Source organism: Vipera berus (assembly GCF_964194415.1).
Source record: "Vipera berus genome assembly, chromosome: 2".
Classification (NCBI taxonomy): domain Eukaryota; kingdom Metazoa; phylum Chordata; class Lepidosauria; order Squamata; family Viperidae; genus Vipera; species Vipera berus.
In genome coordinates this window covers 119,274,257-119,396,152 of record NC_138203.1, presented here as the reverse complement: position 1 = coordinate 119,396,152, position 121,896 = coordinate 119,274,257, and the positions used below count along the sequence as shown (strand labels likewise).

The following is a 121,896-nucleotide window of genomic DNA, read 5'->3' as shown; positions in this document are numbered from 1 at the left end:
TTGTAGAGAGTCAGTAGAAACACAAATTGATTATACTTCTATTTTGACACAATGGCTACTTGCAATTCACCTGAGACTTATTTGCATAATTATGATTGTATGAATGGCTATTAAATGTCCCCAACTTCTGTATTTTAAGAAATTTTGATGCAGCAGTAATTTTCTGACATCTAAGCAAATTAACGTAACATGTACATCTAATAAACCGTGAAGGCACATATTAGTGAAATAAAAATATAAATAATGAATGGAACATTATGTTACAAACAACAGAACAACAAATAATGGCACTAAAAGAGAGATAGAAATAAACAGAAGCAAAGAAATTATGGTTAGAATTAGGGGAGGAGACAAACAAGAATTCTTAAAAGGGGAAAAGTAGATTCATTTATGTGAACACTATAGGGTTTATTAGATGTACATGTTACGTTAATTTGCTTAGATGTCAGAAAATTACTGCTGCATCAAAATTTCTTAAAATACAGAAGTTGGGGGCATTTAATAGCCATTCATACAATCATAATTATGCAAATAAAAATGAATGGTTAGAATTTCAAATTTAAAATATGCAGAGGGATACTAACCATTAATGTTCCCATCATTTTTGTTATTGCTCTGCCAGTCAAACCTCTATCAAATGTAATTAGAAAAAATTGATTAATTAAAAGTATAACAATATTGTTCACTATAATAAGATTCATTCATGTTATAAAACACCTTTTCAGTATATAACTCTTAAAAGTGTAGTTATAACTGAAAATTACATTGTAGGCCCCCCTCTGCTCCCAATGGGAAACAATAACACCTAACTTAATATTCAATGACACAGATAAGAATTTCCTTATAAGAGACGCAGGCAAATAATAATAATCTGAATGCTAATTGCCTGAGAAGAGTTGTCTGAAGGCCATTTAACTAATTTTAAGAACTTAATATTCTTTTCTAAAACAGAAACAAAAGGAATATGATTAAGTACATGTAAATGATTAACCAGATACCTGAAGGGAAGCTTAGAAAACTTGGATAAAAGAAGTAGCAGAAAGTATAAATAATTATAAACACAAAGAAATTATCTGTTATATATGTACAGAGTGAATGGGCATAAGAGAAAATCCCCTGAAAATTATTGATGAATGGTTTCTTCAGTGCTAAAAAGCTGCATTTATAGCAATATTTTGTCAACTGAGAATGTATAAAATCTGAACAATAATGGTATTGTTCATTACCACAATGTGGTATTTATTTATTTATTTTATTATATTATATTTGTATACCGCCCTTCTCCCGAAGGACTCAGGGCGGTGAAAAGGGCAATACATGTTAAAAAACAAGAATACAAAAGTTAAAAAAGATTAAACAAGATGCCCAAAAACTATAACAGTAAGTTAAGTTAAAATACATAAAAACCAATAAAACCCAAACCCATCACCCATCAGGCCAGGCCGGCTTGTTCGAACAGGTAAGTCTTTAGATCGCACCAGAAGGAGCGAAGGTCGGGCGCCATCCGGAGCTCAACCGGAAGATGGTTCCATAAATCCGGCGCGCCCACAGAGAACGCCCTCCCCCTGGGGGCCACCAGTCGACATTCTTTGACCGGTGGCACCCTGAGGAGGCCCTCTCTGTGGGAGCGCACTGGGCGGAGGGAAGTTGATGCCGGCCGCAGGTGCTCCCTGAGGTATTCCGGACCCATGCCATGAAGGGCTTTGTAGGTCATTACCAGCACCTTGAATCTCACCCGGAAGACAACTGGGAGCCATTGCAGCTTGCGGAGCAGGGGTGTAACATGGGAGTATCGGGAGACTCCCAACACAACTCTCGCGGCTGCATTCTGTACCAGTTGGAGCCTCCGAGTGGTCCTCAAGGGCAGCCCCATGTAGAGAGCGTTGCAGTAGTCCAAACGAGAGGTCACGAGCATGTGAGTGACCGTACGCAAGGCATCCCGGTCTAGATAGGGCCGCAACTGGCGCACCAGGCGAACCTGAGCGAAGGCCCCCCTAGTCACATTTACTATACGGTCTTCTAAAGAAAGCTGTGAATCTAGGAGGACTCCCAAGTTGCGAGCCCTATCTACGGGGGGTAATAACTCACCCCCCATAGAAAGAGATGGAATATTCTGAATATCCCGAGATACCGGTACGCACAGCCACTCAGTCTTGTCAGGGTTGAGTCGAAGCCTGTTCCTCCCCATCCAGATCCGAACCGCCTCCAGGCAACGGGACATCACGTCGAGGGCATCACTGGGGTGGTTTGGGGTCGAAATGAAAAGCTGGGTATCATCCGCATACTGATGATACCCAACTCCAAAACCACGAACGATCTCACCCAGCGGCTTCATATAGATGTTGAACAGGAGAGGCGAGAGGACCGACCCCTGAGGAACTCCACAAGCGAGAGGCCTCGAGGTCGACCTCTGTCCCCCTGCCAACACCGACTGCGAACGTCCCAGGAGATAGGAGGAGAACCACTGAAGAACCGTGCCTCCCACTCCCAATCCCCTGAGACGCCGCAGCAGGATACCATGGTCGATGGTATCGAAAGCCGCTGAGAGGTCTAATAGGACTAGGACAGAGGAATATCCCCTGTCCCGAGCCCTCCAGAGATCATTCACCAGAGCGACCAATGCCGTCTCCGTGCTGTACCCGGGCCTGAAGCCCGATTGGTACGGGTCTAGATAATCTGCTTCATCCAGAACCAGAGGGAGCTGATGCGCCACCACGCTCTCAACAACCTTCGCAAGAAAGCGAAGGTTGGAGACCGGACGAAAGTTATTTAACACAGCTGGGTCCAAGGCAGGCTTCTTGAGGAGAGGTCTCACCACCGCCTCCTTCAAGACGGCGGGGAAACTACCCTCACTCAAAGATGCAGATATAACCGCCTGGAACCAGCCTCGTGTCCCCTCCCGGGCCGCATAAACCAGCCAGGAAGGGCACGGGTCCAATAAACACGTGGTGGTGCTCAGCCTCCCCATAATCCTGTCCACTTCCTCCGGAGTCACAGGATCGAACTCCTGCCAGATAACATTGACAAGACCACCCGTGTCCTGATCGTCAGACTCTGCCCAGTCGGAGTCCAAACCGGTCCGAATCCGAGCGATTTTGTCCGACAGATGTTCATAGTGTTCATAGTTACAAAGCTGAAATAATAGAAGATGCAATATTAGTTACTCTCTGAAGGGCCATATAAGTATATAATGCAAATATAGGTTCCTACCCTCTTATTTTTTTTACTGGGGAGCCAAACAATTTATAGACAAGACCCAAAAATCAAGTATGAAATCATATTTTCAGAAAAATAAACTAAACAATTAAATCAGAGGAAAAGGATGGGAAAATTTTGGTTCTGTTTTACTAAACATGGAAATAAATTAAATTAAGAAAATAATACTTTGAAACTGCCTAGAGTTCTCTGCCCCAAAATTGTTTTGACTGGAATCATTCTACTAAGGTCCACCCATGACAGCCCTGTCATCTAAGACATACTTTCTGATTTCCTACTGGCTCCCCAGACAACATCACTTGGGGACCCTGTGGTGTCTGGTAAGAATCAAATGTTTCCAAATCAGATAAACTATTGATAATCCCTTAATAGATTTTTTACATATTTATGCTTTTCATGAACCCTTTGCCTTATTCAAATGTTAGGTATATACAATAAGAATTGAATGTTTGGGAAATTTCTTTGGGAAGCCCATTAGCAATAAAGTTGATTCTTCTATTGGTGTGACTTGAAATGAATAAGCTGCATCCAGGAAGTATGATGGCATACTTTTCAAAAATACATATTTGGATTTTAAACATTACCTTTACTCTTACTTTCTCTTGAGATATCTTCAAGTAGATATTTTTCTTCTCTTTCAAACAATCTTATTATACATACATACACACACACACATAGACACACTCACACACATAGAGTATATTAAATCTTTATTATGGTCATAGAGCAGCATAAATATACACCTTTCATAAAATGGTGATACTTTGCTTATCACCTTCTCCAAATATGAACTTTTTCAGCACTCCATCCCTTTCAGTCTCTTGAATGCCCCCCTTCAGAAAAACCAGAAAAACAATCACTGGTAAAATTATGCTTTCCTTGGCAGGAATATAAATGTGGGAAAGCTTACATTTTCCAATACAAATCCATAACGTACCACTATTACATCCACATTATGTGCAGTAAATGAATATCCTCATATGGCAGATTAAAATGTGTAGAATCTTCATTTTGTTTTGAACAAAATTAAATGCATTTTGCTGTGCCTTTGGTGTAAACCAAGCAAATTTTCTGTTTAGAAGATAAATTATCTCTACATATATTTATACAATTCTTTCATATCATGCAAGACTGTAAAATGACACCCAAGGTTACAATATGATGCCCAGGTTACAAGGAATACTAATAGATCTGGGATTAGTGCTCAGGGTCCCTTCCAGCTCTATGATTCTAGGTCAGCTTTATTTAATGGTGTTTTTGATCAGATTAGACTAGAACTATATCAATTCCTAACATGGTTGTATCTCATCATGCTTTACAGATCTGCAAAGGTTGTAAATACGAAGACTGCTTTTTAATCACTGTTGAAATAGCAAATGGTGACTAAACAAGATAATTACTAAACAAGGACTATCTGTAGCTTCGTGGCAGAACCTGTTTCACATGCTGTCAGTCCTAATTTCTGCTTCAATCTCTAATGAATCTCTGTCACACAGTTTAAAAAAAACTGGACTAATCAAAACAACATATAAAGCTGCTTTGTGCAGATCAGGAGGAATGATGAACTACTCTGTGATGTTACATGACACAGTCAAATAATATTTTTACCCTTGCCCCAAACACTTGCATGTCGTCCTTACCACCAAAATTGAGGCCTCGGAGCTTTTAGGAGCTATGGTCACTTTTGCATCAGCATGACCACTGGCTATGGGGAACCAGTCCTCTGATTCCTGTCAAGTAGTAGGAAGATGACTGAATATAGAGTGCCAGCCAGAGCTTGGGTCATGTCTTCACAAGGACTTGTTGCATCTTTCTTCCTCCCAAGGCCCAGCTCACGATTTTTGAAAGCAGTGAGGAGACTGTTGAGCAACAACCCTAGGAGATGGCAAACTAGGCTGTCTTCCTGCTCCTTCCAGCCATCCTGCTCTGAGCCACTGAAAGAGCAGGTGTGCCTGTGGAACAGATATGTAGAGAGAAAGTGATGTGTATGAGAAGCATTCAACAAAAGAAAAGCGTATTTTCATGTAATTGTGTGTTTTGTCCATCAAGGGAGGAGGATGAGGCCCCTCACCTGGGGTGGTCCATATAATCAATCCAAACAAGTGTTCCCCCTGCAGTAGGAACAGCTGAACCTTTAGAGTAGGAGTGCTTCTGATGATGGAACAAGGTCTGGTTATTAGGCAGGAATCACTCAGGTATTTTGGGTAGCTTTGTGAACAAGCTGTCCTTGGGAGAAATGGCCTAGCAATCAGAAAGTAACCTCAGGATTACAGCAAGTCCACATATTCCTTGGTATTTCTCACTTTTTGACTCAAGTTTGACATTGCAACCTTATATATGAAATGCACTGTCTTTCCAGGTTAGATGAATTTCTAAGCCATTTGCTTGACACCAGGATGTCTGCAGGCTGTAGTCAAAAAAGTCAAAATGTCAACCACTATAGTGCAATCTAAAAAGAGACCCTTTTCTGCTGTGGTGCCCACCTTCTGGAATATTATCCTCCTGAGATTACACTTGCTCCAAATCTACTAGCCTTTCACAAGGCATTAAAAACCTGGCTTTGCCATTTTGCCAGGGCTCTGGCTGTATGGTGAACCCGTTTCATGGCTGATCTGAACGTGAGTCATCTTGAATGTTCTTGGCAGCTATTTTACGTTATTGATTTTTTTATGGTTTCCTGTGGAGTGACCAAAGGGGTCTGAGATGCAATCCAAGGAAGCAATTTTCCTGTCAAATCAGATGTTATAGCTGCTGTTTTGTGGCAGAGATTTGCAGAATAACAAAACAAATCAGACCACCTTATTTGACCAGGAAAAAGGGTCTGGGCGCAGGTATGTTTGCCAGGAGTACAACAGGGAGCTACAACTAAGGCTGTTCCCCCTGAATCAGTGTCCCAAAAACCTAACAGGATCCCAACGTTCCCAAAAACAGGGCTGACTCGATTGGGTCTCGTGCATCTGATGGAAGCAGACTGCTGCTTACAAGTCTTCTCTGCAGCAATCAGATTGTATCCAATTATTTCTATGGAAATAAAGTCCACTCTGAATTAATGTTCTGTCATTTGAAGGATAGACAAAGGCTCGGCTATAATGTCTTCCCTCCCGTCACCAAAGGAAAGAAAGTTTCTGGTTCTCATTGAGGATCTTTAGTCCAAATAATTGGGAAGAGGGAACGCGCCCGATTCCATTTCTGGAGAGCTGCCCTCCGCGAAGACACGCTACATTGCGTCGAAAGGGCACCAGGAGCGGAACTTGAGCGGGGTAAGGGGTGCCGCATCTTTGGCCACCAAGGTCGGGTTGGCGGTAGCCGGCGCCAACCCCGCCCGCGGCGCAAAGAGCCGGGAGCCGAGGAGGGGCGAGGGCCGCCCTCTCCTCTCTTTCTCCACCTCCTCGTGGGCCGCTTTGCAGCTCCAGCAGCCTCCACGCCGCGCTCGTTGGCGGAGAGCCAGAGGGGCGCAGCGTCGCCCCAACTCGGGCCCCGGGCCCGTTCGCAAAGTCCGAGAAAGGCGGGCGTGCCTAAGGCGAAACCGGCGAGGCGCCCCGGAGGGCGTCCGGTTGTTCCCGCCACCGCAGTTGGGGAGGCAAGGCGACCGATCCGCGCAGCCCACCTGGGCAGCCCCGCCCTGCGCTCCAGCCTCTGCGGCCGGCCCATTCCTTGCCGGGGCCTTGCAGAGCGACGGCGGCGCGGGAGCTACACTTGGCGGACGGAGGCACGGCGAATCGATGGGGCGAGCCCTTGGCGCCGCCGGGAAACGATGGACGATTCCGGGATCATTCGCCGGCGGAGGCTCCAGGTAAAGAGCGCTCGGCGGATCTGTTCCCCCCCCCCGCTAGCCTCTCAGCTTTCCTGCTATCAGGGCCCCCTCCCCAAGAAATCATCTCCCCCCCCTCCCCGGCCGAGGTCGAATTAATGCCGGCGCCGCCGCTGCGACCTGGCCGGAGAGGATTAGAGAGGGCAGAGCGGCGGCGACATCGTCTCTCCTTGGCCTCAGCCTTCCTCCGCCATCCCCGAGCGAACCTCCGGCCGGGGAGGCGACCATGACTTCATCTTTCTGCAGGGCACAGGTGTGTGCGGGGCCAACCGGTCGGCGATCGGCTTTCCTGCCGGGACGGGAGGGGAGGGGGGGTCGTCTGCTGCGCGCCAGACCCAAACAAACGGAAATCTTGTGCTGGCGCAGGGAGGGAGAGAAAATCGGGGAGTAGAAGGCGCGCGGCGGGGGGGGGCTACCTGCAGCAGTGGCGGTAAGAGAGCCAAGTAAGAACAGCCAAGTTAGCGGGGAAGAGAATCAGCTCAGCTTCTCCCGGTCTTAAGCGCCGCCAAATAAATCGGGCTGTGACGCCCTAGAGGGCTACCGTTCCGAGGATGATGGGAATTGTGGTTCTCGGGCTGTGAGATGGTGGCTCCCCATTTTGCAATAGGTTGTTGATATGGTTGCCTGGGAAGAGGTTAATTCTGCCTTCTTTCTCCCTCCCATCGGCTGGAGCAGAAGAGAAAGGTTGAAGCCCGCTCTTTCACCTGGCTTTCTGCAAGGTTTCAGGGAAGCAGGGGAATAAGAGACCCTCCTGATTGAGATGCCAGACAAATGAGGGACAATCATTCCCCAAGTACAGAGAATGTTTTATAGCATTAAAATGGCAGGTCCCTGCCCCAAGGAACTTAATGGTCTAAGTACAGAGTGGTGAGAATGGTTGTGGGAAAGGAGGAATGGGCGAAGGGATGTGTAGTGAAGGATTATTTCATTTATATTTTATCTGGATGCACTGCCCTTGCAAGGCATTTAAATGTAAGTTACAATAAAATATTTAAAACACAAGAAAATAATATTTCCAATCAACTTTTTTTTAAAAAGCAATTTGATAAAAGATTAACAAACAAAAAAAGATCAAACGACCACGAGAAATTAAAGGAATCGGTGCCTGATGCCATGAGATGCCTTTGGAGTAGATCAAGGGTCTGGTCTGTGGCATGCCAGAAACCAGTGCATGCAAACAAACGAAGGCGGGATGCAGGCAGCACACAAAATCACACCTCCTCCAGTCCATGAAAAAACCTCTCTCCACGGAACCAGTCCCTGGTGCCCAAAAGGTTGGGGACTTCTGGAGTAGATGGTTCCAAAGCCAATGTGCCACCACCAAAAGGGCTTTCTCTCCAGTAGCCACCAATTCACTATGGATTGGAGGGCCTTTGATGAGGATCTTGTAAGGTAGAAAGCTAGTATGGAGATGGATGAGCTAGATTTGACTAAGAGAGAGTAACCCTGAGCCAAAGACACCAAGGCAGCCAAAAACATCCATGGCTGAGGAGGGACCTTAACTCCAACACCATACTTCCTGCCCCACTGAGATTCACATTCTGAGATTCCATTCTGAGATTCACATTGTTATATTTTAGTTTTCCTGTTGGGCACTTCCCAGTGTTTGGTAGCATGTTCTTGTTTCTCTCTCTTAATTTTAAAATACTTTCCCTGTTTTATCCTGTTCCTACTATTTCTTTCCTATTGCTTTTCTGAGCTGCAAAATGTTTCTTTCTTCTCAGTGTCTACTGGTGAGATATAAAATTATTGAATCGGAAGATTTTTAGAAAGGGGATTATGAGATCTTTCTCCCCTGCACGTCCTTCTGATTCCTTGTCTTGCTTTGGAAAGCAGCCTTTCCTAAATAGGTACTTTCCAGATGTGGGGGAATAAGATTGGTAGCTCAATACAAATAGGTTGCCGTATCAGGGAAGGCTGATTCCTAATGTTGCATGATACCCTCCTCCCTGCTTCATTGTTAGGAAATGTAGAGCAGCAGAAACCTGCAGTGGAAACCTCCTGTGCCAAAGCTCTTAGAAGAAGCCCTTGGAGGCCAATCTGACAACACTGTAAACATGTTTTCTTTCTTTCTTTCTTCCTCTCTTTCCTTCTTTCTTCCTTAGGTTGATTTGGATAGTAGCTTGAAAAATTCATAATATGACTAAAGTGTACTTGCTTGTGGGTTCTTGCTCTTTAGATTTTGCAAAAACAGAAATATAAATTGTTTCACTTGGATTCAGAATTCCTCTTACTGCTTGTCCTATACTTGTTATGCAATAGCTACATCTCTCAAGTGAAAAGTATAGATATTTACCTTTATGTATTTCTTGCTTTTTTTCATGAACCTCAAATGGTAATTTCAGAGATTGGTTTTTTGGGTGAGGTGTTGCTTATTTTTTTAATCCCTTTCTTTTATTGATCTCACAGACTTGTTGAGAGAAGGAGAGCTGCCTCAAATGTACTTAAATGGCTGGTGATTTGAAACCCCCTCCCCAGCTACATTAGCTGTCTCCCTTCATTCAGTGCTTTGAAAAGAGCTATTTTTTAAAGCAAAAACACACAAAAAAAAATGAATTCACTTATGATTAGTATATGAGTCTCAATTATGCAAACAGCAGTATGTTAAAATTTAAAGGCAGCTATAAAATCATGAGCAGTTTGGCCATTGTATCCCACTATGAAGTAGAATTACTCCTGGAAGAGGAAGTACAAAAAGTATTAGAAGACCAATTAATTTCCCATCCAAGTGAATGGGAAGTAGCTCTTAAGGGAAATAAAAAAAACATTCCAGTATTCTATTAGGATGTAACCCTGGAATTTTTCTGTCAGTTTTCATGTAGTCCTCGACTTACATTTGTTTAATGACTGTTACAACAGCACTGAAAAAAATATGATTGATGACCATTTTTTCACACTTATGAAAATTGCAGCACCCCCTTGGGCACATGATCAAAATTCGGATGCTTGGCAACTGGCTCACATTTATGATGATGGCATTGTCCTGGGGTCATGTGATCACCTTTTGCGATCTTCTGACAAGCAACTCAATCATTGTGGCAAGAAAAATGGGGCAAAACTCACTTAACAACTGTCTCAATTAGCAACAACAATGTTGGGCTCAATTGCGGTTATAACTTGAGGACTATGTACCTGTAATTGGGCAAAATGGAAGACAAGTGTCCCATCATTTCCTGGAGGAAATGGTTTCCTGGTTTAGGCAAGAAATAAACGTGCGTACATTTTATCCTCACAATATGACGGCTTGCTGCTCATACTGGTGGTGGCCTGTCTAGATGAGGTTTGTTTGGGTAGAAGGCAGGGAGAAGGCTGCCTGAAGCCTTGAACTAGAGCTGCCAAGGAATCAGTCTGGAGCTGCCTTATGGAAGTGCAGCCTCCACTTCTATTGTTTATGGCAGGCTAGACTGAGCAATAATTAGTATCTACTCCAAAATGTCACAGTAGACTTTCAAAACGGAGCGGAAATTTGAACCCAGAACTTATTCACTGGAGGAAGTCCTTGTTTAGCAACTGCCATTGGGGAGGGCAACTTGGTTGTTAAGAGAAGTGGTTGCTAAGTACGAATCACATGGCCGTGGCTGTGTTTGCAGTTATGTTTCAGTTTTCCTTTGCTTCCTGCTTTCCTTCCATGCTATTTCTCTTTCTCTTTGAGAACATCTTGGGATGCTGTAAATCAGTGAGTGAAAATAAAAGTAAGAGAGATGTTGTGAAGGTTGTAAATGTGAGCACTGCTTGCTAAGTTGTTTTAGCATTATTGAACAGTTAGTAAATGAGGAAATCGCTAAGCGAGGACTACCTGCATAGCACACTGTTCTTTCCAGTCTTTCTAACTATCAAACTATCAGACCCCTTGGTTACAGTAAGGGCCTGATGACCACTGAGATGGATCTATCTCTGCTTAGTGTGTTGAGCTGCTGAATCTGTGTCCTGAGATGCTCCGCAGGTTTCTTAAAAAACACTTTATGATGTCAACTGATAACCCGGAATATTGTAGCTAAAATGGGTTTTGAGAAAGCAGGCAGCCGTTATACTGGGTTTCTTCTTCTTCCATTGCTCACCACTGAGCTTTTCCTATGTCCTGTACTTTAACATTTTTAATTAATGAGTTGGAGAAGGCAGGGTGGGAACAGTGCTTATCAAATCTGCAGAAAGCACAGAGGTGTGTGGAATACTTAGCACCTTAAACTATGGCAGCAAAATTCTGAATGTTCTTGATAGGTTAATAGAGCAAAAACAACTGCATTAATAGAGACATCACAAAGTTTTTCCCATAGGAAAAAGAAATCAGAGGCACAGATAGGAGATACCTAGCAGTCCTACCTTGAAAAAGAAACTTGGAATAATTGATCCTAAATTGAAACTAAGCTTGAATATAAGCAGCTGCAAAAAAAAACCACTTGTAATTTTAGATTGCATTAATAAAAACATTGTCTCCAAATCACTGGAAATACTGATTCTACTTTTGTTCTTATCCAGGGATGGGCAATTAATTTTCCCAAGTGGCCACATGAGAAACTGGAATGGTTGTATAGGGCCGCTACCGCCCCTCACCACCGCCACCACCCCTGCCACAGCCACAGGCTGAACTGAGGCAGTTAAAGGGCCAGATGTGGCCCACAGGCCCTAAAATGTCCAGGTCTGTTCTTATCAATCTGACCTGCCTTGGCTATTGTGCCTAGCTCTAATCACCACACCACAAAGGTTCAGATGAACTGGAACAGATTCAAGAAAGGTCAGCAGAATTGATTTGGAATTGGGAATTAAGTCTGCTAAAGAGAGAGTGACAGAGCACGCGTAGATGTGAGAAAAGGAAGCTATAGGGAACATGACAGTTTTCTGAAGGAGTATCCATCAGTAGTAAAAGAACAAAGCATGCCCTCTGCTCTCTCAGAGTTTAGGACATAATATAATGGCTTTAAGTTGCAAGAAGGCAGATTTCTGTTAAACATCAGGAAAAGCTTGCTCATTATAAGAACACAATATGTTATGAAGGTGGTGAGTCCTCAGACATCAAATGTAGTCTAACAGAAGCTGGATGCAGCAATAAGGGAAAGATACTTTCAAGTTGGCCTCAATACATTATGACTACGTTTGTGTGTCCATGCAGCTTTGATAACATATGGTGAAATATGTTAATGCAGCTAATGGCTACAATATGGAAGTGGTTTGCCATTGCCTTTTCCAGAATGTATTTTCAACTTCCAAGTTGAGCCTATAGTCCTTGATTTCCTAGGGTTTGGGGTGTGGGTCTACCATCCAAGCATCTGTTTAGTATCCAAACTCAGGTAAGACCAGTTAGGTGTAATCACTTAATAAAAGCGGGCATGCTCCTAAATCTATGATTTGACTTATTATAATCTACTACCCATCTGTACTATTCTTTGCATTAAGATTTGCTATAGGAGGAATGCTGTAATGGCAAGCAAATGTATCAAAATGATATCCCATTGTGTAGCTTTCTTGCCCTGTCAGGGTATATGGGTTTATTTCTTTTTGTCAGTGCCTCATTGCTTCTGTAAAACAGGGTTATCACTGCATCCAATACTGAAAATTTCAGCTTCTTGCAGGATGTATGAGTTGACAACCTGCTGGGAATTCTGGTACTTTTACTCCCAATCCATCTGGAAGGCACTAAGTTCAGACTGTGTCAAGGAGCGAATGGAACAGAACAGAACAGAATAGAAATAGAATAGAGATCACTGAGAGTCAATGCTTGCTCTGAATTCTTGGAGAATTTCTATGCAGTTTCAGTCTGAAAAACATACTGTATGTGTGGGGACTGCAGAGGATAGGTAGTCCTCGACGTATGACCACAGTTGAACCTAAAATTTCTGTTGCTAAGTAAGACAGTTAAGTGAGTTTTGCCCTATTTTATGACCTTTCTTGCCACAGTTGAGTGAATTACTGCAGTTATTAAATTACTAACACAGTCGTTAAGTAAATCTGGCTTTCCCATTGACTTTGTTTGTGAGAAGGTTGCAAAAAAAGATCACATGATCCCAGGACATTGCAATATGAGCTAGTTGCCATGCATCTGAATTTCGATCATGTGACCATGGGGATCATGGTCATAAGTGTGAAGAATGGTCATAAGTCACTTTCTTCAATGCTAATGTAACTTCAAATGGCCACCAAATGAATGATTGAAAGTTGAGGACTGCCTTTATGGTATATGCCCAGGTTTATTTCAGTACTAGGGTTCATTGTGACTTCACAATGTTGCCTTCATCTAGCTCAAGATATTGTCATGTAGGAAGTCCATAGCAATTATGAAAAGTATTTATGAATATTATTAATAAATAAGCATACCAACCTTAAGTCTCAAGATGGCGCTGGCTTCCGCCAACTGTTGGACAACTTGAGGTGTCTTTTGGTACTAAAAAGTACCCTAGAAATTGAGAGATTTTGTTGCCACCAGATACTGTATATTTTATGTGTGTATATGTGTATCTAAAAGAGACACTGGCATCATCCCTGGGCTAAAACCATTTTTTCTTCCCTATTTCCTGAATATGTTCCAACACCAAATGAGCAGTGTCAATATATGCAAGAATGAAATCTCTCTATAGTCATCCTCCTCTGCCTCCTGACAAAAATAAACACATTTCCAGTAGGTAGAAGGTTCATTTACAATGCACAGATTGCAAGATTCAAGGTTTTCTTTTCTATATGCAGCACAAGTGATATCACTGCATATTTTTGAATAAAAAAGGGGGAGGGGAAAAAAGGATTATACTTGCATATGAAAAGGAAAAGAAAGAAAATAAGAATTTTGCCAGTTCAGCAAAGTGTTTAGAAAAGGAATTTTAAGTGGATCTAAAAATTGTTGAATGTTGATAACCAAGCACTCCTTTTAATCAAACCATACCTTAAAAGCCAGATTTACTATTTCTAGATTTCAGGGAATCTTTCGGAGATGTTGAAATGCTTCTAATGTTGAATGAGGGAAACCAAGATCAAAATATTTGCTTAATGGGTGACTGCAGTAAATCCTGTTGCTGCTTAATCTAATTTTTAGGATAGCTTTGGGGATAAAATGCCAGAAACTTGTATACCTCCTGAATTCCTGAGAGAAATGCTGAGATATAAAGTTCTGCTATAAAGGCTAAGCCAAGGAAAGCATGCATTTAATAAAATCTACACCTTTCACAAGTTCATTAACAATAATTTTGGTTAGTTTTTTCTCAGTTCTAATATTATACTAAACTAGAGTTGGCAGACAAACTATTGTTCAAAGGTTGCAAAACAACTTTTGAGTCTTGTTTGGTGACCAACTACAAACCATGATGTGTCTCCTTAGTTTATCTAGATGGCTGACCGAGACTTTGTTTGATGACAAAAATAATATCCTGGACTGGGCTGGTTACATTTTATAAAAAAAAATAGTTTGTGTTTTTTTTTGAAAAGCAAGACAAATTACTCACATGATAGTGATATGTAATGCATTCATGCCTAAAAAGGCACAGGGTTGCAGTGCTGATATTGACAGCAAATCAATATGTAATACATAGATTTCATTAAACCATATCTGAAAGGAAACTCCTGGATGCAGCCAGCTTCCCAGCTGTCTATTTAGATACTATGCTCAGTGCTCACAATTGGGGATCGGTCTGCATCAGGGTCATGGGGCTCTATAGTACATACTTGTGTTTTATACATTGTTGTCCTGGGCAGAGTATACCATTTCAGGAAGTCTTTCTCCGACCTAAGGAAGAGTCTTGCTTGCTGTCTGATCATTTGCTTTGATTTCAGCAAAATTATTATTGTCCCTTATTATTATTGTCCTTTGTTCATCCTCTATCTGGCTCCAACAGCCAAGAAAGGCACGTTGTGATTCTTCTAAGCAGATTTCTATATTGTTCCTCACTTACAGACAGAATCTTGCCAAACTAAAGCAGGCTACTAGCTCCATAAAACATATAGTCTGGGAACTATTAAGGATGAGCCATCTTCACCTTCTCTCACACACACAAACTATCTAAACTGCATTGTCTCTTGTTCCTCTGGAATGCACTCCCTCCCTCCTGGGAATTCGGACTACATTTTGTCACACCTTCTTTCTCCTGGAAGCAGCATCTATGGTGCGGGTGTCAAAATTATCAAATTGGCAGATGGAGTATCATGACGCAAGCCCTGTGCCTCTTGAATGTATGTGTGACTCTCATAGAAAAGCACCTTTGTTTCCATTGTGACATTCCACACACTGTCCTGCCAATTATAATCCCCCCTGTTGTGAAGAACCACAGAGCTGATCTTGGAGAAGGAATGCAAAGGCTGTTAGCAAAACATGGATTAAACTGTGCAAAGAAGAAAAAGGCATTTAAAGCTGCCCCTTAAAGTTGGGAAAATGCTGTTAGGCATTCTGTTACTAATGCCTTATATTAAGAAAATAAAGTCCAGTATTTCTTATGGAGTCTGGTCTATCTCAAAGGGCTGACAGAATGTTCTGTTTGCTACCTCTTACTCAAAAGAGAGTCAACCCATGGCAACTTTAAGTTGTCTTCCTGGGCTAAATTCAAGATTCTGCTAATGGCCTTTGCATTTTCCAAGGTCTGCTTTGTGGTTCTCTACTTACCCATGAATCCTACTGAATATTAGGACTGTTGCCCCTTGAGGACTACAAGCCATATTTTTTTTCCTTAACTTTGTATGCGTATACTCTCCCAATTCTAGAAGAGGAACTGATCCAGCAATTTACTCTTCAGAATGTTACTTATTGTGCTCAAATATTGGTTTTGTTCCATTTTATTAAGTAATCAATGTACTTGAAACTAAGAGGCAGGGGGAAATGAGGCTGACTATGTAGGAGTAGATCTTTAAATAAACATTGGTAGAATTGTGTGTTAACTTGTTGAAAAGCTCCTTATGCTGGGTTTTTCCCCCCTCTGTTCTTTTGATTTCATGTCTTTATGGTAATGTATTGTGATAATTTAAAAAATGTTTTAAATTGACCAAGGAAAGGACTAATCTCTAATTAGAATTTCTTTCTATGATCATTAAAATGGCCACCATTCTCAGGATAAGACATATTTAATGGTGCATGGACATATTTTTAGTCTGAGGAAGTTCTGATAATCAGTGACTGATTTGGATGTGTTTGAATACTGAAGGAAATTGGCACATGATACGGTTGCATTAAGGGACGCGGTGTCTCAGTGGGTTAGGACACTGAGCTTGTCGATCAGATGGTCGGCAGTTTGGCGGGTCGAATCCTGAGTGCCGTGTAACAGAATGAGCGCCTGTTACTCGTCCCAGCTTCTGCCAACCTAGCAGTTCGAAAGCACGTAAAAGTGCAAGTAGAAAAATAGGGACCACTACGGTGGGAAGGTAAACGCGCTCCGTGCGCCTTTGGCGTCTAGTCATGCCGGCCACATGACCACGGAGACGTCCTCGGACAAGCACTGGCTCTTTGGCTTTGAAACGGAGATGAGCACCGGCCCCTAGAGTTGGAAACAACTAGCACGCATGTGCAGGGGAACCTTTACCTTTACCTTTACTTTACCATTTCCAAAAGGACAGCTGCTGTGAAAATATAATGTGGGCTGCTTATTTTGGCTTAGAGAGATTAGTGGGGGAGGAAAACGCAATTTGTTTGAAGGAGTAGATCACCATTTCAGAGCTTGACTTATTGTTAACCTACTGGTTGACTATTTTTATTTCGCCTTTCATAGGTAACTCAAGGCAGTGAGTACCTAATACTCCTTCCTCTTAATTTTCCCCATAACAATAACCCTGTGAGGTGGACTGGGCTAAGAAAGAGTGACTGATCCAAAGTCACCCAGCTGGTATTCATGCCTAAAGCGGGACCTCCTGGCATCTAGACTGGTACCTTAATCACTAGACCAAAATACTTACGGTAAGCAGTCTGTAATAATGGAAAAGTGGTTAAATGTGCTGCATACACTGCGCCCTACATTTTACTGTTCTGAAAAAAATCCCAAAACTGGATTGCAGCTGAGATCTAGCATGATGTCTAGATAGTAATTGTTTGTGGCTTATTCCTGATTTGCTATTGTTACCCAAGTAACAGTGAATCAAGTCACCACAAACAGAACTCTGTGCTCCACTGGTCTACTTCTGGTCCAGATAATTAAAATTGGGCAAGCACAGAGGCTTCTGCTCAGAAGACAGCTGTGAGAACTGAACTACCTTTCTCTGAGATTATGTCTTGATAGTCTGGCTCTTGAACGTGACATAGATAGGAGTCTTTTTAATGTAATGGGAGGGAAACACAATCAATGCAGGATTATGAGGAACTTCAGTTTTCCTGCGCAAATGTATCAGTGCAAAAAAACAACAACAACCCAGCACAGAGTCCATTTAATTCACAGATGAAGCTTTACCAGTTTTGCATAGATCTTTGACAATTTCCATATCAAGGAAAGGTTTAAAAAACTTGCTGAAAAGTCAGTTTTACAAAGAGAGATGCTTTCTTACATGAGGTGTCAAAAAGTGCTTTGATAATCCTCCCCCTCATAGCAAGTTGTCAGTGATGATCATCTTGCCATGTAGTTCCTAGTTCCAACTCTGCTGGATTTACAAGAAGTGATGATGTATTTATCCTATGAAATGAGTAGTCATCAAGCTATTTCTCCAGAGAGACTGTGGCATATATTAAGTAGAATTGGATGCTGGAACAGGGAGAAAAATTCAGGTCACTGACTCAATTAACAATCATAGTGGTTAGATTCACACATTACATTAAGTCATAATATGATTTGTTTTTGTTATAGCACACTTAACAAACACATTTGTATGGATTAGCATTATGTGCAATCCAGATCATTAAAACTTGTTCAAGAAATCAGGGTTTTAAAATCTTGCCCTAGCATTATGTGCTTATATCTTAACTAATTCATTGTTCCCTTACTTTACATAAGATAATTTTCAAACAAAAAACTGTCCAATCCAAATGCAGGTGCAAAGATTATAAGAAAGGAGAGCAAGGAAAGTCTTTGGAATTGCATACTAACAAAGTACGTCTGGATAATAAACTAAGCAAAGATAGAGATTGTCAAAGTTTGGTATGGTAAGATTCATTGTAATTTTATGCGAACCATATCATAACGGCAATTTCATTTAATTGCATTTCTTTCTTCCATGCCCTTATTTCCAAGTGTAGCTACTTTAATATTTTTCAGATATTTTGTATATATTTTTAAATTAGAAATAAACATCTATAGGCAGACCATCTAAATAATTAATCTTGTTGTTTGGGAATATTATTTATTTATCTTTCATTAACATTTATATGAAATTTACTCAAGGAACTCTAGGCATTAGTATTTTTTGGAGTGCCTGTGAAATATCCAGTGCAAAAAGCATCTCCTGTAAATGCCATTACAGGATATGTTGAGACAGAGGTCAAATAACCTTTGTTTTCTCGACATCGTTTACATTACCAATCCTTGAGAGTTGCACTATGCAACTCATCATTTTTTTTCTGGTTTACTGTATGTAATAATGATAACAAGACTGAACTAAGGCTTTGTCACTGAAATAAAGCAGAATCAGCAGGTTTTCATCGAAAGAAGCAGACTTTGCTGCCTATTCATCTCATGTTTATAATCCATGAAAATGAGATAAATAGGAAAAAGGAGGACCATCATATCTGGGCTGCAAACTTCCCAACATCCATTAGATGGCAATATATAGTAGGCTTATCAACCACCCATAAGTACAGTAGGAGGAGCCTGGGGAAGTCTTAGCTTGACAAGAAAATAGCAGCCTGAAATAACCTTTCTGATATTGTGTTCTCCAGATGCTTGGGATTACAACATATCCCCAAGCAACAGAGGGCATTATTAGAGTTGTAGTCCAATAGATCCAGAGGGCAATGGGTTGGGGAAGAAATAAGAAGTTCCTACTCTCATTTGAAAATGAAATTACCGTATAAACAACACTGTGATGTGTTTGCATTCAAGAAGGTGGAGCCGGAGGCTTCTGCATGCAGCTAAAAGCTGAATGTGGGCTGGAAGAGGATATGAAAGAAGAAAATTCATACCCAATTTCTTCCTAAGAGCCCTAAAGACACCGTAGCAAGACAGTCCACTAGCCATTCCTTTAAACTTCCAAACACCACCTAGCAGAATGATGAGAAGATAATTTGCAGAGGCACGGAGAGGCATTTTTTAAAATGACCTTTTTATTGAGGATTTTAATTTCAATAATAAATGCAAATACAAACTAAACTCAGAAGAAGGAGAAATAGAAAGAATAAAATGCAAAGGAAAAAAGCAAAAAAGGAAGTAAATTTTAAAAAAGAAATAAAGAAGTGACTTACAATCTTCATCTCAACAAGTATATTCTTGTTTATTCTTCCTCTATAATGTTACAAACAAATATTTCTTCTTCCCATAACACATTCCTTATCTATATGCAAATCCATATATCACCAGCCTTAACTCTTTTCAGTCCTAATGTCAGCAAAAAATCTGTGGAGTTAACAGAGCTTTATAGAAACGTCTTATTTTAACCTTGGTCAATTTTATATTTTTTCCTTTTACTTCTGACAATATTAATCTTTAATTCAATCAGATATTGTTGTAGGAGTTTTTATGTTGGTTCAATTTTTCTTTTTCCCATTGCAAAGTTTCTTCAATGCTTTAGCAACCTCCTTTGTAAAGACAGTAAAAAGTCATTGTTCAGGCCATTCTCTAGATTCGTCATTTATCTTTCCACTTCAATTTTCAAAGCTTTTAAAGAAGAACCAACTTCTTTTGTATATCCAGTGGAAAGTTTTTACCCAGGTCATGCTCTTCACTTGTCATTTGTGTTTCAACTCTAGGTGCCTTCTCTGTCATGTAATTCACACTGTTTTTATTACCCAGTATTTCTGCTTCTAATATGTTTGCATCAGGCAAAATTGTTTCATATCTGTCATTCCCTCATTAGCATCTTTTGGAAATAGTCTGTCCATAGAAATAGACATCATTGTTGATATTGTAGCTACTGGTATTTCAAATATTATTGTTTATTATTTATTGATTTTAGAAAAGTAACAGTAACAGAAAAGGAACAAACATTAAAATAATTGTAGTGCAAATACATTCTCAAAAAATCAACCCACACAAAAAGAGCTTTTGAAAAAAGTTTTTGAAAATTGCAACAGAAAAAGGAAATATGAATACTTGTATATTGTTATAACTATTGTTAGTAGTTACAAATGTATATACAGTACTTATCTAATATAAACATTATTCAATTACATATATATTTCTAATAAACTTTCATAACTATCATTTTTAACTTATTGTATTTTTTATGAGTTCCATCTTTCATTTTGCTTGTCCAATCAAAGTCTGCTTCTGTAGGCAGTTCACTCATAGGTGGCAAGCGTAAGCAGCTCTCCAAGCCATTGAGTGAAGAGGGCTATACATTTATATTTTCAATGCTGCAGTATCAGCATTTGGCCACAGTGAGGACATAGAGCAGGGGTGTCAAACTCAATTTCATTGAGGGCCGCATCAGCATTGCGGTTGCCCTCAGGGCCGGGTGGGTATGGCCAGGGTGGGCATGGCCTACTGGGTGGGCATGGCTAGAGTGCATATGGCCTACTGGGTGGGCGTGGCCAGCTCTACATCGTTCGCATCAAGGGTGCCTATGGGGGCCTGGGCAGGAGTGGGACAGATCTGAGGGTCTCTGGCAGGAGGAGGGTCTCTGGGCCAAGGCAGTGGGGGCTGTTCCCTCACTGTTTCCAGGATGGCTTCGCGGGCCACATGAAACCACTTCGCGGGCCGGATCCAGCCCCCGGGCCTTGTGTTTGACATGTCTGACATAGAGAATCTAATAATCCAGTTGTCAAATTCCATATAATAAGCATGTGATTCAAGGAAATATTAAGACCTTTTCTATTAAATTTACTGGAATCCAATAAATTCTAAACATTATTTTTTGCTGTACAGTATAATTCATAGTTTAAAGTCCACTATCACTTTTGCTTTAGAGTTTAAGACAATTTCCCATTATCTAGGCCATATGGGAACTTTTAGTTTTTAATTTACTTTTTAGTATCTGCATATCAAGTGGTTTTGTTGATAACAAATATCCACAAAAACTCATATCATAGTAGGTAAAAAAATAAAAGAATTTAAGAAGTTGTTTTAGTATCTCAGATGTCTCAGAAGCTGAAAATCCTGCTGGTCCAAAGAAACTTGCTAATAAATATTATCATTTATCTCTTCATAGCATATGTTTAAAATCACCTCTATTGTCTGTCAGTTGGTCCAAAGTTTGATGTAGTGGTTAAGGTACCAAGCTAGAAATCAGGAGACTCTGAATTCTAGTTCTGCCTTAGGCATGAAAGCCCAAGGCTTTGGGTCAATCACCCTCTCTCAGGCCAACCCACCTCACAGGGTTATTATTGTAGGAAAAATAGGAAGAGGAAGATGTGTTGGATATGTTCACTGCCTTGAATTATTTATAAAAATAATAAAGGCAGGATAAAAAAAATCTAAATAATCTGACATTGTTTCCAGGGATACTAGAGTTCTGGTTTATTTTGATTCTAATACTGTCCATAAAACCAAAGGTACTATATATATTCCAAAGTTTCCCAAATCAGAAAATTAACACCAATTGTTGGCTCCCAGTATTTAATACTTGATGATAGGTAAGCATAATGATATAGTTTTTGATTCGGAAAATTTAATTCTCCCTCATTATCTGGTGGTTGCATTTTCTGTAAAGTATTGTCATAATCAAAGAACTGCATAATAAATTTCTAAATGTATTTCCTGAAAATATTTTCCAGATATATGAACTAAGATTCCTGTCAGTATACATATAAATCTGGGAATAATATTCATTTTGAGACTTTTGACTTTTCCCAAAGGATGAGATTGAATGACTCTCATTATCGATATCTGAACCAATGTCTCTCTATATTTTATTGATGTTAAATGTTTGTTTATTTATTTAGTTATTAAAATTCTACATGCCCTTCTCATTCAAGTGACTCTGGGTAGTTTACGGTAACATAATAAAAATATGAACACATAAGTAAAATCACAGTGAAAGAAAAATGTTACTAAATATTACAAATCAAATCTTTTGGTATGCACATACAATTGCAGCACTAATATTCTTTAAATGAATTTTCACTTATTGGCATCAATTTCAGTTTGGACCAGTTAATGCAGCATCCTGCTATTTTACTAAAAACATCTGTCATTTATATTAACACTGGAATAATAGGAGGGTTAGAAATAAACAAAATAACATCATCTGCAAATAAAACCAATTTATATTCCACAGAGTACAAGGACTCCCCGTCTCAGACCTGTCTTGGCTGTAGTAAATTCTGATTCCTGAAAATTGCTTATATAGGGCAGAGTTACATAATATTTTCTGGGATGAAAATCTTTAGAAAGTTGGTGGGGGTAGGGTTCCAGACAAAATTTTGATTGTATTTCATTTGGCGTTCAGCTGAATTAAAATGATAGTTAATAGGATTGAACTTACACCGTGTATTTATAGTTTTTCTTTGCAATCTTATGAAAAAAAAAATTACATTCTAATGCTTTTGACAGTTTTCAGCCAGGGCCATACCAGACAGAAGAAATTCAGTAGAGTCCATTCTCATTCTTACTCTGTCTGTCTGTCTCTCTCTCCCTCCCTCTCCCTCCCTCCCTCCCTCCCTCCCTCCCTCTCTCTCTTTCTCTATCTCTCCACATGCACATCCATAGAAATTTTTATTACTAGATTGTGTGTTTATAAAAATAGACTTTTAAATCCTGCTCTCCTTGTAATTATTGATATCATATTTTTTCATCCTCTCAGAAAAATAAACAAGGGAGATTTCAGAAATGTTTTTCCTTTGAAAGCCTGAGGTTAACACAACAATAAATGCTAGTTTCTTTCATGTGATATCTCATTACAGATAATCAAACATGCAATATGAGCATTTTAGCAACTTCCCAGGAATTCAGTGCATATATTTGAAGACAGAGAGGTGTCAGGTGCAAGTAACCTTGCAAGTAACTTAGCAGGAATTAAGTTTTAAAGCACTAAAATTTTATTACATGCAACTTATATACAATAATGTGATCTGCAATTTGGCCAAGCCAAATTGGTGCTAGATAAGGGTCAAAAGAATTCATGGAGGGGAACTTGCGTCCTTTGTGGGAACACAGTGACTCCAAATTTATGACATGTTTGACCCCGCCCTCTGGCTCTTGCCTGCTCATCTCCTAAATCAGGCTGCCTATATAAGGACATACAATACCTCTATCCAAAATATCCAAAATAAGTGACTGCCATTGGAATCCAAACTTCAAAACAGTAATAATAAATAAGTTTTTGGCAATTGCATTGCATTTTATAAGTATATGTTCTGGCATGTGATCAACATGGAAAATCCAATATCCCTGTCAAAATAAATTTGTGTATGTGTCCCAATCTCTCTCTCCCTACCTCCCCCCCCTCTCTCTCTCTCACACACACACCCCTACTCTATGGAAACCTGCAGACTCTGTTCCTTTTCTCCTGCCCATCATCCTATAAAGAGAATTTGTCTATTCTATGATAATATTTTAATTAAAATTCAGGGGGGGGGCGATGATCTCAACACCCAAGGAAAAAGGTTTTCAATTTGTTCACACAGCATAAAGTCAGTTCATTTGCTTAATTTCTATTGTTTGTCTAATTTACTCTGCCTTTTTTTAGTTACATCATTTATTCAAGGCAAGGAGGTAAATGTATGGAGTACTTGAATGCCTCACCCTTGGAGCACAGGAACTGTATTTAGTCACTACATGTCTGCTGAAATCTCAGAAGCTAAAGTAATTGCTAATAATCACTTCAGCTTCTGAGATTTCAGCAGACTTGCAGTGACTAAATACTTACAGTTTCCCAACCATGAGCGGTAGAATTGTGTCTACTCTACAAGGGTCATAATTGAGGAACCTGAATTATGTGCAAATCATCACCATTGTCTTTTCCTTTTGTTTTCCTCTGCTCTCCTGCAATCATAACAAATATGTATCCTTGCCTCAATCTCCTGAAAACCGTTCTTGCATCATCACAGATTGAGCTGCTTTGCGTTAGCTGCTGCTCTAACCATACTGGATTTCCTCACCCTCCTTTTGTCTAGTGCAGGGGTAGGCAACCTCGGCTCTTTTATGACTCATGGACTTCAACTCCCAGAATTCCTGAGTTGAAGTCCATGAGTCATTAAAGAGCCTAGGTTGCCTACCCTTGGTCTAGTGCAGGGGTCAGCAACCTGAAACAGTGAAAGAGCCACTCGGAACCGGTTCCCTCACAAAAGCAAAAACTGGGAGCCGCAAAAAATGTGTGTGCATGCGCGTACATGTGCACATGCACAGAACAGGGTTTGACTGAAGAGTGGAGCCAAGGCGAGATATGCACCTACCTTGCATATTGATTGGTTGAACTTTTTTAGTCCCACTTTTTTTTTTGGACTGCACATGGCAGAGGACTGGGAGCCACAGGAGACGGCTGAAGGAGCCACATGCGGCTCTGGAGCCGCGGGTTGCAGACCTGTGGTCTAGTGGAATCTCTTCTGTCTCAACATTTCTGACTGGCTTTTATTGGTATAACTTTCTCAGTTGAAGCTGTTGAAGAAAATAATTGTTGACTGGCTGCAGTGACCCTCTGCTGCAGAACAGCTGGTTTCCATATAAACAATCCCTTTACCTTTTATTAGTATTAATCGGAATATCTTCTCGATGATAAGCCTATTCAAGAAATGGGAAAGACTGATATTGTTTACTGTTTATTTTCCACAAAGAATAGGACGCGATAATGAGCAGTCAGTTTTCCCTGGCTCTCAGTTTGGAGCTGTAACTAATGGAAAGTTATTTGTTTTTTTCCTTTCCAGAAGGACCTCCCTTTGCCCAGAAAAAGCAGCAGGTAAGTAAAAGATCTTTCCACTGATACAAACATTCCAGAGTGAGAATTATTATAGCCTTGTTGTTTCTCCTATCCTGGTAATGATCCATGCTGTCTCCCTACCTGAAGAGTTTAGATAAATGAATGAAACCTGTGGTGACTAAACCTTCCCATAATAATGTTTTTATGTACACACAATGTTTAAATGTGTCTTGCTGGGTGTAGGAGCCTATTTTCTGGCTTCATATCCTCCACAGAAGGTGTACCTCAGCTTTCCTTAATCTGATATCCTCTTGGCTGGGGGTTGTGAGAGTGGCAGCCCCAATACATCTGAAAAGCACCATTTGAGCACAATTGTCTATGGTTGGCTTGGTAAAGAACACAATGTGGAACTTTTAAGCACTGAGAATAACAAAAGGAGGAGAATGTTAGCAGATGCAACAGAGGAGCTATTCTAATGTTATCCTTAAAAGCCCCTACAACTAACATTCAATATTTCTGCTATTATTGGTTAGTCTTTTATTTTCCTCCCAGCCTGTCCTTGTCCTGCTTTAATAGAGGGACTCCATTATTAAACTCAGGTTGAATATTTACTCCACACAGTGGGGACAAGGGGTCTTTTCTCTTTACTGAATTGCTTACATACTTTTAAATGTACAGAGGATTACGTTGAAATGGTACCCTGCCTCTTTGGTGCCTGTTCTGATTCATTGCTGAATAAGATTACTCCATGGATGTATGTGCAACATATTATAGCCAAAGACATTGTTGAGTCTTCTGGCTTTGCTGCCCTCTCTTTTACAAGCTATTATTTGCTGGCAGGAACAGCATCCATCAGTAAGGACACAGTGGCAGGAAGGGGTAAGTTTGAAAGAAGGATTCTGTCTGCCGTTGCTCTTAAGGCTGATTGACACAGTCAGGTATGGCCACTAATTGCTTCCTGGGAGCAAAAAGTCATGATGTTGCCCTCTGTGTGTCCTCAAGTTTTTTGTGTCTTTTCCTTCTGTGCAATAAAAATAATGTTTTCTGACTTGTGCCAGTATAAGTAGTGCTGAGAGGTTTTCTTCCTATGCTTTAATAAAATCATGTGTATGAGATGGGGAGCTGTACACATCCAATAAATAAATAAATAGGCTGAGTGCATTGTGGCAGGAATGCCTCTGCCTCTCCGGTTACCCATCACAGTCATTTTGTCCTGGGTTGCTGGGTTGCCTGCCCCCTTCTGATGAATCTCTGATTTGGCTTGGTTTTGTTAATTTGTTAATTTCACCTGTGGACTAGTGAAATATTTGTAACTCAGGGTTGGCTTGTGGTCCTTGGTGCTCTCTGAGCTTTGTGTGTGTGGGGGGGTGTTTGTAGATGTTTCATTATTCAGCTAGGTAACATAGTCAGTGCTAGCTAATTTTAGGCTCTTCTGCACTGCAGCATTAAGTTGCTTGACTTCCATGCATTGGTGGATGGAAAGAAAGCTGGCTTAAAACATTTCTTTTCAGATTTCCTTGGCCATAGCAATGGTCTGGTCTTCTGTTCAGATGTGCTGACCATGGCCTCTGGTTGGAGAATTCTTTATCCTCCAAAAGCCACAGGAGCTGCTTACCTTTCTGTGAGTGGGTCTTTATGGACACGTGGTCTCCACTGTTAGACCTTTTGTGTGAGCCTTCCAATAAACTTGTAAAAAATAAAGAACCAGTGTTCTCTTCTATTGTAGCCTTAGACTCCACACTAGCATGCACAAGCATCGTGAACATAATAGTTTCTGATACAGTTCTTGGAGGATAGTACTTTTATTTAGGATTTCTCTCTTTTTCTTTATAGTCATCAGGTATTGACATGCAGATTTCTAAAATGTTGTATTGTAGAGACAAAGGGGAGTATGTATTGATCCTGGCATTTCACTATTAACTATTTCACTCTGTTACACTATTTTTTACAGACCAATTAACATTCTTAAAGGTTCGCATTGTAGACCAAATACGTTTCTTAAAATTTTCACATGCTGCTAAGTCTAGGAACCAAATAGCAAAACAGTAGCAGAAGAGTCTAACATTGGTAGAGAACACCCCACCCCCCAAAAAAGGCTACTTTAACCCCAGTATGGCTGAGTTAAATCTGTGTCATTCACGGACTGGAATGAGGTGAAGGTAATGTAGTGGAGACATTTATAATTGTCAAGAAATGATAGTACCTTGGTTAATTGCAACTGAGGACATAGCCAGAGTCTTTTTAGTGTATTTTTTTCCTGCATAGCAGTTAGGTTTCTGGAAATCTATCCATGGTAGCCTGTGGGCAATACCTGTTTTTTATCATTTTATCAGCAACTGTGTTTGTATTTCTTAAGAGCAAGATTTTCTCAGTAGTTGCTGAGTCTGTGTTTGAATGGTAAGCAATATGTAGCAGTCTCTGAATGAATAAACTAATAGCTGATGATTATACCACTGTTTTAAAAAATCGTTTGTCTTCTTTGCTGAATATTGTAGTTTGGGAATTGTGGAATATATATTCTTTTTACTTCTGTGGTCAAATATTCTGAAGTACAATTATCTTTCTGAATAAACTGTTTAAATTAAAACGGATATGTCATATCTAATGTTGGTATTAATGCATTATAAATTTTCAAAACAATTTGTATGATCCCTTAATATTGTTTACACTTTAGCTTTTAGATTAGTTCAGTTGTATTTCCTCCATGTGTGGAGAAATAAATAGGGATGCATATGTAAAATGATGCTACTCTGAAATTCCTGGTCCATATAGATGAGAGGTTCCCAACTAGGGCTGCTCACACCCCCTGGGGGTGCGAGACGATATTCCAAGTGGTGCGAAAACTTGGGCTTTCAAAATTATAGTGTATATGCATAATTCGTTGCCATTATTTCAAACTTTTGTAAGGGGTGCAAGAATATATCACAAGCATTCTAGGGGCCCGGGGTATAGAAAAGGTTGGGAACCACTGATATAGATTATTTAGCAAAGATTTATCAAAATCTGAAAGCTCACAGATGTGTTTGAACTGCAACTTTCAAATCTGAAGAAAGCCATGCTAGCTGGGAATTCTGGAGGTGATAATTCTAAATATATATATAGAATGTTAGATGAGAAAACTCTTCACAAAAGGAAACTTAATTCTGTAAATTATTTGCTTGTTTTTTCATGTTTCTAGACAGATGTGTTTGAAGTACTCTCTCTCAAAGAGTATTAATAATCAACTTATAAAATGGATAAAGTGAGCAATGTGTATTTAAGGTTCTTGCTTATTTTTGCATATTCTCATCAGCAAATGCATCCAGATCTGTTAAGGACGGGTTTTTGTGTGTTGTTTAGCTTGCTATGCATGCAAGTAAATCTGAAATGATTTACACTTATGTACACTGATTGTACAATTGATAGGAATTTGGCTATTGATATCACAAGGACAATTATGGTTTCCCCAAAAGATGAGGGAGGAATTTGAGTAGCTGTCTCATAAAATGAAAGCCTAAGCTAGGGTTTGCTTCATAATAATCTGTCACCATTTTCTCTGTTCCAGTTTTTTGTAGCATTATTTTTTTTACACAGAATGGCAAAGCAGTTCAAGAGAAAGTGGGCAGATCAACTGATCTTATATGTAGGAGATTACTGTATAAAATTCCAGAGTGCAGCTTTTCACTTTCATTCATACACATGTATGGAAACACCAACTTGTCAGTAGAGACAAAACATTCAGATGGAGCCACATCTTTTAACAGTGTGCCCTAGTATTGCCCTTGGATTTATTCAAGTAGAGACACCATATGCCACACTGAGGTCATTCATCATGGCTGATTATTATTAGGCAGTACTTTTGTTATGCTGAGCAATTTACTCTTATTAGAAAAATTTCTCCAACATACCTTAGGATGCAATGGCATCTTATGCAGTCCATATGTTTGAAATGGCAAAAATAGGCTAAGTCAACCTTAAAAGGCATCGTATCTTTAAGAAAGCCTTTTTCATTCATGTAGAAATAATAGTGTGTTATTGTTATATGTGTTAATATATATATATATATATATATATATATATATATATATATATATATATATATATATATATATATATATATATATATATATATATATATATATATATATATATATATATTTGTAAAAGGGGAGAATTTACTGCTTTTTCTTTTCTTTCAGCACCCAGCCAGGGTGGATCCTAAATAATAATAATAATTAATAATAATAATGATGATGATGATGATGATGATGATGATGATGATGTTGGAAGGAACCTTGGAGATCATCTAGTCCAACCCCCTGCTATACCATTTCAGACAAATGACTGTCCAGTCCCTTCTTTAAACTTCCAGTGTTAGAGCATTCACAGCTTCTGAAGGCAGGTTGTTCCACTGATTTAATTGTTCTGTCAGAAAATTTTTCCTTAGTTCTAGGTTGCTTCTCTCTCTGGTTAGTTTCCATCTGTTACTTCTTATCCTGCCTTCAGATGCTTTGGAGAATAGCTTGACTCCCTCTTCTTTGTGGCAGCCCCTGAGATATTGGAACACTGCTATCATGTCACCCCTCGTCCTTCTCTTCATTAAACTAGAGTAGACATACCCAATTCCAGCAACTGTTCCTTATATTTTTTTAGCCTCTAGTCCCCTAATCATCTTTGTTGCTCTTCTCTGTACTCTTTCTAGAGCAGGCATGTCAAACTCGCGACATCATGTGACGTTGCGCAACGTATCGGAACTTTTTCCCATTGCCGAAAATGGGATGGGCGCGGTTTCTCCGTGATGCTCCGGCCCACAGGCCGGCAGTTTGACACCCCTGTTCTAGAGTCTTAACATCTTTTTTTACATTGTGGTGACCAAAGCTGGATGCAGTATTCCAATTGTGGCCTTACCAAGGCATTGTAAAGTGGTATTAACACTTCATGTGATCTTGATTCTATCCCTCTGTTAATGCAACCTAGCACTGTGTTGGCTTTTTTGGCAGCTGTAGCACACTGCTGGCTCATATTTAAGTGATTGTTCATTAGGACTCCGAGATCCCTCTCACAGTTACTACTATTGAGCAAGGTACCACCTATACTATACCTGTGCATTTGGTTTTTCTTGCCTAAATGTAGAACCTTACTTTTTTCACCATTGAATTTCATTTTGTTAAATAGTGCCCAGTGTTCAAGTCAAGTCAAGATCTGTCAAGATCCTTCGGTATCTTAAGCCTATCTTCTGGAGTGTTGGCTATTCCTGCCAGCTTGGTGTCATCTGCAAATTTGATGAGTTCCCCATCTATCCCCTCATCCAAATCATTGATGAAGATGTTGAAGAGCACTGTGCCCAGAACAGAGCCCCGGGGCACCCCTTTACACACTTACCTCCATGTAGATGCAGTTCCATTGAGGACCACATGCTGAATACAGCTGGTCAGCCAGCTACGAATCCATCTGGTGATGATGCTGTCTAACGCACATTTTTCTATCTTATCAAGTAGTAGGTTGTGATCTACTTTATCAAATGCCTTACTGAAGTCCAAGTAAATTATATCTACAGCATTCCTCTGGTCCACTAATTTTGTCACCTGGTCAAATAATGCAATAAGATTTGTCTGGCATGATCTGTTTTTGACAAACCCATGTTGGCTTTTGGTAATGACTTTGTTTGCCTCTAGGTGTTCGCTGATTCATTGTTTGATTATCTTTTCCAGAATCTTCCCAGGTATTGAGGTCAAGCTGATAGGTCTGTAGTTTCCTGGATCCGTTTTTTTTCCTTTTTTGAAGATGGGAACTACATCAGCTCTTTTCCAGCCCTCTGGTAGTTTCCCAGTGCTCCAGGATCTTTGAAAGATATAGTTCAGTGGTTCTGAGATCACATGTGCCAGTTCCTTGAGAACCTTGGGGTGTAATCCATCTGGTCCTAGTGATCTGAACTCGTCTAGGGTGGACAAGTGCTCACTTACCATTTTCTTGCCTATCTTAACTTGTGTTTCTAATCTGTTTTTTACAGTACTGTTTTTTCCCTTTGTGTAAAGATGGATGCCAAAAATGAGTTAAATACACTGTGGGATTCAGCCAGTTCGCACCAGTTTGGCAGAACCGGTAGCTAATTTTTTGTTGCCCAGGCCCAGAATGGACTTTCAGAAGCAGCATCCACACAGAAAACTGGCTGTTCACATATTTGAATCCCACCACTGGTTAAATAGTTCTGCTTTCTCCTTGTTGCTTGTTACCTTCTTGCCACTTTCTCCCACTAATGGACCAATCATTTCCTTAACTCAGAGAGCAAAATGGACATGGCAACAAATTCGGAGTCCTTGGGTATGGTTAGGAGGGCACTGACTTTTCTAGCCTGCCCTAGGGTTAGGGTTAGGGATCACAGGTGTTCATAGATTTTGTTTTTAGATTTGAAGATTTCATGCAGACTTTGTACAACAGTAAGAATGGATTCAAAACCTGCATTTGTTATGGTAGTGGGCTTATAGTTATGGGGATGGACCAGCAGGAATTATTGGCTTAATGCACTCTGCTCCCCAACCTCATTATGATAAGGAAGTACAAAATAGAAGGTGTTGATTCTGATTGTTTTCATTACATGTAAACTTTCCATCTATGTGGAAATTTTGTTTAGGGCTCCTTCGTGCAAGTCCCTCTAGGTGTTTATCGAAGAGTCCTGTTGTTGTTTGGAGGGCTATGCCACAAGTTCCCAGCCCATCTGAATATCCAAATCATATGGTTGATTTATTATTGGAGTTATTGTTAGATAAATTTCCATCTTTCTCCAAGAGCTCAATGTGACATCCATCACATCCTATGAACATGATCTTTATGAAGTAGGTTGGAATATGTGACAGGGATTATCCCAAGGAATCCAGTGAGCTTGCAGGAATGAGGTGAAGCTGACCCTAAATCTTCCCAATCCTAATTCAACATTTTAATCATTAGATTATATTCTAGTACTCTCTTAGTTAAAAGACAATGTTTGCTTTTTCTCTCAAACTATCAGTGGGTATAAGGCAAAGAAATCTGTCTTTTTTCATAGTTTGCATTATTAGGAATATGCCGTGAAAGAGACGGGAAGGGCAAAGAACTGGAAAGAAGCAAAGAAGAATTTGCTCTGTCCAGGTACTGCAGTCATCATAATTGAAACATAATTGTGATCATTCTTTGCTCGGGCAGACTGGCCCTTGGATTAATTTGCCACATGCAGGAATCCATTTTTGCATTTCTGTTCCCAGCCTATAAATTATTTGCAGTGGGATAGAAAATCACTGCTTCTGCAATACAGGACAAAAATACTAATCTAAGTTACCGGGAAAATGTATTTTTGAAGTGTTAGTCAACACTCTACTCCCACCTAGCCTTCCTCCAATCTGATGCCCTTCTGAAGTGATGGAGCTTCAACTTGCAAAACATCCAGCCTGTATGACTCTGAAGAGTCGTCTCAGTGCACTAAAGACCAAAAGCCAGCAAAAGAAATCTGTTTTACTTTATTAAGTGCAAAATGCAAAACATCTAAGTAAGTAACATCTCCATGTAAGGTAGAATCCGAATCTGGGACTTCTTTCACAGCTCATTTTTTTAGCCACTGTATGGTATGACTTCACACATTATTGGAAAGGTATGTGGGGAAAAGTAGCTGTGAACAGTGCCTCCTAGGGGTGACACTGGGAGTCAGGAAGCATACTGTATAAATTTTTATAAATTATTATTATTTGTGGCTTGATCCAAAGCACCAGAATGACATCCATTTCTAAGTGATTTTGCTGAGTCCCACTGACTCAACAAATAATGGATCCTTGTTGAAACTCCTGTAAAGCAGCTTGCATTGACCCAAAGAATCCCCAGCTACTGACAAGCGTCTCATTTCACAGATTTAGCATTAAATTCCAGATCAGCTGCTGTTGGTTAGATGAATCAGCTTCAACCCAGATTGGGCAGTTTAAAATTAATCAGGCAATTGTGTTCCAACTTTGGGTAGTGTTCCTTTGTGTGTGTGTGTGTGTGTGTGTGTGTGTGTGTGTGTGTGTGTGTGAACACCTACAGCATCACATATAGTCAGGCATCTTGTGCATGTCTAGAGATGTCCACAAGCAATCTTTGGATTTTTATAGCTCAGGACCATTTTGCATTCCAGGTAGTGATATATACAGATGCAGCTAAGACGTAGTGTGTTATTTGTAGAGAAGTGGCAGGCTATTTGTATGCAGGGGGTCCATATTTGGGTCCAGTCCTTGACTGGAAGGAATACTGCATGAACCAAACCTTAGTCTTTGTACAGGGCAAGTGTGTGTGTGTGTGTGTGTGTGTGTGTGTGTGTGTGTGTGTGTGTGTGTGCACAATCCACACCCATATGCAGAGCACAGCCACTTTCAGTGTGTGTTCTAGCACACATTACCACTCATACAGCACCGCCCCCTCACGCCTCCCCCTCCTCGCCCTCTCTCTGTGCCCCTCCCTTCACTCCCTCTATTTCTCTGCTGCTCTCTTCCCCCCTCCGCTGCAGTTCTCCTTTCTTCTTCCAGAGGAAAGGTTCCCCCGCACCCCCATCCCTCCACTCCTGCTCCAGTGGGGGCAGGGGGGGGCTGAGAAGTAGCTTCAGCAGCAGGCAGACCTCCCAGACTCACCACTATGGCCCCCCTGGGGGATGATGTCTGAGTCCTTGTGGACAGCGCTCTCCAATTTCTCTATGCCCGATTTCCTTGACAGCAGCATGTTTCGCCGCACTAAAAGGTAAAAAAGGTACCAAGGGGGAAAGGGAGTGCTCGCCTCTGTCCCTCTCCTTCTCCATCCATTGCTAGCCCCTCCCCATTCTTCCCTCTGTTTCTGCTCCTCCATCCTTGCTGCTCCTGTCACTTTCTTCCCTACCCTTCCTCGTGCGCTCTATTTCTTTCTTTTGCTTTCTTTTCTTCCTGCGGCATCCTCCTGTCTTGAAACTCACAGACTCTAAGGCTATTTCTGTCCGTGGGGGTGGTGGGGTGTGACTTCCTCCTCCCTGCAAATCCTGGCCAGGCAGCTCAGGATCCCTGGGGAAGAGGCTGCGGGGGGGGGGGCTGCAGTGGCTGGTGGGGATGTGGCGCAGTTCATGGAGTAGGGATTGGGGGAAGGGCTTGGGAAGAATAGGATGCCATGGCAACAGCCAGGCAATGTATATGAATGGCAACCCAGCCTATGGAGAAGTGGCATGTTCTTCCTTTAGGTCTGTCCTTCTCTGCACCTTTCTCCCAGATTCCAGCCCGGCAGTGCCCCATCGTCTGAACCCTTTGCTCTGCGATCTATGAGGATGGTGGGGAGACCAGTGAAGGGGCTGGAGGGAGGGTGAGAGTACCTGGGATGTTACAAGGTGAGGGAGTAGATGGAGAGAGGCAGAGCCGAAGGCATTTTACTGTTGATTCAGAAAGATGAGTGCCTAGAGGCTGAAAAGAAGGGAGTCAGGTGGGACAGACATCTGGGCTTCTGCTCTTCATTGTGTTTATGCTACCACAGCTGGCACTTAAGAATCTGAGCTAGGTTCTGTAGCATTTGGAGATGACTGTATGGAAAACAATTTAGAAGAGCATAAACTCTTCCCTCTCCCATTCACTGCAGCAACTGATAACTGCCACACAACAATAATGCGGTTCCTATTGGGTTGGGAGGGCAGTGGTGGGTAAAGCCTGGGAATGGATGCAGATGCCATGCTTCTGATATGCACTGTGCACCTAATGCAACACAGCTGCAGGATTGCTAGGCTGCAGAACCGCACTCTTATCTCTGCAGGTCTCTAAGGATTGTGGCACTGCTAATGTTTGCATTCAGGTCTCGCTGCTTTGCTAACATACTAGAAATTTACGTACGGTATTTCCACCAGAGAGGTTCAGTTAGCTATGTCTCAGCTATCTTTCTATACAGAGAATAGATCCTTTGTTTAAACATTGATAATTAAAAGGACTGATTTTGGATTGATAGCTCAATAAAAAGATAAGATGGGAAAGTGGACATACGCAGGAGATACACATGTCTTGGGGAATGCAAGGGTATAATCAACATAGATGTAAATGGTATAGCTCAACCTAGTGACCAGGTGGTTTATAGTAACTCTTTGCATGGAACTACAATAGTAAAAGTGACTTAACACAGCAAGTTTAGGCTTTTTTTAAGCACAGAATGTCTGGGAGAGTTAAACAGCACAATATTTGTAGCAAAAGAAGGGAGCTGAACCACAGAGGAGACAGAGAAATATGTTCTGTCCCATTGCTCCATCTATAGGAAAGCTGTGTTCTAAGTTATTCAAGAATTACTTTATTTGAAAAATATTCCTAATTTGTTAATTGGCTGAATGTGTTATTTGAGGAATTCTGAGCAGCATTTGTAAGGATTATTCCTCAATAGGTTGACCAAGTAGGTTAGGCTGAGAACTGAAAGACATAATAACTAAGCAGGAATCCAACTGTATTTTGGGCACTGGAGTTAGAAAAATGAAAAAAAAAACAGAAAAGAGTTCCTGTTACCTCCTAATCTTTTTTATTATTTTTTTAATCCCATTCATATCCCGCCCTTCTCCGAAGACTCAGGGCGGCTTACAATCTAAGAAGCACAAATCAATGTGCTTAGCAATAGCCTTCATTCTATGTATATGCCTGCTTATTAGGGCTTTCGGGGGGGCCCCAAGCGGCATTTTTACAAAGTCAGCTTATTGCCCCCAACAATCTGGGTCCTCATTTTACCTACCTCGGAAGGATGGAAGGCTGAGTCAACCTTGAGCCTGGTGGGACTTGAACCTGCACTAATTGCAGGCAGCTGGTGTTACTTAAGGAGGCATTAGCCCACTGCTCCACCAAGGCTCTTGGCCTATGATTTCTTTAAATGTTTAAAGAAATAGCTGCAAATTAAAAGCTAGCCCTAATTTGATAGTAGCAGCCATATTCCTTGTTCATTTTTGTAGTCTTCTTTAACTTGGGGTCTTCCGGATATTTTGAATGTAGTGGTATACATCCAGAACAGATGCTTTCTGCCTTGTACAACACAGCATCTCTGTGGTATTTACTAAAGCAGCCTGAGTTTTTCAGCTTTACATGCAAGCCTGAAAAGAACCATCCTTATCATGTCTTTTTTTTTCTTCAAAAGGAATTGTGCTTGTTCTTGCAAGAATCGGATCTACTTCTTTCTAATCATTTTCAAAATTATCACAGTCCTGGTTGAAACAAAATCCCCACCCTCCCTAGCCAAAATCTCTATTGGGCACCAGGACTAGAAAAATTGAATAGCTTGTATGCAGTCAGGTTTACTCCCATGTGAAAAGGTCGTCGATAATTGAGCTGTAAAGGTCCAAAGTATAGATGGAAACAGACAGACAGACAGACAGACATAGAAAGCCACCTCCATATTGCTGTCTAGAGGTCATCTGGAATTTTACAGTGCAGATAGGGAATGCCTAGAAAGTATTTCCCAATACTTCATTACCTATATATACTAGTCCTATAAATGAGCATGAAACATAAATTGGGAGTTAAAATCAATTTCAAAATAAAAATTCTGGAAGCAGTGTGAAGAAAGAGAAGGGACCTCCAATTCACATGTCCTGTTTGTTAAAAAAAAAAGCAATCCCACTGCTCTTTTGCATATGCATGGCCTGACACCAGAGCAAGCCAGCTGCACCCTTTTTAAAGCACTATGGAAATGCTGAATATGAATTGTAAACATGTAATCCTATTTATTTCCAGATATGCAAATGAAAGAGCCCTCTCTTCAAAGAAGAGTTCACTGTTTTGTCTCAAGTGCTCACTTTAATCTTTTATACATAAATATGCCACATTTTTATGATACTTTCTTTCAGGGCACCTTAGGAAGTTCAACAAAAATAAAATAAATAAAAGCCAACAATTACATTGGTATGTAATCAGTAAAAGTAAGTTATGGCATTTTCTTGCAGTAAGATTCTAGCCTGGAACGTCTGGGCCCGAGGCTTTTTTTCTTCCATTGCCCTGAAGATGAACTTTCCAAATTATTCCAATTCATCTTTCTCATTGGAGACAATTATGAATCAGGGAGTGATGTGCAATCACATGATGATTCACTATATGGTATATTAATAATGTCTTAAGAAATTATGTAAGAAACCACTTTAGTTCATCCAGCCTGTGTAATGATTCTTCTATGAAGTGTCTGGTTGCACCTTTTCAGACTAAGAAATGTATCAAAATGCATACACTCACTTCATAAAATGCTGGGCTTGGCTCCTCCTACATTGTCTTTATGAAGCATGTAAATTTGTATGAGAGTTTCTATAAGTTGGATATCTTAGATAATCAAAGGTTGCGTGCGAATCTCCTATTTCTGAAAGCTCAATTGAAAACTGAAATTTGAGGGACTGCCTCTCCTCAATTACATCTGCTCTTCCCATCAGATAGGGCAAGAGAGGCACGCTTCAGGTCCTGTCTTTCAGGGAATCACACTTGGTAGGCCTGAGGAGGCGGGACTCCTCTGCTGTTGCACCCACCTTATGGAACATTCTCCCCTCCTCCCCCCGCCCCCGAAATGAGGCCAGCTCCATCCATCCTTAGTTTCCTGAAGTCCCTGAAGATCTGATTTGTCATCGGTCCTGTGGGTCTCAGCAGACCAGTGAAATCTTGAGGTGGTTCGATTGCTGATCAAATCTGTAGTTTGCTTTTTTATTAAATGATTGCACTTGACATGTTTTTATTCTCTTTTTTGCTGTAGGCTGCTCAGAGTCTCTTCTTACGAGATGGGCAGTCATATAAATTTGATAGATAGACAGACAGACAGACAGATTCTTCAAAAGGTTTATGGAAATGGCTTTCACTTTCTTCCAAATTTTTTAAAACTTCCCAATCTGGCCCAAGTCCTGCGATTTCTTTACCAGAGCTACAGAGTATAATATCAGCACTTGAACTTGGCTCCCAAAGACACATAATTCAAAATATTATAATAGTCATGAGGTTTGGTTAGAATAGTATATCAAGACTTTGCTCTTAAAAAGAACCCCACTCCAGCAGACCTAGTTCTCTTTTCTGAGAGGATAGATAATTTCTGAGATCCATAATCCCAGCCCTTATTTGAAAAATACATTTAAATGCATAAATATGTTTAAATGCATAAAATAAAAAAGTAACAATAAAGTTGTATTTTCCCCATCCAAGTTCTTAACTCCACTGAAATCTACCCATGCACCCTCAGATGATATGTGGATCCCAGACTTGTACTGGCTGTCAGTAAGCAACTAAGACAAATTCACGTTGTTGTTATTAACATATAAGTTCCTGAAGAATTTGACCCCAATTAGTATCAAAGTGTCTGTGTATCGATACTTACCATGGATCTCCTGGTTTCAATTCAGTGTTGAAATGGCCACAGTATGGTTGTGCAGAATAGGGCCTTTTCTGTGGTCATGTCTTATTTATGGTTGTAGAATTTCCCCCTAGGAGAAGTCTTTCTGTCTCACCATCTTATTAAGTTTTAGAAATACCCATTAAAAAAAACCCCTTCAACTGATCTATGGATACAAATATTTGTCATCTAATTGAAGAGAAAGTGTCAGATGTAGAGCTGCATAATCACAGATGATCAAGGGTGTTTTGCTGCTTGTGGTGGAATGAAGTTCAGTACAGAGGAAAAATCTCCTTTACAGTACCTTGACTGAGATGAATATGGGTTGAAAAAGCAAGAGCAGTCCTGGGTGTGCTCTGGCATTAAGCATCTTTGTTTCTACAAGGCTTGTTCAAGGGACTTTTCTATTGTTTTCTCTGTTTGGTTACCACAAGCCACTACTTCTCATGGTAGGGAAAATTCAGCATAGGACAAAAATCTATGAAAAATGGTGTGTGTGTGTGTGTGTGTGTACATGCTTTATCCTTAACAATTTTCCTTGGGTTTTTTTTCGCCATCCTCCTGCTCTCCAGATGTTTGGTTAATCAGAATAATTAGAATTAAGTCTATTCGGAAATCATAAGGATTGACTTCTAATACCATTACGTATTTTAGAATGAAGTGTTTGCATAGATCAGACACCAAGTAATAATAATTGCTGTTGAATAGGATTCCATAAATCTCCCCTTGATCATGACCATTCTTTCAAATATTCATACCTGGTCACCTTCATTTTATCATTGCAGAAAAGTTGCTGGAAATTCTGTCTGGCTAACAAGTGGTGGCTTGATTTTCTTTGATATAAAGCAACAATTTGGATGCTTATTGGTTATTCTTTTCAGAGTCCATTCCTCTATTTCAGGGGTTCCCAACCAGGGGTGCTCGCACCCCCTGGGGGTGTGAAATGATATTCCAGGGGGTGCAAAAACTTGGGTTTTCAAAATTATAGTGTATATGCACAATTCATTGCCGTTATTTCGAACTTTTGTAAGGGGTGTGAGAATGTATCAGAAGGTGTGGGATATAGAAAAGGTTGGGAACCACTGCTCTATTTCAAAGTCTGTGCAAGCCAAATCTGACAGAGAGATTCATTACTGAGAATTTTTCTTATGCATATTGTTGTGTTTCTTTTAATTTTAGCTATGCTATAAATCCTATTTTTTATAATATACTTAGTTTTTGACTTACAACCATTTGTTCAGTGACCATTTGAAGTTCCAACAACACTGAAAAAGATGGCAGTTTTTCACACTTGCGGCTATTGCAGCAGCATCTGGCAACTGGCGTGTATTTCTTATATAGTTGCAGTGTTCCGGGGTTATGTGATCGTTGTTTGCGGCCCTCTAACAAGCAAAGTCAGTGAGGAAGCCAGATTCACTTAACAGCTGTGTCCCTAATTTAACAACTGCAGTGATTCACTTGACAACTGTGCAAGAAAGATCGTAAAATGGGGCAAACCCCAACAACCGTCTTGCTTAACAATGGAAATTTTGGGCTCAGTTGTGGTCTAGGACTTCCTGTATACAATGAAAAATGTTTTTTATGAAAGCTGTACCTCACAATTCAATGTGAGAGCTTATTTTTGCAAAGGATTCTGGGTTTGTTTACAAAGATCTCAGGCAAAAGAAAGCACCATGTTTGAGGCCTTGAAAGTTCTGCCAGTTAGACATTGAGAGGACTTTAAATGCTAAATGATTCCTCCTAATGCTTTAGGACATCGTTCCCAACCTTTCCAACTCTGTGGATCAGCAGCAGGGGTGGGGAGGGGATGGATTCGCGTGCATGCCTGCCACTTGCACTAGTGGAGCTTCATGTGCACACACGTCGCTTGCACAGGGGTGTGGGGAACTGTGTTTTAGGACATATTGGAGCAGCTACAGTATCATGATCCCACCTATGCTTGCTGAGAAGTCATGGGTACTGGTCCAACATATCTAAAGGCCATCAAGTTGAGAAACTGCGCTACATCCATCTGGAAAATATTTCTTAGCAGACTCCTTGATTAGCCACTTATGATATCCAAAATCCAGAAGTACTGCAAATCATTACCTTGTTTGTGATGCCACAGGTTTTCTTGGACCAGTGGTATGTAACATATGCTGATAGATGTGATACATCTTAAATGTATGGAAAATATATTTAAATTACAGTCATTCACAAAGCATTATTGGCTGGAATACCACATAGAAGAAGCACATAGAAGACAGATGGCAAGAACATGAACAATTAAATGTGTTCATTTTTATTTTCTTGTGTCTGATCAGAATATAGAATATAATTTTATGACATGTATTTTCCCTCCCTTCACAGGACCGGTTTTCAGTAGAGTAGTATAGAAGAGCAAATTGTATTGACTTTTTTATTGCACATACTTACCTGCCCTTTTCCTGTTCGGGTTGTTCATATTTTGTTAGCATGGAATTGCAACAAGTAGTAGATATCAGGACTGGTACACATCAGCAAATAATTGTTCATAATAAATAACTGGACAGTCTCTGAGCTGCCATGCAACCTGAGGAGCTGACAGCATTAGGCTTGGGCAGACATCCAGCCTTGTCTACAGCTAGTAACCTACACCGTAGTGCTTTTGCAATACTGAACAAGTTTTGGCTGAACAAGAGCTGGCAGAATAATGCCAAAATCCAACCACTTGCACCTGAGGAACTGCAAGGTAATCCTAGCTGGTCCTTGTCAAGGTGCACATCTAAATGGTACCAGCCCAAATTACATACTGTATATATTCTGGCAGAGGATCTTTGTTTTGAGTGCTTTGCTTATTGTATAGTTTGCATTATATAATATGACAGTTACTCATAGACTTACTCATGGCAAGGTGTGACAAGTGTGGAATTGAGTCTTCTATGCCATGGGTGGAAGGCACTATTAAATGACTTTAGGAAGAGAAAATAAGGCTACTAATCATGCTTACAAGTGTTATTTATTGATTATTTAAAATTTTTGCTTTGCCTTGCTCTGCTACTGTGAATGGAGCTTCTTAAATAGCCAGTGTCCTCCTGTTTGTCTTTCAAGGGAGAAAAAAGCTGAAAATCTGGTGGTCCTAGTTGTCAAGAATGGATCCAAAATTTCTAAATTTAAAAAATATGTGTGAGAGAGCGTAAGCAAGAGAGTCTAGAACTTAGAGCTCCTGTTGGAAGTCGGGTTGAAGGAATAAAAGAACTTGGTAAATCCTTCCTCTTTTCAACATCTGTTGATAAATCCTTCCCATTTGTAATGGCTTCCCATTGCGGTAGTTTTGCATCGTGTTGGATCCATGACAATAACCTTTCTTCCTGTAGTTTCCCTTAAAAAGTAAAACTTGATAAATATAACTGGTCTGATCCTAGAAGGAGGTCATACTTTACTTTTACAAAAGAGAGGTCTCTGCTTCAGTCCTCAGCTTCTACAGTTAACAGAGTTTAAGCAGCAGGGCTGGGAAAATTGTCAGCTTGAGACCAAGTAAGAAGCAACATTGTGTAAGACAGATCAATGGTCTGATTCAGTGGAACAATCCAACTTCATATTTCATTGCTGTTTAGAGTAGTCACTCGAGTTGAGCTGGAGATAATTAATTGGCCAAATTTTCCATTGGTGGTCTTCTAAGTCTTCTAACAACTGATTCCTGGTTGGCATTCTTTATCCATGCACACCCTGATCTAGGCCTTTCTTCTTTCCTGCTCTTTGTACAGCTGCCGAACCAGTAACAGAAAAAGCCTGATCCTGACAAGTACATCACCAACGCTGCCACGACCTCACTCTCCACTCCCAGGTCATATTGGTGAGTTAGGCCCTTGGCCCTCCTTCTTCCAAGAATTCCAGCCTTGAAGTGCCTCCTGCAAAATTGGGTATCAGCCACAAGAAAATTCCAGGCATTTTAAGTCCTGCTTTTCTGTTCTTGCCTAGACAGGAACAGGAACCCATTCTTTAAATAAGCTGCCTGTTTAGACTGAATAAGTTACCGATAAAGAATATCTTGTATCCCAATTGTTAATGTCCCTATCCAGGAATCTTTCAATGTCCTTTTAAAAAAATCAAAAAATCAAAAATCAAGTATCTCTTTGTCTTTTAATCTTTGCTCTGTCCCTCTGTTTTTAAAATGTGGGATTCCTTCTCATTGTCAGAACTGACCAAAATGTGATGTGTGTATGTGTGTGTGTGTGTGTGTTTTGGGGGGAGGGGGGGAGTATTACATAATTTTATGTAAGGCAAAATGTCCACAGAAATCTGAATTTATGCTCACTCATGCCTTATTCATTCTTATGAGTTTATCTGTGTGTTTAGCAGCAAGCATGACATTGACCCTAAAGCTGTCCTGTGAAAATTATTCAGAAGCAGTTTTGGTCTTAAGTAGTGCATCCATTTTCCTGTAATTCTATACACCCTATTCCTCCTTTGTTCTTTCATTATTTTATGTATCCAGGGAGCCATTTTATTCCACATATATATTTATATAATGGAGTATATTGTATAACTATCTTATTCATCCTTCTAACTCTCTTAAGTTGTCTGCCACTGACCTGATTTTCCATCTTTCCTCTAATTAGTTTCTAATCAGCCATTTAACAATCAACAATCCATTGCTATATTTGAGCCATTGGTTTATGTATCCATCCATCCATCCATCCATCCATCCATCCATCCAATGTTCTGTTTCTTGGCTTCCTTCTACCTGCTGTTTTCATATTTAATAAGCTTCTCTATGCCCTTTTCCATCTTGCTAACTGATTGTTATACCATCTTGATTGATTTTTCAGGCTCTAGAATTTGCTGGCTCCTGGAAATAGATTTGATTTGGTCATAGTTTGATAGCAGCCTCATAGAGCAGCATGTTGATTTTATTTTGTGTGTTCCTACCCTATCCTTTCCGCAGGTAGCAGCCCCCTTGACAGTCCTCGGAATTTCTCCCCCAACACACCAGCCCACTTTTCCTTCGCTTCTTCCCGCAGGTAAGAGGAGCCCTCCCTCTCTAGGACTCAAGATAAACATGAATTGCATAGAAGTTCCATCCTTTATACTCCTTTACCTATCAGCTGTTAGCAGTCCACAAGAACTGTTTGTAATTGTAATATTACCTCTATAGGAAAGTAACTAATCCCAGAATTAGAGTGAGAAAACATATATATACCTATATGTGTGTGTGTGTGTGTGTGTATGTATATATATATACATATATATACATATATATATATATATATATATATATACATACATATATATACATATATATATACATATATATATACATATACATACATACACATATACATATACATACACACACACACACACACACACACACACACACACACACACACACATATATAGGTTCAAGCCTGCCATTATAATATAGGAATTAGACCATTCTCAGCCACAACCTTCCATATTTGATTCTACATGTAGATCATTTGAGTGAGTCAAGGGTCTGCAGAAGGAAAACGTATCCACTTGGGGTAGAGACCAGTTATTCAAAGAAGCTGATCTGTGGATGGCAAATTGTCGTGTTAATGGTTCACTCAACTTCCTGGCTCTTTAGGCTTTGAAGGAGAATGCAGGATTTTGGCTATTGTTCTAGTATTTGATCTATTAAATCATCCTGACAGGGACATTTGAGGTTATGGAAGAACTTCCCATCTGCTCCCTACTCCCCATCTGCTCTCTTCTCTTTTTATAGACAGGCACATACAACTTCTCCTGCCCACCTCCACCCACAAAACCAAAGGAACAGACTGTGAGGTTCCAGCAGCCCCTTAGGAAAATATTGAGTAAATCCATTCTGGGTTGTTTACATATTTTTGTTCTGCATTTTTTTTGCATTGCACCGAAAGGCATGATTGCTTTTATAACTAAAATTGCTTTTTATTTGTAAAGCCTATGCTTGATAAATTTTATGCAATAAAATTATATGGAAGAGATTGGAATTATATAATTGCAATCTGGTACACTGTGAATTATTGATATGGTTAATTGATAGTAAAAAGGGTACTATAAGCCAAGTAACAGTCATTATTATATCACAAAGATTTTTTTCTGACAAGAGTGTTCTACATTTTTGGGTGCTTGCCTAAAAATACTTGAGCCATCTGAATGTCTTACAGCAGGAAAGAACACGTTGTATTAACACACATACCTTTTCCTGGACAGATTGATTTTTACATATATTATCTTAAATGGCCTTTTTTGGAGGTCCTTGCGGATTCATACTGGACAACAAGCAGCCAAAGCTGTTTGATATATAAGACCTGTAGGACTGAAAACCAACTTTGTAAGTGAATTCATGAACCTTTGGGTCAAAAGTTTCAATTATTGCACAGAAACATCCACATATATACATTCAGTAGTAAAATAGTTTCACCAACATATAAATATATTGCTGAAGAATCAATGACAAAGACTGATTTGGGCTGGTGACGCAATGTGGGTCAGGATGAACAAATGTACCTGGGAAGAGAGATGTAAATCCAGGCTGGAGTATAAGAATATTGACCCTTTGGGTTTAATACTTCCAATTGAGCGCTTTCCATTTGGGTGGGATTGCTATCCCATTCAATCAGTATGACCAATGGCAAGTCATCTGGAAGCATCACTTTAGGGGGGGCTGCTTTAACTCCTAGTCTGCAATCTTGGAGACTTATAAGAAGATTATTTGGCGAGGGTTTATTACAGATTGGAGCTCATTCATCATATTCATCATATTTTATGGTTAAAATATGAGTGACATATGATATTGGCATCCATTCTTAACCATCTCATAGCTTCCCTGGGCTGCATTTTTCTTGCTACATCAAATCTTTTTTTCAACAGAATAAAAGTATGACCCTCCACAACTGTTGATGGCCTTAGCATTAATCTTATACAGTTTAAATCAGCTGCTAGTTTTGATATGACCGAGATTCAGTGGGCAAGTAAACCTTTATCACAGCTCAGCATTTACTCGGTTTAACATCTTGTGGTGGGTGCTGTTTCTAACTGAACTTTTAGAATCTTAGATTTCCTAGATTAAAAGCATTTAGGATTAAACTAGCTTTTGTAACATACATTTTCTTAAAAATCTCTTAAATGGCTCAGAATCTTCAGAGAAGCTAAATATGACTCCTCTTGTAGATATTAGTTATTTACAATAAACGACATTTCAGCAAACGAGACACAATTGACTGAACTGTACTTATGACAAAATTGCTTTTTCTAATCAGGATTAATTCTGCCTTTCACTCTTAAATACTAGAGTAAGTTAAAGTTTAGTGACATCAGCAGCATTAGAGTGATATTAAGGTAATGATAAATGTGACAATGGTATATGTGTGAAAAGCAGCAGTTATATACTTATATCCCAGTGATAGTAGAGCATATATCACAGCATTTGCCCAGTGATGTTCTCACATACATTATGTGATTTGCCCCAAACCCATTCCATCTTAAGGATTCCCATTTTTATATTCACCCTGTTACTTTCAGGGCAGATGGCCGGCGTTGGTCTTTGGCTTCCCTACCATCATCTGGATATGGAACCAACACTCCAAGTTCTACAGTATCAGTAAGATAAACAAAAACTGTTTAAATAAAAGAGCTCTTTTATAGGCCAGTGTTGCTTATGAAACACTATGACCAGAGAACTAGAAATAATGTACTTTATGTATTCAGAAGAAATTGTTAAAAACAGCTCACTGATCACCAGAGGACAACTGCTCAGACAAACAACACCATCAAGAGAGTTTTATATGCAGTATACTCTGCATAATGCAAGTCATCCAAAGGGCCAGGGAAAGAGAACGATTCAGTCTGGGTTGTTAAGGCACATTAGTGCACTTCTAGGGAAAATGTTTACATAATGTTAAGCTCTCTGATTTGATAGGCGAGATAATGGAACATAGGGAACAGATTGGATGTGGCTGTTCCCTCTAATTCCATAGAATTTGAATTTTGAATTTTATTGAATTTATATACCGCCCTTTCCCGTAGGACTCAGGGCGGTTTACAGGGCATATAAAACATCAATACAAAAATTAAGAGCAATTAAAAAAGATTAAACTAAATCCCTGAAAAAATATAAAACATATAAAACCCCAGTTAAAACCCCAATTAAAACTCAGCCTGGGCCGGAAAGCTCGAAGAGCCAGGTCTTCAGGTCTCGGCGAAATGATCGAAGGTCGGGGGCAGTCCTAAGCTCCACGGGCAGCTGGTTCCAAAGGGCAGGCGCACCCACTGAGAAGGCCCTCCCCCTGGGTGTTATCCGCCGGCATTCTTTTACCGGTGGCACCCTGAGGAGGCCCTCCCTGTGGGAGTGCACAGGACGAAGGGAACTTGATGCCGGCAGCAGGTGTTCCCTCAGATATCCTGGACCCAAGCCATTTAGGGCTTTATAGGTCATCACCAGCACCTTGAATCTCACCCGGAGGGCAACCGGAAGCCAATGCAGCTCGCGGAGCAGAGGTGTTACATGGGAGTAACGGGAAAGCCCCATCACAACTCGCGCGGCTGCATTTTGCACCAGCTGAAGCCTCCGAGTGGTCCTCAAGGGCAGCCCCATGTAGAGAGCTTTGCAGTAGTCTAAACGGGAGGTCACAAGCGCATGAGTGACTGTGCGTAGGGCATCTCGGTCCAGGTAGGGTCGCAACTGGCGCACCAGGCAAACCTGGGCAAAAGCCCCCCTGGTCACGGCTCCTATATGGTCTTCAAAACTGAGCCGCGAATCCAGGAGGACACCCAAGTTGCGAGCCCTATCAACGGGGGGTAACACCTCACCCCCCCCATCATTAATGATGGAATAGACTGGTTAACCCGAGATGCCAGTATGCACAGCCACTCAGTCTTGGCAGGATTGAGACGAAGCCTGTTTCTCCCCATCCAAACCCGGACCGCCTCCAGGCAGCGGTACATCACGGTGAGGGCATCACTGGGTTGGTTCGGGGTTGAGAAAAAAAGTTGGGTATCATCAGCATACTGATGATACCCCACCCCAAAGCCACGAATGATCTCACCCAGCGGCTTCATATAGATGTTGAACAGGAGGGGAGAGAGAGAGAGTTGCATACAGTCACATTTATACTCTATAATGCTGTATGTGCACGGTTCACCGTTTGTAATGCCATGTGAGCTTCTTGGTTTGCAGATAAACAGCAGTTTAATTCACATGTGGCAGATCATATAGGTAGCATGCTAGTGGCCCTAGTTCAATCTCTTTTCTCTACCACCAAAAATACGAAGAGTCCTGTTGGTTAGTATTGACAGTACTGAACTGCGTAAGCCATTGATCTGACTTGATGCAAAGAGCTCTAGATTGATTGCAATATATGCACAGGTAGTCCTTGACTTATGACCACAATTGAGGCCAAAATTTCTGTTGCTAAGCGAAACTTTTGTTAAGTAAATTTTGCCCCATTTTACGACTTTTCTTGCCACAGCAAATCACTGCAGTTGGTAAGTTAGTTGTTAAGTAAATCTGGTTTCTCCATTGACTTTGCTTCTCAGAAGGTCACAAAAGGTGATCACGTGGCTGCAACTGTCATAAATATGAATCAGTTGCCAAGCATCTGAATTTTGATCACATGACCATGGGGATGCTGCAGTGGTCATAAGTGTGAAAAATGGTTATAAGTGACATTTTTCAGTGAACTTGTGTAACTTTGAACAGTCACTAAATGAACCATTGTAAGTTGAGGACTACCTATAATTAGCAGTTGGATTATATTTTGCTTTTTGCCATGTATTGTATTTGAAAGATGAACATCCCATATAGAGGAATTGGAGATATTCCAGAAATAGCTGTACTTCGGTGTCCGGTTTGGAATCACACACACACACACACACACACACACACACACACACACACACGATAGAGCTGCTGCATCTCACCATTGGTGTCCCTTCTGTCCCTCACAGTCCTCCTGCTCCTCCCAAGAGCGCCTTCACCAGCTGCCTTATCAGCCAACTATGGATGAGCTGCACTTCCTGTCCAAGCATTTTGGCAGCACTGAGAGTATAACCGATGATGACGGGGGGCGGCGGTCTCCCGCAGTACGGCCCCGGTCCCGGAGCCTCAGGTAAGGATGGAGCAGCCAAGACCAGCCTAAACAGCATTTTTTCCTCTGCAGGATCAGTACAATTCCATATGACGCGCTTTCTTTTTTCTGTCCCTTCTCAACTCTGAAGGGACGCTTCATGCCAAAGAGTTTAAAACCACCCCCTGCTGGAATCGTACAACAAGTTTATATATTTAAGCGAGTTAACTGATCTCTATCACAATTTTACAAACTGAAACAGTTAGAGATGCTTCTTTGCTGCCAGACCTAAAATCTATAGGACCGTTATGAAGTATGGGTGTATATCTCTTAAATAATTTAGGGTACTCCTCATCCCTAAAATAGCATCACCCAAAGCAAGTATGATCTACTTTTGAAAAAGGCAAAATGGTAGTTTTAAGGAATGAACTTAGTTTTCTAAAAGAGAAAATGGAATGGAATAGAGCATGGCATAACATTTATCACAAAATAACTACAAAATATCACTTATACCAAGTGCTTTTTTTGTAAAAGAAAAAGGTGCCGGAACTCACACATGTCATACAACCTGCCTTGCCTACCCTACAAGGCTCCATCCAAAAAAGGTGCTGGAACTCCGTTCTGAGCGTTCTATGACAAAAAAAGCCCTGCTTATACCAGTAAATATGGAATGTGTTGCAGTTCACATTTTTAAAGAGACAGCCTTTTGTACACTTATCAAAGTCCCATTGGCTCTTACTTTTGAGAAGATCAATTTGCTATTCTGATATGAGCCAAACAGGAAGCCTGAAAGAAAAGTTACGTTAGTCTCATACATCTGGGGAACAGTAGGTTGGGGAAGGATGCCATGCTGTTTCCAAAATGGTGGCAATATTGTTACAGTACTTCCTATATTATTATTATGCACAACCTTAATCAAAGGTTAAACTTTCATAATAGAAAAGGGATCTCATTTTGTAGGTTTCACCTTTTATTGCAGTTGTACAGGCTGTAGATGGTAACATGGACATAAGATGGGAGTTATCATTGCATGCTTTTCCATCCCACCTTACACTCTCTTTTCCCAGCTTGTTGTCTATTGTTGATTTTGTGCACAATTTTGTTGGTGCATAAGGATTAATGGTTGTGGAAGTGGGTGCACTAAGAGTAAGGTTATTTAATGTTGTGAGATCTACTTTGCTTTTTTTCTAGACTGAGCAGTTGACTCCAGATGCAAAATACTGGCTCATTAGGGTGGATGTGCACTTAGGATAAGCACACACTTAACCAGAAAATTGTTTTCAGTACTCACAATAATGTTGCACAAATAGTATTCCTTGGCTCATCCTTCCTTCCCATGTGCACAATTTCTTTTTTTCCAACCATCTAATGTCAGAAGGAAGGGTTTCTTCTGGTACTGCTGTTATTAAATAATTTACAGTGAGAAATCTGTGGAAATTTATATAGGGATCTTTTAGTACACACCAAGCTGCTGTCTGCCAACCTCTACAGTACAGTATTTACCACCTTACTGAATAAGGTAAAATAAACATGGCATGAGATTTTCAAATAAAATTTAGGGAAATAGAAAGTGTAAAGAAATGGAAAAGACTGTCACCAAGGACTGATTCGTGATTTTTATTTATTTATTTTGGCAGCCCGGGCCGGTCTCCATCCTCCCATGACAATGAGATAGTAATGATGAATCATGTTTATAAGGAGCGATTCCCCAAGGTAAGGGTTGAGTAGGAAAAAGAGCCTAATCATTGAAGCTGGAACAGTTACAGGGGGGGGGGGGTGAGCAGCAGCCAAGATGGGGGCAGAAAGATTGGGTCCTTCTTTTGACATTTAAATGAATTTGACAATGAACTGAATCACTTTATATTGTCTCTTTTTCCCCTGAATATTTTAGTATTCCAAGAAAAGAATAGAGAAAAGAGACAAAGGATACCAAAGTCAGAGGACAATAGGCTCAATGATACTAGAATAAAGCAGACTTTTTTATTTAAGGAAAAAGCTCTAATAGCCTGAATAATGCCCTTAAAAAAGACAGTAATAAATGAATGGTTTTATCATCCAGATCTCTCTCTCTTTCTCTTTCTTTCTCTCTCTGTCTCTGATAATCTGGACAGCGTGGTTTGAGTGTAAAGTTTAAGGATAAAGATTCTCATATACTTTTCTGTGCTTAAAAAAAAACAGGGCTTAGTCTGAGTTATTGGGACTGTCCTTTTTTACTTTATGCAAGAATTGTTTCTTACCCCAATAGGCCACAGCACAGATGGAAGAGAAGCTGCAAGATTTCATTAAATCCTATGAGCCAGACAGTGTGTTGCCTTTGGCTGATGGGGTGCTCAGTTTCATCCACCACCAAGTCATTGAACTGGCACGAGACTGTTTAGCCAAGTCCCAGGAGGGTCTCATCACTACTGTCTATTTCTATGAGTTGCAAGAGAACATGGAGAAGCTATTGAAAGATGTGAGTGTCATCAATCCAGGAAATAAAATACCAGAAATATGAATAAAACTTATAGGTAGCTTGGTTCAAAAGCAGTCTGAAAAATCAAGCTCACTTGGAGTAGCCTTTATGAGGCAAAATAGATTTAAGTGATGGAAATTGGAAAGGCTACCTACATGATGTGCCTAGTGGAATTAGAGACTCCAGTAATGAGGTCATGGAGAGGTAGATTTGGTAAGTGCTGTGGTCTTTAATAATGGCAGGCTAATTCCTTCACTAATGAGCCATCTTTTCTGTTGCTTGTAGGCTTATGAACGCTCTGAGAGTGAAGAGGTGACCTTTGTCACTCAACTGGTGAAGAAGCTACTCATTATCATCTCCCGTCCAGCTCGCCTACTAGAATGCCTGGTGAGGCATAGAAGGGTGGAGTGCATGCATATGTATGGGTATGCCTGGAATCGGCAGAAGGACCTAAAGTGTGTGCCCCTGTTTTCAATAGATCTTTCTATACGAACATACCATAAGCCTATCTTAGTGACTATATAACATTCCACACAGGGAAGATCAGCACATAATTAAAAGGTATGGAAATAGCAGTGTTGGAATTAGGAAGAAGATTGTTATGATTTGGTCTTTCTTTCTCCTTGTTTATATTTATTTCACTAGGCCTTAAAATTTGCTTGAGATATTGTGGAGTCACTGTGGGCTGCTCGTGCACACATCCAGTTCTCAAATGCACAGACATGTACACAAAACCTCTACCTTCTTGCAGCTATCTTTGCTGCACTGAATTCAGAAGGGAGGGGTGAGTGAAGAGTTCCCCTTATCCTAGCAACTGAGATGGTAAGAGAGATAGATTATAGCTCACCTGGCTCAACTGTCTTCCAGTCTTTATTTGGAGCAGATACAGATCAAAACAATGGCCTTGGACGGAAGTGGTTGTGGGAGATAAGAGCAGGAAAAAGCCGAGGCCGAGGCCCCAGCATGTATCCGCATCAGCAGCAGAAGCATTGGCAGCTCAGGGGAAGAACAGGAGGAAGGGAAAACACTAGAACAGGGGTCGGCAACCTAAAAAAGGAAAAGAGCCACTGGGAACCGGTTCCATCACAAATTAAAAAAAGTGGGAGCCGCGTGCGTGTGTCCACGCGCATGCGCAAAAAAATGTGGTTGCCATTTTTTTTAAAAAAGTGAGATGGAACCAGTTCCTGGTTGCCCGACGGCGACGGCCCGTCTGCAAAGCTACCGCTTTCAGCAGCTTTGCAGACGGGCCGCGGCAGCTTCCTCAAAGAGCAGTGCCCCTGCCCATTCTGAGAGGTGCGCGCGTACCTCCGCGCGAACGGGCAGAGATGCCGCTCTTTGAGGAAGCTGTAGCGGCCCGTCTCCGAAGCTGCCGCTTTCGGCAGCTTGGCAGACGGGCCGCTACAGCTTCCTCAAAGAGCAGCGCCCCTGCCCGTTCGCGCGGAGGTACGCGCGCACCTCTCCAAAGGTTTGGGGAGGTGCGCGCGCACCTCCGGTCGTTCGGAGAGGTGCGCGCGCACCTCTCAGAATGGGCAGGGGCGCTGCTCTTTGAGGAAGCTGTAGCGGCCCTTCTGCAAAGCTGCCGAAAGCGGCAGCTTCAGAGACGGGCCGCTACAGCTTCCTCAAAGAGCGGCATCTGCCCGTTCGCGCGGAGGTACGCGCGCACCTCTCCAAAGGTTTGGGGAGGTGCGCGCGCACCTCTCCAAACGGGCGGTGCCACTCTCCATTTGGAGAGGTGCGCGCGCACCACTGCCCGTTCAAAGAGGTGTGCGCGCACCGGGCGGCTGGGAGCCGCAGGAGACGGCTCAAAGAGCCGCATGCGGCTCCAGAGCCGCGGGTTGCCGACCTGTGCACTAGAAGCACTGGGTGAGGCCAGTGAGCTATGACATTTAGGAAATCTTTACTACTGAGAACATTACAATAAAGAACAGGTACACCAGCTACTACTTCAACACCAGCTGAGGGGAAAAAGAGGAAAAGGTGTGAGGAAGATGACAAAGTAGGTAGGCTGGCACACAGGCCATGAGGAAAAAGAGGAAATGGGCAACCTCATTAGCTAATGATGTCATTGAATCTATAAAACATTACACTTTCAAGTACTGAGAACATATCTGAAAAATTAAAAAAAAACCTGGGCTTCTGCAAAATTGAGCACATTTTTGAAAACCTTCTTATAGGTGTAGTTGTCAGAAAGGCACTCATTTCTCATTAAAAAGAAGAAGAATGGAATGTGCAGAAAAGGGTTTAAAATAACAAGAACCAAATAACCAGGTAGGATGAACGTAATTCAGTTGACTGAGAAGGTTTTTCATTAAGAGTCATTTTCATTCTAATAAATCTGAGGACATGCTATTCCTTTTTGCTCCATACTGGTAGAACATAAAGGCTAGCAAATTAGAAGCAGGGAAAAGCTGCTCTCAGAAATTATTTATGCAGCAGAAAATGGAAGAGACACCATTAAGAATGACAAAGCATTTAAATCAATCAAAGGATTTGGAAATAATTAAGAGTAATAAATGTAAGGACACACATCTGGTCTTTATCACTTGTTTATCAACCTGTTTTCAGTACTTTTGAAGAGTAGGTCTAGTAATTTCATTGTTGTAAAATGTGAGAGCTAGGTTTTTAACTGGTACACGTGGTTTTAACTGTATTGCTCCAAAGTTAAAAGATACTGATTATTTTCCAACATTTAATGCTTCAAAAAAGTTAAGGACTACAGTTAGTCCTCATTTTATGACTGGTTACTTAGCGACCATTCAACGTTATGATGGATACCCCCCCCCAAAAAATACAACCTGTTTTTGAAGTTAAGGTAGCTGTATTCCTCCCCCCCCAGATAATTGTGTTTTAGATGTTTGTCAACTAGCTAACCTTTATGGCCATTTCCAGCATCTGACTTTTTACAGACTGACTTTTTACAGACATTTTTTTCTGATTTCTGGTATTTACTTCCAATTTCTGGCACAGAATGCCCATTGGGTAATGACTGCCTCATTTGCTTAACAACTGCCACAAAAATTGGGTCCAGTCATGTGATGCCTTGACGTATGGCTGTAATGACTTAAGACCATAATTCTGAATTCAATTATGGTCATAAGTTGAGGACCACCTGCAGTTGTTTGAGAGACCTAGCATTTCTGGTTATTGTTCTGAGAGGCTCATTCATCTGGTTTGCAGGAAAGGTTTCTTCCTATCCAAATGTGGATTTTTTTTTCTTTAGAAATGAGATTGGTCTCTACTTTCTTGGTTTATTAAAGACATATTTTTATCTGACTTTTGAATTAACTAGCAGCTGGATTAATATGGAAGATTTAGGAGATTGTTTTAAACTTTCAAGATGATTCTATTTATAAAAAAATGGCTGTCAATTAGTGCTGGTGATAGTTGTTGAAAGACAGTATTGTCCCAAATAAAAAGACTGATGAATGAACAGCCTATTTTAAACAAGTGATTTTGCTGATTGCCTAAGTGGGATTTTCAGCAGAGCTCTCTGCATAGCACACCATGCTATTCAGTGATGAGTCTTTGGAATTAATTTTTGGTGAGACTTTGGATTTTTGCCTAAGCACCAAAACTATGATCACAAGCCCTCCTCTGCAGGCAGTGAAACCCTCTTTCAGCTGGAATTAAGCTTCTTTTATAAAGTTCAGTTCCCAAGTGGAGAACATCCAAACACCATGTTGTTGCTTCACATACTCCTTTAAGTCTGGTATTGAAAACCAGTTCTGAGTTCAGCATGAGCGAGCTTCCACCTGGCTCAAGAATTCCTTCTATCTCCCCATCTGGGCTCTACCCTTTATCATCCAAGGGTTCAGATCATCAACCTGGCTTGTATCTGCTTAGACTAGTTTTGAAGGTGCCTGCGTGTTACCCTGACAACACAGCAGCCAATCACAAAACACTTTTTCTCAGCCCGCCAGTTGCTGCACTGCATTGGCCAGGCTGACACTGTCTTTGTTGTCCTGTTCAGAAACACGTGAGCATCAGAAAGAGAAGAATGGCAGAGAAGGGCTCCTGTTTATGCCTCTCTTTTCTCCAACTTGGAATTAAGAAAAATAAAGCTTGTGTTTCAAACATGGGTTTTAAAAGAATTGCGATAGGGAATAGGGTTTTATTTTAAATAAAATGAAAATGCTTAGCTGTGTTTATTTAGCTTCTCCACATTTTTCCCTTTTCATTCAGGTCAGATTATAAATGGAGCTGGAAAGAGGCTTCTTAATTCCTCAAAGCAATCTTCTCCAATGTAATCCCTACTAGACCCATCAGTTACAAATCCAGTCAGTCACAGCATGATGGCAGGATATGATGGGAGTTGCAATCCAGCTCATCCAAAAAGGGCCAGGCTAAGCAAGACTGATGAAAAGTGCCACATGATAACATAGACAGTCTTAACCATGTATTCAGTGTAAGAGGTTAACTGTCAGCTGATTAGGGAAGGGAGTCAGTATCTTGTGTCCATCAATGGCTAGGCAAAGGTTTATGGAAATCCCACAGACAAGGCCTTCTCCCACTGTTTCTTTTCAGCAGCCAGCATATTGAGGAATATTCCCTCAAAAATGGACACTCCATTTAGCAGTTTTGCAGACTTTCTCCATCTTGCTCACAAATCCTTGTAATTTATCTACTAGTGATTCAGCTACACAAATGTTTCAGTGGTTGAAATCAAAATCTCAGTAACTGCAACTCTTTATTACCGTAACATTAAATTTCACTGATGGCCTTTAATATAAAAAGTTCATAATGATCAACAGTGGTGTAAACACATTGGCATCTCAGCTGGAATACACTTGCTGTCAAAGAATACAGTCAGTGGATCCTTTAGCATTCAGCTACCATGTTCGCCATACATTATCTACAGTATTGAAGGCAGTAACCAGTTGCTTGGTTGTGTGGCATCTAGTTGTTTAGATTCTATATAAATGTTGTGTTTTCTGAAAATGCATGTCACATCAACCAATTTCTGTGGTCTGCAAAGCCCCATATTTTCCTAGACCTCAGTTCCCAAACTGCCAATTCCCTTGCTTCATACAGATGATATGACAGCGGGACATGCAGAGCCTGAGAACAGACAACATAGTTATGAAAATGCAGTGCCACTGCCATCAACCGCCAAGTGAACTGCAAGTAGCTTGATACATCAAAAAAGGAGGAAAAACTTAAGTTTTAAATTTGTGCATATGTGAACACACATACACAGACAGACAGACAGACAGACAGAACTGTAAACTCTATTGATGCTGTTCTTTACCATAATTAGGGCTGCTTAATATTTGAATAAAGTTACTTATCTATCCAAGCCTCACTCTTGATTTATCTGTTAAGTATGTTGGTGTGCATTTGCATTCCTGGGTTTGGATTTATAATCAGGTTCAAAAAGTAGCCATGAGAAATGTTGTCATGTTTGTCTACTAAGGATCTTGGTATGTAACAGCTCTGGCAACTATTCCTCTTGATTCTCACTATTTTTCTCCCCTGTGAAGGCTTCCATTTAGATTTTACTTTGAAATTGCCCAACCTAATCCATAGAATTTCACAAGCAGTTCAGATAACCACCTCCATACGTAATTATCAATTAATTGCATATTAATTTAGACCCTCCATCTAAAAGTGAGGGTAAAGTTAGCCTGATGAACAGAGGCTGTTTCAGACTATGGATCCTGTGTGTCTGGTTACCCAGGTCTATGTCCATCTCCCTAGCTGTGGTTCTTTTGTGGTTCCCTGAAATCAGTTCTGCTTTGCTAATCCATCCTAATTCTGACCTGCTCTGCATTTTATCTCTAGGAGTTTAATCCTGAGGAGTTTTACCACTTGCTGGAAGCAGCTGAGGACCATGCCAAAGAGGGACATCTGGTAAAGACAGATATTCCTCGTTACATCATAAGCCAGTTGGGACTGACTCGAGACCCATTTCCAGGTAAGGCAACCAAAATTATCTGCTATCCAAGTGGCCTCCTCTCTGCATATGTACCCAAGTCACAATATTTGTTAAATGTCAAGTGACCATACTTGTGTGTCATTTCTTGCATGTATTAGCATGGTCATCTTATAGCTCCTTTGGATATGTGGAATTTTGTTCAAGTTAACATTACATGGATTCCACATAGCACAAATTTGTTCATTTTATTCAATATAATTCTTTATTCTTGGGCCATTTTTGTTCCTTATGTAGCTTTGAGGGATATCTGTCTGACTATCTATTCTACTAAGAGGATAGGTTATAAATAAATCGACACAGAACTTAGTTCCACAGAGTTAGCCAGGATAACCTATAGGCATATTTCTAAGGTCTGTACAAAGAAGTTAAATTTATTAAGGAGCTATTAAAAATTTATTAACAAACTGAAAGGAGGAGGAGAAGGTAAATTGTCATGTACTAGAAGTTTCTGGATTACTATTTTTTATTTGGTGATTGCTGGGATTCTTCTCAAAAATGCTGGAGTAAATAGACACTTTTTGGAGATGAACAAGTGTCTATTTTTCTTTTTTAAAATTTGGTCACCATCAGGGATGGTGTAAAAGGAAAATCAGCCTACCTAGTTGTAGAAGAAGACTGGTTATGATATGGGATTGAAATCCTTCACAGGGCAAAACAAAAAATGCTGGATGAACAGCAAGTCTTTTCTCATCTTGACTTCAAACCTCGGTTTTCAATGTTATGGCAAATCTTACAGCATCAACTGTTCCTCCAGTGCTTCTACATAAACAAGGTGACTTAATGAAATTCAGAACCACATTTTCTCCCCCCACCTCCTCAGTTGTAGCTAAATATATACAACATAGCCATTAAAAGATGTATGGAAAGACACTGACAAAAATTTCTCAATTTCCCTCCTTTCAGACTTTTACCAAGCCAAATAACTAATGGTTGTGTGTTGAATCTAAGTGTTAATACTCCAATCCATGATATCCAGGGTTGTAAAATTGTTATAGGTGGCAGATTCCAACAGCTGGGTTATGCTGCTTGCTTCATCTGAGTTAAAACTAAGAGCAAACTGCGCACAGTGTGAAGGATTTTTGGAATGGCTTCTGTTTTTATTTTTAGGACCTTTGGTGTAAGCATCTGGGCTCTGGATTTTATCAGACTGATGTGCAAAAGATGGGTGTTAACCCCTTTCCTTCAAGTTGACCTCATTCAAAACTGACCCTCCATTTCTGTTTTTCCTCTCAATGGGGGAAGCGTTGCATGGATTCATCTGGTGTGGTTGATCCTGAAACAGGATTGATAATTGTTCAAAGTTGTCTAACTAGGAATCATGATCTGGATTTACAGAGAAGTAGTAATAGAATTTGCATACAAATTCTGGAAAGTGGTAGATCAAAGGCCCCAGGTGCTAGAAGGTCTGTTGAGTCTTTCTTCATTAGGACAATGTATTTTTTTAATGCTTCAGCTTGTCAATGTACATTTTCACACTGGCAAAGTAGCATATGCTCATCTGCATCCAGTGTTAAATGTGTGCATGTATTTAAATATACCTGTATTTCTCTAAGCCGGATTTCATGAGTGCATTTAAATTGCATTGTGAGTGTGAGTAAAATTCCCAATATATGTACATCAGCATAAAGGGGCTTTTGCATATCTGTGTGTGTTGAGCTGCATGCAGATGTGCTTGCAAGTGCATGGTCGAATCTTCTGATTTGCCATTGGAGCACATGGAGCTTTCATCTATACCCATTTATACCACATGCATGTGCCTTTGTGTATATGCATGGCTCTGTGTGTGTTTAGATTTCACCCTTTCTGTGCTTTCATAAAACAACAATGGGGGTTGCTAAAGCCTTGTTCCCTTTGGCTCTCCCCAAACCTTGTTATCGTCAGATGTGCTGTATGTGGAGGAGCACGATAGTGGAGGATCCAACACACCTGAGACAGAAGAGTTCGCCGAGGTCAGTATACGGGTCAGCTTGGCCAACCCCACCCTAGCCAGTTTTCCTCCACACAGGGACTCCCACAGACGCACCTTTATTGCAATTTGTTCACCATGCTGTGCAAATACCCACTTGGAGCAAGGGGAAAGCAAGTCTGTCATTACTACTAAGCCTCAGAAGAATACCCCATCTGTGTAAGAAGAAATCTGAGATTCAGTAAAAATGGGTGATGGTATAATACTCAAAAAGCTGTATAAACATAAAATATGGCATTTACCAGGCACCTATCATTTGCCTTTCCTTCTTCTGAACATAGATGCCCATGTTCAGAAGTACCAGTCTTTGAAATTCAGGATTATATGTAAAATTGGGCACTGTTTCTACTGGCAGCAACTGGAAATAAATTAGACATCATTTGTGTGGATGCTTAGGGAGGAGAGGTATTACTGTAACTTAAATCGCAGCACTACTTATGTCATCTCCAGAGTACTGTGTTGCTTTGGATACTGATGTTGTTCAATCACTATGTATGTATTGTATTTTTCATATGTTCATTTAATACTGTATTTAGCTTTCCAAGGTAATTTTTCCCCAATATACTTACATCTGTCCTATGTAAATCAATGTATATATACATGAATATGTATTAAATGTATATTAATGTATTCATATGAGAGAATCAACATAGATTGCATTTCTATGTAGTAAATCCACCTGGGTTTCATGCAGGCAGTGCTCTAGAAAGATTAATTAAGAAACAATAAATATTATTTCTGAATCAGAAGCCTAATTTCAAAGAGCTGCCCAAGCTAGATTTTGCTTATGGAAGAGATTTGCATTAACTTTTCCTAGTTTTTGCCCTTGGGCAACTAATAATACTGCCTATGCAGTAAATTACAATATCTCAAGCATCCCTCAGTTTCAACAATTATTTTTACACGGAATGAGGAGCACATGTTAACTAAAATACATGCATCCACCACCCACCTCTACACATAGTTTGTAGGATACGTTCCCTACAATATTTTGGCGAGAGTGGCTAAGAAATAAATAATCTAAAATAATGACCCTCTCCCTCAAGAAAATTGCCCATTTCTGCCTTGAAGGGTGTCCATGAGGCTATATGCTATTGGCAAGATGTACTTTTTCATTTTTACAGGGCAGCTGAAGATGTTGGAAAGCTACTGTTGGTCCTTATGACAAACTGATTTGAGAGACTTTCTAAATTGCTCTGTCCAGTGGCAGCAGTAGCAACAATGGTTAGAAATGGATGTGGAAAAGATTAGAAGAAAAATCCACTTACGGAGGAGAGGAAGACTATGAAAAAGAGTCGTAACAAGGGTGGCTAAGGGACAAGAGGGGGAGGCCTGGGCAAGAATGATGGCTTATGAGTGTGACAGAGAGAAAGGTAAGAAGGAGAAATGATCATAGGTGGATTGGACAAGAAACAAAACAGACAGATAGAGGATAGATGAATTGCACATGGGACCTGCACGTTTGAGGGGAAAGGAATAGGCTGAAAGTGGAAGAAAATGGCGAATGGTCCAGGATGTTAATCTTATTCAGACATGTCAAACACAAGGCCCGGGGGCCAGATCCGGCCCGTGAAGTGGTTTCATGCGGCCCACGAAGCCATCCTGGAAACAGTGAGGGAACGGCCCCCACTGCCTTGGCCCTGGCCCAGAGACCCTCCTCCTGCCAGAGACCCTCAGATCTGTCCCACTCCTGCCCAGGCCCCCATAGGCACCCTTGATGCGAACCATGTAGAGCTGGCCATGCCCACCCAGTAGGCCATACGCACTTTAGCCACGCCCACCCAGTAGGCCACACCCACCCAGGCCACACCCACACGGCCCCCTGAGGGCAACTGCAATGCTGATGCGGCCCTCAATGAAATTGAGTTTGACACCCCTGATCTTATTTATTGGTTAGTGCAGAGGGTGCATTGTTCCTGAATCTTACTATTTCCCAGGCTGGAACTGCTTCTCTTCATCAATCTCTCCCTTACCACAGTCTCTTAATAATTCGGTGATGGCATGTTTGTTTTGAGCAGAAAAGACTGAATAGAGAGACACGGAGGGAACCGCTTCCACCTCCTCTTCCCCTTTGGAAAATCATCAAATACATGATTGTTTCAGAGGCACTAAGAAAGCTAACCAGCTGCTCTTTGGAAATGGAGTTAAATTGGCAGATGGCACGAGGTTTTCAGTGTTGTTTTCAGTTTATTAAATTTGAATGGTGTATTTACTTTTGATTTTTAAATCACAGTGAATCAACTAAATCCTTAATATGCAAACATATTATAATGTAAATAAATGGCGGAAGAATACTTAGGGCTTCACAATTTTTTCTGAAGACTTACAAAGATTAACTCTCAACAGAAGATTAAAAGTTAACATAGAATCAGTCATAATTTTGTTATCTATCCCTCATGCTTTGTCTTAGCCCAACTTTTGGGGAGTGTGGTATCATCTAATAATTAGGCCGCAGAAAGATCTATTGTGCTTTGTAGCCTAGAAAAGGTTCTGCAGCTTTGTTCTAAGTTTTCTGTTCTTTATTAGTGAGAATGTGATGAACGTACATGTGATAGTAGCTCTTTACTGAGGAACAGAGATTCTGCCTGGATTAAAAAAAATGCATTATTAGGACTTGAATACTGTTGCTTAACTATGCATTTCATTGTGCACTTGACTCTTTTTAAATTTTGATGTTCCTGCATTTATAAATGAAATGACTACTGTTTCTGAATGACAGAATTCAGATTCAAACGTTGTGTTAACTTGTATATAAAAAGCATCCTATAAGGTAAACGTCTGTTAGAACTGAATTCTTGTTTCTTTATGGACCATTTATGGCCTCACACTCTGAATCCTTAATATTGCAGAGTCGTGGGACTACTCCAAAGCCAAAGAAGCCACCAGGAGAAGGAGACTTTGAAACTATTAAACTTATAAGCAATGGGGCCTATGGGTGAGTGCACTGACTTAGCATCAGGCTTCTTGGATCCATCAGCTGCAATAAAGGATCTGTCAAGCAATAACATTCAAGATCAATAACAGGATCTTTGCTTCTGGGTCAACATTTAGTAACAAATGCTTCAAATGTTTACTTGGGCCAGTCATTCTGTTCCTACAATGATGATGTAGCTCAGACATGTCAAACACAAGGCCCGGGGGCCAGATCCGGCCTGCAAAGTGGTTTCATGTGGCCCGCGAAGCCATCCTGGAAACAGTGAGGGAATGGCCCCCACTGCCTTGGCCCTGGCCCAGAGACCCTCCTTCTGCCAGAGACCCTCAGATCTGTCCCACTCCAGCCCAGGCCCCCATAGGCACCCTTGATGCGAACGATGTAGAGCTGGCCATGCCCACCCAGTAGGCCATATGCACTCTAGCCACACCCACCCAGTAGGCCACGCCCACCCTAGCCATACCCACCCAGCCCCTTGAGGGCAACGGCAATGCTGATGCGGCCCTCAATGAAATTCAGTTTGACACCCCTGATGTAGCTCCTCTCGACAGTTATAGCAAATTGGAATGTAAATTAGGACAATGGTTCAAAGGGGCCATAAAAATAGATTATAATTTTGAAAAAATACTAAAGTTTGGATTACTTGACTAATGAATAAATAGAATAAATTTTAGCCTGGTATTGAAGAGAAGTGTAGATACCAAATAAGCCTATCTGATGAAGACATTTCTCAAGACGGCACTAATATCACTGGGGCTATATGGACAATAGGAGGAGAACCTCTAAAGACAATGTCAGTGAATAGGTGGGTCTTTCCAAGACCAAGATCCCAAATCCAGGATAACTCTGGATTCTGACTTCCCACTGAGTAATAGCCCAGAATGATTTGTCTGTCTTAAAATGTGCTGTAGCAAAGTACACTAGACATATGACGACATTTAATTTTCTGTAGAAAGCATTCAGTAAATGTTAGGTTTTTTAGCCAACTAGAAAAAGGAGATGAATTCTAATAAATATGATGGCTTCAGCAATTTTTCTTTAAATAATATGAAAATAAAGGTAGTTTACAAAACGGTTGTGGCACATTGATTCCAAGATTTTGCATTTCCTTTTTGTGGCAGGTGAATATAGACTTTTGAGGCCAAACCTAAAAATGCCTCTTGCTGACTGACCTCTACTACCTTCTTCTTTCTTAGAGCTGTGTATTTGGTGCGACATAAAGAGACCCGCCAGCGTTTTGCCATGAAGAAGATTAATAAGCAGAACCTCATCCTGCGCAATCAGATCCAACAAGCCTTTGTGGAGCGAGACATTCTGACTTTTGCAGAGAACCCCTTTGTGGTCAGCATGTTCTGCTCTTTTGAAACTAAGCGGTACCTGTGCATGGTCATGGAGTATGTTGAAGGTACACGGTCTCAGAATTTGTTTGGGTTGATACCTGTGAGATGCAAGGTCTTTATGACAGTCTTTATCCAATATCATGCAAGAGTTATTTCATGTTAGCAATAATCTATGGTAATCAGTTGGATTGATATGCCCTACATACAGGTCATTTACAGCTTTATCCAAACTGGACTCCAAATACATTAAACTTCAACTTCTCTAATGTCCGATTTGGACATAGGCAGCACTGATTGCAGCATGATAGGCGAACTCAGTCTGTTTGGAAGCAGCTGATTTGAAAAGGCTGCATTAGGATGCTGAATTTTATAAAGAACATACTATGTTTAACAGCACATTATTTGTAAGAACTCCTAAAGAATATAAGAAATATTGTAATAAACATAATAATGAATAGTAATGAATATTATCAGTAAATAGATTGCCTACAAGAATGATAGTTAGCAGGTGGGCATAACTTAGTACTTAAGCACGTGTCTTATATAGAGAAGAATTTACCTTCATTGCCTGAAATGTTCAGGTAATGTGAGGGAAGATTCTGCCTGCAACTCTGTAAATCAGCTGTTCCATCTGGGTAGACGCTCTTGAGCTAGCTTACCTAACATATTGACATAATACAATTTTCCAGATTGGAAATTATGCCCATTGCAGTTGTCCACTTCCAGGTATGTACAGAGTTGTACAGAGCTATCTGAGAATTATGGTCTAATTTCCTGTTGAAACTCTTTGATCATGTGATACAACCTCTCAAAGAAGTTGAAAAGACTCAGTTCTGACTTTGCAGGGTCATACCAGAGAATACTTGAAGAACTTTAAGAGCTGAGATAAAAAAATGGATACTTCTGGATTAGTATCTAATAATTTCCTATCATCCCCAATAAGCTTGGGACATTGACAAATTCATTTTTTTCCAACCAGACGTTTTGGTTGGACTTGAAAATCAAGTGACAAAAGCCTTTGAGAACTTGGCACGGGTTTTCCATACCTGACTGAACTGGGTAACTAGCAGCCAGGAAGACAAGACTGATGCTGTACTGCAGCCAGCCCCATAAGCCTCTCTTTCTAGGACATTATAGATTCCCTCATTCGCATGTGATTCATGTTCTGGCTTGGTCTATTTGGATCTCTTTTAATCCAATGCATCCCTGGAAAGCATCTGAAAATGCAAATTAGTCTTAATTCACCAAGAGTTATATAATGACAATGAATTTGGCCTTGACTTATAACTAATACATTTAAGGCAATGAAATGTATTATAAGGATATACATCTTCTGCAAAAAAAATGTGCCAGGCTACTGAGGGGCAAAAGAGAGGAGCTTTAGGAGTTTTAAAAAAGAAATGTGTACTTTAATCCAGGGGTCCCCAACCCCCAGTCCATGGACCAGTACAAAGCCTCGGCATGCCAACAACCAGTCTGCACAAACAAGCAAAGCCCCATCCGTGGGTTGTGGGCAGCACATGAAACCAGGCCCCCTCTGGTCTGCAGAAAAACCTCTCCCCACGGAACTATTCCGTGGTGCCCAAAAGGTTGGGGACCTCTGCTTTAATCAATTGCAAAGCTTTAGTGAACCATTTTCACTGACTCATCCCCTGATGTCAAAATAATTGCAAAAATGGTATCATACTAGATAGGCTTTGAAGATTGCAAAATGGATGCTGTTGTGGCCATTGGACTGCACTTTTTGCCATACAGATTTATTATGCATTTTAATACAGTCAGAATTATTTTTTAATGTTAAGAAATCACAGCACATTATCCACCAATTTGTTTTCCTATGAATAAAACCAGTCCTTCCCACTAGGCAGGAAAAGAGTTTTTTAAGCAAGAAGATTGATTTAAGTAGGCCAAGTACTGTATGACAGAACAGAATTTTTCCTCTCTTTAATGGATAGAGGGGGAAATGAGTTTTTCCTCCCTATGAAAGGAGAAACACCTAAACAGGAATTCAAACAGAGTAGATGGTACACCTGATTTGCTCTTTATTCACAAAAAACTGTTCTTTTCTTGAGGAGTTAGCATGACAGCAAATTCATTGTATACTGTAGCATCACAAGTTCACACCAATCACTTTAAATTCCATATTAAAATTTACATATGTGATTTGCAGAAACACTCTACAAAGAGTAATTATTAGCAAATAATTTTAAGTGTAAAATATATGCATCCTTCATTAACCAAATAAACATAGGTCAAACTTTGAGAAGAGTTTTCCAACAGTTGCAGTTAATTCTATTGGTATCACTTTCTAAGGATGATATATCATTTTCTCACTCAAGAAAAAAAATCTTGTTAGGATTCTTTTTTTGTATTCAATTGCTTGTCCAGTTATAAATTGAGATAGATTATAGAAGATGTGATTGTGAATTTCACAAGACATTTCAGCATCCTGTATTCTTTTTGCAATGAAGAAATTAAGGTTTGAAATCCAGAGATCATGCAGTCCATAATCATTATCCTACAAACTATGTGTAAATAAGATAATAAAAGAGGCCAGGGAACAAAATGCACAGATGAGGAGAGTTATAGAAGAGAAAGTTGAGTTTAATTGTTAAAAGCAACAATTAACAATAATTACATCTAAAACAGGAAAAACTAACTGGGCAAATACATCACAAAGGAAGAAAAGAAATATAGAAGGAAGATAAGGACTGCAGAGAACTGAATGAATTATTTCCATCTGTCTTCCCTCTAGAAGATATAGGGCAGAAAACTACATGAACTGATACTTTCAGAAAGTAAGTCTGAGGCATGGACCTAAATAGGGTAGACAAAATAGGAAGCTCTTTATTTAAATCTCAAAAAACTCAAATGTGCAACTGATGATCTTGTGCCAAAAAAGATATAGTTCATAACACCTCGCAGGTTTTACTAGGGGAGGGTTGAAAAATAGCCAGAGGAAAATATCTGGGTAAATGAGAATCTGGGGAATTTCAAGCCCAGTTAGGTTAATGTAAATCACAGATAAATTGCTGGAAAACACAGTTACCAACCTAATTGTCGAGTATATAGGATAGGTTTTCCTGAAGAGAATATTAGCAAACATGTTGTAGAACTTACCAAGTAGATGTCAACGCTGCTAACTTCGGATGTTCTTGCTTTGACAACAGATGAAACTGCAGCCATTTTCTCTATGCTTTTAGAATTAGTTGGTGCTGGGAGGGGGGATTGGAATGAGAGTTCAGTTAGTCATAATAACAATAACTCTGGAGTGGGAATCCAAGGACAAACTGGGTCCAGAGCTGATAACCTTTTGGCGGGCTGGAGAGCTGGGGAGAAAGCCCACGCTTCAAGCTAATTGGGGGAATTTGATTTATGATTTATGTAATTTATTGGGGGTGGGTGGGAATTGTACTTTGTTACTTTGTATCCAGGGGAGGGGAATTTAGTTTTTGGGTTCAACTATGTAGTGCCGATACTTTGTTTCCTGAATAAAAGATTCTTTAAGGAAAACAATGCCTAAAAGTTCTTTTGAAGGGTTTCATCTGTCGGAACCATGACATTAACCCCAAAGCTACAATTTTTACCTATCCATCCTGGGGTCTCGAGCTCCAGTCACTGTCCCTAAAGTCGAAGGATAGACCAACAAAGATTTGGGGAAGATCTCAACATGGAAAAGGAAGGGGCGCCTGAGACCAGCACCCCGGCTGTGGCTGCCGCCTCAGAGGAGGGAGCGTAGGCCAGTGCACCACCGGTGGAGAAGGAGTCTTTTTCAAGTCTCCCAGATGGGGGCAAGACCCAAGCCGTGGGGACAACTAATATGGTTGTCAGACTGGACCCTACCCAGACTCCTCGAGACGGCTTTGCCACAATCAAGTGCTTCAAAGGCAGACAAGGTTGAGCTGCCAAGAGGGGCTTCTCGCAAGTCGCATTCCCCGGACCAATGGAGACCCACAAAATTGACTACCGCTGAGGACTCTGATGAGTGGAAGTACCTGTCCGCAGTCCGTAGTCAATCAGTGGAGAAGTTGGTGGAGAGATTCGAGGGGCTAGAGATGAGAAGTGGGGAACAACCCCTCCCATTCTCCATACTCACATGATTATGATGATCGACGAGGCAGTCACCAACTCCTGCCAAGGGTAAGTCCGCTTCCGCATCCACAAAGCCACCTACATTAGCCTCCAGCCCTGCAGAGAGGGACAGCCCCAGCCGCCACTCCAGACATGGCAGCCTAGACTGCCATCGCCCCTGCAGAAGCCCAGAGCGCCGCCGGTGAGGCAAGAGCCCGAGTCGCCACCCAGACAGCTGAAGCCTGGACCGACGCGTCTACTGGCCACCCAGCCTGAGGCCTCTACAGTAATGGGGGATGCCGCAGCAGGGAGGCCAACAGCCACTGGCAGTGCAGCAACAGCAGTGGGGGTGGATGCAGCCCCCAAATGTGCAACAGCAGCTGGGGGCCTTGCCGCAACCAGAGATGATACAGCTGCCAGGGGGTCAGCAACTGTTGGAAGTGCAGCAGCAACAGTGGGGCTGGCCGCCGCCTCTGAACGTGCAGCAGCCACGGGGGGACCTCCTACAACCGGGGATGCCACAACCGCCCATAAGTCATCAGCAATGGGGGTGGCAACAGCCCCCGAACGTGCAGCAGCCACTGGGAGGCCTGCAGCAACTGGGGGTGCCATTTCAGCAGCTGCTGAGACCATTGGGGGTCCTACAGCAATTGGGGATGCCACAGCCACTGGGGGGCCAGCAGCCGCTGGCAGTGCAGCAACAGCAGTGGGCGTGGCTGCAGCCCCCGAACATATTCCAACCACTGAGGGGCCTGCAGCAACTGGGGATGCCGTGGCCACCATGGGGAGGTCAGCAACCATTGGGGGTGCAACATCCACAGTTGGGAGGCCAGCAACCACCGGGAATGCAGGCTTCCTGGGGAGTGCAGCAACCGCTGATGGCACCACCTCTTCGAGCAACTTTTGATGGAGACCCAGAGAAGCTGATCTTCTTCCTCAACCAAGTGCATTCCCACATGAAATGCTGTGCCTATTTCTATCCGAATCCAGCCGATATGATCGACATGGTTGCAGCCAACGTGGAAGGGGAAGCATCCGAGTGGCTGAACAATTTATACAACGAGCAAGCACCTGAGTTGGGGAACCTCCACCTCTTCCTCCTAGGGCTGAGAGTAAGATTTGAGGACCCATCCATAGCCCTCAAAGCGTAAGAGCAAATTTATAAAATAAGACAAGCTGGCAGGCCCACACTGGAATATGTGCGAGAGTTTCACAAGATAGCCAGCTGAATAGACAGGTGGCCCGAGCAATCCCTAGTTCATCACTTCAAGGAGGGACTGGATGACCACCTCTCCCAGGCTTGTGTCTTATCGAGCAGTCCCTAATCAATTGCAAGAATGGTACCAGTCAGCAGTAAGGCTGGATGTCCAGCTTGCCCACTATATGAAGCCACCACCGCAAGATACTGGGCCGAGGCCAGATCAACCCAGACGGCAGCCGCCACCACCCCCAAAAGCCTCCAACTGCCGCAGAAAACCCCAAGCCACCTGCAGGCCTATTAATCAAATGCTTCAGATGTGGGCAACAGGGACATCGAGCAACGAGTTGCCCAGTCCCTTACCCTCAACAGCAGAGTAGACTGGGACCACCAGCGAGAAAGAAACCAGCCCAGCAACTGGTGAAAGAGAAATCCAACTGGATCGCACAGGAACCCATTGCCCAAGTCACATCACCCATGCAGGAGAGTGCCGAGGCCCAAACCGGATCTGCTGCCACTCTGCCCTCCTACGACAGCGATGACAAAAGAGAGAACGACCCGATGGTGAGTTGACCCGTTCCACCTTTTTCTCTGCCTGCCAAGATCATAATCCCTAAGACGGGGGCACAGGTAGATCTGAAAGTACTAGTAGACTCAGGATGCTCCTGGTGTGTTGTTAGCTTGCCACTTGCCCTGAAAATGGGCATACGAGCAAGGTTGCTCTCTAAACCAGTGAGCAACCCAATGGCTCCCTAATGGGAGGAACTTTAGTCATGCAATTAACTGAACCCATATGCTTAGAAATAGGTGAACACTGGGAGTTCATTCCTTTCGTGGTGGCTCTGAAAATGACTGAGGCCATGATCCTGGGGCTAGCCTGGTTAGACAAATGGAAGCTGTTTATCTGGTGGGAGAACAGAATGAGAACTGTGAGATTAGGACCCAAGCCCCCCCCCTTAACTCGACTGACGTTACCGGAGAGTTTAGCCCATCTAACGAACTAGAGAAGAAAGTTGCTCTGTTTTAACCAGGCGAGGCACTCATCCCCAGCGAGTACTGCGACCTAGTGGAGGTGTTTAGTGAGAAAGAATGTGACACCCTGCCTCCCCACTGGCCTAATGATTGTTCCATTGAACTGTTACTGGGAGCTAAACTCCCACAACCAAGGATGTACACCATGACCCCCTTGAGATGGAGGAAATGTAGCAGTATGTGAACAAGAACCTTGTGAGAGGATTTATTGAATGGGCCAAATCTCAGGTGAGAGCTCCGATGTTATTTAAAGAAAAAAAAGACGGGTCGCTTCATCTCTGCTTAGATTATAAAGGGTTAAACACTGTGAGCATGGAAAACAAACCTCCTCCCCCTCCTGAAGGACTTACTAACCCATCTGGCAAAAGGAAGCGTCTTCACTAAATTGGACCTGAGAGAGGCATATTACCGAGTTAGGATAAAAGAGGGAGATGAGTGGAAGACTGGGGAGCTACCAATTTAAAGTCATGCCGTTTGTACTACAGGGGGCTCTAGATGTCTTCATGCAGCTGATCAATCAGGTACTACATGACCATTTATACAAAGTGGTTTTGGTGTATCTTGATGATATCCTGATATACAGCATGAATATTAGTGACCACGTAAAACTAGTGAGAGAAGAACTAAAGAAACTGCTGAATGCCAGACTTTATGTTAAACTATCAAAGTGTGAGTTTCACCAAACCTGACTAGATTATCTTGGCTACAGAATTTTTAGTGAAGGCATTGAACTGGACCCAGTTAAAGTGAAAGCCATAATCGAATGGCAAACCCCAAAGACTTGCAAACAGCTTCAGAGCTTTCTAGGATTCGTCAACATTTACCACCAGTTCATCCCCTCCTTTGCTGAAATTGCTTTACCCCTTATGGATTTACTGAAAACAGGCAAAGAGGGAGGGATGCCACGACCGGGCCAGCCACTAGCATGGACTACGAACTGTCAAACTGCTTTTGAGAATTTGAAAAGGCTATTTGCGGTTGAGCTGAACTTGAAGCACCCTTGTCCAGTGAAACCCTTTGTGATTCAAGCTAATGCCAGCAACTTGGATGTCGGAGCTGTGCTATTGCAAAATAACCAGGATGGGGTCCTACAACCCTGCGCCTACACCTCAAAAAAATTCACTTATTGTGAGAGGAGGTGGGCTGTGTGGGAAAAGGAGGCCTTCGTGATTCATTGGGGGCTCTATTAAACTGGTGACACTATCTATAAGGGAGCAAGGTGCCTTTCGAGGTATGGACTGATCACAAAGACCTAGAAGCACGGAAAACTCCCTGCAAATTGTCCCCAAAACAAGTACAATGGGCACAATACTTTAACCGATTTAACTTCACCCTAAAGCACATACGGGGGGGGACCTTTTAGCTGATGCTTTATCCAGACTGCCCCAACACAAGAGCCAGCATGAAGAGGTTAATGACGCAATTATATCTACTCCACAAACTGCTTCTCAACTAACGCCGCGCAGAGTCCCACCTTCAAGAGCCTCAAACCCTGACGAACCTGGGGCAAAGAAAATAAAACAAGAGCTCCTCACCGACCAATGGTTCAAAGACATTCAAACCACCCTAACTTGCAGGGATGGGTTGGCTTACAAAGGGGGGAAGTTGTGCTTGACTGAAACCCTCCGCCTTAACACACTCCGGCACGGCCATGATGTAGAACAGGCCGGGCACTTTGGATATCTAAAAACACTACACCTAATTCTCTGGCAATTTTGGTGGCCAGGATTGAAATAGGACGTAGAGAACTATATCAGGAGTTCTGTTGTGTGTGCCACCATTAAAAGAATTCCAGGGAAACCCCCTGGACTTTCACAACCGGTAGCAGACCCCTCCCAACCATGGGAAGAAATTGCTTTGGATTTTATAGTAGACCTATCTAAAAGTAGGGGAAATACAGTTATCCGGACTGTGATAGATCTGTTTTCAAAGCAGGCTCACTTCATTGCCTGCAAAGGGCTCCTGTCTGCCCAGCATCTACGGACTTCAGGGTGCACCAAAACGTATAATCTCAGACCGGGGTTTTGGAGGGGTTTTCTTAAGCTAATTGGCTTATCTCAAGGACTGTCATTGGCTTTTCACCCGTCTACCAATGGGGCGGCTGAACCTGCAAACTCAATGGTGGAGCAGTATCTCAGATGCTATGTGGATTATCAGCAGACGAACTGGACTGACCTTCCTTTTGCAGAGGTGGCTTACAATAACTCTGTTCACAGCAGCACCGATTTCACACCTTTTAAAGTGGCCACAGGAAAAGAGTTCAGCCCATCACCTGAATATCTTCAGGGACCCTCCACTTCCCAAACTCTTGATCAGTGGATGAGGGGGTGGGAAGAAGTCTGGAGAACCACAAAAATTGCTTTAAAAAAGGCTTCTGAGACATATAAAAAGCAAGTGGATAAAAAGAGAGCTCCTCAAAGGTCATTCCAGGTTGGGGAAAAGGTTTATTTGTCCACAAAATATTTATGGCTTAAGTTACCTAGTAAGAAGTTAGGACCGAAATACTTAGGACCCTTCCTCATCATGAGGATCATTAACCCAGTCACGGTAGAATTAAAGCTTCCCAGACTCTTAGGGAAAGTCCACTCTGTAGCCTGCTGAAACCTTTTCAGGATTCCACCTTATGACCTCCCCCCCCCACGAAGGCACTTGGACCTCTCATAGTAGCAGGACAGACTCACTATGAAGTGAGGCGTATTCTTGATTCTAGACTTTTTAAAGGGAAGCTACAGTACTTAGTGCAATGGAAAGGGTATCTGTTGTCTGAAGCCACCTGGGTAAAAGCTAGCGATGTAAAAGCTGACAGATTCATTGGTAAGTTCTATAAGAAACAGCCTAACAAACCAAGAGGCAACCCCTAACGTATGGTTTTGTTTGCATTACAGGATTTGTCCTTTTTGTAAGGGGGGGCGGATGTCAACGCTGCTAACATCGGATGTTCTTGCTTTGACAACAGATGAAACTGCAGCCATTTTCTCTATGCTTTTAGAATTAGTTGGTGCTGGGAGGGGGGGATTGGAATGAGAGTTCAGTTAGTCATAATAATAATTACTCTGGAGTGGGAATCCAAGGACAAACTGGGTCCAGAGCTGATAACTTTTTGGCGGGCTGGAGAACTGGGGAGAAAACCCATGCTTCAAGCTAATTGGGGAATGTGATTTATGACTGTTTATTAGGGGTGGGAATTGTACTTTGTTACTTTGTATCCAGGAGAGGGGAATTTAGTTTTTGGGTTCAACTATGTAGTGCCAATACTTTGTTTCCCAAATAAAAGATTCTTTAAGGAAAACAATGCCTCGAAGTTCTTTTGAAGGGTTTCATCTGTCGGAATCATGACAGTAGATACCACTTACTTGGACTTTCGGATAATTTTTGATAAAGATTCCTGAGCAAGTTGAACAATTATGGGATAAAAGGTGAATCCACTTAAGGCTTAGTAACTGGCTAAAAGAAAGAAAAAAAGTAGAGTTTGTGTACCCAGTGCATCTGTATTTGGGATTGGTGCTTTTAACTTGTTCATAAATTAGGTGATGAAAGCAAAGTGGCAAATTTGCTAATAATGTTGGATTATTTAAGTTGGCAAATTAGGAAAAGGAACAATGAAAATGCAGAATATAAGCAAATATAAAATTATGCCTGTTGGTTATAAAGGCTCCCATTTCAATAATAGGGACTGAGTTGGGTTTGCATGACCTATAGGTAGTAGCTAATAATACAGATCTCCACATAGGTTGTTGATAAATTATGAGTTTTGTTCCACAAAATAAAGTATGGGTGTTAACCTTGATAGCTTAAAAAGCCTATTCAAGTGTGCAAGGCCTTATATGGCATAGACCTAAGCTACCTGGAGGCCACCTACTCCCATGCAATTGGTTCTGTATTTTCGGTGGGACATTTTTTTCAGGTCTTGCCTCCAAAATGTTCACAACTGATACCCAAGCCAGCTTTTTCTATGCCAAGGCAACTGTAGTTGAGGTTGTTTATTAAATTACATTTTAATAGGGCTCACAACTTCTATTTTGAGTTTTGATGCTCTTGACGGTGGACTTTTTGCCACCCAGAAATATACAGAAACGGATAATACATAAATTTGTAAAATGTTATCATTTTTTTTAGGTAGGAAGGAAGGTAAACTTGTTGATAGGTTGTAATTGGTCAAATTCATGGAGAATAAGGCTAACAGCATCTACTTACCATATTGCTATGAGCCCAGAATTTTGACTTACCATAATAATAAACCAGTATGCACCAATTAAGAAACCCCCCCCCCCTGCAAATTCTGGTTTAGCAGGCCTTCTGACCTAGACTGTTATCTCCCATTTTTAGATAACATCTGATTGCAATATGTTTTTGTTTGTGGGTTTCCTATAAGTCTCCAGAATCACAGTTCTTATATTCTCGCGACTGCAAGTTTCAGTCAAAGAACTGGAGAGAGTCATAGTCTAAACAGAACAACATCCTAGCCATCTTCCTAACCATTTCACCTTCCTCCTAGCAGGTGGGGATTGTGCAACACTGTTGAAGAATATTGGGGCTCTGCCTGTAGAAATGGCCCGCATGTACTTTGCTGAGACTGTCCTGGCCCTGGAGTACCTGCATAACTATGGCATCGTCCATCGTGACCTCAAGCCTGACAAGTATGAAGTTAAAAGACAAGGCCTGTCTTTAGTTGTGTTTAGGAAGTGGCTGCGGTTGGTTCTCTCTGATGTTTTATCCCTCTGCTTTCTCCACAGCCTACTTATCACTTCCATGGGACATATCAAGTTGACAGACTTTGGTCTTTCCAAGATGGGGTTGATGAGCCTTACCACAAACCTGTACGAGGGTCATATTGAGAAGGACGCCAGGGAGTTTCTAGATAAACAGGTGGAACCCTGATTAAATCCATTTGTAAAGGGGTGCTGCACACATATTAAATGTGAAAAAGGCAGATATTCAGAAAGCTAAAGCTGAATTCAGAAAAATTGCATGAGAATAGTGATGAGCTATTTTATTATTGATTTATTTGATTTTTATTCCATTGTTAGTAGTAACTCAAGATGGCAAATATACCTAATATTCCTTTCTCCTCCTATTTTCTCCACCAGAACAATCCTGCAAGGTGGGTTGGTCTGAAAGAGAATGACTGGCCCAAAGTCACCCAGGTGGCTTTGATACCTAAGATGGGGCTAGAACTCACAGTCTCCTGGTTTCTAGGCCATCCTGAATCAATGAATATATCTATAAATCTAGTAGATTTTCCATTCTGGATTTTTTTTATTCCCGCTCTGAGATAATGTACTTTCAACTGAAATACAGTAATAGAAAAAAGTTACAAAGTATTACACAGTCCTTATGCCATTTGAATGATGTCTAGGAGGACAAAATACAAGATAATACAAAATGATATTACAACTGACAGCTATCTTTTTCATTTTTTTAATATCTGTTGGGAATTTTAAATCAAACTATTTCGCGCACTGACTTTTTAACGGTCAAAGAAAATCTTTGTTTACCGCTTCATGTTAACGGATCAGTGCCTCTGTACTTAGGAGAAAAAAAAATCTCAAATTGTGTTATATGTAAGAGAGAAAATTATAGTGCTTCCCATATTTAATTGAACCAATTAACTGTATGCACTGCAAATCTTGAGATACCTGGCACTCAGTGGATCAGTATTTCCGACAGCTGAATAAAGACAAGTATCTTAACAGGTGTGTGGAACCCCCGAATACATTGCCCCCGAGGTGATCCTTCGCCAAGGTTACGGGAAGCCAGTGGACTGGTGGGCCATGGGCATCATCCTCTATGAATTCCTGGTGGGCTGTGTACCATTCTTTGGAGACACTCCCGAAGACCTCTTTGGCCAGGTCATCACTGGTACGTAGGGGCAAGTGTTGCTTCTCTTAGGGGCTCATTGGTTACTGGCTTTAGAATTTCTTCCCAGCTTGCAGCATCCAGCATACATGCTTGGCTGGTGAAAAGTTAAACAGGGTCAGTGCTGGTGAGTACTTGAATGGGAGACCAGGCAATCCTTAGGTGGATTTTAAACGAAACTGACAAGTCAAAAAAGGGAAAAAGTAGAGGACTTTACTTTTGCTCAGAAGACAGCATGGGCATTTCCACGAAGCCACAGGTCCTCAAAGGAGGCTTTTCCTTTAGATAAAGCAATGGAATGGGGTGTGTGAAAAAGCATCATGAAATTGTGAGTGAAGCATTGTATAGACACCAACGTTTGAGATGCAGCTCCTGCTGTCGTATAAACATAAATTACATCATGTGTTGCAGCTTTAGTAGGAGGAGCTATTTTTACAATCCCCCCCCTCCCTATTTTGGAGCCTCTTTGACCTGATCTGCTTTCCCAAGTGTCACCGTTGGATTGCAACAGCCTGTCTTTATTTCCTTGCTTTCAGATGACATCCTGTGGCCAGAAGGAGAGGAGGCACTCCCCTCAGATGCTCAGCATCTGATCTCTTGCCTCCTGCAAACCAATCCTCTTCTCCGCCTGGGAGCAGGTAAGGCCAGACAAGAGAGCGAATGAGCGGTGGGTACACCCTTCCCACTCATAAGGAGAGAGGTTCTTCCCTTCCCTCTGAAATGTTACCGCCTTGAGCGTCAAAGGGTCGACCAACTGTGGCCATAGCAAGCATTCCCAGTTCCCCCATCCTTTCTCTCCACAAACTATCTCTGGCACAGGATCCAGATTTCTTAGCTAAGCACTAGGGCAGGGGTAGGCAACCTTGGCTCTTTTATGACTCGTGGACTTGAACTCCCAGAATTCCTGAGTTGAAGTCCACGAGTCATAAAAGAGCCAAGGTTGCCTACCCCTGGCACTAGGGTAACTGCTTGGCTCATTCTTTAGGGTGATTTTTGATCTTGTCCAGCAGGGGACAGCAAAACCTTGTTTTCCTTCTTTTACGTAGGTGGCGCCTATGAAGTGAAACAGCATGCATTTTTCAAAGAACTAGATTGGAATGGGCTTCTGAGGCAGAAAGCAGAGTTCATCCCGCATCTGGAATCTGAGGAAGACACCAGCTATTTTGACAGCAAGTGTTAACTTTCTCTCCCTCCCTGAACCTGAATATTTTGGTTAATAATTTGAACTTGGCTGAAGACAGTTAACCAGCTATCCCTGACCATACACCTTTGAATCAGGATCACTCGCCTTGCTTTTATAGAAAGAACCCCCATATTTTTGTGATTTTGTTTCCTCTCTTGATACAGTAGCAGCTATGGATGAGTAATATTCATAAGGACCACAACCAGCGGGGGGTGGAGGGAAGGCTATGCAGCTTAGTGGAAGGATTCTTGTTTGCCAAGCAGAATAGCTGCCTAATATTTCCAGGAAAGACTGGAAAACGGTGTTTCTTCACCTTGGCAACGTTACGATGTCTGGACTTCAACTCTCAGAATCCCCAACCAATAGTCCTTGACTTACAACCACAAACGAGTCCAGAATTTTACTCATAAGTCATTGCAATCATAAGGTGAGTTGCTACATGACCGGACTCCATTTTATGACCATTTTTACAATGATCATTAAATGAATCACGTGGTCACCAAGCCAAATTGGCTTATCCAATAGGCAGTTTTTGTCAAAAAGCAGCAATAAAAGATCAGAAAACATGATCATACGACTGGTCGTAAATGTGAGCCATTGCCAAGTGCCTGAAATCTGATCCCATGATCATGGGAATAGTGTAGCAGTTGTAACTTTTTTTTTGAGTCTGTTGTAACTTTAAGCAGTTGTTAAGCAACTGTTCAAGTCAAGGACTACCTGTAAAAGTTGTTAATTTTGAAAGATTCTTTCCTAGACGGCAACTTGCAGTCAGTGACAGCGCTGAGTCAAGGTTCTGGCACTGAAAAGACACTGCCTCTATTCCTGAAAAAGTTTTAAAGAATATCTATCTACTTCTCTGTTTGATATTTGATGCTGACTGTCTTGTGAAAACAAGATCTCTGAAATTCCAACAGGAGAAATATTACTTTTATTGTTCTTGTAGTCCAGTCGGTTATGAGCCATTAAAAGGGAACTGTTTCTAGACACATGGGTGCAGAGACTTTGTTTACCTAAGGCCACTTAAGTAGTGGGCATAGGAAAGCAAAATTATTGGACTAAGTCCAAGACATTACCCTACCTGGGCTTCTGTGAGCCTCATGAGCTCTTCTTTCTCATTTTAGCCCGCTCTGATCGTTACCACCACATTAATTCCTATGATGACGAAGATACGACTGAAGATGAACCAGTGGAGATACGCCAGTTTTCATCTTGTTCTCCCAGATTCAGCAAGGTAAAGCCCTTACTTACTTACTTACTTACTTACTTACTTACTTACTGCAGTTCTTCCTGAGGTCTTGACAATGAAGGATTGGGACAAAAAACCAGGAGGCCCTGACTCCCTTAGGCATGAAAGACTGGGAAGTGGCAGAATTGGCCAACAGGAGGGTGTGAAGGCCCATCATTATTTCTTGTGTTGGGGAGACGGTTTTTATTCCTATCTTGGGAATGGAGCTGAATTTGAATACGATTGTGACTGGATCGTATCCTATGTTTTCCACTAATATTTCTCATTAGATTGGCTCAGCCCATCTCTTTCTTCTTCTTCTCCATCCCATTACTCCAGGTGTACAGCAGCATGGAGCACCTGTCCCAGCACGAGCAAAAGACTCCAGGTGTCACCACGCGGGACCAGAGCAACAAGCACAAGGACGACAGGCTTAGCAAACGGGAAAGCCTTGGCAGCTTCACCTTTCGGGACAAGAACTGGCGCACCAGCTCTCCAGAAATGTGAGTCTCCCCTGGGTTGTTCTGCAGTGACTGTCCCTCTCCCAGGCCAGGAGAATTATATTTAGGGACCGGCTGGGGAGACAGAAGATTTGGGGGTCTCCTTGGGAAGACTGGTGAGCTGCTGTTGCTACTCAGCAACAAGGGATGATAGGTCTCTTTCTGAGCATTCATATCCTTGATGATGCGGCAGTGGAAACTAACACTTTTGGCGCTGAGAAAAGGGATCATATATCTAGCATAATCAGCATCAGCTTGGTTTCTATGTGTGTGTAAGAGAGGGAGAGAACGTGAGGGGTGCAAAAGGTGTTGCTTTTCATTTGTACATGTTTTCTTATTTCAAAACAAAATTGACTGAAAAGTAAAAAGAACTCAGTCAAAATGTGTTTTGACTAATAGAAATTGAAACTATCCGTCCCAATGAAACCTAGATGACTTTTCAAGAAGAAAAAAACTAATGATAAAATGTAATAAAAATTACATTTGTTTATTAAGCGGGAAGGTCATTTTAAAAGGTCTTGTTTATTCACACGGTATTAATTCTGAAGATGCAAAACAGCCAAAAAGAAGGAGGAGGAGGAGAGTTCACGGACTCAGTCTGAGCCTCATTGATTACAATTTGTTACCATTGACTAAGGCAGAACCAAATTAAGATTCAGTGAACCTATCCTGACAAAACTTGTGGACTTCAGTTAACCCTGCCAGAATTTTTCACAACAAGCTTTGGCCCAAACGTAGCCAGGCTAAGTCGGTTTGCTCACTTCTGTCCTACAGGAAGCAACTCTCAGCCTCGGAGTCATCATACACTGAGAGTGATTCGAGTCCCCCACTGGGAGCCCGCCGGCGTTTCTCAGCACTGATGGACACCAGCCGTTTTGCTGTGCCATTGGAAAGTGACAACGAGATACCTGGCAAGGGACCACCGAAGGCTCCTGCAGAAAATGGGTCTGTGGGATCCACCCCTCAGTCTGAAGGCAAGGAGACCAAGGAGGGAGCAGGAGATGTTGCACAGTGTCCAGCTCCTGTGGAGACTGAAGCAGGTGAGTACAGACTATGGCAAGGTAGGTAGCCGTTTGCAAAAACCGGTGACTTGGATAGGCTAAGCAAAGTAGCCACAGTGAGTGGTTTCCTACATTTGTTGCAGGACCTCTGCATTTGGCTTAAAACAGTTTTTGGTCCGTCATTCTTTTCACCTCTGGGCCACAAATCCCTCGCCCTTCCAATCTCTAGGGAGGAGTAGCATTCTTGGTCAAAGTGATCTCATTTCCCTGGACATACTGGATAGCACAACACCTGGGTAGTGTAACTTGAGTCACCTTTGACTGTTTCCAAGCCCCCGGGTTTCATTTCAGTATTTACCTGAAATGTCTATTCAGAGTCTGGTAATCTTTCCAGTAGATACTACAACCTGAACGCCCAGATGCCAGCAGGTGTGGGGATTCAACGATTTGTTCCCAAGCATAGGCACCTGTTTGGAGGAAAGAGTAATTTTCCAAAATGCCTGCTGCAGGTTTGGCTTGAGAAGATGCATATTTTTGCCCTACCTCCCACTCCCTGGTAGCACAGCTGTTGCAAGCAGTGCATGTTCGAGCAATGTTATCAGAATAGTGGCAATGGATATTAAATTTGGCCTGTTATTGTGATGCCTAAGGCAGGAATTGTGCTCACATGCACACGTACACCCAGAGATGGAAGATTTTGAATGCTTTAAGACCATCGCTTCACTTTACTTTTGAGAGGGATGGCTTAATTGGATAATGCCTTCAAACTTTAGTGGCACCGAGTGACACAACTGATCCTTTTCCAATTGCATATTTGTGTATGTGTGAAAGCTTTCATGCTGCCTTACTTCTGCAGAAGTAAGAGAGTGCCCTCTTCATATTAGCAGCCCTAAAAAGACAGTGTCCCTTCCTTACGGCAATGCTCCTACACCCGTTTTATTTTATTTTTCCCCAGTCATGCTTATTTCCCTTTAGCAGATAATGTATTTGTGATTTAGTTTTAGGGACTTGTACCCTTCCCAAACCATTTTATTTTTAGTATAATGGCATTTATTTTGCATAGTTGAGTTTTGTATCATAAACAAAAGGTTGGGACTACATGTTATCGTCAAGTGCTGCTAAGAAAGGTATGGCTTAATGTGGAAAAGAGAACTAGGAGACATGATTAGTAAGAAACTCTGCACAGTGCCTCCTGTCTGAACAGGAAGTCTGCTCCCCATTGTGCTTGGCTTTTGATTCCTCCCCTGGTTCCTCTATACCAGGGGTGTCAAACTCAATTTCATTGAGGGCCGCATCAGCATTGCGGTTGCCCTCAGGGGGCCGGGTGGGTATGGCCTACTGGGTGGGCGTGGCTAGAGTGCGTATGGCCTACTGGGTGGGCGTGGCCAGCTCTACATCGTTCGCATCAAGGGTGCCTAGGGGGGCCTGGGCAGGAGTGGGACAGATCTGAGGGTCTCTGGCAGAAGGAGGGTCTCTGGGCCAGGGCCAAGGCAGTGGGGGCCGTTCCCTCACTGTTTCCAGGATGGCTTCGCGGGCCACATGAAACCACTTAACGGGCCGGATCTGGCCCCCGGGCCTTGTGTTTGACATGTCTGCTCTATACTACAGCAATAGACTGCTGAATTGTAAGTGTTTGGTGCCTCCAAACATGATGGAAGCTGCCATTACTTACTGTTCTGAATTTGGAAACCCTTGAAGGGTAGGTTGCAAGCTGGGATTTCCCAACCTATTAAACTCCAGCTCTGCTTTACAAATGTCCTGAGAACCGATATTGAGATGGTTCTGATCTTCGTGGAACCGAGCCAGTTGTGAGGCACAAACCACTTCATAAGATCCTTGGTGATTTTATCGAGTCCCAAGCGGGATAAACAGGACCCATTCCATCCCTTGGCATGCTATCTAAGAGGCCAGCGAAAAAGGCAAGGTTTCTAAGAGTTTAGCAGCCCAAGAATCTAACTGCACAGCTTGGACTCTGTGGCAACCTAGTTTGTGCAACAGCCCCTTCTTTCAGACCACGAGACTGTACTGCTCATGAAGAGCATTCTTGGGAGTTTAGCAATAGCAATGACAAGACAAGCACATTTCAACGTTTAAAGGGTCAGCCATCATTTGTCATTCCTTTTCATGACACTCCTATTAGTACGTGGACTAGAAACCTAAGCTTAAGCCTTTCAGGTTACATGAGAACGCAGAGAAGGCCTCGGTGTACATGCACACAAACAGGCACATGCACACTCATATCATAATCTCAACTTCGTATTGAATCCTGCTACCTGCTGCATTATATTTCCCAGAACGCTTTGATGATGCTGGCTGGGAGTTCTGAAACAATTCATGGACAGCACCAGATTGATGGAGGCTATTGTTGTGGGAAGGGTTTGATGAGCAGCATTATGGTTTATTTGCCAACAGTCCTTCAAAGAACAGAGGTGGATCGGTAGTGCTCACAATGCCCTCTGGGGAGATGGTGGGGATAGTGGGCAGTTCATGTGGTGGTGTCCTGTGGCTCTTGCTTGGAGGTGGGGGTCCCTGAGTGTGGTCCTGTGATCTAGGGCTTGAGTCATCATCCCTCTCTCTCCCCTCCCCAATAGGCGATAAATCAAAAGCGGGTGAGCTACAGCCCCCCAAAGAGCTGGACCCATCTGCCCCCAGAGCTACCAATGACTTGGTGCTGCGTCGGGCCCGGCACCAACAGCTCTCAGGGGACACCGCCACGGCTGAGAAGCGCAGCTCCCGCACAGGGGGCAAGGTCATCAAATCTGCCTCAGCTACTGCATTGTCGGTCATAATCCCCACAGGTACGCCCCTCCTCCTCCTCTTCATTCCTCCCCCCCCACACAACACCCAGACCCCTAGAAATGGCATCCTCCTTTGAGCCTGACCCGCCCACACTCACTTAACACCCTCCAGTCACCGTCTGTCTTTGCCCCACCAGGCTATGCACCACACAGACCACTGGCCTAAGACCCTCCCCTCTTGCGCTGTGTTCCCTTCATCCTCCTGAACACTGAACTCCTCTAGATTCCCCATTTCCTTGGTACAGGGATTCTCTCTCCCCCACTCTAATAGGAATCGATACCGAATTTGTCTTCAGTAGAGTCCCCAAAATGTTTGTCTTGTGGCTTTGCATGATCTATTCCACCCACCCACCCAACCCGCCCTTTGGTTCTTCTAGTGTAGTTGCTGGGCTGTGTGTATTCTGCAAAAAGCCTGTCACAGTAGAAGTGGGATGCTGCAACTTTTTGTAGGGTTTATGTAAATGAAGCAGATTTGCTTGATAGAATGTTCTTTGCATGGCTGATATTTCTGTTCAAATCCTCTGCTTCTGTTACGTATGAGAAGAGGTAAATAAGCTAGGGGGAGGCACCCAAAACCTCCTCGCCTGACCGGTACCAAGAATCTGAATTCAGTGATACCCACTAAGATCTCACTTGGTGCACATTCAGTTGTATCTAGTCATCAATGGCTAGAAATTGGAAGGCCAAATTTTGTGCCAGGGTAGCCTATGTGCAGCTTGAAAATGCACCATACACGCAGCCCTTGTAGTTGCCTGTATGTGTCAGTGGTTAATACTATCTACTTGAGAGTGACCCAAAATATCCCAATGATGCATTACTTGGGGAAACATTTCCCTTTCCAGCTAGAAAAACACATGCAAGTAATCCTCGACTTATGACTGGCTGCTTAATGACCATTCAAAGTTATGACAGATTCCTTTCCGTCCCCCCCCCCCAAGATACTTATGAGCTGGTTTCAAAGTTACTGCTGCTGCAGTGCCCTCACCATTGTTTATCCTTACGATCAACCACAGGGATACCCCACTATCTCCCTCACCCATCCCACTGGGTCCCTGCAAGGCTGTTCCCAAGACGGCCACTCGGCCTTTAGGAAACCTAAAGCCAGTTAGCAGAAGTGACCAGCACACGGAAGAGCCCAGTCAATGCAAAGCTCAGCTCAGCTTTCTCTATGCTATTCTGCAAGCAAATAGTACTCCTCGCAAGACTGCAAGGGGGGGGTGTCTATTTTTTTAAGGAGGCTCCACAAACTACACCAGCAAATGGAACCTTGTTGCAGGCCATTGCAACATGCAACAGTAATGGGCAGGTTCCACCATGGTCATAAGTCGAGGACTATCTCTACTGGATATTGTTTACCTCTGGAGCCTGCACAAACACTTATCCCTGTCTCACTAGACACCTCTACTGACCAGCTCTTAAGGTTACCTGTCCTCCAGTAGCCCCCCTCCTCCCTCAAAGTGTTCTAAATTCTGTATCATTCCTATGCCAATGTGCCCTGGGGGCTGGCAGAAAATAATAGGAGGGTAAAGCTAGGCTGGTGCCAAGCCCCACAAGAAACTGATCTCCAGTTAACTACAGCAGGGAAGCAAAGAGCCCTGTGGTGTGCTTGGAAAGCATGTGTCCATGGAAAGCATCTTGCGTTATAACCTCTTAATTTTCTTTTTTCTCTCTCTCCTTTCAGTGGAGCAGCACAGCAGCTCACCCCTGGCCAGCCCAATGTCTCCCCGATCACTCTCCTCTAATCCTTCGTCCCGAGATTCCTCCCCATCCCGAGACTACTCTCCTGCTGTCACCAGCTTGCGCTCACCAATCACTATCCAACGGTCAGGCAAGAAGTATGGCTTCACCCTGCGTGCCATCCGTGTGTATCTGGGAGATAGCGATGTCTATAGTGTGGATCACATTGTCTGGGTAAGAAGACATTCTGTATTTGCAAGATTTAAGAGAATGCTCAGGAAAGAGCCATATAGCTGTTGAGATAGAAATTAGCAGCAAGGATTCTCCTGTCACAACAATGAAGCTATTGTCCTATGAATCAATGGGAGGTAGCAACCTTGAGAGACATTCTCTTGGCTTGTTTCTTGGCAGCATGTGGAGGAAGGGGGTCCAGCCCACGAAGCAGGTCTGTGTGCAGGAGACCTCATTACTCATGTCAACGGAGAGCCAGTGCATGGTCTGGTGCACACTGAGGTGGTGGAACTCATCCTGAAGGTAAGCAGAAGTATGCAAGACATTGGAGAGTCTCTGACTGTGTTTTTGTTACTGTCCCACAGCCAGCTTACCTTTCTTTCCCTTAGAGTGGAAACAAGGTGATGGTGACTACTACGCCCTTTGAGAACACTTCCATCCGGATTGGACCAGCCCGCAAGAGCAGCTACAAGTCCAAAATGGCTAGAAGAAACAAGAGGAGCACCAGCAAAGAAGGGCAGGAGAGGTGAGCTGCACAGAGAGAATGGGAAGTACAGGAACAAGCAAGGTGTATCAAGGATAGCTTGATCCCCTCTATGTTCACAGAGATTTGGGAGTTCATCTAGTGTAATTCCCTGCTGAATGTAATTTCTTCATTCTGGCAGTAAGAAGCGCAGCTCCTTGTTCCGCAAGATCACCAAACAGTCAAATTTGCTGCACACCAGCCGTAGCTTATCATCCTTGAATCGCTCCTTATCCTCCAGTGATAGTTTGCCTGGCTCACCCACCCACGGTTTGGGTGCCCGTTCACCCACCCAGAGCCTGCGCTCCACTCCTGACTCTGCGTACCTAGGTAAGAGGTTAGGACAGCTATGGTTGCTAATGGCAGGGTTGGGTGGGAAGGGAGGACAATGAGAACTGTTTCCGACAGACTGTGACACCCTTATATGCTGGAAATATTTTTCTTGGCCTCTGAAGAAGACTGAAGAGTAGCTGGGGCATCTGGCTTCTTTTTTCATCAAGCTTTACTTTCATAAAAAGGGTGATATTCTTTAGTTCAGATGAGTATTACAAAGATTGCTGAACTATAATTTCTAGGATTGGCCAGTGATTATATTAGCTAGCATTTGCAAGTCAGCGGTGTCTAAAGAGCCGGATTTCTGTAAAGCCCTCTTTTCTATTGCCAAGTTGGAATCGCCATGGTGGTCCTTCCACCTAATGCTGTGCAACTAATAGTCAGTAGGTTTGAGAGAGAGAGATAAAAAGGGGTGGGGGCAGGCACCTGCAAGATGACATGAAATCATCCTTGCTGATCCTTAAATCTAGGCCATGGTTGCATTCCTTTAAAGTTCAGGCACAAAAGGCAACAGGAGTAGACTATGGGTGGTTCAATTATCAATCTAGTACCCTTTTTCCCAGTCTCAAATAATGTCATTACCCTCCCCCCCCCAAAATCAGACTTTTACGTAAGTGTCTCAGCAGTGGCAGTCCTAAACTGGATCCTCGACTCACAAACCAGCAATTACAAATTGCTCCATTACCCCAAAGGCAAGGCAAGAGTACCCCCAGTTTAAGAAGCATTGATCTAGATCAGCGTAAAAATGCAAGGGTGAATAATTGCATGAAGAACATGCCCTGGTCAATCTTCATGTGTGTCTGTAAGATGGAAGCCCTAGGCCATTTCCTTGCAGGGGAACCCACAGCACCTCTCCTGATTCTCTCAACGGGGCAAGTGAGAGTGCTCTGTGGTACATCTCATCTTTCATCTCTTTATCCCTTTGTAGGGGCCTCCTCTCAGAGCAGTTCCCCAGCCTCCAGTACGCCCAATTCACCAGCCACCACGTCCCACCACATGCGGCCCAGCACTCTGCACGGCCTGTCTCCCAAACTGCATCGCCAGTATCGTTCTGCCCGTTGCAAGTCAGCCGGAAACATTCCCCTCTCACCACTGGCACATACGCCCTCACCTACACAGTCCTCACCACCGCCACTTCCCGGCCATACCGTGGGCAGCTCCAACACCACCCAGAGCTTTCCTGCAAAGCTTCATTCTTCACCCCCAGTGGTGCGGCCACGCCCCAAGAGCGCAGAGCCCCCTCGTTCGCCACTTTTGAAGCGGGTGCAGTCAGCGGAAAAACTGGGCTCTCTCCTAAGTGCAGAGAAGAAGGTGGTAGTGAGAAAACATAGCCTGGAGGTGGTGCACTCTGAATACCGCAAAGACTTCTATGGGGAGCCTGGCCTTCACAGCCTAGCGGAGTCAGACGGGGAGAGCCCCAGTGAATCTGGCACTCCCAAGCCCTTGGCCACCCGGCGCCTGGGCCGGCAGGAATCCCCCCTTAGTTTTGGGGTCGGAGATGGAGAGGCAGCTTCGGAGGCCAATGCCAAAGCAAGGGGACCAGATGCGATTCCTGCGGATTGCAGGAGGAGCCAAGCTGTGCAGACCGAGGAGGCTTTTGCAGCAGCAAACCGAGCCCTGACAAAAGCCCTGAGCCCTGTTCAAGAGCACGAGCAAGGCAGAAAAGGCAGCCTGGAGGCAGATGTGATTCCACGGGGCCCTGTCCCAATTGTGTTGGAACCGAAAGAGACCCAAGATCCTGGCTCTCCAGGAAAGGCCACTCTTCAGCCTGTCCAAGACAAAACCGGCTCGCCCAAGGAGAAGTGGATCTTGGAGGTTGTAGAAGAGCACACCACATTGGGAACCTGCGTAAAAACCCCCAGTTGTCTCTGCCCAGAGGGAACCAAGAACGGACTGAAGCGAAGCTCAGCTGAAGCAAAGGCAAAACGGGGGAAAGAAGAGCTACCTGTCTTGGCATCAGGGAGCAAGTGTGCAGGAGATACGCCCCGGCCCCCTGCTCCTACTCTGGAGAAGAAAGGGGCTGCTCACTGAACCAGAGAAGAGTTGATTTTCTCACCCTCCTGGCCCCCAGAACCGTACTAGTAGAACACCAGTGTCGTATTTGCCTTCCAGCCTTCGTGATGGTAGGAGCGGTAAGGTAGCAAAGCTGCATTCCCAACAGAGCTGGAAGGGGAAGCTCTTTAAGCTCTCTGTGAATACGAAGGGCAGAGGCAACAGTGCCTCCCCCTCAGCCATCCCTTTGTGAATGGCATGTCTGCTCTTAAGCCTTGTAAAGTACCTATACATATCTCTCACTATATATATATATTATATTATATTTATATAAATATAAATACAAATATATATATATATATATATATATATATATATATATATATATATATATATATATATATATATATATATATATACATACATATATATATATGTACATATATATATATATACATATATATATACATATATATATGTGTGTGTGTGTGTATATATATATATACACACACACACACACACACACACACACACACACACACACACACACATATATATATATATATATATATATATATATATATATATATATATATATATATATATATATATATATATATATATATATATATATATATATATATATATATATATATATATATATACACACACACACATATATATACATACACACACACACACAAGTAAAACTATACATGAAATGGTTAATACTGTGATCACTCCCTTCCCCAACCTCACACCCATTGTACTGTGCTTCAGGCTATTTCTTGAAATCTGTATAATAAAAAATAATTAGAATTGATGTTTAGGAAAAAAAATAGAATTGGAATATAGAACACCAAGCAATGTTGGAATGTAGCAAGTTTTGCTCCTTCACAAAGTTCAAAAAGTCCAGTGAAAATTCTTGGGTCATAATCTGAATCTCTGCAGGCAAGCTGGCACGCAAAGGGAGAGGTCCAACGTCACGGACATTTGTCACGGAATGATTGGCACTGTGGCAGGGGGAGTTGACAGGAGAGCTCTTGGGACATTGTCAGAGTAGCATTAAAGGAACTGCAAGTAAGCAGCTCCAATATTCATGTCCACAGTTCTCCCACCCGGATAATGGCTGGTTCTTGATTCTATTTTGTTTTCCTAATTTCAATGATAAATTATTGGATTTTATATGTTTTTCACATATGTGAGCAATTTAAATAACAAATGACTTATCAGGTGAAGTAAGTAGGTCAGCCTTTAGTTGTGGGGTTGTAAATCTGTTTCATCCCAAAGAGGAACTGGTTTTTTTTTTAATGTATAACTGTGAATGGGACAAAAAAACTTGTCTCAAGCTTTTGAAAAGGCAGAGACTCCCTATCATGAAGACATGGTAAGTTAGTCTCCTGAAGCAGTGGATTTGTAGGATCAAAAATGTTGATGGAGAACACTTCTGATCTAAGGACATGATATTTGGGAAGTTTTACTATGCAAGTTCAATGGAAATGGGATTTGTTCTGGATAATTCTTCAGCAGGGGTGTATTGTGGAAGGGAGATGCCCTTGGGATGTTTCATATTAGGTATCTAAAACATCTCTGTCTTTTTGCAGTGTAATGGATAAAACCTCAACCTGCCCCTAGTGTTGTTTGGAAGAGAAATCATATTTTCATATTAATATCCTTGCCTCTAATGGCAGGCACAACATCCCAAGCTACTAATTCATTGTGGACAGGCTTTGCTCTTCTCTCCCATGGCCCTTAATGAGCTCACTTAGTTTCACTCCCAGTCTGATAGACCCATTAAGCAAGTAGATTCTCAGACTGTGATTTTGGGCTTCTGACAAAAGCCTTAACAGACAATGACTGGAGAGAATGCTGCAATCTAAACTGGTAAATCTGGAAGTGCATATGGAGCTCAGTTCAAAGTGCAGGAACAGGTCTCAAAAACCTGTTTCAACTTCCCTCTCCCTGTTCTTTTGAAAAGGATGAAGTAGCTGACACTGGAAACCTGGTTGGCTTTCCAGGACTATCAGGAATAGGAGGAAAATGGGCATAGCCTATGAATTGGCATATAGGACGGATAAGCCTCTTTGTGTGTCCATTTAGGATACAGAACTACTGTGGCACTGCTAAAGGGGCAGGGACAAGCATTAGGAGCTTCCTGTACACTGCTAGGTTGCAATAAAGGGTTCCTGTAAATTTAAGGTGGATGCTTGACCACATTGGTCAAAATGCATGATGTTGCCATGCTGCCCACTCATGAATTTATGTCATTGGTATTTGGGCAAAGATGTCATTATGCATGATGGTGCTGTAAATTAGCAATGTCATGTGTAAGTGTACAGCTATGATCTCAAATCAGGTTGCACTTAATATATTGTTTATCCAGAAGCGTTTTGCAGATACCAGTTCTGATGGGATAGAGTCCAGTGAATGAGAAAAAGAGCCTGCTTCTCTTGGCTTTCTCTGTTCATCCCGAGACTTGGTTGCTTTCCCTTGAAAAAGAAGTTCAACTCTCAAATTTAGCAACTCAGATATGGCACCATATCATTAGGAGTATAACAAAGTGGTCTTAAAAAGTGCTGCACAGATGCAATTACTGCCTGGTATAGCTGCTGGTCTATCTTCCCCACAGTGCTTTCCCTCTCCACCTGGAAGGAGAGGTATTCTCTATGCAAATATCAGCTAAATTATGATACAAGTCTGTTTTCCTCTCCCCTTTTGACTATCCTCAATTCCAATCCTATTAACTTGCACCATTGTCTCTTCATTCACGCTCCTCCATTTATCCTGATAGCACAATTCTATATGAGCCCCTGAGAGCCCTTGCAACCTCCATGCTGTTCCGTCATTTCACTAAGCCAAATGCAGCCCCACAGAGCTGCCTTGCCTGCCTGGAGCTACACAGCCCGGCACGCTTGGCAAGGTTCATGGCAGATTTTATTTGGCCCTAAATATCACAACTGGCCCACAAAACTCCTCTCCCGGATGTATGAGCGCTGGCCCAGTACTTAGACAGCAGGTTTACTCCAAGCAAGTCTGCAATGTAGTGTACTGAATAGATGCTGAAAAGGAGTGGTGCAGAACTCCTAAATTTGGGGGAAGGGAGTCAGGAGGCAAATATGTCGGTGGGGAAAGCATTTTATTTGCAAAGTTCATTTTCCTCCCAAATCCAGAGTTAAAGAGCTCTTCCTTATAAGGGAGCAAAGCAATTAGAAAGACAGGAAGAAACCTCCGGGGTTGGAGCACCTACCTTGCAGGGAAGGTACTGTATGTGTGTGAATGCTCTCCCTCTCCGATGTAATGCATGAGTGCTCGATGAAAGACTCTGGCTGTACTGTCTGTACTGTGAATAAAGGCATATACCCTATCTCCCATCCCAAGGAGCTAGGAAGCTGACTGCCACGTAATCTACCTGCGAAGTATTTCTCTTGGACCATCAAAATTGTCTCTTGGCTTACGCGGGCAGAAGCATTGTCATGTTAATAAACCAACCTGTACAGCATGTTTGGCTTTTACCTTCTGTAATCACTGGTTGTTTGAGTTTGGAAGGGGAACGTCTGAGGGAAAAGCAGATGGTTCATCTCGAGACTGCCTGTCCCACCCTTATTTCCTGGAATCCAGGGACTGGGCAGAAGTTATTAGGGCGGGAAACCAGGGTGCGGAAGGAATTAGGCTTGAAGGAAGAGTTGCCCCAGCTAGCCTTAACCAAAGGGAGATTTGCCCTTCCATGTGCTGCCTGAGTCACATGGCTCCTCAGAATAATTTCCCCATTCCACTCCCAGGCTTCCTCCCTCCAGCAGCCTCAGCCTGGTGTTACATAAGAAGGGCATTGTGCCAGAAAGTTACTGTTACAAACAGGCTTCTATTGTGCACATGCAGCTCCTCTCACACGGCGTTCTGTGCCAAGACAAGGCAACTAGGACAGAGTCCATCCTACTAGGCTATTCTGTCACTGGGTCTGAGTGACTGGTTGGGTTGCTCTTGCAGTACAGCCAACAAACGTGACTTACTAAACAGCAAAGCAATTCTAGGCTGATCTGATACGGTTATCTCTGGTCCAACAGAATGATTTCATTGGTCCCATTTGTGACTTTAGATCTGGTTGGTTGATAAGGCCTTATTATCTCAATTTTAGATTTAATTTAGAATGAATATTCAAATATTTGCCAGCTGTGGCTTCTAAGTGACCATGTCTTCTCTCTCAAGTCTGACTCATCTGAAGCTCTCCCCTTTGTATCTTGGGACTGAGCACTGGAATAAGGGAAGTTATTAAGACCTATTCCCCAAACTCACAAAGCACCTCGGAAACTCAAAAAACAAACAAACTGAGAACTGGCCTGTTTCACATACACATCTCTTAATAAACCCAAACACCCATCCAAGGAATGATGAATGCTGGCTGCTATTCAGAATGTTATTGAGATATGCAGCACGATACACAAAGGATTTAATTGACAAGAGCCTTGATTAAAATGCATGGAAATTGTGCAAAAGGAAGTGGCAGAATGGCTTGTGCAGAACTTCCCAGTAGATAATCCATTATCAGTGAATGAGTAGCTGAAGATTAATCTGAAATGCTAACAGGCATGCTTTTTGAGGAAAGTGACAAATTGTTGCTGGAAGTGGTGGTACACATAGTACATTCCACCAAGATAGATGTAGACAGGGCATAATTTTATATTTATAGTATTAAGTGTAGTAGTACATTTATAATATTGAATTTGAGCTTGACCTACCAAGATGTCAGAAGCTCACAGGAGAAATTTTGGGGACTATCTGACATCCTAAAATTGAGTAGAGGGAAAAAAAACTTTTTTCACTCTTCTCTCTCCCATGTATTTGTCATGCATCCTCTCCCCTCCCCCTCCCCACTCAGTCCTCACATAGCAAAGGCCTCCACTGTACTAAATCTGAATTTAGTACAGAGGCATTTTGATATTAGGAAGAGGGACAGCTCTGCCCCCCGCCCCGCCAGGGGCTGAGAGTTGTCTGCCTTTGGCTTAGGCCTATTCTTAATTCCACAAACTCTTAAGCAGCAGCCTTCGGTCTCTTGCAGAGCATGAATGCCCATGAAGAATGAGGTAAAGCCTAATAACAATTTCCACATAGGTGCTGATTAAGCACAAGTTCACCAGTGGTGAGGAGGTGCAGCTGCCTTTCTTGAGACACCCATTTACAAGCTTGTGGAGATTGTCCTGTCATCACCCATCTGATTTCTATAGTGACTCAGCAATGTCTGGAAGGCCATGGCTCTGAAGGAGAAAAGGTGACCAGGCAGTCACCTGGATCTCAGCCGTCAGTGATGATGATCTCATCTAGTTACTGGGTTCCTTGTATTCTCTTGGTTGAGGGAAGATTCTTGCAGCTAACGCCTCCTGGCCCAGTTTACCAACATGCTTATCCCAAGGGCAAAGCCTTTACCTTCACACAGCACATCCCCATGAAATGGTAGAACTGTTTTGTCTCCACCTTCCTAGTTTTCTGAGTTTCAGGGCTTACAAAGCTGTGGATTTGTATTATCCCTCCCGTTTCATCTTCAAGGCAAATACTGCAACTGAAATGAAGCAATATTTATCACATACTCTGTTATTTCCTGCCCCACAATCAGCTCATGGGCCTGTTCACACTGCTAGATTGCCACTGCGAGAAAGTGGTCACATGCAATTGAGTTGAGTGGAGCTTGCATACACTTTCTTGACTGGGGTGTGTGATGCCAAACTCTCCCTGCATTACAAACAAGCTCCAGGGATATGCCATGAGCACTGGCAGAGTGGACCACACTCATCCAATCTAGCATTTCTGTTTGCCCTTTGGATGTTCATGAACAGGGCACAATGCAACAGCTCTATGCCACTCACAGCTGATACTAAGAGGCAGATATTAAGAGTTACCACTAGTCCATGTATAATATGCCATATACTAAATAAACAGAGCTACTATATAAATTATTCCAACTAGAGTTGGGAGCATCTGATGTATCTACATATACTCAACTATCTAAAGGTAATTTTCAATGCCATGTAACACAATGGTCATCAAGAAAAATTTGGGAATTATCTGTGAACTGAAGAGTGTGTTGTTACAAGTGGCACTGTTTCATTCTGAACTGCAGGCTACCTTTAGAACTAGACCAGCATCATAATTTTTTAATGAACATATTAGAGAAGACCAAGATGGATCAGTTCATCAGGCCAATGAGAAAGAACAAAAAAGATACCATCATTACAAAGATGGGAAGTACTGTAACCAGGGCTTTTTTTTTGTCATAGAACGCCCAGAACGGAGTTCCGGCACCTTTTTTGGATGGAGCCTTGTAGGGTAGGCAAGGTAGGTTGTATGACATGTGTGAGTTCCGGCACCTTTTTCTTTTACAAAAAAAGCACTGACTGTAACTGAGAGATAATATGACCTCTTCAGTTAGATGAACTTTTTACTGCATGTAGAAAACCTGCAATTGGCAGATTTTTGTTGTGTAGGATTCTTAGGAATATTTCAAAAATATTGGGAGCACAATAATGTTAAATGGAAGTCTAAGAGAATAATGCTTGATACATTTATTTAACAAAGAAAAGGGACACTTAAGTAGCTTCTAAGTTTAAACTGGTAGAACTACTATGGGAAGCTGTTTTACTCCAGGTCTGATTAAGTTCATTCCAGCTTGTATTGTTTGTTAGATTAGTTTATTAGACTGTTCTGTGACATTCATAACTTTCATATGCATTATTTCATTGCAGTCAATGGCAACATAAACCAGATTTATCCATCCTGGCTAGGAATTATAAAAGTTGAAAGGAACATTCTGTTGGAGAAGGCTGGTTTAGGGCAATTCATTTCTATTTGGCTGTATGTTTGAATATAGTTATTAAATCATTTTAATGCTTCCAAGATGCATGAAAGTTACTGCCAGTGCTACAGCTAAGAATGGGTGCGTTCTATACACTGCCACTGTTAATAAGTTCAGGATTTCAGCTACAAAAGGTTGAGGAGGTTAAGGTTAGGCCCTATTTGTTGAAGGGTTGTCTGAATGTTTGTTGCATTTCATTCCACTCTTGAACATTTTACAGTTTTTGAGTAGATGAATTTTTTAATTTAAAAGATGTATATGATCTTAAGAGACACAACTCTAGGCAGCTCTCAACAACAGTAAAAACCATAAAACCATAAAAACAAAACCTGGTTCCTCAGCCATTGCTCTCCAATGCGTCCAGCAACTATTTCCAGGCTCCAACCTCATTCCACCCTAGTGCTGGGAGAAGAGCCAAAATAAAACAGTGGGGCCTGCCCAATGCAGGGGACAGGTGTTCCATAGAGCTGGGGCTGCTGTAAAAAAGGCATGCTTCCTAGGTCCTCTTAGATAGCAGCATTTCAGGGAAGGGACCTGGAGTGTGACCACCCAAGGCAAATAACCTGGCCCAGTGCATGTAGGACTTCAAGGTGATAACCAGCACCTTGAAATGCACCTAGAAAGAAAATGGGAGCCACTATAACTCGCACTGTCACAACATGATATGGGCAAACCGAGGAGCATCCAACACTGCATGCACCACAGTACCCGGGAGCAGTATAACTTTCACATGGTCTTCAAGGGCAGCCCCATATACAGTGCACTGCTACAGTCCAACTATGAGTGGCCCTACTCTTTCATCCTTCCAAGAGGAACATAGCCACCTGCCAAAGGTCTGTGTAATAGGTTGGTAATAAAAAGAAGAAGTTGGCGCCTCTGCTTGATTTCCATTGCATCCTCCTCTTTTGAGGGGGATGCAATTCCTGCAGGGGCCTTGGAGTTTGATGTGACCAAAGCAGCAGGCTCCCCTAGTAGTCAAGGAGTCAGTACAGAGCAATATAAAAAAATCTGGGGCTCACCACACCCCCTCTCGGCTCACTCATTTTCTGCTCCCTTTTCAGCTGCTGCTGTTACTATGGCAACACAGGCTAGGCTTTGTGGAGGGGCAGGCTTCCTGATACAACACTGGATTTCAGCCAGCCTTGAGATGCATGTTTGTGTGCGTGGGGGGGGAGAGCTAGTGACCTACTTTTGATGACACGGTTTTTCTTCCCCCAGGTAATCATGGATAATCCTACCCTCACCCACATATTCAATCAAATGAGAAAGTCCCGCTCTGGAAAAGAGGCTAATAGCCCTGTCAGTGATGCAGAAAACCAGGTGATGGGCAAGGATTAAAAACAGACGATAGCATCAGTCCATCACTCACTCAAGCCTCCCTTCTCCGAAGCAACTAGCAATACATATGATGAAGAAATCAGAAAATTTAGTCCAGGGACAGTCTTTGTCCTGTCTCATTGCAATAGAATTAATGCAAAAATGATATACTTCCCAAAGCTAAATCACAATGCCTCAGACCCTTCACTCCTTGCAAATTCATCATCACCACCATCATCCAATAAATCCCTAACAAGATTAAAGGGTGTCCCTTAAAGTTGAATGTTTGATAAATGCATCAGGCATTTTTAAAAAACTTTTAAGTAAGTAATAGGCTTTTTGGAACTCCCAAACACACTTGCACATGTGAAAGCCTTCTTTACTGATAACAGTAAATATCTCTTTTGTGGCCATACATCATCTGCTAAAAACAGACCTCATCAGTATTTTAGGACATAGCTCAGTGCCTGGACGCAGCAGATTTTGCCAAGTCCAACAGCCCCTAAGCAAAGGTCCATTAAATCAAGGGTTTACTGTACTAAATAGCAATCACACTTTCTAATGCTCTATTGCAAGAAAGCTTTTTCTCAAATTAAGACATTTCCTTTAAGAAAATAAAATGCACATTATGAACATCAAAAGTTGAATCACAGCTCTACTCTTAACCTAGCCCCTCATCAACCTCTCAAATATCCATTGTTTGTAGACTTAAATATTTCACATCCACATGGGGAGAATGAAGATTTCCTCCAATGGTAAGAAAATGATTAAAACCATAAGTCAACTACGCTTACAACTAGAAGGAAGACTTGGAATCCTGAACTCAAATAAATAAATGCTACTCCTATTTACTGGCACAAGATGCAAGAAACACATTATACTGGTGTTGAAAGAATTACATTAGCTATCAATTTGATACTAAAGCTTGACCTTCTTAACTCTACATAACCTTCCTTGCACCCTGACCTCTTCAGATGCCATTTTCTGGCTGAGGTGAAACCAAATTTTTCCAGCAGCTCAGTGAAAACAGCACATTGCTAGGCCCTTCTTCGTTGGTTTCAAACCCGTTAAAATTTTCATTCATTTATGAAGAATAATTTGTGGCCTGATCCTGATCATACATATAATTTCTAGGAATATCATTCCAAATAATTGTTATTTTATTAATTCACTGGCTATTTTATATACGTTATGTGGTTTTATTCCTCCTTGTGAAGCTCTTCGATGGAAAGGGCAATGTTTGCCCTTAAAAGAGACAATTACCCACCTCTGTGTTCAGTGCCAATCTTCCTCCACTCCCAAGTCAGTCAGCAACTCTAAGCATTTCTCAACATTTTTCTGTAGGTTTATTTTAGTAATTAAAAACACACAATGCTTGGTTTGGCCAAGCAATTTCTGACAAAGAAAATACAGTCACTGACAATCCATTTAGGCATCCCTATTGTGGGTATCCAAGAACCTTAACATCAGTGCAGAATGGATTAGACGCCAACTTTTGGGTGCTCTCTTATCGATCACAATGCCAGAATTGTTAGAATACCATTAGGCATTCCACCCAGCAAAACACATCCCATCTACACACTGAATTCTGGAGAGCAGGAGTCCCATCACCCACTATACCTTAGTCATTCCAAAGTCTTTTTCTGAGGCAGCCCCACCCTATCCCCCATGTTCAACCTCCTTATCCTCCTTTGCTCTCTCAAGATTCCTATTCCCCCCCAGATTCTTAAGCCAGTAGGTCCAGGTCAGCCATGACCGCCTTCTCCAATGCTCATTTGGCCATGTAAAATCCCTTTCTTGTATCAACGCTCAGTTCATTTTCTTCTTCTTACTTTCCAAATCTTTATCCACACCTAGGTCTTCTTCAAGTTGGTCTGGGGCCATCATCATGACAAGCATCCTCCCACCTGTTGACATGGTCCTTTTGGACTGAGTGATCTGAGGGCAGCCCTGAGCCATGACACAGAAGTCTTTCCAAGTTGCCACTGGAGGCAGGAGGCTCGTTCAGAAACAAGGCTTGCCGCACCAGGGCTGACATCTCCTCATGTCGGTCACTGTCCCAATCTGAGGCCGCCGAAGCTCCCTGGCAGCAGCCAGCTGGAGCAGTGCTAGATCCGGGGAACGGTTCATGAACTCCACTGCTGTGCGCTCTGCACTTGAGCCTAAGCTTGTGTGGGAGAGCTGCGGTCTTCACGTCAGGGTGGGTGTCCAGCGGCACAGGGAAGGGAGCAGAGGAACATCCCCAAGGGGGCTCTTCACTTTCCTCACTTGTGTAGCCCTCAAAGGGGGATCTAGGCTCTTCAACCTTCTTTATGTACTCCCCCTCCAGATAACCGGCAGAAGCATTACAGCTCTGGGGCTTTGAGCAATACCCTGAGTGCGTCTGGAGCTCCCCCTGTGGGCAGTGGGGATCACGCCCCCTGCAGTGGCTTTTGGGACTCTGGTTCCCACAGCCTTCTGCCGGCTCTGCTTCTTCAGGAAGCAAGGGTTGCGGAGGGGCCACTGCAGTAAAGCCATTGGCACTGAAGAGGATCACACTGCGGGGAACTGAACCCTTGGGCTCTGGGTAAGGCTGCAAGGGAGCATCCCCATAGACACGATGGATGGCCTGGGCTTCCTCAAGCGTCTGGGGGAGAGGGCTGTCCCGAGATGAGCCATCAGACAGGTCAGAGAGAGAGTCCCGGGGAGAATACTTGGCTACCGATACACTTACACTGTCCCGGCTTGACTGCTCAGTTTCAGACGAATCCTCTGAGTGGGGGGCTCGGGACAGGGGACTGGGATACAAACTGCTGTTACCAACACCATATAAGATTGCTGGGGTGTTAGCACTGGCAGTACTCAGCTGCTGGCTCTTTTCCATGAAGGCTGTCGTGCTGATGAGGCCAAAACGCAGCTTCAGCTGCAGAAGCTCTGTTTTCAGCCGCACATTCTCCTCGTTGAGTGCCAGCACCCTATTCTCCAAAACCAGGTCATTGAAGCGCCGTTTCTCCCGGGAGCGCTTAGCAGCCTCATTGTTCTTCCGACGCTTCTCCCAGTAGCTGGCATCCTTCTTCTCATCGGAGATGAACTCTCTCTTTCGCCTACAGTTGGCATTCGGCTTGCTCTTCAGGGTTCGGGTTCGCTGAATAATGCCGTTTTGATGGAACTCGGGAAAGTTCCCAGACACACATAATGTGGGGGAGTTGAGACTCTCCATCATGGGGTGGGGAGGAAGGGAGGGAAGGGGGGCAAAATGTCCAGATGTACTTTGTCTATTGCTGGAGTATTTCCCTTCCTCAGAACTGTGGCGGTGGCTGTTCCTGCTGTTCCACAGGATACCTCTTCCCAGCTGTGCACACCAAACTGTTACCAAGCTGTATTGCCGGGGAAGCTACATCCAATATGGCCTTGAGCCGTCCTCCAGTTGCTACAGACAGATGGGATCTGGGCTCCCACCAATGGAAAATGAATTGTCCAATACAAGGAGACCATATTCCAAATCCCTGCCGAAAAGAGGCTGTTTCCAGATTCCTTGGAAGGATTTTACTGTCCTCAATCTTCAGCTCAGTAAAGCCGGAGTGGCTTTGCTGCCAAAGTGCTACATACAACAGGAGCCGGGATGTGGCTGGACAGCAGGCACAGTGGGAAGGGAAGAGAATCAACAGCAACTGCTGGGTCAGGCCCAGAAGGCAGCAGAAACGCCTAGGGAGGAAGGATACAAAAAGAGGGTGTTACATTTCTGCCTAGTGCTGTCACACACCTCAGGCTCTGTTTACATAATCCAGCAGGTTCAGACAGCATCACCATGGCCCTTAGTTTGTATGGACCACACCCCACATTCCAGCTCCCCTCAGAAAGAAATGCAAGGTTGCCTCTACTGGGGGGAGAAGGGTGAGCCCAGTCCCCCGAAGCAGAACTGCATTCAGTTGTAATTTCTGCTTGGCAATCAAAATATATGCCCCACCTTGTCCCCGCCCCAGACCCAAAGCATGCCACACCCCAGAGATGCTGCACCCACACTGCAATCTCTGCCAAACGTACAAGAGGAAAACTACTTTTCTAATTGGCATACCCCCAAGAAAGACAAAGGAGTCCCATTTGACCTTTTTTAGAGGTCTCTCAGATACAGTGATGCACTGTATTACGATCCGACTCTCCTCTTTCAAAACCCTCTTTCCCTCTCAGATGTCTGCATACAAACATGCCTGTAGGGACAATGCCACACTGATACACCTAAAACGTGCCACTTAGTTCCATTTCATTCACCAATGTACTCTCCCCATCACACACACACACACACACACACAGAGACACAGACAACCACCCCCCATTTCTCATAACATGGGAAGGAAGGGAGGGAGAGTAGAGGGAGATTACAAGCAGTGGATCTGGAATGGGATTTTTAACCTTGAAGCCGAGAGATCCAAGGCAGGGAATCTTCCAGCCCCCTTTTGACTGCTGAGTGATAGGCCAGCGAGCCAGACTGGTTGCACAAAGAACGCCACCCCAACCTTCCTTCCACCATGACACATAGATAGGAATGCTGAAGCTCTCCTTCCCAGGAAGCCAAGGCCATGTGTACCAAGTGGCACGCACGCTCCCCACAATGATGGCAAGCCCCCCCCCTTTTCTTCTCGCATGTGATCTACACGCACCAGGCACAGGCAGCAGGAATATAGGTCAGTAAACACTGAATATTTATCAAGCTAGGCAGTCAAAACAGGTCTGATGATTATGGATTGCACAACAGTTCCAGAAAAGAGAGAGCGGCACAGCGCCAACAACCTACTGGCCTACAAATTGTTTTTTTTACAAAGAAATAATAGCAGCAGGGAGGCTGAGAAGGCAATATTGGAGACCAATAGGAGAAAATACTGCTAAGAACTGGGGCCCCAGCCACAGAGCTCTCTTGATAACTACTAGTCTGCTCCACGATCAGCCTTGCACCAATTTCCAACCAGATTCAGCACGCAGTATCTTGGATGGTGCCAGGATTTCTATAGAGAAAGCCATGAACACCCTTCTATACAGATTTCTACAGAGCAAGTGTCAATATTTTATGAGTTTTTCTATTAAAAAAATATGCATTTGCCACTTTTAATAATCTGGGTGAAATTAAAATGCATACACCAAACCACAGAAAGAAAAATGGACGACGCATTTCTTTTTTCAAACCTGGACATTTCTTCTATAAGATATTTCCTCTCTCCTTGCTCCCCTGCCCTACAAAACATTTTCCATGAGCAAAAGAAAGCATCAGAAAGACACAAGGCTCATTCTAAGTATTCCAAAAAGAAATCTTACATTTTACACAGCAGGTCCTACTACTGCCATAGTAAACAATGTAGTCTGTTTAAAAATACTAAAGTAGACTAGCCTCCAACTAGACAGAGGAAATTTGGCCTATATATATGAGCAAGGAGGATTCTGTTCTTATCACAATCATTCTATTCTTTACAAGAAAAAGATGATCAGCATTGGGGGGGGGGCATTTCTGAGCCTTTTTTTTTACTTTACCTTTTATTTGATCTCTCCTCCCAAATCCATCACCTGGTGCTAAATCGGAAGGTTGCGACTGCTATCATTTTGTGCTGGGGTGCACTAGATTCCCGGCCTGCCTAATTTTCCTCGATGCGATCGTCCTGGGCCCTCGATCTCAAAGTGACAATATCCTCCCTCTAGGTCCACGTATTATTTTCTTGCCTTGACCCAGAATGAGAAAGAGTTTTCTAGCTAAGCCCAAATCCCACACCTAGATCTGCCTACAGGGCCCGGCCTCGTGTCTTAGAGGACACATGGAACTACTACTAAGCTGGATTGGGTGTATACAACCAGGATCCTGCAAGCTCAGGCAGGTAAAGGAAGCTGACCTACTTCTCAGTCTGCGTCACCCCCTTGGGGCAGTAGGTCTGATAGCATTCAAAAGAGGTCAGTCTGGATCTTACCAATTCGACGTAGTTGTACAACTGTACGGTTGTACAGTTACATAAAAGCAATAATCAAAAGCAAAGCAAAAGACAAAGAGTGCATCTGAGGATGCCAAATGCTTTGCATTCACAAAAGTGTCACAAACAGGCTTTCAAATTCAAGAGAACAATATAACCTTTGAATGTTTTCACTTTAAAAATCAAGTTCTGCTTGGGGCTTTCCTGTAATAAAAGCCGAATGGACTGAAGTTGTTCAGAACAAAGGAAAGTGATATGAGTGAGGAGTGCAATGAAGTTCTGAAAATCAAATCTGACTGTAAGCAGAAAAGCACACAGGACAGAAGGACTGATTATGAAAGCAACTAGCCTGGCATACATCCAAAATAACATGCATGTTAGGTTTATACAATACCTTAGACCAGTTAACACGGGACAAGGTTGTTTGTGATTCAACATGCTGTAGGAATCCAATGTTTATTACAGACCCAGACTGCCATGGTAAACTATAACATGATCTATTTGTTTGGGCACAGCGGGATATGCGAACAGACAGATTTAGTTGAGTGTGTTACGAGAATGCAGCCATAATGGAATAAGTTTACATTCCTCTAGGAATGAGTTTCTTGAATTCTGAATTACAAGACCCAATAATCCGAGACAAAATCTTAAAGGAAAAATGAAGTCGTGTCACCATATTTGTAGAAAGGGCTATTAAAGCTTCTGGGATTAATGAGTGCTGGTGTAGAGGAAGCCTCTGGACATCTTTCTTGAACAGAACCTGAGACCATCACAGGAAGTCAGAGCTGAACTTTTAAACTTGCCCCTATAATGCTATTTCTTTGGCCAACAATAACAGCTAAGGTTACACTAGGAAGAGCTCTCTTTTCAAGGCCCCGAAGCAAGGCAAACAGAAGGCATTTTCCTTCCTGAACAACTAGTGTAACACTAATCAGTGCTTTGGCTAATGGGCTACCCACACAGAGTTAGATCTTCAACTTGGTCAAGTGATGCCATCCTCATTATTACAAGTAACTTCCAGAAGGAAGCTCTGCAGGGAAAAATACCTTTGGTGCTTCAGAAATTAGCAGATTTATTACGACCCAATCCAAATTCCACGTTATTAGCTTCATGGTGTATTATCTGTGGATGGTATTCACACACCACCACGCCCTCCTAAGATTCCTCAAATCTATAGAAAGAAAATGTCCATATACCCACAGTCAACTTCACTGTCTCTTTATTGTCCCACTCCCCGGCCACAACAGGCTATCCAGAACCAATTTTATAGCCAGTTTCTCTGCAAAATTCTGGGATGGCAGGACTACTATTCCTATTGGTATGTTTGGAATGGATTTCAGCGTACTCAGTTAATCCAAAATTCCCTCCGGAAGGTAAGCCAACACTTCCTCCCGGAGGGTTGCTTTGCTCTGCAGATTCCTTCCCTTGACTTGCACCTTCCAAAATATCACTCCCTTTTCTAGGTTCCCTCCTGGCAGGGCTTCCCACACAACTGCTTCGTGATGTAATAACTGTTGCAGATCGTGTCTCCACTTTCCAAGCAAGAATGTTCTGTTCCTGTAAGGTCTGGAGCTGAGCCAGCACCGTTCAGCTGCCTCCTCCCCTTTGCTTTCCACATCTACTCTAAGGGGGGGGGGACAAGGAACCTTCTGACTAGCAGCTGCAGGTTATAATGCTGTGATGAAAGGATGGCCCAGTTCAGGGGTAGGCAACCTCGGCTCTTTTATGACTCATGGACTTCAACTCCCAGAATTCCTGAGTCAGCATAGCTGACTCAGGAATTCTGGGAGTTGAAGTCCATGAGTCATAAAAGAGCCGAGGTTGCCTACCCCTGGCCCAGTTGAATGTTTGCCATTAGAATAATCTGTCCCAAGTCTCAATCAAGAAAAAAGCAGAAACTTTTTAGGGAGCAATAGGAGACTCTGTGTTGAGCAAAGGGTTTCCAATGGTCCTACGGGGAATGGAAAAAGCCACTGGTTGTTTCAGGACTAACCAAGGTAAAATTTAAGCAGAAATATCAAGATGCCAACGAGAAAGGAACCAGAAATACAGCAAGTGTATAACTTGCTGGTAAAGGTCAAGTTACTCAAAGGATAGCAATTCTAGGCAGAGATTGAATATGATATATCTAAAGAGTCTGGATGACAACTAGATATCAGCAAGAATTAAAGTTTTCTCTATTTCATTTCTGCCACCTCGAGATTGTCTAGATTTTTGCAACCCAGATCTAATAGCCCCAAAGAAGTTGTTGTTACAGCTTGGGCCTCTGTGTTTCAACTGACCCTAATCATCGTAGCTAAGTCATTTTGTTTGGACCTAAAGTTGTGTTTTTCCCATTTAGTGACTGGGAATCGTAACTTTAATGCCCTGGTGTCAAACATATGGGTGGTGTTCGTTTATCTTTTTTAAATGGGAAGGGTCTCCAAAGGGGTTATAGTCAGCTATGTAAAATTTAACAAATGCTAAATCCATCTTGTCTGGAAGTTAAGTCATGGCAACTGAACTTCTCTTCTTTTTTTCTTTTGAAACGTTTCAGGGCTTAGTGCTACCCTAGGGAAATCTAGTCAGCCCAGCAGAGCTTTGCATGCAGCAGTTACCCTACAGGTCATGAAACCTCTCCCTCTCTCCCTCCCCTCCTGCCTGCAATATTCATGAAATACATTTCACATCCCAATGTCAAATTCCCTCATTCTTGAGCCTCTTTTTGACAGCGGCCCTGCCCAACTTTCCAGAAAAGCCTGAGCACATGAAGTATGACAACGGATGGCCCAGAGTTAGCCTTTTCAAAATTTGGTAACACTTTTCATTCTGCATACCAGCCACTCCCATTATGACTGTGACGTTTTTTCCATTCTCCATTTAAGTACACACCTTAGTAATGGTCCTCTTAAGACCAGGCTCTACATAGCTTTGATAATGCTGATGACACCCAAGTGAATTGAGCTGCAATATTTTTCAGACTTCAGTTTATGGGTAGTCCTCAACTTACAACCATTTGTTTTGCAACTTTTCAAAGTTATGACAGTGCAGGAAAAAAGTGACTTACGGCTGGTTCTCGCACTTACGATCATTGCAATGTCCCTGCTATCATGTGATCACAATTTGGGCACTTGGCAACCAGCACATATTTACAACAACCGCAGCAGCCCAGGATCATATAACCACCATTTGCAGCCTTCCAGTTGGCTTCTGACTAACGAAGTGAATGAGGGAAGCTGGATTTGCTTAATGACCACAGTAAAAATATAAGATCAGGTGCAGTCACACGATGACTCACTTAATGACTGCACTGCTTAGCAATGGAAGTTCTGGTCCCAATTATCGTTGTTAAGTTGAGGACTACCTGTACATGCTTCCAACAGCATCCTGATACCCAGTCACGAACAGGGAAACCTTTCTGAAATGGAGATGAACCACTTCAGAAGACTTTCCTTGCTTATTTTCTACTTCTTCAGCTGTTGTTTAAAAATAAAAGCGTAGACAAGCTTGCCAACTAATTAAGAGGAAAAATAGCTTGGCTCACATTCTTTTGCCTTTTAAAAACAGTTTGCTCTGCACAAAATCATCAGGCAGAGTTTTGCATACATGGAGTGAACTCTTGTTGCTTGCTACGGCTGGAACTCAAGCTGATGTTAAACACATATAAGTAGAAGAGTGTTTTTTTTAAAAAAAAAATCATCCATATGAATAACCCAACTTGCTATCTTGTGCCAAACAAGCTTCTAGAATTCAGATTTCACAACTGTCTTTTCAGCTACCCCCCTCTCACTGCATGTCTACAACTCAGACCTTTGTTTTTCTGTTTGCAAAAATGTGGCCAGCTGAGCTAAGTGTCTTGGAGCAGGCAGAGTTTCTAAAGCAAAAATTGCTCAATCATTCTGTGCTAAGCATTAGTGTGTAGCCTTACACAGACCATGAGTGAAATGTGCATCAGGCAGTGGGTGTAGTGGTGAAGGTATTGGTCTCTAGAGAACCATCCTCAGCCTTGGAAACTCACCTAGTGATCTGGGTTAGGGTCACTCTCTCTCAGCCCAGCCTCTGATGTTTGTAGTGGGGTAAAATAAAATGAGGGAACTCTACATAGATTATCTTGTATTCTGAATAAAAGGAGGAATAGAGAAAATACAAATGTTCCCCTGGGTTCATTTACAGATTTCCTTAAGAACTTTTTATGGGATCTCGTGAAGCCGGTTACAAGTTTTGCACAGCTACTGAAATGCCTTGAAATGGCATTTGCTTGGCTCTATAGAACAACTGAGGCATCGGTGCTTAGTGCATGGGATGGGGAAAGGAACAAAAAGGAGGAGGCAAAATCTCTTTTCTCCTTTTTTTTGGGGGGGAAGACAGCCAATGAAAGAGAATGGAGGCTAAAGATGGGCAAAAGAAGAATTTTTCACCTAGAGGTTTGATAGCTAAACATTTGCCTGATTCTTGTGTCTGCATGGAAAGTAGGTGGACAAAACACCTATTAAGTACAGAAAGTCAGCCTCTTCTGCTCTATTCTTAGCCTCCAACAGCAGCATCACAGGTGCCATTCAGCCACGTGGATGCTTCTTACCAGCTCCACCTCTTCGGCAAGCCCTTCCATTCCACTTCACCCAGGAACCATGATCAAGAGAGCTGACTATGTGGGCATAGGCTGGGAAGTCCTGGGTTCAAATCCTGATTGTACATAGAGCATAGAGCAGTGTTTTTCAAACTTTTTTGGGCAAAGGCACACTTGTTTCATGAAAAAAATCACGAGGCACTCCACCATTAGAAAATGTTAAAAAATTTAACTCTGTGCCTATATTGACTATATATAAAGTAATTCTCTTGAATAGGAATCAAATAAACACAAAGAAAGTATTTTATAATTACTTTTCAATTTTTCCCACGGCACACCAGGCAACATCTCGCGGCACACTAGTGTGCCGCGGAACAGTGGTTGAAAAACACTGGCATAGAGAATACAGCCAGGTCCTCCAAAACTACATATCCAGACTCTGGCAAAGATGAAATTGGTAGTGGGATGGAGCAGGTGCTGTGAAAACTGCCCTCAGCAGCTTGAAAAAAAGTAGTGCAGATGAGTCTGCAGGCAGCAGTGCTTACAGTGGATGGTGATGACACCCAAATGAGAACGTATCTGCAATGATGTTATAATGCAAAGGCTTTTACTGATTTGCTTCCCTGGCCTGAAGTGGCTATGTCACTGCAGCATCCTCTCAGACATGCCATCATTTACACTCACAACACACTGGGCACTAATCTATATGAAGACATTTAATTATTTTGTTACTCACTGTATTGCATGAATCCAGAACATTAGTTAAGCCTTGTTCCAAGCCCAGCTATCATGTTTAAATTTGGGGAAGGGGGGGGGTTGATTTGCTTAGTGATTCTATTCATCCAAAATTGGTTAGTTTTAAATATTTCTGAGTAACATAACATGTTTCTTCAGACTACATGGTAAAGGTATGTTTTAAAAGGGCATTTTAAATTTAGAAACATGATGTGTTATACAAAACATAAAACTACATAGAAATATTCTTTTGTCTCTTTAAAAAGGAAGAAATGTGGCACATTAGTAGTAATCTTTAATTCTGCTACTAATTAAGTAGAGAAACAATGTTATTTTTCTGTCTTTAAAACCAGCCCATATGGCACCCTATCTCCAATTATATTGGATTACAAGGGTCTCAGCTCTCAGAACAGAACAGAGAACAGGACCACAGAAGACCTAGTGGGTGACTAAAATGTTGTACTAGAACTAGGCTATGAAAGTTCAATTGAGTGACTTTGAGCTAATCACTGATTCTTAGCTGAGCCTACCTCTCAGGGCTATTGTTGTAAAAATAAAAATGGAGGAAAGACTGGGCATAAGTTTAATTAAACCAGTGGCGTTGCAGTAGCATATCTGGAAAAGATCAGGATGAATAAAAGGAGGTTTACGTGAAAGACCAAGTGTACTTTTTCCTACACTGATGGATTTGGGATTTTTTTTTTAAAAAAAATTGAAAAATATAAGCAATGTACTCCAAGTAGAATAGTTGATAGTCCTTTGTTTTACTTGCTTTCATTTTTATCATCTGAAAAGCAGAATCAGGATTTCCTAACCAAATAATAAGCAAGCTATATTAAGCAATCCTCCTCACTGTGCATTTTAACATCATTTAACAAATTCCACTTACTTCACTTATCTGCAAAAACCCTCCTAATCAGAAGGAACCAGATGCCCACCAGAAAGTGGCCAGTTGCTCACAGGGAGGCCACTGGACCTTCTCTCCCTCGCCCAGCCCTGCAGAGGCTAAAAGGTTTTGTTTACTTGCACAGCTACAAGCATTATGGAAGGAGGGATGAAACCTTCCTGGGCCAACCAGTCACTGGATTACAAACTTCCTGTTCCTTATTTACTTTCCTGTGGTCAGGTGGAGAATTTCATTTAGAGAAGAAAGGGAAGAAACCCTTCCTGGCCCTCTTTCTGCATCTCCAGTCCCATCTCTTGCTAAGCTAAATAGGTGTGCGTCCTTAATAATTTGGCAGAGGGTCTCTGCACTTCCTCAGAGACAACCTGGCACGCCGAGGCTGCAAATCCCAAGGCCGACAACAGATTTAAGGGTCTCTTGTCATGAAGACCCTGAGCCCCGGGGGTATTCGGATCGCTCTCCCAAGGCAAGGCAAGCCAAGCCACACGTCCCTGTTGCCATTCGCTCTTCTGAGCAAGCCAAGACGGAGCGTCTCGAAACCTCCCGAGTTCCCGAATCTCCTCAGCTTGGCTGCCTCGCACAATAAATACCACGACGCCCGCTCGCCCCGTCCTAAAAAAAATGTAGGTCAGTCAAGAAGGGAGGGGAAGAGCCGGAGTGTTTGTGTCGTTCTGTGCAACAAGAGACGAGGAGGGGGATCTGCACCACCCACCCACCCAGAAAGGTCGAAGCGCGGCCCCTCCACCGCGCAGCACCGCCGTCCTTTTCCAAGCGCGGATCTGCTGCGCAGAACTTCCCGCTGCTCGGCCGGGCGCAGGCAAGAGCTCGTCTGAACGGGGCTTGAAGGGAGGCGCCAGGAGCCCAGCGGAGGAACAGCGCCGCACGCCCGCTGCCCGCCATGTACCTTGCCCGCAAACAAAGCACGCCCGCGCCCGCCGACAACTCCAGCGCGCCAGAAACGAACCGGCCTCTCCCGGGAGAAACCCCCCCCCAGGCCAGGCCAGGGGGCTGCAGGTGGGGGAAGGGCGGGGGGGGAGAGGAGCCGCCGCCAGGCGTTCGCGTGAAATCACCTCTTCCAGGCGCCCCTCGGCCGCCTCTCCAGCGGCAGGAAGGAGTCGCCGCGCGCCTTTCGCGAGCTTTGCCGCTGCCGCCGCCGCCGCCGCCGCCCTACTTCTTTCCCCAGGCGAATGTGTGTTAGTAGGTCAGCCGGTTGCATAAGCGCTTCTAAGCGCCTCCGTCACGCTCCCGAAGTCGCCACACAAAACAAATGGAGGGGAGGAGCGGGGAGAGGCGAGGCGGACGAGCGGGCGAACTAGAGGGGCTGGGCCGGAGCCAGAGGAGCGAGCGAAGAGCCACGCGGGAGGCGCTGTCGCGGCGGCTGCTGCTGCTGCTGCTGGGGAAGAGACGGAGCCAGCCAGCCGCTCCCTCTTTTCCTCGCCCGCTCGCCTTCAGCCCTGGAAGCGGCGGGCGGCCGCTTTGCTTTGCTCCCAAAGCTGCGCTGAAAAGAAGCGCGTCCGCGCCTTCTCCGAGCTACCGCTGCGCTGCTCGCCGGGCTCCTGTTCCAAGGAGTTTCCGAGTTACCCCTACGGCAGGGGTCTTCAAACTTGGCCCTTTTATGACTTGTGGACTTCAACTCCCAGAATTCCTCAGCCAGCTTTGCTGGCTGAGGAATTCTGGGAGTTGAAGTCCAAGCTGGCTGAGGAATTCTGGGAGTTGAAGTCCACAAGTCATAAAAGGGCCAAGTTTGAAGACCCCTGCCCTACGGCTTCTGACCCGACCTGCTGACGTGTAGCAAGAGCGCTGGCTTGTTTGTAGGAAAAGACTCCCTGCCCGGCCGGCCGGCCGGGCCTTCAGGGGCTCGGTGGTGCCGAGGCTCGCCTGGGCAGCATGTGCTGAAGCTGAAGGCCGGACTCGCCACTTACGCCGGAACAATAGCTTTAAAGCGAGATCTCCGGTCCAAAGCAAGGCAAGGTTTCCTACCAGTTATAGTAAAGAAGCAAGGGAGCGCAGGGCAGGCAGGAAAAGCGCTGAGCTGAACCTGAATGCCAATACCCCAATGGCTGGGAAAAACCCTCTGGGCCTTTTCTTCTACTTTTTACAATCGTAGCTTACAGTGTTTAGTGTTAATGTTGAAACACAGAAGCTGAGGCATTGCATAGGAAGTTATTAGTAGCGTTTTGTAAAGCCTTAGTAAGACCACACCTAGAATACTGCATCCAGTTTTGGTCACCACATTACAAAAAAAGATGTTGAGACTTTGGGGAAAAGTGCAAACAAGAGCAACTAAGATGATTTAAGGGCCTGGAGAGAGTGAGAAAAAACATATGGAGAACGGTTGCCGGACTTGGGAATGTCCAAGAGAAAAGAAAAGATTGGGGTGACATGATAGCAGTATTCCAGTATTTGAGAGGCTGCCACAAAGAACGGGGTCAACTTATTTTCCAAAGCAACAGAAGGCGAAGACAAGAAATAATGGATGGAAACTAATCAAGGAGAGAATCAACCTGGAGTTAAGGAGAAACCTCTTAACAGTGAGGACAATTAATCAGTGGAACAGCTTCCCCTCAGAAGTTGTGGGTGCTTCATCACTGGAGGTTTTTAAAGAAAAGATTGGACAGCCCCCTATCTGAAATGGTATAGGGCAGGGGTAGGCAACCTCGGCCATGAGTCATAAAAGAGCCGAGGTTGCCTACCCCTGGTATAGGGTTTGGAGTAGAAAACCTCCAAAGTCCCTTCCACCTCTATTCTGATTGATTTATTGAGTCTATTCACACCTGTTTTGGAAAAAGGCTGTGGTAGCCAAGACAAGGGATCCAAATCGTTTTTGTAAGAAGTTCTGGAAAGGGAAGACAGACATTGCATTAAGTAACTTAAGAAAAACACTTAACTTGAGCACTTTCTCTCTTCCTTGTTTTGGAAGTGGGTCTCTGAATTTCCATGACCTTTGACCCTACTCAAATGGGCACAGCACTGTACACGTGTGTCAACTACAATTAGCCTCCGCCTTGGTATAACAGGAAAAAGAATAGAGCTGTGTTTCTTAACCTTGATAGCTGGAAGATGTGTGGACTTCAACTTCCAGAATTCCCTAGCCAGCCATGCTGGATGAAGAATTCTGGGAATGGAAGTCCACACATCTTCAAACTACCAAAATTTAGAAACACTGGAATAGACGATTGTGTGCTTTGTTGGAGAGCTAGAGGCAAAGGAGGTGATTTGACAGAAACACCCATATGTTCTCTTCCTTCCTCTACAGCTTTGGGGAGTTACGTGTGAGTTTTAATCTTAGCTGGTGGGTGGAAAATGCTTCCAAGTCTGTCTGCTACAGAAGCCTTATGCTTCCTCTAGGTCCTATGCACAATTTCAGAACCCCCGTTCCCTCTATCCTGAAAAATAAACATTTAGACTTGCAGACATGCCCAAACATGAAGAGGCTGTGATAACTTGCGTGCTGGCAAAGGTACATTTAATTATAGATGCAAACATGCACAGATACAAACTGTGTGCCTACAATTTGATGTTACCAGGTATACACTGTGTAACAATAGAAAAATCATCCCCCAGAGAGAGAGAGAGAACGAAAGAGAGAGAGAGAAAATAATGCAAAAGCCCATACAGGGAACATAATATTTGTCTCTCTTGGCTCTAAGAGCTTAAGAGAAGGTGGACTCTATATACCATTCTGATAGATACAGTTTGATGAAAAATGAGATTGCTCATTAATGGGAATACTAGAAATTATTTGAACTGAGCAGAGTTTGTGGTTCATAGGACATAGTATGTAGCCATATCTAATTGTTTTAATAGAGCATATTAAGAACATTTGTTGTTCTTGTTATAAAACTCTATACTTTTAGGTCTAGTGGTTTGGATACCAGTCTAGAAACCAGGAGATTGTGAACTAGTGCCACCTTAGGTCATGTAAGCTGGCTGGGTGACTTTAGGACAGTCACTATCTCTAAGTTCAGCTCATGTCACAAGGTTGTACTGGAGGAAGGAGTAATGGGTATGTGTGGTGCCTTGGGTTATTTATAAAAATAATAAAGGTAGGATTTTTAAAAATCTAAATAAATAAAACCCGTCTTCTCTGATATTTTTAAAAAATACATTTCCATATAAATTATCCTTCCAAAACTGTTTAATTTATGTAAAGCTGTAAGATAACCTAAGAATAAACAGAATTATTACTACTGTATTAAAAATGAAAACAGCACATAGATCAATATTATAACATAAACTGCTCATGGTCACCTTATAGGTGAGATAGGCGGCATTAAAATTTAATAAATAAATAGATAAGTCAATTAGCAAAACTTTGTGATCAGTAAAAAGGTACTACTCCCAACTTGGGAGGCCTTTAGAATGGTCATTAAGGAGGAGGAACAAAGGTTTCCCTTGACAACAGAGTTGTGGTAGATTGGCAGCTTCCTCTCTCCTGCCCCTGAAACTTCCTGTTTGTTAAGGGCATTATTTTACCCGTGCTTTCCAGGCATGTAATTGGGAGCTGATGGAGCTGATGGCCCTCTTGGGAGAAAAGTAAAAAATGGCAATTAGGAACAATCCCCTGAGTGGATCAACTTCTCCCCCAGGTTTGCGAGTGAGCAGTAAAATGTTTCTGAGCCCCAGAAGTCCAGTTCTGCAGGAGACGTTTGGAGAACATTTTCTGTGCTTTTTTGGGCTGAATATTGAGGCATGCAGAGAAAAAGGAAGAGGCTAAAGTCAGGCAAGGCTCTGCTCATGAGCCGGGGCATCCCTACAATACCTTAGGTGAGACAACATGAGAATGAAGCTGGGGTGCTGGAAAAATGAACAGGTGCCATCAGAAGAAGAGCTAATAAAGAAGACATTGGAATGTGCAGAGATGGACAGACTAACTATGAGACTAAAAGACAAAGAAGAAACAGAATATTATGAAAGCTGGAATTTATTTTATAAATGGTTGGAAAAAAGAACCAAAGATTGAGATTTGTATATGTATTAATGAATTATAAACTCAGTTCACACGTCGTTTGGAAAATTAACATATGTATGTAAAGAATCCCCTTCATGGATTACTGCCTTGTCGTGGCGAAGGGGCTTGCGTAATTCAATGAAGCTATGAGCTATGCCGTGCAGGGCCACCCAAGACGGACAGGTCATAGCCGAGAGTTCTGACAAAACGTGATCCACTGGAGAAGGAAATGGCAACCCACTCCAGTATCTTTGCCATGAAAACCCTATGGACAGTACCAAAAGGCAAAACGATATGATGCTGGAAGATGAGCCCCTCAGGTCGGAAGGCGTCCAATATGCTACTGGGGAAGAGCAGAGGGCTAGTACTAGTAGCGCCAGAAAGAATGAAGCGACTGGGCCAAAGCCGAAAGGACGCTCAGCTGTGGATATGTCTGGTGGTGAAAGGAAAGTCCGATGCTGTAAAGATTTTTTCTCCATAGGAACCTGGAATGTAAGATCCATGAATCAAGGAAAGCTGGACGTGGTCAAACAAGAGATGACAAGACTAAACATTGACATCTTAGGTATCAGCGAACTAAAATGGACAGGAATGGGTGAATTTAATTCAGATGACCATCAGGTATACTACTGCGGGCAAGAATCCCTCAGAAGAAATGGAGTAGCCTTCATAGTCAATAAAAAAATAGGAAAAGCAATACTGGGATACAATCCTCAAAATGACAGAATGATCTCAGTTCGAATCCAAGGCAAACCATTCAATATCACAGTAGTCCAAGTCTATGCCCCAACCACCGGTGCTGAAGAGGATGAAATTGACCGGTTCTACGAAGCCCTACAGCACCTTATAGAACTAACACCAAAAAATGATGTCCTTATCATCATGGGGGATTGGAATGCTAAAGTAGGAAGCCAAAAGATAACTGGAATAACAGGCAAGTTTGGCCTTGGAGTACAAAATGAAGCAGGGCACAGGCTGATAGAATTTTGTCAAGAGAATACGATGGTCATAGCAAACACTCTTTTCCAACAACCCAAGAGACGGCTCTACACATGGACATCACCAGACGGTCAACACAGAAATCAGATTGACTATATGCTCTGCAGCCAAAGATGGAGAAGCTCTATACAGTCAGTAAAAACAAGACCAGGAGCTGACTGTGGCTCAGACCATGAGCTTCTTGTTGCAAAGTTTAGGCTTAAATTAAAGAAAGTAGGGAAAAGCGCTAGGCCAGTCAGGTATGAATTAAATCATATCCCTGTTGAATATACAGTAGAGGTGACAAATAGATTTAAGGAATTAGATCTGATAGACAGAGTGCCTGAAGAACTATGGACAGAGGTTCGTGACATTGTACAACAGGTAGCAACCAAAACCATCCCAAAGAAAAAGAAATGCAAGAAAGCAAAATGGCTGTCTGAGGAAGCTTTGCAAATAGCTGAGGAAAGGAGGGAAGCGAAAGGCAAGGGAGAAAAACATAGATATGCCCAATTGAATGCAGAATTCCAGAGAATAGCTAGAAGAGATAAGAATGCCTTCTTAAATGAACAATGCAAAGAAATAGAAGAAAACAATAGAATAGGGAGGACCAGAGATCTTTTCAAGAAAATTGGAGAGATGAAGGGAACGTTTAATGCAAAAATGGGCATGATAAAGGACCAAAATGGCAGGGACCTAACAGAGGCAGAAGAGATTAAGAAGAGGTGGCAAAATTACACAGAAGAACTATACAAGAATGAGCTTAACGTCCCTGATAATCACAATGAGGTGGTCACTGACCTCGAGCCAGACATCCTAGAATGTGAAGTGAAGTGGGCCTTAGAAAAGCTGAGCAACAACAAAGCTAGTGGAGGTGACAGTATTCCAGCTGAGCTATTCAAAATCTTAAAAGACAGTGCAGTAAAAGTGCTACACTCAATTTGCCAGCAAATTTGGAAAACTCAACAGTGGCCACAGGATTGGAAAAGATCAGTTTACATTCCAATTCCAAAGAAAGGCAGTGCCAAAGAATGTTCAAACTATCGCACCATTGCACTCATTTCTCATGCTAGTAAAGTCATGCTTAAAATCCTACAAGCTAGACTTCAGCAGTATGTGGATCGAGAACTACCAGAAGTACAGGCAGGATTTCGAAGAGGCAGAGGAACTAGAGATCAAATTGCCAACATACGCTGGATCATGGAGAAAGCTAGGGAGTTCCAGAAAAACATCTACTTCTGCTTCATTGACTATGCTAAAGCCTTTGATTGTGTGGATCATAACAAACTGTGGCAAGTTCTTAAAGAGATGGGAGTACCAGACCATCTTATTTGTCTCTTGAGAAACCTATATGCGGGTCAAGAAGCAACAGTGAGAACTGGACACGGAACCACTGATTGGTTCAAAATTGGGAAAGGAGTCCGGCAAGGCTGTATACTGTCGCCCTGCCTATTTAACTTATATGCAGAGCACATCATGAGAAAGGCAGGGCTAGATGAATCAAAAGTTGGAATTAAGATTGCCGGAAGAAATATCAACAACCTAAGATACGCAGATGATACCACTCTAATGGCAGAAAGTGAAGAAGAACTAAAGAGCCTCTTGTTGCAGGTGAAGAAGGAGAGTGCAAAACTTGGGTTGAAACTTAACATTAAGAAAACCAAGATCATGGCATCTGGCCCTCTCAATTCCTGGCAAATAGATGGGGAAGAAATGGAAGTAGTGACAGATTTTATTTTCCTGGGCTCCAAGATCACTGCAGATGGGGACTGTAGCCAAGAAATTAAAAGACGCTTGCTCCTGGGGAGGAAAGCCATGGCAAATCTAGACAGCACACTAAAAAGCAGAGACATCACCCTGTCAACAAAAGTGCATATAGTCAAGGCTATGGTCTTCCCAGTTGCAATGTATGGCAGTGAAAGTTGGACCATAAGAAAGGCTGAGCGCCAAAGAATTGAGGCCTTTGAACTATGGTGCTGGAGAAGACTCCTGCGAGTCCCTTGGACTGCAAGGCGATCAAACCGGTCAGTCCTAGAGGAGATCAATCCTGACTGCTCTTTAGAAGGCCAGATCCTGAAGCTAAAACTCAAATACTTTGGCCACCTAATGAGAAGGAAGGACTCACTGGAGAAGAGCCTAATGCTGGGAAAGATCGAGGGCAATAGAAGAAGGGGACGACAGAGAATGAGGTGGCTGGATGGAGTCACTGAAGCAGTAGGCGTGAGCTTAAATGGACTCCAGAAGATGGTAGAGGACAGGAAGGCCTGGAGGAATGTTGTCCATAGGGTCGCGATGGGTCGGACACGACTTCGCAGCTAACAACAACAACAAATGTAAAGAATAAAATTATATATATATATATATATATATATACCGGTATATATATATATATATATATATATATATATATATATATATATATATATATATATATATATATATATATATATATATATATATATATATATATATATATATATATATATATATATATATATACCGGTATATATATATATATATATATATATACCGGTATATATATATATATATATATACCGGTATATATATATATATATATATATATATATATATATATATATATATATATATATATATATATATATATATATATATATATATATATATATATATATATATATATATATATATATATATATATATATATATATATATATATATATATATATATATATATATATATATATATATATATATATATATATATATATATATATATATATATATATATATATATATATATATATATATATATATATATATATATATATATACCGGTATATATATATATATATATATACCGGTATATATATATATATATATATATATATATATATATATATATATATATATATATATATATATATATATATATATATATATATATATATATATATATATATATATATATATATATATATATATATATATATATATATATATATATATATATATATATATATATATACCGGTATATATATATATATATATATATATATATACCGGTATATATATATATATATATATATACCGGTGTATATATATATATATATATATATATATATATATATATATATATATATATATATATATATATATATATATATATATATATATATATATATATATATATATATATATATATATATATATATATATATATATATATATATATATATATATATATAAGAGAATGAAGCTGGGGAATTGCAAGAACTTGGTCTGCTTCCTCTGCCTTAATTTGCACGAAGAAATAAGCTCAGGCCACATGGTGACTCTTTAAAAAATCCTGAAGTGTAAATACATTCTCACTCAGATCATTTAATACTTTATAAAGTAGTGATTTGGCAGTGGTGTATCCTTGAATATGATCTGAAACGGGGGGGGGCAGTTATTGTCCCATTTTCTGCCACCGTACCCCGTATCCTGATCGTAAAGGATGGCCCAACGCTTCCCACAATTGTTACTCATTTATTGTAGGGAAGACGAGACTTTCAGGCAAGCACATCAGTGCTCCAAATCTCACTGCATTCTGACTTCTCCGCCTTCTCGCCACCATTTCAGTTTCAACACAGTATTTGTACCATGGTAACTGTGGGCCAGATAGTGAGGCCAGAGCTACGTGGAATATGTGATGTGCACATAATGGTCATATTTTTCACAATGTGTGTGTGTGTGTGGGGGGGGGTATTGTATGCATTTCATCTGCAGTGGTTGGAATTCAGGTTTTGACAGTAAGTCATACTATTTAGAGGTGGGATAACATATTTATCAATGTGTACAGGTAGTCCTCAACTTACAACGATCCATGTAGTGACTGTTCAAAGTTACAATGGCATTGAAAAGTGACCTATGGCAGTTTTTTCACACTTATAACCATTGCAGCCTCGTGGTTATGTGATCAACATTTGGGTACTTGGCAACTGTCAGGCTTTTATGACAGCTGCAATATCACGGGGTCATGTGATGACCATTTAGAACATTCCCAGCTGGCTTCCAACAAGCAAAGTCAATGGGGGAAGTCACATTCGTTTAACAACTGCATGAGTCACTTAACTGCAGTGATTCGCTTAACAACTGTAGCAAAAATGTCGTAAAATGGGGCACAACTCACTTAACAACTTTCTTGCTTAGCAATGGAAATTTTGTCTTAATTTGTGGACTACCCATATAGTACAAACATGCAGATGGGAAACGAAAGTATTTATGAATGTTACAATGCAGAACTGCATTTTCAAGAAACTTTTTGTGAATTGAAAACAAAAAAATAAAAATTGCATTTTCAAGACACCTCATGAGTCCTTTGCAGAAATGTTCTGGGCTGCAGGCAAAGATCATAATGGAGAGCAGAGTAAATGACAAAATCCTATTCAGTTTATGTCTGTGGAGATTCTGTCATTCAGGTCATGCTTTTTCTAAAAGGCAACTGGTTGTTGTTTTTTCTTTGAAAACATTTTGCTTCTCATCCAACAATGTTATAACTATAACTGACTGATGATGAACTCCCACTCATATGATGTATGGCATTTGGGTGAATGGCACTCACTGCGTATATGGAGACTTACATATATGATTTCCCAGTTACCATGCATATGACTAAGTGTATGCACTTTGTGTATTAGGTTTTTAAATAAACAAATCATCAGTTTAAGAAAAGACTCCTGAAAATATCGTTGGGCTAGAGTGTAGACAAATAAATCAAAATGTACCCCAGGCAATGTGTCCACAAACTTGCCATCTATCAAGAAATTCTTAAATCCACTATTCAAGGAAAATTCTTGGACTCTGCAGAACAGAATATTTGCTAAAAGAGAACATACCTTGGTGTTGGGGCTCAGAATATCTAAAAGATCCCCCCCAAGAGCAGTAAAATAACTTAATGGATACAATTGGCCATTTATACTCTTCAGAATCTGCTGTCTCAGCCCAACTAACTATGGAGGAAACTGAGGCAGAACTTGCCATGCTGGTGAATCATGGTAATCATTGGGTGGAAGAGCAAAAATAGCAGCCAACTTTGTGCTTACTAACTACTTGGGTAAAATTATTTCTGTAAGATTTTTATTCCGTTTTCCCATGGATTTTTACAAGAGCAGATTGCTATTTTCTAGCCAAATGGGCTTCATCCTTCCACACGAAGATTTGAGACTAAATGAACACCAGTAGTGTGGAAGATTTGCATTGGAAAAACACACTCTTGACCAGCCTTCTGCTGTGTGGCCTCATCCAGTCCCACCTCTGGGTGAGCACCCTTGGCTGCATCTCACACCATCCTGCACCATGGTGGGTATTCCCCATTTTAGCAGTCTCCAATGTCCCTTTGCTGATCAACACACACACACACACACGGCTCCCCAGCCTACTCTGGAGACCTGTTGGCCTTATCTACTGTTCAGGAGCAATCTACCGGTACTTTCTGGTTTTTAGTAAAACTGAAGATAAAATAATCCTACCTCTTCAGTCATATTATAATAGTCTTCTTAGAGTTATCTCTTAAGGAGGTTATAAAAGACTTTTATAGTAACTCACCCCCTCTGAAATATATATAATACCTGAACTGGTAAAGGAACCAGTTTCTCTTCCCTTTCTCCATTGTTTATTTCGTCCTGGGCAAATTATCCACCAATATTTCACGTAACATTTTAATTGCTAAAGAAAGTGTGTCAAGTGTAAAGGGTTGACAAACATAACCGCCATAAGAAAAAAGAGGATTAATTTAAGGGCGGGGACATATGGGAAAACACATAGATTTACATCACAGATTTAACATGATAAAGCAGCAAGGATGGAGAATCACTTTTGACTAATGTCATGGGGCCCTTGGCTTAATTTTGCCTTTGACCACCACCACCACCACCCTCAGGCAGAGGATCTGTCCAGAGCTATGGGTCTCTTCTCCACAGCCTCAGTTATACTATACATAGGACCGCCAGATCTGGGCTACAAAAATCTAGATGACCACAAAAAATCTGGATGACCACAGTTAAGAAAGATTGGGCGGGTCTCCACCCCCTTTTGCCTCTGGCTCTGTGCACGGCTTCTTTCAGCCCCACCTACCATGCTCTTCATGGGAAAAACGCTTGCTTGTTCTCCTTCAGTGAGAACCAAAATGAAAGTCAACAGAGAGGAGTCAGCAACCTCAGCTAACTGCAGTCTCAGGTTTAGGGCTGGTTGGAGGACTTTTGCTCCTGGAACTGTCAGATAAATTGGAGGACCTGATGGCATGGCTTTTGGCAAAGTGGGCTCCTTTGGAGGGCACCAGGCAACTGTATCCACCGTCACCTCTTTGCCACTGCCTTCTCCTCCTTATCCATCCCCTAGTCACTTTGTCCTGCCTGATTTTAAGGGCAGCTCTGCTATGCTCCTGCAAGGCAGCCCTGCCCTTGGCACAAGCTGGTACAATACAGACTTTAGGAGCAAAGAACAGAAAAGTAGGTCTGAAAGTGTGCAGAGGCAGTAAGTGTAACTGAGCGTGGAACAGCCAATAGTTAAAGCAAAAGAGTCAAGTCAATCTCGTTCCTTTTAAATGATTCTGCAATGAGTGTGTCAGTGTTTCTCAATCTTGGAAACTTTAAGATGTGTGGGCTTCAATTCCCAGAATTCCCCAGCCAACATGTTAAAACCTGAAAAATACTGGAGTAACTCATTTGCTTCCAGGAACAAAGTGCCCCTAAAATTTTAAACTCTCACTGCTTGGATAGCACGTTTTATTGTCAGAAGCCACTACATAAAAAATTGCTTTGTAGTCTTTTGTTTTCTTTTTCCATATCAGCAGAATGTTTAACTTTTATTTTTACTTTTTTAAAAAATACGTCTCAACTTCTGTGTTGAAGGTGTAAGAGGCATTGGCTTTGTTGCAATTGGTTACAGAAACAAGGAGCATCGAAGCAAGTGGCACCTGGGCGGAATAAGCCCCACAAGCTTTTCTTTGTGGCTTTATTATATTTGAATCATGTTCTTTTTCCTATACTGAATGCAAGCAAAAAAGTCAAGATGAAAATCACAGTGGTGTGATCAAAACTCTGTCCAATCATTAGAAGACAGAGCTTCCTTCACATTTTCGTGGCTGTCTTCTTGTCTTTTTTTACCGTCTTGCAGACAACCCTCTTTATTATGGCTGTGTAATGCAGGGGGCCTAGTGTTTCCTGGGATACACAGTAATACGATATTGCAAAATCAACTTCAATCAAGTGGACACAACTGAAAAAAAATGGAAAAAATGTACGGACAAAAATAAGCAAAATGGCATGCAGGCTTCCTGGCCCCAATATTTCCAGATATTTCAGACTACAATGCCCATCATTCTTGGACTTGCGCATCTGGAGATTATCGCATTCTTGGAGGCATTTATGGTTGATTCTATGCCCATCATTCTTGGACTTGCGCATCTGGAGATTATCGCATTCTTGGAGGCATTTATGGTTGATTCTGTTCTCAATGGGTGGGGAGAAGTCAGAGAAAGAAGTAGCCAAGGTAAGCGGGCAGAAGTATTCTTACACCCCCTTCAGGAAAGTGTCAGCATTGCAACGTTTTTGAAAATTATTAAAACTATTGTGTCTACTATTACTTAAATAGATGCTTATCCTTACAAAGAAATATTTATTCTAAACAGTGAAGGGAAATTTAAACTAAGAAGTTGTTTCTAGCTTTCATAGCTGGGATACAGGCATTCAAACTTTGTTGCATAAGTTTCTCTTTCTGTATGTAGTAATTTCCCACTTTCCTGGGAAAGCAAATGTTTCTGGTTCTTTCACTTCTGGAAAAATTATGCAATAAGAGAGAACTGATTTCAGGTTACACTTCTGTACAAAATGACAGAAGGCTCATTTTAAGTGGTTAGACTAGTCTTCAGTCCAGAAGACTTCAATTCCTACAATCCCTGGCTAATATGTTAGCTAAATTCTAATATAGTACTAGCAGAAAAAACCCAGCTTTAGAAGGCCTAGTTGGATTTTTGGACTATATTTCAGAAATGATGGGGCCCTCTTCATAGAGTAGGTCATAAAGCCTGACAATCTGTTATATGCTGCATTGTAGTGTTGCCAGTGGACATGTTTAATTGTTCTATGTCTGTGTGTATACAGTTATACAGTCTACTTTCCAGATGAAATTGGTGGGAGGGAGACTTGCCTCTTTCCATTATGGTCAAATCTAAAATTTAAAACAGAGGCATGACCACAATACATTATATAAAGGCATATTTTTCATTCTTCCAGACAGAAGATGCCTAGTTCTGCATTCAGAAGCTATTAGGGTTTCATTTATCTTTTCACCCTTCGAGATTATTCTGTAGGAGAAAAATGATGAGGGAAACAATGGGAAAGTTAGAAAAATGTTAGCACGGTGCTGACAAGTGAAAATATTTACTAAAGTACAGTACGGTATTCATACCTCATACGTGTTGAGGATACAGTAATCCAAGTCTTTATTAAATCACTGAGAAAACACACTTCAAAACCAGATGACTAATCAGCTAACAGTTCTTCAACTGAATGCTTGCAATGTCAATATTTTCACACTGAAACAGATGAAATATGAATAAAGCACATTGGAGCATGTGCAGAGTACTTTTAGCACATTCTCAAACCTCAGAGTCAGTTTCCATGCACATCTGAAGTACTGGGGAAAGTAATTCAAGACATGAGAAATCCAGAAACTTTGTTCTAAATCAGCTTGCTAATTTTCATGGGTTTACCCATCTTGACAGCTGACGTAGAGGTAGCTCTTGACTTACAACCACGATTAGGATTAGGATTTCCGTTGTTAAGCAAGGCAGTTGTTAAGTCAGTTACGGACAGTTTTTTGCCATAATTGTTAAGTGAACTGAATTACTGCAGTTATTAAGTGAATCACACGTTTGTTATGCAAATCTGGTGTCCCCCCACTGACTTTTCTTATCAGACGCCATGTGGGAATGTCGCAAATGGTGACCCCAGGATGCTGCACCTGTTCTAAATATATGCCGGTTGCTAAGCTCCTGAAATCTGATCACGACTGGCAGATGTTGCAAATGTCATAAGTGCAAGGACCAATGTTACCCTTGTAACTTCAAACAGTTACTAAACAAATGGTTACAAATTGAGGACTACCTGAATGCTCATTATAATGTACTTCAGGTTTCTACCTAGACTAACCAAATGGGGAGAACGAAGTTATAAAAAGGCAGCCTGGAATCTACTTGGACTCAGGAACAATTTTCTAATGATTGTTTCCCA

The 121,896-nt window shown here is 42.0% G+C and overlaps 2 protein-coding genes across 2 annotated transcripts; one reads left to right on the top strand and one right to left on the bottom strand.

Moving 5' to 3' along the window:
• The first annotated feature begins 6,839 nt into the window (after positions 1–6,839).
• On the top strand, positions 6,840–86,522 carry MAST1 (microtubule associated serine/threonine kinase 1). The gene is made up of 27 exons (XM_081321812.1): positions 6,840–7,009; positions 24,867–24,898; positions 41,890–41,978; positions 43,071–43,146; positions 45,653–45,731; positions 48,077–48,237; positions 49,833–49,908; positions 50,441–50,650; positions 50,936–51,037; positions 56,432–56,564; positions 58,467–58,534; positions 61,401–61,486; positions 62,680–62,888; positions 73,623–73,761; positions 73,858–73,990; positions 74,818–74,983; positions 75,517–75,618; positions 76,027–76,155; positions 77,285–77,394; positions 77,728–77,891; positions 78,663–78,928; positions 81,481–81,687; positions 83,369–83,598; positions 83,776–83,898; positions 83,985–84,121; positions 84,261–84,448; positions 85,380–86,522. The coding sequence occupies exons 1-27, from the start codon at positions 6,971–6,973 to the stop codon at positions 86,480–86,482; spliced, it is 4,557 nt and encodes a 1,518-aa protein (XP_081177938.1). The 5' UTR covers positions 6,840–6,970; the 3' UTR covers positions 86,483–86,522.
• Positions 86,523–95,928: 9,406 nt separating this feature from the next.
• On the bottom strand, positions 95,929–107,944 carry LOC308662292 (nuclear factor interleukin-3-regulated protein-like). The gene is made up of 2 exons (XM_081317922.1): positions 107,784–107,944; positions 95,929–98,285 (listed from the first exon to the last, which is right to left on the bottom strand). Exon 2 carries the CDS (start codon positions 97,801–97,803, stop codon positions 96,466–96,468), a length of 1,338 nt encoding a protein of 445 aa, XP_081174048.1. The 5' UTR covers positions 97,804–98,285; positions 107,784–107,944; the 3' UTR covers positions 95,929–96,465.
• Between the last annotated feature and the right edge of the window lie 13,952 nt (positions 107,945–121,896).

What these genes read in the sequence shown, in the direction of transcription:
- MAST1 (XM_081321812.1), top strand. Translation starts at nt 6,971, where the DNA reads ATGGACGATTCCGGGATCATTCGCCGGCGGAGGCTCCAG. An exon ending in TCCTTCGCTTCTTCCCGCAG is followed by an intron (nt 43,147 to 45,652) that starts GTAAGAGGAGCC and finishes TGTTACTTTCAG; the next exon opens with GGCAGATGGCCGGCGTTGGT. An exon ending in CGTGACCTCAAGCCTGACAA is followed by an intron (nt 73,762 to 73,857) that starts GTATGAAGTTAA and finishes CTTTCTCCACAG; the next exon opens with CCTACTTATCACTTCCATGG.
- LOC308662292 (XM_081317922.1), bottom strand. Translation starts at nt 97,803, where the DNA reads ATGATGGAGAGTCTCAACTCCCCCACATTATGTGTGTCTGGGAACTTT.